This window comes from Crocodylus siamensis, chromosome 4 (assembly GCF_052110815.1).
Source record: "Crocodylus siamensis isolate JL-2025a chromosome 4, ASM5211081v1, whole genome shotgun sequence".
NCBI classification, from domain to species: domain Eukaryota; kingdom Metazoa; phylum Chordata; order Crocodylia; family Crocodylidae; genus Crocodylus; species Crocodylus siamensis.
The window spans coordinates 235,129,225-235,273,403 of record NC_143398.1 but is presented as its reverse complement, the minus strand read 5'-3'; the positions used below and the strand labels follow the sequence as shown (position 1 = coordinate 235,273,403).

At 45.0% G+C, this 144,179-nt stretch overlaps 1 protein-coding gene, 1 long non-coding RNA gene and 1 pseudogene across 2 annotated transcripts; 1 reads left to right on the top strand and 2 right to left on the bottom strand.

The window, feature by feature from the left end:
* Positions 1-52,009: 52,009 nt before the first annotated feature.
* On the bottom strand, positions 52,010-88,377 carry LOC149867667 (uncharacterized). Its single transcript, XR_016441646.1, has 4 exons — positions 88,141-88,377; positions 87,934-88,022; positions 71,220-71,299; positions 52,010-56,258 (listed from the first exon to the last, which is right to left on the bottom strand). It is a non-coding gene; the product is annotated as an uncharacterized LOC149867667 (long non-coding RNA).
* Positions 88,378-95,389: 7,012 nt separating this feature from the next.
* Positions 95,390-95,515, top strand: LOC149867666 (U2 spliceosomal RNA; annotated as a pseudogene).
* A 7,265-nt stretch (positions 95,516-102,780) lies between these two features.
* INSIG2 (insulin induced gene 2) lies at positions 102,781-123,874 on the bottom strand. Its single transcript, XM_090045905.1, has 6 exons — positions 123,811-123,874; positions 114,438-114,768; positions 109,704-109,828; positions 107,475-107,641; positions 106,814-106,913; positions 102,781-105,567 (listed from the first exon to the last, which is right to left on the bottom strand). The coding sequence occupies exons 2-6, from the start codon at positions 114,703-114,705 to the stop codon at positions 105,526-105,528; spliced, it is 702 nt and encodes a 233-aa protein (XP_089902031.1). The 5' UTR covers positions 114,706-114,768; positions 123,811-123,874; the 3' UTR covers positions 102,781-105,525.
* Between the last annotated feature and the right edge of the window lie 20,305 nt (positions 123,875-144,179).

The following is a 144,179-nucleotide window of genomic DNA, read 5'->3' as shown; positions in this document are numbered from 1 at the left end:
GGCTGGGGTCATTTGAGCCCAGCTTTCTCTCCTGCCCACGGCAGGGGGTCAGACTAGAAGATCTACAAGGTCTCTTCCAACCCTACATCTATGCATCTATGAATCTATGAATGTGCTGCGGTCCTGGGCACATGTGAAGACACGGAACCTGGTAGCAATGGACTCTGGTGCAGTACGCACCAGTTTATTGCTCTGTGGTAACAGCATGTGTAGATGCATCCATTGGGCACGTCTACAGGTGCAAGTAATGTGACCAAATAAACTCCGGCACTATCTGTGCCACAGTAAACGAATAATGATATCACTGTCTACATGTGGGTTTAAGCGCAGTAATTTACCCCACCATTGGATAGTACCTGTGCCTGACGGGACTATCCTACGCAGGGTAAATTAATTTGCTGTGCCTAATTGTGGCATACATACAGACAGTAATGCTTTACTGTGCAGCAAATTAGTCTACTGTGCAGTAAAGTGCATGCGTAGGCACACCCAGTGGGTAGTACCTTACTGCTGAATAGTGGGGGTAAAGAGGCAATAGTCTCTCTGACACGTTGGCACAACTTCTCCTTTAAATAGCCCATTTGTTTCAATGCAGTTGCTCCTATTAATAAGCACTACCCCAGATAGTATTGGCATTTGCAGAATCAGAACCAGAGCACTAAGGACTTATAGGTTTTCTTAAATGTGACAGTGCTACCCTATCACTAAAACATGGACAATGTTGAATTCTCATTTTGTTTTATTTTAATCTCTAATTTATCACTTTCACTCTATCTGAAATGTCCCCAAGTGAAGCCCAGTTCTAGCAGTCCCACATTTCTTAGCAGAAATTCTTAGTGGAAATTTTTCGTGCAAAGTCAGTAAATCAGTTACTGCTGTTAAAATCCTTTTTCTGCCAGTATTTTTCCTGCCCCTAAGACACCACTAGAGTTGGGGGAAAAATTGGATGAATAGTTCATTTGCTGGGTAAAAAAAATGCAGTTTCAAATCAAAACCACTTGCAGATTCAAGTCAGGTTCAGCAAGTACTGTACACAAATAAAGGCATGGAAAACATTTTAAAATGCCATTTCAAATTTACATTTAAATTCAAAATTTAGCTAGATTTTAGATATTTTTCTTTTTAAAAAGGTAAATATCAAAGTGAGGCAAAATCTTTTGTGTTAGGTCAAATTAATCATTTCACTGAGACTAAATCAAGTGTTTTCATTCCACTGGAAAAAAAAAATGCTTCTTTTGGTTGGACCCAATTTTCCCCTTATATCTTGGTTCTGCCAAGATATAAGACAGATTTTCGCCTTGTATTTTGGAACTGAAAAAGCAAGTCATCCACACTTACTACCTCATTCTTTCCTCTGGAGGTTGTATCATGCAGTTAATGATATATGATATCATCATATCACTGACCTGGTGATGATGACTGCAAATTAGCTGGTATGGGAAAAAATGCCAGAAATTAGTGCACAAGGAAAGAATCCATTTTAAAACTCAAACCAAAAAAAAAAAAAATGTCCCAACATAACAGCAACTCCTGGAAATTGCTATTTGTCCTCAGATAAATAGTTCTACGTATCTGAACAAGGCATTGCTTATAATTTTCTCTAAGGAGAGGATGAAATCTGCTCACAAGCACAAACTGAAATTGGGTATAGAGTTGTGTGCAATAGGTTATAGGAGAGCTGAATGAGGTACCTCCTCAGATGTAGCCATTTCAGTAAAATGTAAGGAAAGTTGGTCATCCCTTCTGCTTGAATTGGGGCTGACAGTCTAAACTTCACTTGAACCTGAAGCCTGTAAGGGAAATATCAAGGACACACATTTTAACAGCTTCTTCAAGGAATGTCTCAAAGCGTGATCCACAAATGGAAAAATCAGGAGAGAAGATTCATGCCTTTGCCACCCAAAGGTAGGGTCACCAAAATATTTTTATGTAGCTGCTCCCTGCAAAACAACATTACAATCAGGAGTAAATAGCTTTCTTGGAGCTCTTTGTTCAATAGCTTTGACACCATCAGGACTGACTTGTCCTATCTAAAGCACTGGGCCCGAGTGACATCATCTCGTATCTAAACACGCTATGCATATATCACATGCTGATAGCAATAGTGTAACAGGGCTGGGGGCGGGGGACAAGTGGGGCATGTGCTTGCTGACTAGAGGGGACACTAGTATGGTTCCCTTCCCTCCAGCATCTTTGCCATGGCAGGTGCGTTCCAGCCATGGGAGCTAGGCAGGTGCCCCAACACCAAGTAGTAATGTTTGGGAGAAAAGCAGGGTGGACTGATGCTCCTCACCCCTGGGAAGCTTTGCTATGGAAAGCAATGCTCTGCATTTGGAGAGGGAAGGCAGCAAACTGGGCACCAGGAGTGGCCCTCAGGGAGTTGCCATTGTCTGTCTCAACCACAGCAGCCCTGGCCCACATTGCTACAGAGCAGTAGCAGCTGCATGCAAGTGAGGAGAGCCCCTGCAGGTAGGACTTCACTCCTTGCGCCCTGCTCCCATCCTCCAACAACCGTTCAGTGGTTAGCATAATCCCCCCACTGTTCCCCACTCTCTGTCTCAGGCACTGAAACAGCCCTCTGTACCACTGGTCGATGGGATCTTGTTAATTATTGCTAACCCCTTGCAAACTATACAGTGGTGTAACATGCAAGGCAAGGCATGCAAGGCAAGGCCTACATCCAAGTAAGCCATGCATTCCTATGAGAGTAAAAAACGTGTAGCAGGCTTGCCTTTCGGAGCTTGAGTTGAGTCCCAGGCTTGAGATTTTGCTGTTTTGATTGGTAGAGCCCATCAACAGCAGGAAGAGGAGTTAAGTCATGCCCCTTTCCTGAGGGGAGGGGGAGAGGGGCTCCCTCCGGACCTGATTGTAGACTGCAGCACTGTCAGGTCCAGAAGACTTCAGGGGTGGAAACCTGGAGAGTAAAAAAGGAGCTGTGTGCCCAGCACGCGGGAGATGCATCTGGGACAGAGAAGAGAGAAGAACGGGGCTTAGAAGAGCTGAGGAGAGCTGCTCAGCGGGGTGAAGCAGTAGCCTGGAAGCGCCCCTGAAAACTTTCATCAGCGGGGAATGGCAGACGACGGCTCCAGCGGCTAGGCTGTCAGTACACAGCATGGCACACGGCATCCGGACCCAGGGACCTGAATGAGGTGGCTCGGGTCTGCAACCTCTAGTGTGTGGCCAGAGACACGGTGCACAGGTTGGTGCACGGAGCAGGCTCTTTGGAGCGCTTGGGCAGCTCAGGTCCTCAACCCCTGGAAGGAGGCTGGGAGCTTGGTGCAGGAGGTGCTGAACAGAGGGTCTGGGAGTGGACCAAGCCCGGTGCTGCATGAGGCAGCCCGGGCCTCCAATCCACAGCAAAAGTTTGAGTCCAGGGAGCCAGACAGTGCTTGAGCTACTAAGCCAGCAGACAGGGCTGAGCCAGAGGCCTCAGAAGCCCTGAATGTCGGAGCCCTGTTCCAGGGGATGGTGACCCCCCCATATCCCACTGCAGGTAAGAGAACAGTTTGGCACAGAGGACGAGGGCCACCCTTCAGGCCTCGGAGCTGTGAGTTGCAGGGATAAAGGATTCCCACAGGGGAGGGGGAGTCCCCCCTGGCTAGTTAAGGGCTCCTGAAAGTGGAGGTCCCACTGGGAGGAGCCCCCAGCTTCCTTGAAGGGCTTGGGGAAAAGCCCAAGGGCATTGGGGTTTCCCCTTGGGATTAAGTTTATCTTTGGGGTTCTTGCGCCATAAGTGGTGTGATAGTTTCATAGTTTCATAGTAGCTAGAGTCGGAAGGGACCTAGGTAGATCATCTAGTCCGACCCCCTGCCTTGGCAAGAAAGAGCACCGGGGTCAAATGGCCCCGGCAAGGTGCTCATCTAACTTCCTTTTAAAAATCCCCAGGCTAGGAGCCTGCACCACTTCCCCTGGAAGCTGGTTCCAGGCCCTAGCCGCCCTGACTGTGAAGTAGCGCCTCCTAATATCTAATCTAAACCTACCCTCCGCCAGCTTGTGACCGTTATTCCTGGTCACTCCTGGCAGCACACGGGGGAACAGGGACTCCCCCAATACCTGCCGATCCCCCCTGACCAGTTTGTAGCAGGCCACAAGGTCCCCCCTTAACCTTCTCTTGTGGAGGCTAAACAGGTTCAGGTCCCGTAGCCTCTCCTCATAAGGCCTGCCCTGCTGACCCCTGATCATACGAGTGGCCTCCTCTGGACTCTTTCCATATCGTCCACGTCCCTCTTGAAGTGTGGCGCCCAGAACTGGAGGCAGTACTCCAGCTGTGGCCTGACCAGTGCCGCATAGAGGGGGAGGATCACCTCCCTGGACCTGCTCGAGATGCATCTGTGGATGCATGACAGGGTACGGTTGGCCTTCTTGACTGCCTCCCCACACTGCTGGCCCATGTTCATCGTGGAGTCAATGACGACTCCAAGATCCTTTTCCGTCTCCGTGCTGGCAAGAGGGGAGTTCCCCAACTTGTAAGTGTGGTGCCGGTTCTTCCTCCCCATGTGCAACACCTTGCACTTATCAGTGTTAAACCCCATCCTATTCTCATCCGCCCACCGTTGCAACCTGTCAAGGTCAGCATGTAGCCTATTGCACCCTTCTAGTGCACCCACATCCCCCCACATCTTAGTGTCATCAGCAAACTTGAACAGGGTGCTTTCTACCCCCTCATCCAAGTCACTGATGAAGAGGTTGAACAGTGCGGGCCCGAGGACCGAGCCCTGGGGGACCCCACTGCCCACGTCCTTCCAGGTCGAGAAGAACCCATCCACTACCACCCTCTGGGTGCGGCCCTCCAACCAGTTAGCGACCCATTTGACTGTGTGGGCATTGACACCACAGTCTCCCAGCTTTTTGATGAGGACAGGGTGAGAGACAGTATCGAAAGCCTTCCGGAAGTCCAGAAAGACTACATCCACAGCAACCCCTGCGTCTAATGATTTGGTGACCTGATCATAAAAGGCCACCAGGTCGGTCTGACAAGACCTGCCACTGATGAACCCATGTTGGTTGCCCCTGAGCATGCATTCCCCCGCAAGGCCCTCCTGGATGTGTGCCAGGATAATTTTTTCAAAGAGTTTACCCAGGATTGAGGTAAGACTAACTGGCCTGTAATTTCCCGGGTCCTCTTTTTTTCCCTTTTTGAAGATAGGGACCACATCGGCCCTCTTCCAGTCCTCCGGCACCTCACCAGAGCACCACGAGTGCTCATAGAGCCACGCCAGGGGTCCCGCAATGACCTCGGCCAGTTCCTGTAGAACCCTAGGGTGAAGATCGTCCGGACCAGCGGACTTGAACACGTCCAGCCTCTCTAGAAGTACCCTAACTAACTCCTCGCTAACCCCTGGCCCAGGCGTGTCTCTCCCGGGGCCTGAGGGGGGCCCAGCAGGGAGGTGGCTGAACTGGTCCCTACTTAGGAAGACAGAGGCAAAGAAATCGTTAAATATGTTAGCTTTGTCATCTGGCGTGACGACTAAGTTGCCCATCGTGTCCTGCAGGGGCCCCACATTACCCGGGACCCTCTTTTTACCCCCTATGTATTTGAAGAAGGACTTCTTATTGTCCTTAATCCGGGAAGCTAGTCCTATCTCCATCTCTGCCTTGGCCTTCCTGACTGCCCCCCTACATCCTCGGGCGACTGTAACATAGTCCTTCTTGGTGATGACCCCATCCCTCCATTGGGTGTATGCCTCCCTTTTAGCAAGGAGACATTCCCGGATGCTCCTAGTGAGCCATGGGGGTTTATGTGCCCTCCTGCTCCCTTTGACCCTTGTTGGGATTACCTCCCTTTGGGCATGGAGGATCGTCTCCTTAAGGAGCAACCACTCACCTTCGACATCTGGCTCCCTTCCCCTCTGGGTCCTCAGCGCTTCCCCAACGATCCTCCTTAGCTTGTTGAAGTCAGCCCTCCTAAAGTCTAGGGCTGTTGCCTTGCTGCAGCCCTTTGCCACCTTACGCTGGATGGTGAATTCCAGCAAGCGATGATCACTGTCTCCCAGGTGGCCCATCACCCGCAGCCCCCTCACCAGGTCGTCACCCGTGGCCAGCACCAGGTCCAACAAGGCATCTCCCCTGGTGGGGCTGTGCACCTCCTGGGTTAGATGGAGGTCCTGCACTCTGGCTAAGAACTGACGTGAGCGGTCAGACTTGGCTGACTGCTCTTCCCAGCAGATGTCTGGGAAGTTCAGGTCCCCCATGATGACCACATCCTTAGCCCTCACTGCCTCTGTGAGCTGACCTAAGAATTCCTAGTTGAGCTCTTCTCCCTGGTTGGGAGGTCTATAGTAGACTCCCACTGTTAAGTCTCTCTCCCCTGGACTGCCTTTTACTCTAACCCAGAGCACTTCAGAGTGCCCCCCCTCTACCCCCTTGCTAATTGACGAGGAAGTATATTCCTCCTTGATATAGAGTGCTACTCCTCCACCTTTCCTTCCTATCCTGTCCCTCCTGTATAGCCTATAGCCCTTGACACTCACCGCCCAGTCATGCGATGAGTCCCACCACGTTTCTGTGATCCCCACTATGTCAGGGCTGGTGACAGCTAGGAGGAGGGCGAGTTCCTCCTGCTTCTTCCCCATACTTCGAGCATTCGTGTAGAGGCATTTGAGGCCTCCAACGGTTGTGCCCACTGACCCCCTAGTCTCAGCAATGCTCTGTCCCCCATCACTTACCTGTTTCTTCCTTTTGACCATTGGTCTGGGCTCGCTGGCTGTTGCTGGGCCTGGTAGTTCATCGTCTCCTCCGCCCTCATCTTCCCCCTCCCCCGACGAGCCTAGTTTAAAGCCCGCCGAAGGAGGTTCACCAACCTGGAAGAGAACACACGCTTATGTGTGATGTCGTGCTTGGTATTTTGTGAACTCTCATGTTTGTAAATTAGTAGATGAGTAGCGTCCTCAGGCTCTGCTGGGACCCCCTGTTGCTATTATTTCACCTGTTGTTTATCTGTATTTATTTGTGGCCTATTTATTGTTCGCCTATACTTACCTATACTTCATCTGTTGGCTATCTATGTTTATTTTGGGGTTTAGTTGTTTTGGATCAGATACTTACCTGTGACTTACCTGTATCTGGAGCACTGATTTAAGCACTTGTACAGGTATACCTCATTTTATTGCGCTTCACAGATATTGCGTTTTTTACAAATTGAAGTTTTGTGACAACCTTGCGTCAAGCAAGTCTATCGGCGCCATTTTTCCAGCAGCATTTGCTCACTTCATGTCTCTGTGTCAAATTTTGGTAATTCTTGCTATATTTCAAAATTCAGCAACCACCACCCTGATCAGTCAGCAGCCATCAACATTGAGGCAAGACCCTCCACCAGCAAAAAGATTACAACTTGCTGAAGGCTCAGATGATGGTTAGCATTTTTTAGCAATAAAGTATTTTTTAATTAAGGTATGTACATTGTTTTTTTAGACATAATGCTATTGCACACTTAATAGACTACAGTATAGTGTAAACATAACTTTTATATGCACTGGGAAACCAAAAAATTTGTGTGACTCGCTTTATTGCGATATTCGCTTTATTGAGGTGGTCTGGAACCGAACCCGCAATATCTCCGAAGTATGGCTGTATATACATAGTACAGATCCATGTTTCTTTTCCTTGTGATAAGTTAATGTAGATACATCTGTATACAGTTAAGTCCCCTGACTGTCTTGGCCTGGTTCTATAGGGGTGGAGGGAAACCGAGCGCTTTGTGGTTCCCCTCCCGCAGCACACCTGCCAGCTAACAATCCCCTTCAATTGGAGAAGGGGAGTATATACCTGAGTACACCTGGGCTACAAATGTATATACTTTAACTCCTTGTCCAGGACCCTCTGCAGGACATCAGGTATTTATGGCTGAACCTGGTTACATACCAGTAGTATCAGTAGGTGGAACAGGAAGTTCCCTGTGAAAGCAATATGTAGTAACTATTTAAGAGCAACACCCAGTTTGCCTAGGGAAGCACAACTCTTAAGCTTGGGCTAAATTATTTCCCACTGTAGTTCACACAGCAGACTCCCCAGGTCCCCACATGCCAGGAAACACATTGTGCTGAAACATAGATACTAGCATGTGGTCGGGTGCCTTGGATGGATTCCTTACCAAATTCCAGACAGACAAGTCATTCCTTACATAGCAGGACAAAATCCATGAGCTCACAAAGAAAGCCAAAACAAGGCAAATATTAGGAGGAAAAGAAATGCAGGGTGGTACAAAGCCAAAGGGTCTACTCCCATGAGAAAAAAAGGTCTCATACATGTGTGCAGGGTCAGGTCAGAAGCAGAAAACCATGGTGAACCTTCCTGCCGGGATTGTGTTACCCCACAACGCGCGGCTCTCAGCAATGCCGGCAGGAGCTCCGTTCACACTGAGGAAAACTCAGTCCTGAGCAGAGGGCACGTGTGCCACAGAGCTTCTCAAAGTATGACTTACACTGCACATGCCATTCGCAGAGGGGGGAATTTCATCCCTAGACACAGCAGAGATGGCATCTGCTCTGTGAATCTAAAGGGTGGATTTTTTCCCTAATCCTCTACTTCAGCCATTACTAGGAATTGTTAAACTAGTATAATTCCCTGAAAATCAAATTACCAGTCATCAGACTCCACTCAGCCAAATGCAGGTATGTCTGGCAAAAAATAACTAAATTATACCAAAGCCACGGACAGTTATTTGTCAAGTTTTCTAAGGCCTTGCTCTAACCGAGCGCACAGGAAGCAGCCAGACAGATCTTATACCAAATCTAGCCCTTTTCCTAGTCTCAGGATATACAATATACAGTACCTTGAAAATAGCTATTAAATAAGTAAAGTTACAGTGGACTCGCATTTCATATATAAACAGCTGTTTTTTAGTTTAAAAATTCTAAATTAAATCATAACTTAAAAGCTGTGTGCCGTCACCTACGAAACATGCCAAATCATAGGCCTGAAATATAAAACTGATGCTGAAATTCTGGTAATATTTAACATGTTCTTTATGAAGAAAACATTCTTCTTGAGCTTAGAAACTGCCTGAACAATAGCAGCTTTAGGACCTCCAAAGCCGAAAGCATACAAAGGTTGTGAGAATGCATCTGTTCAAAACTACAAATCAAAGAGTAACAACAATACCATATGTTATAGAACATAAAGTATCCCTTACCAACACTTTTAAAACCTCCTAAATCCCTGTCTAGAGAATTCTACTGACCAATGGAAAGTGACATTTCATTAGGCTATCACCATACAAGAGCGGGGCCTTTTCTTCATCTTTAAAAACACATCCAAAAACCCAATGGTACCAGTGAAGTGATCTTTGAAAGATTACAGTTAAGAAGCAATGACAGGAGATTGTCTCTGGTTTAATCATACTAAAAAATGCAAGAGCAGGATGTCAAATTGATTCCATACAGAGAGGTTCCAGCTGGCTACATTGAAGCCAAAGTGAGTTTTGTTGTCATTTTGCTGTTTGGCTATTTAATTCAGAAGAGATTTAAAGATTTTATCTAATGTAAAGATTTTGTCTAAGTAGACAAAAATTATAAGCACAAATCTGTAAACCAATCCACTGAAGAATTATCCCAGAGAAATTGGGAACTAAATTCTCCAGAGGTAAGTTACATGGGTTTAGTTTTCACCTGTTCAGTAGTATCTTCTACCTATCTTCCACTAGGTGCAGTAATAGCACCTACTACCTTTGGTCACATGCACATCTCTCTCTTCCTGTTCCTGGCATACTTTATACCCGCATTCCAACCAGATGTCAATGATAACTAATTATGTGAACTTTGGTCCACGTCCCAAAAAAAGCACAACAATAAATACATAAACTAAGATTGTTACTAGGGCTATGCATCCTTGTAGGTATGAAATAAGGAATTAAAACACTTTCCTCACTTTACTGCCCAGACTCTTGTAAGAGCATAGTTATGTATGACTGCTATGCACTGAGAGGAGAAGAGTGGGGCAAGAAGCAAGCCCCAAAAGACCCAGGCGGGGAACATTCACTTCAGGTATGGCAAGAGGCCTGGCCAGAGCAGGGAACACGTTGCCACGTTTCTCCAGCATATGCTCCATGCAGCTTGGCAGGCAGAAAATCCAGGAGGGTATTTCCAGCCCTGGAGAGGGGTAGCCAGAGAGGGGCTACATCCAGTGGACTGAGGCGATATCAGAGGCCACCTCTGCTGGAAGTGTCCCATGGCCAGCAGCTGGTGAGAGCAGCAAATCCATTGGTCTGAGTGGTCAAAGGACCACGGATGATCCTTGAGGTGCGTCAAGGCAGAGAATCTCCCGAGGACAGCTAGATGAAGATTAAAGTGACAGAGTCAATGAGAGCCAGTCTGTGATTTTAGGGGCACTTAAAGGGTTGGGTCCTTAAAGGGTTGACCTGGGTTGAGTAGCCTAGGACCCTGGGAGGAATTGATTTAAGGTCATATGCCTTATGGGCTTTGGGCAGACTGACCTTAGTTGTTGGACCAATAAGCCCAGGAAGGACTGACATAAAAGAATGATCTCTGGGAAAACAAATAAATGGGTTTAAAACCTCATTTGATAAGCTAGCACCTAGCTGCCAATGATAGTGGGGTGATACAAGATCCAAACCCCGATGGGTATCATCCAGGATGTGGTAAGGGTTGGGTGTGAGAGGAGGTGGAGCCCCATGAAGAAACTCCCAGGGAGGACCTGCCAGGATCGCTGCCATTCTATCCATCCAGTTCCCTAAACTTAAATACCAAGTTGTGGCAGGCATAAGGCAGTATCAGAGAGTAGGGATGGTGGCGCTGTCCGGTACCTTGACAGCTGACATAGGTAATACTTCAAGTAGGCATGGCCCACAGCCATACTGCACAGTGTCCCAACACACACCAACTACTCTTCTTGAATCAGATGAGAAAGGAGTAGTCGGTACCTTTACTCTACCCCACACTGCGCACTGGCCAGCAGAATATCTGGACATTTACTGGTAGTGGGGATGTCATTGTTTGCTACTATAGAGGTTTCACAGATGACCTCCTTGCAGGCAAAAGAGAAATGAAGCAGGAGTGAAAGACACACCCCTCTCTCATCCATTGGGTTTTCATAGTCTTATGTGTAATTTATGAGTTCATCTGATTAGGAGAAAAAAAACAATAAAATTGTTCAGACAATATAAGCCAAGTTCTTGGCTAGTAAAGGCACCCAAAGTTGGTCATTCTTAGGAGTATTGCCACTAATTCCCATGACAGCAGGATTGCACCTATATTATAGCTTAAACTGAAAAAGAGAAAGCCATGGTTTACTTAGAACAGTCCATGACTTATGGGAAGCATGTTGACTACAAAGCATGCCCAAGCTGTTTGCAGCCCCAGGAAGTTAAGGAAGTTGACAGGGAATGGTTGTCCATAACATGTCACTGGTTTAAGATGAATGTCTATGAGCCAGCAAAGGTTGAGGACCACTACTTTAGAGGCATTTCTACAGGACTCATCATCTGAGCACTTCACAGGTATTACCAAATGAAATTTCCAACAGTTCTGAGGCAGGAATGGGTTAACTAGGTGATGAAAGTGAGGAAACAGTCACAAGAAAGCTCCCATTTCAATATCTGAAATTCTCTGCGATCAAAATATTGGGGTCAGTTATGCATACATACTTCCTATTCTGCCCTGCACTGCATGCTGAGGCACAGACCAGAAATCTTTTCCAAAGGCCTCATGCAAAATCATTCCTAGGGCAATAATATATAAACCCTGAATACAAATTTTATTAATATTGCCTACACGTTTTAACTAATACCTGAAACATTCTTAAATAGCTTTTGCATGGAAGCTGATGAATTGTAAGGCTACTGGTATCTCATGACTATGCAGACTTTCTCAGAGATTTTTTTTTATTCCACATATATCACTATTTTAAATTCTCAGCATAATATTCACCCTCCTCTATTTTAATAAACATACTTCTCTCTCAGGAAATCTTATTCATGGGCAATGTGACATATCCCCTGAATGCTCCCATATTGGAGTAAAAATAGTAGCGAGTCGCTCCATATCCAAAGGCCGCTGCCTCATCCTCAGCCCCATAGTAATGGGCAACTTGCTCTGTTTAATTTGTCTTATTCACTAAGAGACTAGAATTAAAATATTAAAATGTTAAAAAGTTAACATGTTACTCTGCTGCATAAAATAAGCCTCTGGATTCCTACAGGACTTGCACTGTCATAAGGGTTTCATCGTTCCACTAGGAGCAGCTGAATGAAGTTAGGGTTTCTACACATCTCCCTGACCTCTGCTATGTTCAGAATGCTGAACTATTTATTTGTTCACTAATAAAGAAGGAATCTCTATTTCAACCCAATAGGTACACCTGACTTGCACATGTTTTATCGCCTAAAGAGATGATAGTTTTGGGTGCCTGTATTGTGACACCTAAAACCTTATACTGGGTAGTTAGTATTCATACAAGTCCATTTACAGTCAGGGACTCTGAAAACCAGGGTAAACACCTGAAAATAGTTGCCACTCGATCCAAGTACTTTGTCCAGTGCCAGGCATGAGTCTGTGCCAAGCTGTGAAACAAAGCCTGCTCTCCTAAGAAAACTACAAGAAAATGTTTCCTGTTCTGCGCTTGGTATGAGGTAAGAAGATACTTCACTGGGCAGGGTTATGATAGGAGAAAGCTGGGCAATCTTTTCAGGTTTGGAATTAACTAAACATTCACATTTTTAATTGAACTTTAGATAAATGTGACTACATGCCATATTTCTACATCAGGCAGAATATGCATTATCAGATTTGTTAATGTCAAGGGAGCTGCCATTTTCCTAGTTTAGAACTTTAGACCCTAGTTATCTTTCACCTCATAATGAGGGCTTGTCTGCTGGGCAAAGCTAGAGCACAGGATAGTAATTCCATGGATTTACAAGGAATTAGTCACTCCAGACAAAGGCTAGGGACAGAAATTACACGTAAACTGGTATAAGTGATTGGGAAATGGTTCAAATCTGTAATACAACAAAAGTTCAGGGCACATAAACCACCTTTAAAATGGCCAAAACTGGTTTAAGAGAAACCTGGATGGATGTAGTATTAGACTTAATTAATTTAGGTTAAAGGGGCTTGTTGAACTTCTGTCGCAGATCCCCTCCAGATTTAAGTTAACACACAGTCCCACAGCTTCCCAGAATGCTTTGTACTTGCCCTGCAAACCCCGCCTCCCCCTCACAGGGTGGGTGGGCTAGCCTTGGCCCAAATTATCTGCTCCAGCTGAGCAGAGAGACATGCTCTAGTGCGCCCCACAACTTCTGCTCTGGACCACTACAGGCAGGTGGCTGCATTTCCAGAATCAAAAGTGAATGTCTGTTCACTTGCTTATCAGTTCAATCTACACAGCTTAGACTAACCTGTGAAGATTGAATCGATTCAGCCATGGGCTTTTTGACTGCCTGTACTTAGCCCTATACAACTCCCTGCACCTGCTTGTACATGTGATGGGGGTTTATTCACCTAAATTGAAATGGTTGGTTTTTAATTGCAACAATTAAAAACTCACTGTTTCAATTTATAGTTTCATAGTTTCATAGTTGGTAGGGTCAGAAGGGACCTGAGCAGATCATCAAGTCCGACCCCCTGCCATGGCAGAAAAGAGTACTGGGGTCAAACGACCCCAGCAAGGTGTTTGTCTAGCCTCCTCTTAAAGACCCCCAGGGTAGGAGCCTGCACCACTTCTCTTGGAAGCTGGTTCCAGGCCCTAGCTGCCCTGACCGTGAAGTAGCGCCTCCTGATATCTAACCTAAATGTCTGCCAGCCTGTGACCGTTATTCCTGGTCACTCCTGGCAGTGCTCAGGGGAACAGGGACTTCATTAGTGGCTGCTGATCCCCCCTGACTAGTTTGTAACAGGCCACTAGATCCCCCCTCAGCCTTCTCTTGTGGAGGCTGAACAGGTTCAGGTCCCGTAGCCTCTCCTCATAGGGCCTGCCCTGCTGCCCCCTGAGCATGCGAGTGGCCTTCTCTGGACCCTTTAGGGACTTCCGTCACTGTTATGGTGCAGGGCATGATCCTTTTTTTTTTTTTTGTGGAGGGTGCGTGCATCTTCCACAGCCAGGAGGCAAGCTGCCAGTAAGCCAAGCAGCCCCTGAGTTGTGGGGGGTCCTGGTCCTTCCTTCCATGGTGGTGGCAGCCCCTGGGGCCACCTGGGCAGGCTGCTAGCAGGTGGGTGCTGCCCAACTCAGGATCAGGGAACAGTTGGATTGGGCTGGGTGTTGCTTGCAAGCTGGGACAGCACCTGCCCACTGGCCACCCTCCCAGGTGGCTGCGGAGGGTGCCACCACTGTGGAGGGAAGGTCTGGGACCCCTTACAGGTCAGAGCCTACTGGCAGCTCACCCCTCCCCCCCTGCTGTGAGAGAAGTGGGTAGATCCGCATGGGGAGGAGTGCCCGATGGGCTTCCAGCACATGGGCTCAGGGGAGAGTTGGATCTGGTGGGTGCTGCCTGCAAGCTAGGGCAGCACCCGTGAAGCTAGCACCCCATGCGGGTGGCCCCAGGGGGCACTGCCACCATGGAGGGAAACACCACCACTCCCCCATCCCTCGCAGCTCAGGGGCTGCATGGCCCAGCAGCAGCTCATGCAGGCAGGCTCCACTGAGAAAAAAAAATAAAAGTGATGGGGAGCCTTATCCTTTTTTTTTTCCCCGCAGAGCCTGCCTGCCTCTCCCACAGCTGGGGAGGTGAGCTTCTGGTGGGCCCTGAGCTGCAGGGCCCCCAGACCTTCCTTCCATGGTGGTGACAGCCCCTGGGTGGGTACTGCCCCAGCTCGCAAGCAGCACCCATCCTGATCCAACTGGGCCCTGAGCCTGAGCTGGAGCAGCACCTGCCTGCTAGCAGCCTGCCCAGGTGGCCCCAGGGGCTGCCGCCACCTTAGGAGGAAGGACTGGGGCCCCCCGCAGCTCAGGGGCCACTCGGCCCACTGACAGCTCACCCGCAACAGTGAGAGATGTGGCAGGCTTTGCGAAGAGAAAGAAAAGAAAAAAAAAGGATTGGGCCCCTCTCCACGTCTACCTTCAGCCCGCCTCTCCCACGGCGGGGGGGGGGGGCAAGCTGTCACAGGCTACAATGTTACCAATAGCTATGCTGCAAAATAAACTACTACTAGACTACATGCAGATGTGGTTTAGTTTGCAACATAGCAAACTCATTTAAATTGTAAAAAATCCCCCACATGCGTACAGTGCAACATAATTAAATGGCAAAAACCACCACTTTTCACCATGTGTACAAGAGCCCTGTATAAACAGTCTTTCCTTTGTGAGGTTGCATAAGCTACCTCAAACTTAATGTGCACCAAGGACATCCATACTAGGAAAGAGTGAAGAATAGTTCAAGGGGATGCCTCAGCTTATCACACATTAGCTTCCTCCAAAGCCAGTCCCACTGATTATCTACAGTCCTACTCCTTCATATATTCTCTCACACGTCTGGCCAACCTGAAGCTTATTTTTGCTGCCTGTACTCTGACAAAACTTTCACTGAACTCAGCTGCATGCTGGTGAATTGCTATACTCCCTCCCAGACGTTGGCATCACTTTAATGATGCCATCTCTATTTGGAAACAAATTCTTTGCTAGGGATCCACAGTGCCACTGAAGTCCATGTAGCTGCACCAGTTTACATTAGTAGAGAAATTGGTGCTTGGTAGAACTGGTCAAAGAACCCCCACAAAAAGAACAGGTTTTCATTTGGAAAAGACAGTTTAATCAAAATTGAAACTCTCAGTAAAATTACGTTCATTCAGCTAAATTTTAGAGAACAAAAGGGAAAGCGAGTTCTAATGGTACTAAAATAGTCCGTTTCCACCTTTTTTAATTACATGGTTTCAGTTTTAATTTTGAAATTCCCTTTGACTTTGAATTATGTTAGTCTGTAATAAAATAATTAAAACAACATGTTTTGATTTTGGAAAAATGAAATCTTTCAATTAATGCAAAATTATCGTTTTTCTTCTAAAGTCCTCTTTAAAAACGGTCTTTTTTCGTCCGACTTAAGAACACACAACAAATTTTGAAATAAAAATCCTCTGCACAATAGAATTTCATTCTCTGCACATCTCATGTCCATAATTTGTAACTCACACTGGGATCTTTGGGGATTAAAGGCAGTAGGCACATAAAATATCATTAAAGGTTGTTAAAGGAGAAAGCTGCTTTTAACATGAAAAGGCCTTTCCATTGAAATCTTTTCTTGGGATTCAACAAGAAAATATGGATGGAAAGAGGATTACTGATGGAAAGGGCAGAGAAGGGAATGGCATCGGAGGGATGAATATACATTGGAAGATACAACACATCTCACAGACACAAACAGATCCATATTCATAATGGTGGCAGTTCAATCTACTATGGGGCAAGCTGTCGAGAATGCCTTTATGTCCCATAGCAAAAAGATTTAAGACATCACTAAAGACCCTGAACTGATATTAAGGAAGCCCAAGTTCAACTTCCCACTGTATCACAGACTGTCTGTGTGACCTCATAGGACAGTAGAGCCAGAAGGGACCCCACAGGGTCACCTAGTTCAGCCCCCTGCTCCAGGCGGGATCATCCTTGACTAAACTGCCCCAGCCAAGTATCTTTCTAACCTGCCCTTGAAAATGTCAGAGATGGAGATACCACAACTTCTCCAGGTAGCGTCGTCCAGTGCTTGACCATCCACATGGTCAAAAAGTTCCTCCTACCCAATTTAGATTTCCTCTGCTGCAACTTGAGGGCATTGCTCCTCGTCCTGCCCTTGACCTCAGAGAAACTTGAGGGAATGAATTTAAATGTCCTTTGTGCACTTCAGTTTCTCATCTGTAAACTGGGGATACAAACACTTTTTTATCCCAATGCTTTCTCAGCTTTGTCCAGTCAGACAATTATGACTTTGAGGAAGGGTCTGCTGTCTCTTAGCAGGTGTTTGCACAGTTATGAGTGTACTGGAGCCCTGATATCTTCTGGGGCATTGGCAACTTGTAGGGGGTGCACATCGGTGCACGTGCACCCCCTGAGATTGGCTGTGTACCCCTTGAGATTCACCGCCGCTGCCAGTGGTGCCTGCGGGAGGTTGGCACTCACCACCCCCCCTTTTGCCACCAAAATTGCTGCAGCCAACTGTAGAGGCTCCCCACTCAGCCCACCCCCACCGCTGCCACCGCCACCTATGGAAGCTCCCCACTCACCACTACCATGCCCCTGCTGCCACTGCCTGCAGGTGTTCACCATGCCCCCCAGCCTTGGGAGGCATGCGACATCCATGTTCTGGGGCATATAAACATGTGTGTAATATGAATAGCACAGTGCAAGAGCTTTTATAAGGGGGAGAGCTTTTGTCATCAGGCATGGTTGGGTAAAAAGAACCAGAGTGCAAAGGAAAAGGGTCTGCGATACCATCTAGTGACAACTGAGTGGACTGTGGCAGAGGTATGCTGTTGAGTTGACTTCTTTTAAACTGCTTCAAGAGATAGGTGTCCATTTAATTAATGATCACTACAAAGCTACTGCAGAGTGAAGCTATATGGACCAAACAATTGCCTTTCCTGTGAGCGAGTTTGAAGTAGTACTGTTTCAGTGGCAGGGTAGTGTGACTGGCATATGCTGTAGGACATAGTTTCTCAACCTGTGGTACGTGTACCCTTGGGGGTACATGAGACACAGGCAGGGGGTGCGTGGGTACCCCAACACTCTGTCTCTCTCACCCTCTTTTCCTCTCTGTCTTGCCCCTTTCTCCTCTCAAAACTATGGCAAAAAAATTGGTGCGCCACGCATTGCGTGGCACTTTAAATTCCCCAGTCATAATTTGGCGAATAATTCAGCCTTCCTAGCTTTGGCCAACATCACCTCTAGCCCAGGTACATACTTGAGCTGTGCACCCCTATGTAAAAGGTGGCAACCCTACCCACACCAGATCAGACATCTGTCATATCACAGCCTTATATACACAGCCCTCCTTCCAACGTATAGCACACATTCATCTGTAAATATAAAATCCCCTGGAAAATTAAGTGCTGGTGTACTTATTAAAATTTTCAGAAGCTAGGGGGTACTTGTGACTTAAAAGGTTGAGAAACACTGCTGTAGGATGTGCAGACACATGCTTTGGATGGGACATGCAAGATTACAGAGCCATATGTGATTCAGACTAAAGAGCTGTGATTTCGGTGGCTAATTTTAACCTGTCAGATTCCACATACAGATACCTCTGGTAGTTTTCCCTGCCTTTCAGACAGGCTAGATCCTACCAGATTTCCTGGTTGTGAGGAACCTGGGAGATTATGCAGAGAGCTGTTCCTTCAACTTTAGCTCTGGTATCTCCCCCCCCAGATCTTTTCAAGCTTTGTTGCAAATGTGACTAATTCAACACATACCTCCTGAGGATGATGCTTTGACCTCTCTATTCCTCTGGTTTACAGGGGATTGAAGATGGTCTAAGTGTGGACTGACAAAAAGGCGAGGGATGGGGATGGGATTGAATCTTTCCCCAAAGACAAAATCTACTTTCTCTCACGTGAAACTCTCAAGGCGGACTCTCCGGTCAGGAAATTCTCAAGGATCCATCATGTAAGGGGACAGCTTTCCTCTACGCCATGTCCTGAGCAGACAGACCCTTGGGAAATAAATCAATTTGTACACAAGGAGAAATGGCTTGTAGCCTAAAGGAAGGTACTTTGTCAGAAAAAAAATTCCATTCCTCAATCCAGCTAAACTGCTGGAAAAAGCATATGCTTAGCAGGTATATTTATTAGGAACAAGGTCCATGTCCACTCTACTTAGATTTAGTCAAAGGTAAGTTCCATGTGGACTCATGTAGACTGGTGTAACACAAGGCAACACCAAGAAAGTCTGAGGATCCCATTGTGCTAAGGTTTATATATTATTATTACTTAGAGTATCTAAGGGTACCTATACACATGCTTTAAACCTGCTTCAATGTGTGCAAATTAGCATGCTCCAGGGGCCTTGGCATCACGTGTATTTAGTGTCCTCGTGCTTCAAAATGGCAGCACAGGCACTTTAAGTAAAGCTCGTCCAACGATCTTTAGGTAACGTGTCCCCACTGCCATTTTGGGATGGTGAATACTTGAGACACTGTGGGCACTTTAATTAGAGTGGCTCCCGAGAGCTGCTCTAATTAAAGCGCCCCACCCTGGAGTGCATGTAAAGATGCCCTAGGGGACCTAGTCATGGGCCAGGACCTCTCGGTGCTAGACACTGTACAAACAGAACAAAGGCAACCTCAGCCCCAGAGAGCTTCTATTTTAAAGACAGAAAACAACCAATAAGACAGTCCTTGCTTCAAGAGACTTACCACATAGATCAGCAAGGTGAAAGCAAGAGATTCAGGGATCACATCATTGATTCTATTATTAAAGAAAATCTTTTCCCCAAATAAGATGAATCATTAACAAGCAGGAATTCAAATGCCAGATGTGTATCTATTTCTTAGAACCAGATGCCAAACAACACGGGAAGCAATAACACAATATTTTCCATCAATAATGTACCATGTTTCATTGAAACTTGAACAGTGGGCGTGGAAACAGACCTTCTAGCGGGGCTGGACCTAAATCCTGAAAGATGTAACAGCAACCAGCTTAATTAAGACTCAGAATTAAATGCAAAATTAATTTCTTTTACTCAATGTTTACAAAAAAAAAATGCATCTACATATACACAACCCCCCACTTTCCATCACTGATATAGACCAATAAACCAGTATCTTAAAAGCTTGTCAAATATTTCCCCCTCCCCCACAATAGACTAGGAAGGAAATAGCAGGTTATTTGACATTTTAAATGTCTCTGTGAAAAATATCAATGTGTAAGTGTGGACCAGCTAAATATCCCATAGCAGACAGCAGGGTTTCAGCCAACATTCCCATACTGTGCTCTGCCAGGATAACTCTCTTATATGAGCTACCAACTAGTTCTCACCATCAGTGGGAAACAGATTGTTTAATCCTTCAAAGGCACAGGATTTCATCACGTTATGCTTACGACTCTTTTCTGCCTCCTGAAAGCTAGCAAGAAAAAAAAAAAGATACATATTAAGTTTAGAGTTGCTTTTTAGTCAAAACTGCAATTTATCAGTTGGCCACACACCCATGACGGCCTCACCAGCCACACTGGCAAGTAGTAGGTGAGAGAGAAGCAGACTACAAAGCAACATGGAACAGGAATATCTGAACTTTCAATCAAAAACAAAATAAAACAACAATACAAATCTGTAAGAGAGGCGGCAGCCTGAAAATACAGAAGAGCACTGCTGAAGCTGATGACAGGCTAATGCAGTAAACTTTGCTCTCCAGGAGACCAATATTCCATGTCTCACCCCATTCTTCTGGTCCTTCAAGAGCTCACAAATTATCTCAGTAGCTAGTTAACTAATTAAAGACGGTTACAGGGAAAACTATTTTAAGGCAATTTTCATCAAAGTATTCCAGCTGTGTATTTGTGCTAACACGTAAATTTGTGTACGCAAACTGTAGATTTTTGAAGAATTTTGGTGAGCTATACGTAATTTGGTAAAATTTCAACTTCATCAACAAAAAAGGGTTGGGTAGGAATTTAATTTTCTCATGAACCTATGGAGACACCAGTTCGCTGTTCATCCCCCCCACCCTCCTTTGGCCAAAATTCCAAATCTTATTGAAATATTTCACTAACATTTTGAAAACTTTGGGTTGTTTCTGCTGGCAAGGGTTTTTTGTCCTCCAGAAGGGAGTTCTTTCCAAACCACGTTGGCTGGAAAAACATTTAGAATGATGGAGAGAACATCAAGAGTTGGGTGTGGTAAGGGAAAAACAAATCTTTATTTGCTTACTAAGGAAAATAAATAGAAAACCACTAATTTTGGAGGTATTTTCAAACCCTGGGCCAAATCATGTAGATTTTATTACATTGTCTTTAGGAATAAATCTTCCTAAGCAAGAAACACAAATTTTAATCTTTAAAGACAATTTCTTTGCAGAGCTGGCATTTCTTTACATTTAGTTTGCAGGGTATAAAGGGAGAATTTGAGATATTCAAGTATATAGTAATTTTATTGATCAATACTGATCCAAAGCCCTTTAACTGAAGTGTCAGTGTATTGGTCATAGATGTATCAATGCCTTGGATAAAGATATTATTTGGTTCCTTTCATATTACTCTCTTTCTGTTATTGCTCATTGCTATGCTGTTCAACACCAAATGGAAGATGTGGAGCAGAGAATGGAAGTCTTCTCATTGACTTCGCTGGTTGATGGATCAGATCTCTAGTCCTTTATCTGTGTCATTGTTTCTCACAGGCCAGTGTCTCCCATTCCCTAATTTACGTTGCTAAGGCAAGGAGAATCCTTTGTTAGAATTTGTACACTGGCAAATGTGCAAGAAATATGACATATGATTTCAAGACCCTGCATGGAAAATGAAAAATGTTCTTACCTGATTAAGGGTTGTTGGTTGTAGCCGTGTTGGTTTAAGGACATAGGCAGATAAGGTTCTTTGGATAGACGTGATATCTTTTATTAGCCAAACTAAATAGTTGGGAAAATTATTCTTTGCAAGCTTTTGGGCACAAACACGCTTCACGCATATAGAGAAACTGCCGGTGAATTGTGTGAATTCCTTGCCTTACCTGATTAAAGAACTGATCTATCCAACACTTGCATCTTGAGTTTCAAAACCATGCAGTGTTTCAAGAAAGATGTTGAAGCACTTTCCAGAAAGGAGTCTGTGATATTCAGGAAGTGACAGCTACATACAAATGATAATCCCTTCTGGGGACAGGAAAGAAAATTTGCTGGGTCAAGAGCAGCAGAAAGGGAGGTGACCAAAGCCAATCTCCATGCTAGCCACTGTTATTGGTTTTAATTAGCACCTGTGCTTGCAGCTAAAAACCAAGAAATGGGAAAAGAGACTGGACTGCTTAAGTGGTAATGTGTCCCAAGTAGTAATCAGTCCAGCACAAAATTATACCATCTGATTCTACCAGATGAATCTTAAGTCAGACTGAGGTGTACTGGCAAGGTACGGTGTGATGAAGTTTAGGTGCATGCTAATTGTAACATGTTCATGGAAAGCCTGAAATACATTTATGAAACATGTATGAGAAAAGGCTGAAAGAATTAAGGTTATTTAGTCTGTAGAAAATAAGACTGAGGTGGAATTTGGTAACTGTCTTTGAATACCTGAAGGATGATTATATAGAGGATGAAGGTGGGCTTTTCTGTGTAGCTGTAGGGGACCGCACTGGGAGCAATAGCTTCAAGTGAAAGCAGGGGAAATTTAGGCTGGTGATGAGGAGGAACTTTCTGACTATAATCAAAGAATCCTAGAAGTTAAGGGCTGAAGGGGACCTCAAAAGATCATTGAGTCCAACCTTGGAACGGGCTACCTAGAAAAGTTGTGGAAACTTGATCTCTGACAATTTTGAAGAGCGGGTTAGACAGACACTTGGCTGGGGTGGTTCAACCAGGGATGAACCTGCCATGATCAGGGGCTGGTCTAGATGAACCTTGTAAGGTCCCTTCCAGCCTTGCTTTCCTATGATCCTAGCACTGAGCCCATCCTGTCTGGAAGATAACTTTCTCTTGTAAAGGGAAAAAGATTTGGATGTCTGGGAGAGAAATAGTGTATTCCATGAGTCAATTATTAATCAACAGTGCACCTTTTATGAATACCTGGTGAAAACCTTCATGAGCAAGAAACACTTACAAAGCTGAGGTTTGAAAAGCCTGAGAAATCAGTATTGTAGCCACAGATATTGACTTTTATTTTTTCCGGGCGGGAAAGGAGGGCTGTTTTACATAGTTCAGGTGACAGCCCTCTTCCCGAGGGGGGCCAGGCCCCCATGTACTTGTCACCTCTTCTTTGAACTTATTTTATGATTAATTTGGCCAGATCTTGATACCCTTCCTTGCAGTATTTTAGTTCATAAGAAATCCCACTAATCATGCAGTGTGGCTCAGGGTAATTAGGGTAATCACATATAGCCAATTTCCTAGTAGATTTTGTTTCTGATATAAACAGCCATTCATGAGACAAAGCACGGCACCATGTTTGCACATGTTTTCCTACCAGGCACCAACAAAAGTTGATTCCAGGTATTTCCTCACCAGCCAGAAGCCACAAGAAAAGACATCTGGGATGAGAGCTGATGGTATGATTATTTAATTTCAAGGTTGGTGGGGTTCCCCCCTCAACCTTTTCATGTTTTCTCCTTTTTAAGCAGTTCTTATTTAGAGCTATAAGCATTGTGGATTTACTAAAACCCCTTTGCAAACTGAACCAGAGCCACAACATCTCTAGATTTCCCCAAGCCTACAAAATAGCTCCCCTAATTTGGTTTATGTTAAGATTTGCTTTGCGTTGAAATTGGCCCGTTTTGCATGAGTTGTTTGGCTGCAATCTCAGCAGTGTGAAGCCATCGCCAGATCTCAGAAAGATGAGTAAACTTCTGAATCTGATAGCGACTTCAACAGAATACCAAAAAGGGGCTTCTTTGTTCTCCATAAATAGAGTATTTACTTTGATCTGGTAAAATGAATTAATGAAAGGAAACGCCACCTTCCAATTTTGCATGTGTGCGTGTGAGAGGGAAATGGGGTTATTTTTTTTTTTTCTTCCAGGGGAGAGGGAAGGCTAAGGGACATCGTTTTTTAAAAGTAGGGCCCTCTAAGAGACAGACAGATCTTTTCTCTGGTTAAAAGTCGCCTCATAACACTGTAAGGTCCATGTATATGCAAGCAGTTCAGAGTTATTACAAATCTAAAATAGGAAACTATTCACTTGATCTTTTCGGTCAATCCTATTAGGACCCCCCTGGAGTTCTAAATGGATACCAGCCTGTCACGGCCCTGTTGCTGTGACTACCCAGTCTTTATAGAACAAGAAAAAGAAATGATAGTGATTGGCAGACCTTCCTTGCCCTGGTATGTAACACAAAGGGAGACAAAATGAAGAGGAAGTCAGGCTCTTATTATAGGTTTGATGCTTCTTAACCTTACAGCACCTTACACCTGGTAAATGTCACCCTGTAAACTTAAACCCTCCAAAGGCTAGAGTAACATTTCAGTAGCAAATGTGAATATCCAAAACAGGCATTAATTGTTGAGCGTCTCCTTTTAATTGATGGAAATTCAAGCCGTGTCCTAGTGAAACTACACCGCAGAGAACACCATTCAGGGCCAAACTCTGCTCGCCTGACTCCCCACAAATAGACTCCCTGATGTAGAAGTACAATGATGAGCAGGATTTAGCCCCTGGGTATAAATGAATGAGTGTCTAGCAAAGCATGGACTCTAAAAGGGAACTGTGTACAGCCCCTCTTTGCCCTGCATGAGAAAGGAAGGAATTTGATAAATCCTACCATATGGTGCCATACTGTATCTTGCTGGCTATAAATAATAGCCTTTCTGTTTCTGGTTTTCTTTAGCTTTTCTTAGTAGCTGTGACAGACTCCAGCAATGGTTATGAAAAGTAAAAATGCAGTGCCCTTCCACATTTCTGTGAACAACTAAACAAGAGGAGCAAGATCAAAAGAAAACGGAACAAAAATAGGAAACTCCCCATTAGCTTAACAACAGGAAAATCCAGATAAAGTAATTGTGACATCAGCATCTTGTGCCTTCAATTGTTGTTATCAAGAACTGTCAAATAAAATGATTGTTTAAGGATGATATACATACACCTGCCTTCAAGATGTCTAACTGGGCTACATGCATGCGGCATGGAAGTTTCACCAAGCTTAATTAGAAATGTTGCAACTAGCCTATTATAGTCTATTTAAAAAAACCCTAAGATTCAACTAGTTTTCACGCTGTGCTGGAAAGGAAGCAAATTTGAGGTTTTTCCCCCCATTCAAATGCCTTCTTGTACTGCAATGGAAGGTAATACAACCAAAGTTTTTGCTCAAAAACTTTCATGCAGTGTTGCTGGCACTCATTATGTTATGATTTTTAAATACTACGTTTCAAAATTGAACAAATAGTTGCATGAAATCTAATACATCAAGCTATGGGATGATGGGATAAAAACTCTATGTTTACATTTATTTAAAAAAAAATCACAACTTTCAGTAGCAAGAGCCACGGACAGAAAATCTTAATTCTGGAATAACTATTTGATTCTAATAGATAATGCAACAAAAATTACCTTTTAAAATAAAGAAAGCTGGAGCTGGTTTAAGAATTACACGGCAATTCTTTTCCTTGAAATAAGAGTCCTAACAATAGGTCAGATTCTCATCCAATATAAATCAGCGTATATCCATTGACTCTGATAACTGATTTAAATGAATACAGCAACTGGCCCAATGTTTTACAAGATTTCAGAAAGGAAATACTGAATGGCATGATAGGTTTTCAGGTAATATTTGTGATTTTTGAATTTTAAACTCCCTCCCGTTTTTCTTCCCTTTCCTCCCCCCAGGTAGGAAGTAAATCCCCTTATGCTTTTCATAATATATTTCTTGGGGGAGTGGGGGGGAAATAAATCTTCTTAATCAAAATTTCAAAAACAGACAGCAGCCTCATGCTATCTTTTTATACCCCGTCTCCCCCCAGTAACCTACTTAAGTTCGTATAAATCTTCAAAAGGTAATTAAATAAAATTTTGAGTTGAGACATAAGCAAGCCAACATAAATATTTTGGAAGTTGTTATATTCTCACCACTGAAGGCAAGCTTTGAAACTCAAAGGTCTGTAACATAGGCAGAAAAAATAGAGGAACGTATATGGGCTAGAGGAGCAAACATTTCATTTTTTTTTTTAAAGAATGCATGGAGTTTTCTACAATATTGTGTAGTATCAAATGCTGCTTTCGGGTCAGATGGCTTACGGACAGCCTACTCGAAACTGTCATAGCTAGTTGTTATTTCAGTCATTGCAAATCTAGAACCTGAAAACTCTTAATCAGGTGAAGTCATCAGTGCTTAATTGATAACCCCTCGTTCTCCTCATTTACAAACGTATATATTAGGAGCGTTTCCATTTGTTCTTTTACATTTTGTGTGTGTACATAAACTGAACTCAGAGCACTGCAAATCATGGTCCTGGTTTCAAACGAACTTCTGTTCAGCAGTTTGGTGAGCTTCTAAAAACTTTTTTTTAATGAAAGGAGACTTTAGGGCACCTGCTTTTTTAAGCCGTGTCCAACCAATTCTGTAAGGTGTGTTGTATTTTATAAGGTTTCCTTGTAAGGACAAATTCATTCCTTCTGCAAAGTTGAAAAGCAAAGCTACTTAATAATAGGTTTATAAGCCGATTGTTAGCCACGTACGTTGTTTTTCAGTGTCTTTACAAAAAAATCATAGGGCATTCAAAGCTATTGCCTCTTTTAAGAAAACAGTTTCTAACAATATTTTCCTTTCCTTTTTCAAATGCTATAATAAGATCATACATCATTTATAAAAATCTTCTCAATGCAGTTAAGGGCAACAACCGAAAAAAGAAAGACTCGAGAGAAGATGAAACGAAAGGGGATTAAAATATAGCATATCCATAACGCTTAGTCTGCGTTTGATACAACAACGGTTCTTGTTTATAAACATCAAAGCCCTTTAAACTATCTGAAACACCTTTATTTCATTATTATCATTGTCATTACTGCATTAAGATAACATTATTGAGGGGGATCATGTTCCTGCTCAGTTTTCTCTTATCATGCGTTAAATATTGTCAGACATATATACATACCAGAATACATAGGAGGGTAAAAGAAAGCCATTAAGGTTAAGGCTCATATATTTTTCCCAGTCAGTACTATCCTGCTATGGTTTCAGATTAGCCTCTGGAAAGCCAGCATGAGATTTGTCTCCGTATGTGGGAACAGCAGTGATTTTGCACCACCTTCTGGCACGCTGTAGAACAACCACCGGAGACCGTGCCTCTGAATGAATGCGTTGTTATTCTCTTCCCCCTCCTTTTAAATGTCAGTGTAATGATACGATCGGAAGGTCTAATCCCACAAAAGAGATCTGGGCGGATGTCCACACGGTTTGCTGGGAGTAAAGATCCCCCGCAGGCAGAACTGGGAAGAACCAAGCCAATAAGCCTGCATTGCTTTGGTAGTCCCAGGTAAGGTGAGCGCTGCCCAAACATAAAGGGCCACATTCAGGTGCAACACTTGTGAGAGGGAGGGGAAAACACCATGGACCTGCAGTGGTGGGCTTCACCCACACAAAGAGGCCACCACATTATGGCTTGTGTGTGTATACTGCCTGCCTGCTCTAGGGGCCTACTGCAATGCTAACAGACAAAGTCAGGCTATGCTAGGTCTTTGCTTCCCCTCCCTTCTCCTGCTCCCAACCGTAGCTTTTTATTAAGCTTTCATGACCCTTTCATTCCTTTTTTTGTGGAATAAACTCCCTCCAGAGGTTGGTGCAATCGCCTCCCCCGGAAATCTTCAAGAGGAGACTGGACGGTCACCTTGCTGGGGTCACTTGAACCCAGCTGTCTTTCCTCCTTGATGATCTTCCTAACAATCTATGAACCTGCAGGCCTGATCTCTACACAGAGCCCCTAGGGTCCAATTCAAAAAATTGGTGGAAATATTTGGATTCCACTGGGTTTGGATCAGGGCCACAGCGTAGTCAAGAGGCCATTTCAATTAAAGCCATCAGTCCTGTCACCCTTGTTTACAATGGGAAGTCTCCTAGCTATTGTAATCCTATTTTAATATTTCCTTTTTGACAGAAAAAAAAATGAAGTTCCCATGCTCCAAGCCAAACCCTTGCTTACTTGCTCAAATAGAGCTCCAGTGTGAGTGGAATTTGGACCTATGGCTCCAATAGTAGGTCTACAGCAAAACAAGAGCGGATATGGGGGGGGTTCATCATCCGTTTGGCTTCACACTCTTGAGGCTTTAAAACAAAACAGGAGACTACAACTATAGTACCAGAGAAATAAATGCTTTTCTTTCTTAGGTTCATAAAACACTCATTACCCACAATTAATCATAATGACATGCTGTATTCAGGGTTTTAGCTAGGATCTGGCTCGAAGAGTAAAGAGTTGGCTCCTCATAGATTTCAATTCGTCATACAATACGTATTTAAGGATGCAAAATTGATTAGCCAAAATATAAACCACTTAGTTGCCTCCTTTTTCCAGTTATACTTTTGTTTGTGTGAACAACCTATTAGTTTAATTGTTGAGGCTTTTGCATTTCACTCTCCTTCTCTAAAGGATACCGTTAGCCGGATTCATTGTCAGTTTAACTCCGCTGCCTTAATGAAGTTACACCACAGTGGATTTAACCCAGTATCTTTATAATGATTTAAAAATTGACTGGAAATAGACTTTATCATCAATAAAACCTGTGTGCTGTTACTGAGGTCATAAACAGATTGTTTATATCTTAATATTATATTCTAATCTTCAGGGTTCAAAATTGATTCCAACATCAAGCACACAGAAACTCTCCATTTGTTATAAAAAGTGGGGCTTTTTTTTAACCTTTTTTAACCATTTGTGAACGTGTTTCTTAAGTTTTAAGTATGAGAAATTCCATAATAGTTTTTAAAAAAAATGTGTAGATTCCCTTGAATGTCTTTGGATTCTAAAATGATAAGAGAACAAGAATGAAGAAAAATGTTAAGCTCGTCTATGCCCAAGGGTGGACTATGTAATTAAGAATGCTTGCAGCATGGTCCTACTGGATGGATTTTGTTCGTTGCCCTATCACTTTCACTGAACAAAAGGCTAGGTCTTCATCCATAGTGCATTTAGGTCATTAAAGTCTTTCTCTGGATCAAGCCCCAGGAGACTCCCTACTGGCTTTTCCTGTCCTCTATATGAGGTCAGAAAAGCATTTGTCTAGGATGGCTCACTTGTGCAGGAATTGGGATAGTCTACCTCTACGGACTCTACATTTCTAGGTCAGGGGCAAAAATCACCAGGCTCCAGTGCCTCCTGCGGGCATTCCTTTAAATGGACTCCATACGTAGGGGAGATCTACCAGCTTCCTCACTGGCTCCTGAGGCTAACCCTTACCCTTTAAGCCAACTTGTGTCTGATAAATAGTACAGTACAGTAGCTGTATGGATGGACCAAATGAGCTTTAAAAAGGTCCAACCGATTTACAAGCCTAAATCCCAAGTTCAAAAGTGACTTTGGGGCTTAGACTCTGAGAACATGGACATTGTTGGAATGTTAGCTATGCTGTGAACGTATACATGCATCCGCTGCTCTGCTCAAATTCCACTTGGAAAGTCTTGCACAAGTCTTAATGCATGCTAAACAAGCATAAGGAGTCAACCTACAGTAGACTGTACACTGTACAATCACCCCTTGCTTAGCCACACACTACCTTCCCTATGTAGACAATCCCTAGATCTCTACTCATTTTCCACTGAGTGCAGCACAGCGGCACAGCTGCCAGCTTCTGGGTCTTCCATGTTCTTCTCCAGACTTCTCCAAGCTTGGAGTAAACTGTGGGCTCCTCTAGCTTTCACCAGATGGCTATGGATCTTCTCCACCACTTTCATACTAGTGTGGCTCCACTGATGATAGAGTGTGAGTGAAAAGACCCAGAAATTCAGCTACAGCTCCCTAATATTCTTTCCCAACTTTTGGCCCCAGCTGGAACAGAAAATGGGCCCATCCAGCTGTTGCTAGAGGGCAGTAGCTCCTATCGGATGTACAGTCAGGCAGTTCTAGGTAAGAGATCTTTGTTATGTTAAGAAGAAGTTCTCCAGTTTGATAGATGGCAGAAGAACTGAAGTATTTCATACCAGGTCTACAGTAGTAGCTAAGCCCCTAATTCCCAGTGGATTTCAATGGTGGTTACCATGCCCAACTCTCACTGTCAGCCTTGGCCTAGGTAGGGTGACCATCTTTCCCTAGTCACAAACCAAAACATTCTCTCTAGCCCCCACCTCTCTACATGCTCATCTCTCTCTGAACTCCAGTCTCAGCCAAACAGAGATAAGGGTGTGTAGTACCAGACACTGAGAGCTTGGGAGGGGGCAGGGTACAAGGTCATTTTCACTGGAACAGTGCCATTTTAAACACCCGTGCCAGACAACGCACTGTAAACAGAAGAAAGGTATTCAATGATCTGGAAGATGGGCTAGAGTGCAGTGCACCCTTAGCCAGTTGGCAGATGACACCAAGCTGGGGAGATCAGTAGATACGCTGGAGGGTACAGCTAAGATTCCAAGACAGCTAGAGAAATTGGAGAATTGGACCAAAGGAAATCTCATGAGGTTCAGCAAAGACACGTGCAAAGTCCTGCACTTAGGATGGAACAATCCCATGCACTGGTATAGGCTGGAGGCTGACTGGCTGGGCAGCAGCTCTGCAGAAAAGGACCTGGGGGTTACAGTAAGCATTAAGATGAATACAAGCCAATGGTGTGCCTTTGTTGCAAAGCATACTGAGTTGCATTAGTAGGAATGTTGCCAGCAGAGCAGAGGAAGTGATTATTCCCTTCTATTTGGCACTGCTGAAGCCACATCTGGAGTACTGTGTCCAGTTTTGGGCTCCCACTCCAGGAAAAATGTGGACAAATTGGACAGCATCCGGCAGAGGGCAACAAAAATGGTTTAGGGGTTGGGACACATGACTTCCAAGGAGAAGCTGAGGGAGCTGGGCTTATTTAGTCTAGAGAAAAGACAACTGAGGGGGGATTTAATAGCAGCTTTCTATTGCCTGAAGGGTGGTTGCAAAGAGGATGGTGCTGGACTGTTTTCAGTGGTGGCAGATGACAGAATGAGGAGCAATGGTCTCAAGTTGCAGCAAGGTAAATTTAGGTTAGATATTAAGAAAAACTCTCTCCCCAGGAGGGTAGTAAAGCACTGGAACAGGTTACCCAGAGAGGCTGTAGAATCTCCACCTGTGGAGGTTTTTAAGACCTGGCTAGACAAAGCCTTGGTTGGGATGATCTAGTATAGGATGGTCCTACTTTGAGCAGGGGATTGGACTAAATGGCCTCCTAAGGTCCCTTGAAACTCTAATTTTCTATGATTCTATGATTTGACTGCACTAATGGGACACCCAGGACAGGTCTTTACAACAGGACTGTGTATTGGTAAAAACAGGATGAGTGGTTGCACTAGTCCTAGGTGTCATGCTGAACTAGTATCTCTTGGAACAAGTAGTTCATATTTTGATTCCACTCAGCATTATTTTCTTTGGACAAGGTTCTAGGACCCTTGTGTAGTTCTTAACTCTGTAAGGACCTCCAAAACTGTTCATGGGGGGTAAGGATCTACCCAATACAACCAAGTACCATTTATGGGTATGGGAGAACAGATGTATAGCAAGGTTCCACTATCTGTACAGAGTGTTGTATAGTTCAAGTGTCTTCATCTTTGCGAGATTTACATGTGCAAGGTTAGATGCCATTCTTCCAAGAGCAACGATTAGCCGGAGTGGAGTTTGCTGGGAGAACTTTGCCCTCCAAACTGTTTCCCTCTCAAACAGGATAGGACAGCTGCAGGAAATTGGATAGCAAACTGACCAAATGTCATTGGAAAACTTGCTCAGCAAACAAAGGCACAGGATTGGCTACCAGGGAGTTAGATTTTATTAGAGGAGAAGACGGTGAGACCATAACTGAGAAGCCACTACAGAGGCTTTTAGCCAGCCAGCTTGCTTTGGGAAAAGCAGTGAAGAAGACAGTTCTGCAGTGTGAAAAGACTGGATTATGAATAGAGAGAAGAGCTAGACTGAACTGAGAGCTGCAGCAGAGCAGCTGAGTTGACCTAGGCTGACAGTCTCTCAGATATTTGGGTTAGGATCTAGGATCTTCTCACCCCAAGTCAAAGAGTCTGTGATGCTGACATCACAAGTACAATTTGGGGGAGCCTTGCCAGGAGTCCCCGAGGCCATTTCTAGCCAACCCTCACCCCATCTACAGCTGGAACCCCTGGAACGAAGTCAAGCTAGAACCTTTCACAAATGACTTGTCCAATGCTGGAGATTATGGCAAGTGGAGATCTTGTGGTTTCTCTGATTTACTGACAAAGGCCAGAACAATTTAATGGCTTTCCAGGAATGATCGAGAAACTATGTTGCAGTTCAAAATTACTCTCCCTAGACCTTCAGAAAATTGGGGTGCTGCAGAAGAGACAAACACTGAGCCTGACATCTGACTGGAAGCAGTTTAAACCTACTGGCATATAGCTGATCATTCCTGTCAACCTCAAAAAGTGTTCAGATGGATGTAACATTGGACCCTGGTTCCAAAGTGACTTCCAACCAGATAGGAAAATCTCTCCAGCATTGGCAGGCACAACATTTATTGAGCTCTCCCAAAATCGGGTACAGTTAGCCACTGGAAATGGGGTTGGCATCCCTTTTGTAGGATACATGATTGCAGATGTCCAGCTGGGCTCCAAGATACTTCATCGACAGGGAACTGTGGTGACCAAAACAAGTAACAATGCTTTATCCCCTGTCATGCTAAGCAGGGATCTGCTCCAGGACTGGTATGATGAACTGCAGAAAGCATTGCTGTACTGTGAGCATTGCTGTAAGCAAGTATGGCAGGCCCATGTCAAACCAATACAAACCTGTGTGTCACCCTCAAGCATGGCCAGAGAAGGAAGGCCTGTTTTGGGGACAGCTGCTCTTTTGGGATGAATACGAACCTCCTACATGCCTTGGCAAGGTAAGTTAGGCCATACAGAGGACTGTGCTGCTGTGATCAAATTGTTTCTGGTTTTCATTCTAACTTGTTCAAAGCTAGCTGGGCACATCTACACTATACCACAGATGTAGACACACCCAAAAGGCGACCTAAGAGGCAAGGGATCATATTGAAGCCAGAGCAATGCACAGAGACAGACTCAGTTATGACTGTATGTAATTTGATCACCATCAATATAGGACAGAGTCAGTAAGAACACTGAACCATGGAGCCTATAAGGCTCTTCCACAACTGAGTCATTGAATGGGTTTGTCACAACAGGATGTGGGCAGTCAGATCTAGGGCCACGTGGGGATTAAGGCACTGACCAGGGTCCGAAGGAGTGAACTGAATCTGAGGACAAGCTGGATCAGGAAGCATGCAAAACCAGAACATAATATGAGGAGGGCAGTCAGAAAACAGGGTCTGGGAGTGGGCTGTGTCAAGGAGTGGGGGGGAATCAAGCAGAGAACAGAGTTGAGGAGTAAGTCAGAGGGAATTGCAAACCAATCTTGGGCCAGATTACGCCCTGTTGCCCAGGAACTTGGGGCACTTTTACACATGATCCAGGGGTGGGGGCAGCGCTTTAACTAGAGCAGCTCCAAGAGCCACTCTAATTAAAGTGCAACTGTGTCTCATGTATCAGTGTCCTGGTGCTTAAAAATGGTGGCGGAGGCACTTGAACTAAAGCTTGTGAAATTCCAGCACGTTGAAACAGCCTTTGCATTCATATATAGGCACCTGCGGTGTTCCCAAGTAGGACCACTTCCTGTTCCTAAACAGGGGTTTACACAGGGGGAAAGGGATGATCAGTGGACCCCAGAGTGGGCAGACAGGACCTACTGGAGAAGCCAGGCTATATCAGTCTGGCCAACTGGCCATAGGGTGACAGGCTGAGATGAACAGCCTTGTGGACCTGGCCAAAACCCAGGTTTATGGCCTAACAGGGTTTTCTGAGCATATTGGTCCAACTGTACAGAGGCCCTATAGAGAACCTAGACACTTGGCATCCCCCATCATCTTGCAGAACCACATTGGTAAAGGGCCCCAGAGAGACCTTGCCTCAAGAGACAGATATGGATAACAGGCAGATAACCGAAGAACAGATGGAAGAGCTGATCCAAAAGTACTTGAAACATTTAGGTGCTTTCAGTTCCACTACTCATATCCACTCTTGGATTATCATCAACCACATGCTGACTTAAAGACGGTTCTGATCACTTCTGCCTGATTTGGAAAATATGCTTAGTGGGATGAAAGAAGCAGATCTGATAAAAGAAAACCTCAGTCCTTTATGACTCCCTATTGCCACTAACAAGGAGAAAGATATTATGTCCTGGTTTTGCATGAACTATCAGATGCTTACAAGGATGCCTACCCACTGCATTGAATAGAGGAAGCATTAATCACCCATAACCCCATCTGTCACTATCCTCTAGGCAGAAAGCAATAACTCCATGGGACCAGAGAAAAGAACAGCATTTTTAACACTGAAGGAACTCTGCTAATTGATGCACACGTCTTTTTATTTTCACATGCCATTCAGATGAGACGTTATTTCAAGATGGTTGTCCTGAATTTGATCATCACAACCTCAAACATAAAGAACACCTGAAACATCTAGAAGTGGTGTTCATCCATGTAGCACAGTATGGAGTTAAAAAAATGAATTACTGCTAGTTAAATGGTTGAAGCAGAAAATGGCATGTGCTTTCCAGTCCTACAGATTGTCTGGATTACCAAGATGTAAATCCATGCCTTCAAGCTGTACAAGGATGCTAGAAACCAGGAGATAAGTGCTAGCTCTCCCAAGATCCGGACAAATGGGAAAAGGTTATTGCATCTTCCAAGAACTGAAAGGATGGAAATAAAGGAGTGAACAGCACCTTCAGGCTAGAACTCCTGGTAGAAGCCATGTCTGAGATGTTGGACAAACTTAGAAGTTGCCCATTTTACAAACAATAACCCCTTGTCATGCAAAGTAAGTGCATTAAACAGAGCTGGACACTGAAGCTAGCTGAATATACCTTCACTGTCTGACTAAACATAATGAAGATCTGGCTAAAGCAATTAGTTCCAATGCTCTATCCAAGCTGCAGATATCCTCATCTGATGTGGTAGAAGCATAATATCAGGTCTTTGATGTTTCCTATAATACTTGCAACAAGTCCCTCAGGGAGATCAAGGCTGCTGGATTCAGGCCCAGGACCAAGAGTCCTATCTTTGAAAAACTGTTAGATGTCATCCAATATGATACTGCATCTCTATATCCAACTGAAACTGTCTGCCCCTAAAAGCCATGTAGCTAGTGGGTGGGATTGGGATGTAGGTAGTTAAGGTTTGATCCTGAAGGTCACAACCCAGGGGGTAAGGAACAGACAAGGTCAGGGAAGCTGGGATCCCATGTAGAGTCAAGGGATCAGGAGGTGAAGAGCTGTGATGTAGGTAGTCACCCTGTATAGAACAACAAGATGGGATGGGCAGGGAAGCAGGCAGTGGACCCATCAACCAAGGGAGAAGGGAAGAACCTTATTTAAGATCAGAAATCCTGGACTGAAGCCACCCAGACTGCCACCAGAGAATGTTTTCAAGCCCTACCATAATACTTCTATGCACTCTGGCTTCAAAGAGATCCAGATGAATGTTAGCAAGTCAAAAAGACTAAAATGAATATTAATGGAGGTTCAGCCAAGCTGTAGAGTAGAGAACTGTTGTGATAACTTCCAGGTCTGCACAGTAAAAGATGCAGGAGTGGCAGACAAGTCCCTTCCACTTGAATGTGGAACCAAGGGAAGGTGTAGTGATGTGGATACCCTGATCATGGTGGATAACAAAAGGCCACGTTCATGCTTGTTTCACCCCTCATTGAGGCCAGAGCCAAAGTGTTCAGGGAAGCTTTCTGGAACTACTTTGCTTAACTATATGGTTACACTATCAAGGCACATCACTCAAGTCACAGACATTTAAGAATTGTGGTCCTTCTACAGTAGTCATGAACTAAGAACTAAAACAGAGATTCTCAACCAGGATGTCATGGGTGCCACACAATGTTAGCCCTACTAAGTATGCAAATATCATTCATAAGATAAGCCCAGAGATTTCAAATAGAAAGCCGTGGTGATAAAAACGTTCTGACCTGTCATAGTATTTCTGAGGTTTTTTTGCAACAAAGGAATTGCCTTATTATTTTTCTGTAGTCAAAAAATTGAAAACTACGAGCTGGCATTTCCTGAGAGATGACCTGAGTCTAACAAGGGGTGCCTTGAGACTAAAAAGTTTGAAAAGCACTAGACTAAAACTTTCCATCCATCAGAAAGTTTCCCCTGCAAACAAGTCAAGTAACCACTGCTAATAGAGTTGAGGAACTTCTTGGAGATTCAGCAGAGTAACTGGCCTTCCCAAATGTCCAAACTGAGCTGCGTGTAAAGGAGCATGATACTTCTGTGAAGTACAGGTCCTACTTCCTGATGTTGCTTGGCATAGCTGGTTGCCCATGAACACCCAAACTCACATCCAATCTGGAACTGCCAAGTACAAGGTTCCTGACAGAGACAATGGACATAATCAGTACCTTTGTAAGGTGGCCCATATGATGGCTAATTTCAAAACAGACAGAAATAAAGCTAAGAATAGGCACTAGCCTGCTGGCAGCATGAAACCAAGTCCTGTTGAAACATCACTAAAATGGATACAACTTTTTGACCCAGAAGCATTCATCATCATATGCTAAACTCTTGATGTACAAAATCCAAGTAATCACCAAATAGGCCTGAGAAGATTGTCTATGAGGCACAATGAGGCCTTGACACTGAATTCAAGATGCTAAGCAGAGTGGAAAATAGGCACCCTAACCCCACCAGTCATAAGACAGGACCAGAATATATCACAAGACTCTCATTAATATGGTGGCTCCTGTTTGATAGGTCCAATAAAAAATATCAGAGCTGGGACTAGAATAAGGGACAAAGAGGGCCACGGTGCTATCACAGGAGAAAAAGGGAGTTTCTGCTCCTAGACTAATACAGGCAGTGGATGTGCCTGTATTAAACACGATGAAGCTTTGTGCAAATGAGGACAGAGAAGGGCACTCATGGAAACTGATCTGTCTAAGCAGGGATGTTTGGAAGGAGCAAGAGACCTTCAGTTATGATGTCCAAGAAATTCATCAATACGTGTCTCTAGCCATGAGCGTGGGAAAGAGTGCTGCCAGACTGGCAGGCACAAAATATATTGTAAAGTAAAACTACACATGCATTAGCATTAGCAGATTCAACAGAGAGTAACTTTAGATTCACATGGGCAGATTCAATATATACAAGAAACTCTTGCAATTCGTGGATTTGCCATTTGCAGTTTTGAATATTCGCAGTGCAAATATTTGAACCCATGCTCTCTCCCTGTGCACACTCTCTCCCTGCACGCTCTGGCAATGCTCCCCCCAAACCCTTGCCCCTCACCCCCCCCCGCTGCTGACAGTGCCAGGGACATCTGCGGGGGCTCCATGCTTGCCACCACCGGGCTCCCACCACCGCACTCCCGCTGCCACCGCCATACTCCTGACATATTCACGGATTTCACCATTCGTGGAGATCTCTGAAACGTATCCCCTATGAATGGCGAGGGTCTCCTGTATCACAAGACGCTATAATTAGCTAGAAGTCGGATGTTTCCCCATTCAGACAAGCCTTTCAAGCTTTTCATGGGAGCAGCTGAAGAAGATTAGGTTGGAGATCACTGCCAAACACCTAAAAGTTTTGGTGTTATTAGAAGGGCCAGGTGTCTCTCCATCGAAGTTCTCCCTAAGGAGCAGTGGTCCGTGACCACGCCGCCTTTGTCCGGTGCGGGACACTTACTGAAGGGGGCTAAAGGCTGGGGGCCAGAGGCCAGGGGCTGGAGGCTGGAGCTGGGGGTTAGGGTCAGAAGTTGGGGGCTGGAGGCTGGGGCCAGAAGCTGGGAGCCAGGGGCGGGGACCAGGGGCCAGGGACTGGAGCTGGGGGCCAGTGGCTGGAGGCTGGGGCTGGGGACCAGGAGATGGAGCTGGGGGCCAAGGGCCAGGAGCTGGGGGCCAGAGGCTGGAGCCAGGGGCCAGAGGCCAGGGGCCGGAGCTGGGAGCCAGGGGCTGGTGGCTAGGGGCTGGGACCAGGGGCCAGGGGATGGAGCCGGAGGCCAGGGCCAGGGGCCAGAGGCTGAAGCCGGGAGCTGGGGGGCCAGAGGCCAGGGGCTGGAGCTGGGAGCCAGGGACCAGGGGCCTGGCACAGGCTCCCCGGTTCCAGGGAAGTGCTCTGCTTCCCCGCATCAGAGCTGGGGAATGGAGCACTTCCCCAGAGCCGGCGGTGAGGCTCCACCGGCTCCGGGACAATGCTCCACTCCCCAGCCCAGACACCATGTGCCTCCTCACTCCCTGAGGTGATGAGGGGAAGCGGAGCAGTGTCCTGGAGCTGGCGGAGCCTCACTCAGGGCAGGCAGTGGCTTCTCCCTGAGGTGAGACAAGGCAGGGATGGAGGTTGGGGTAGGGGGCTGGCGTGGGCTCCTCCGGCTCCAGGGAAGTGCTCCACTCCCCAGCCCTGATGTGGGGGAGCGGAGCACTTCCCCAGAGCTGGCGGAGCCTGTGCCAGCCGCCCACCCCAGCCTCTCCTGGTGCCTTGAAAAGGCTGTGCGTGGCCACATTTTTACTTCTGCCCAGCCACACGCGTGCACCGTAGAGGGAATCTTGCTCTCCATAACTAAGAGCTGATGGTGACCTGCTAGTTTCTGATCCAGTCAGCTGGCTCAAAAATAGGGGTGAGAAGACACTGCCATGACACAGAGTTTGGCTTGTGTATGGAAAGCCTGCTGCAGGGCTGAGGCACAAGCTGCAGGACAGTGACTTGATTTAGGGCATGGGAACTCAGCTGGAAAGTCCAGACAGCGGGAAGGGATGGTTCGGGAAACAGGAATCAGAACTCAGCTCTCAGGAAGTCTGCAGCACACACAAGCTTCAGTGACTGCAACAACTGGTTGTTTCTTAGCCTGAAGGGGGTAGAAAGGCTGAGCAGGGGTTATTAGATTTTCTAGTCTGGTTAAAGGGCATGAACCTGTCTATTTAAGTACTGGGAACATTGTGATTGTGCTGAGGAAACTGCACAAACTTCTGAGGCAACTTTCCAGAGGGGTCTCTTCCCCGGTATTATCCCCTTGAAGCAGGCTCAGGGCTTGTCCTGCTTAAATGGACTGTAATGCTAGGAATATTGCTGTATTGCTGGGATTGCTTCCTGCCTCCGCAAAAGGGATTAATGTTGATCGGGGCAAGAAACTCTTTCAAGTTTGTGGGACTGCTTCAGCCAACCTAACATAAGACAAACCTCTTCCAAGTCACTGTACTTTACATAAGAATTATGTTGAGACTGAACTGGTTACATGGAAACACAAATCAAAGGAAATAGATATGCCAAAAGTGCAATTTTCTTTTATAGGGTGAATATATGGTCTTTTAAAATCCTGTCTCCTGAGTCATGTCTTCCTCCTCCAACCATAACCCTGTAACCATGGAGGACTATATACTAGACAACATATACATACATTCTAATACACTGTTCTGGCATTTTTTTCCAATGACATTTGTAGTTATTAAAGGAAATCATCACAGGATACATTGCAAATCAATAAAATGAACACGGAACTGTTTACCTGTAGCCATGACTATAACAATAATATCCCATTTATTTGAAGTTGAATATGGAGGCTTTTCTAAGGCCTTCTTCAAACACGGCTTTCATTCTGAATATTTAAGCCAAAAGTCTGAGCAATTAATCCTTTGTGGAGTAAATGTTATCCTTACTTACCCCCCTGTTCTGCACAAGAGAAGTCAACAAGATCACAGTTCTAAACCAGGTCTAAACCCAACTTCAGCTTAAGGAACTAGCTCTGGTCCATTTTTACCAATAGGAAAAGCTTGATGGAAGAGAACTCAAATCCATAACAATGCCAGCCCATATGGATGCAGAATGATATCCCTGAGCATATCCCTCTAGAAACATTATCTTCTCTGCTTCTTTGGGTGAAACTAGAGATGGGCATCTTCGTTATGGGTAGGGACAGATATTCAGAAAACCTGAGCCTGAATTGATTCAACCTTTGCAGGTCAGTCTAACTTGGCTAGGCTAAATCAGTTTATAATCATACATTCTCTCTGGACTGAGGAAATTCAGGCACTTGCCTGCAGTGGCTCAGGCCAGAAGCCAGGGAGCAATCGAGCAGCCCTCCCTTCCCTTCTATAGTGCTGAGCTGAGAGGGGCATGGCCAGGCCTGGGCAGGATTAGGGAGGTCTGCCTGCACCATCCCAGGCTTTTCCCTGATCACTGCTCAAGGGGCTGGAGTGTTGCCTGTCCCTAGCCATGGGCAAGCACTCTGAGGCAAGGGGGTATATAGTCCTCCATGGTCACAGTGTTATGGTTGGGGAGGTGCAGTGCATGCATATGTTGATGATACAGAGCTTTTCAATCTTCCTCCCTACTTCTTTATATAGGTGACCCTCACCATTTGCGGGGGATACATTCTGGAGATCTCCACGAATGGCGAAATCCATGAATAAGGCACTGTGTCATGAACATCATCTGCGTTCATGAATGCAGTGCCCCAGTGGCTGGGGGGAGAGCGGCACAGCTGCTGGTGACAGCAGGAGCCCAGTGGTGATGGTGGAAGCCCAGCCGCGGTGGTGGGAGCCCAGCAGCAGCAAGCATGGAGCTCCCAAGGAGCTCCTGTAAGTGTATTTAAGATGCGGGTTCGGCATTCGTGAATATTTGAAACCACGAATGCCAAACCAACAAATAGCAAGGGTTTCCTGTACTGTCTGCTGCAAACTAACAGGCAAGCAAGCCAGCAGGGGGCTGATAACAGTGTTATTCACCCCATCAGCAAAACAATAGCTTCTCTGACCAGTTGATTAGCTCCAAAAAGCCCTAAGCAATCACTGTTCTGTTGGCCTGTCCCAGTGAAATTGGAGACACACACAGACACCGCTCAGCACTAGCTAGCATACCACATACTTAGGGTCCGTGGGGCAGGATCTGTGCTGTGGGAGATGGGGAGGGTGGGTTTTTTGCTTAGCAGTGAGCAGCTAGGGGGGTTGGGGCAGGGAGAAGCCAGGCACCCTGCTGTACCTCCAGTCTCTGCCAGAGCTCTGACCATGGAACAGGGAGGTGGGGCCAGCTCTGCTCTCTGGAGCAGACAGCCCAGCCCAGAGAGCATGCTGGGATGCTGTGGGAGTCTGGTTTATTTTAAACCAGGAAGGGGTGTGGGACAGACATTGCATAAACCGGTTTGACCCAAATCAGTTAAATCTGATACTACATTCAACTACATTTATCTTAAACCAGTTTCAGCCATTTTGAAACTGTTTTTTGTGCACTGAACTTATGTTCTGTTACAGGTTAAACCAATTTCTGATCACTTAAACCAGTTTATGTGTAATGTCTGTCTTCAGTCTATAAGACTGTAGGTAGCACTTGTCTATAGCTCAGAAACAAAGGTGGATACAGGCACAACAAATAGTTTTGGTACAAATACAATGGGTATAAGAGTTCAGGAGCATCTTATTCCATCTTTCCACCACTTTCACAGATACTCTGGAAGAGGGTTACTGAAAAGTTAGTTAGCAGGTCTTTAGGAAAAGTAGAATCCAACCTCCCAGGATGGGTAGTAATCCCACCATATCTTCCACAAAAAAAGGAAGACAAAGTGTGGCTATTACTTGCTTTCTTTCACTATCGCAGGCAGGACTTTGGCCTGTGAGGACTGCAAGAGAAGAGCAGTTCACTACAAGAGCAGTGTTTAAAATGATTATTCTGTTGCAACAAAAAGAAATGCAAGACACAGAAAATAGATTTGCTTGTAGGTAAAAGTTGTACCTATGGCAAGATTTTGGTAGGCAAAGATCACATAAATGCATGTGTATTCTTTCTCAGTTAGATACCACACAAAGCTGTCTTTCAAGATAGAAATGGAGACTTTTAACATAGGAAAAGAAAGGTATATGAGCTAAACAAAGTCTGCCCTTCTGTATGCCTAGACACAGTCCTGTATATGCAATTCGTTTTGTCTTCAGGTCTCCCACATGTTGAGATCAATCTTATTTCTACCGACTCTTGGGCTTTACTTTCTACGTTTCTTCCAAGCTTTCATCTTGGCTTTATTTATTTTGCTTTTCAGTTTTCCTCCTTCTGGTCTAACCTTTTGCTTACTTTTTTGTTACACCTGTTTTCTGTACTAGCCCCTTGCTCTCTCTCTCTCTCTCTCTCTCTCTCTCTCTCTTAAGTCTTTGCTGTCCATCTCGCCAGCATGCAACTTCTAGTTTTCAACTCAGCAGAGCTCTCAGATAAATTCCAGGTATTTCCAAATCAAAGCAAAAAGCCAAACTCCTGTGAGCTTTGTTTTGGGGTGCAAAAACGTTTTCCACAGTTTTCATTCAATAATACATCACAGCAGATTATTTTGTGAGGGGAAGAGGAAGGAACAGTTAAAAAGTCTTTTTGTAAGAAGCTTGAAACAACAAAATGAGAAAAGTTTCAGTTTAAATCCTAAGATTTTTGAAAGATGCCAGCCTGTGCAATTTTAAAAGCCTTTTAAGATCATAGTATCTTATTTTTAGAAAGATGCTTAATAGGATTCCTGGACACTCTACAATCCATGTTTTTAATCTGATAGAGATTTTCAGAAGCACTAAGAGTAGCTGAACATCTGTCTGCCATTGAAATGTAATGGCATCTATGGAATCTAACTTACTGGTTCCTTTGAAAATTTACCCTTACTTTTCATGAACTTCTGACGTATTTAATCAAGCCATTAGTAAACTAGATTAGTATTAATGTTTTAGAGCAATTATCACATTAAATTTTATTACAATATCACTAAATAGTGTTCAGTTGTGATACACAGTATTTAATATAACAATCCTACCCCTGACTTATAAGAATGAAAGAATATTTAAACCAACATTTAAAATGGAACAATCCCCTGGTGATAAAATTCCCCCAGTGATAGTATCTGCAGATTGACCCATGGTCTCAAATGGCTCAAAAGACTGACTGACTGTACATTTTTAGAGGTTCTGTGGCCTTTCCAAAACTGAAATTATTAAAATAGAAAAGCATACATAATTGGCCCCGTTGGCTGGAAGGCCCCATTTTGATATGACAAGCAGAGTTCCCAGGGATAGGAACTGGCTAAGCCCCCATCTTCAAAAACTGAAATAATTAAAAAGAAGCTTTTGCTGCTTCTGGTTTGTTTTCCTGAAATGGCTGCTACTGTGTCCTCTGGCTACGCAATATCAGAAAGTCAGACAAGCCTGTGCTGCTTCCTTCTTCCTACCCAGCTTTGACAGGGAAGAATCCAGCGCTTGCAATGAGACTTTCTATTAAGTCGCAGGTAGCTTTTAACGATTCAGCAAGCCTATCAGTGTTAGACATCACAATCGAGAAAAGCAAAAAAGATTGCAATAAAAGTTTTAGTTTTCTGTCCTTATTCAGTCTTTATCATTTGAAGAAACTTTCTCCCTCAGCACCCTCAGAATTACTGCACTTGTTTTTAACTTGAGCACATGGGTCAGTGTGAGTCAAGAGAACGTCACAGAAAAGCATCCCTTACAGAAAAGTTCTTCAAATGCACAAAACTAGGGCCCATAATCCTTAGTTTTGCTATCTATAAAAAATCCATACAAACAAAGATCACACATGCACAGACGTTTCACAGGGGGAGGGGTTGTACATTTAATTGTGTTATTTTCACCTACATTTGTCATTGGAACATTAAGCATAACAAGTTGTGTCACTTTGAATCATGGGCGACTGGTGCCTCCTGAATCGGGGGGGGGGGCACCAGATTGCCGACAGAGGGAGGGGTGCCCCAAGAGCTGATCAGTGATTGGGCGGGGGGGGGTCACCGGGGGGGGGGGGGGAGCAGCAGCTGCTTGCCAAGCCAGTGGTGAAACCAGAAGTGGACTTCTGACAGCACTTCTAGTTTTGCCACTGGAGCTTCCAGGAGGTGCACAGCTGACCTCAGGGGGTGCACATGCACCTGCGTGCACCCCCTACACATCACCAATGCCTTGAATTATATTGGAATGTTTCATAGACATCTATTCCATATAGCTCTGCTAAGAGGTTAGACAATGGATGTGTATAGGATGTTTTGGACAGGGATGATCCTACCTCAGTCAGGGGGTTGGACTTGATGACTTATGGAGGTCCCTTCCAGCTCTACTTTTCTATGATTCTGGGGTGAAGAGAAAAGAAATTAATTTACTTCTAACCTCCAATATTTTTAATAGGCTGGTTTAGTTCACATGACAGCTGCAGGCACAACATTAGGTTCTGGTTCGAATGGCATGCCCGTCCCAGTCAACAAGACTAAGTACAAACAGTCAAAATGACCGAGGCTGAATCGATACAGTCTTTGCAGGTTAGTCTAAACTGAAGAGATTAAGCTGAGAAACAACTGGACACACGTTTACTTTTGATTCGGGAACTGCAGCCACATGCCTGCAGTGGCACAGGCCAGAATCTGGGGGTGTCAGAGCACAGCTCTCTGGCACATACCCAGCAGGGGATGTATATTCACTTTCTACCTGCTGCCCCCGAGGTCTCTGGGATTTGCAGTCCAGAATCACAACAGCCATAGTCTCCAGGGTTGCTCATCACTTCCTCTTTCTGCTTCCAGGTGCCTCTGGGATCTGTAGTGCACAGTCGCAGCCAGCAGTAAGGTTCAGTAAGTTTAGCAGCAGGCCAGCTCTGTACCCAGGGGAAGGGGGTTTAACTGGCGTAGGGAGATTTTAATGCTGCCTCCCTGGCATCAGACCCCAGCTGGGGTTTGCCTGCTTGGCAGGGGAAGGAGAGTGGACAGGGAGCATTCCCGCCTCCCCACACCAAACCCTTCTCTGCTAGAGCAGACAGCACAGCCCAAGGCTGCAAAGCATTCTGGGGGACTGTGATTTAGCTCGAACCAGGAAGGAGTCTGGGACAGAAGTTGCATAAATCGGTTTGACCCAAATCAATTAATATAATCAATATTATATTCAACCAGGTTTAACTTAAACCAGTTTCAGCCATTTTGAAACAGTTTATGTGCAGTGAGCTTCTGTTCTGTTACAAGTTTAAACCAGTTTCTGATCACTTAAACTGGTTTATGTGTCTCTTACTGTTTGGCTGGAGCATAAACATACAAATGCGAGTAATCATCTACAGCAAAAGCTTTGTTATCCAGCACCCACAGGGAATGGAGCGTGCTGGATAACAAAATATGCCAGTTAACTGAGAGGCCCAAACAAGCGTCTTTGCCTGTTTGGGATGCTGCCTGTCCCGCCACGTCTGGGGTGTCGCTGTCTCTCCCACTGCATTGCTGCCCCTCCTGATGCATCGCTGCCCCTGCCACGGACCCAGTGGGCCCTCAGAGACAGGGAGCAGGGACCAATGCAGACTGCTATGCCCCGGGCTATGGGGGCTTGGCAGCGTAGACTGCTCTCCCCCAGGCCATGGGGGATCCGTGAAACTGGAACTGCCAAGCTGGCATGCCATTTAACAGAGTTTGCCAACTTGTATGGTTCCTGATAACTCAGCTTTTACTGTATCATTTGGGGGCTGGTAGCTAAACAAGGTCTACTTCCATCCCAAGGTATTATATGAGCTTATAAGAAACAATTGGTTTAGTTAATATGATTTAATCTACATGATAACTAAACTCCTATTGACTCCCTTTAAGTTGTTTATATGTATTGTATGTTTTCCTTATAATGTGTTGAGCTAATAAAATATACCAGATTGAAAACCTGGATATTTCCTCCCCAGACATGAAGCTTCCAAACCTATGGAGTAATCAACCTAAGTAGGAGACACAACTAACCCACCAGTGGTGATCCACAGTGCTAGAAGTTTTGAAGAAAGTCTCCTTAGAAAATACCAACACGTCTGACCAGAAAGGTGTCCCATGGCAGCACTTCCTAGATTTCTGGCAGGCTGCTTCCACAATCTTCCACTCTGGGGTAGCTTTACCAAGCAAACTGCCTCGGGATCCCAGGTCCTTAGTACTCAAGGGTTTGTGGGTCTGACTATGACTTGGAGCCTAGGAGCTCTGGGAGACCTTTCTCTAGCCATTGCGAACTTGAAACCCCACATTTCCTATCATTCTCCTGTGACTAGCACCTGAACTCAAACCATCTTGTTTTTAGAAGGAAACTTGGATGTTGAAATATTTTTTTAGCAAACAACATAATCTCCAGAACATAAGTGTTGTAGTTACGAGCCTATTACTCAGCTCTCCGTAAGTTGTTATATTCCTAAAGATGAAGCAGATAATAAATGTTTGGAACTTTATTATTATATGCTTTGCGAATTCACACCCACTTTTTGTGCCTACAAAAACAGTCTTTTCCTACATCTTACCCAATATTTAAACACAGGGGCTCTGCAGAATCTCCACATTACTGAAATGTAATTGTTCTTATAAAGCATGGTATGCCCTGTATAAAGCATTAGTATAAATAATAATGAAGTACATAGCACACACATGCACACATACATAAGCAAACACAGCTGTAAGAGCGCATATTATTTTGCACCATCAGGATGTGGAATGGCATGACCTTGGGAAAAGGGATTTAATAAGAATGCATCCAGTGCTGATTTTACGTGGGAACGGGTGAGGTCTTAACTATCATGGAGATGGCACAAATGCACTTGAGCAATGTAACCAAGTCCTTTTTGTAATCTCTATAAATATGCACCACATGTATCTTTTATAACTGTTATGTTTTGCAGTATTTAGGCAATAGCCAGTATTGAAGGCTTTGTCAGCCATGCTCCAATGGGTCATAAAAGCGCCTTCCATTTAAAGAAAGAGGATTTCATAGTAATGGGCAAAATTGTAAGTGCTGTCAATGGCTACATTTCACTTCATTGATTTACACTCTGTAGTGAGATAACCTGATCTGAATCATGTATGCCAAAGACATACCACATTCAGTGCAAAAGAACTGGCTTTTACAATAAAAAAAAAACCCCTACCAAAATCCACTAGTTTTCAGCATTGTATCTAAATACGCAAAAACTTCAGGGGGTTGGTATTAGATCATGCTGAGCATGTACCAAGTGAAATTTAGTGTGTACGTAAGTCCTAGGTTGATAACATATAGGACCTCTGTCCAAGTTCAGAGCATATGTATTTGCAATCTTTATGTGCTAGGTTTTAATTGAGAACAAACTAACTTCTTTGCTCTGAACTACCCTCCAGTTACAGACTGAGAAGGCCCTGCCTGCAGCTGCCGCGGTTAGTGCTATTAGCACAACTGTTCCCAAAAGTAGCTAACTATGTCCTGGAGATTGCTCTTACTCTCGCTGAATTGCCACAAGAGAGGAGCACTGGTAACTAAGTCAAAAATGGGTCCATATTGAAGCCAAGTGTTTGTAAATTTTTGACTTTTGCAGACCTACACTACCGCTTCCTATAACATACAGGATCAGGCCTTTTCTGCTATAAAGTATACCCATGATTTATCTTACTACTGATGTTGATACTGTTCCATAGCTGATACTAGGAAATGGTCCTTAATAGCGGAGCGTAGGCCACAGCACGATTCTCGGTGAGTCTATACTAAGAACGTAAGAATTATCCCAGTGGCTCAGACCTAAGGTCCATCTCTCCTAGGAGCCAGTCTCCAACCATGGCAAGTAGCCGATGCTTTATAGACGGTAGCTTTCAAACTTTCTAAAGGTCTGGAATTCTTTCTTATCACTTCGTCTGCCACAGAACCCCAACCCCTGGTCAGCTCACAATGTTCAGGCAACCTGGCCCTGCAATGGCAGCACCAGCTCCGCCATTACTCCCAATCTCTTTGAGAAGCCCTGATGACCTGTCTTGGAACCCAAGGGCTCCACAGAAAACAATTTGAAAACCACTGATTTAAGAAGAGAATATAAGAAATATAGCTGGTGGAGAGAGATCTATCCTCTCCCACTTATCCGCAGTCAGGTGTTTAGGGAGCTGGAGGTTATATCCCCCCCCAATTGTCAAGTCCCTGGCTGACCTGTCCTCTAGACATTTATCTAAACCAGGCAAAATGTGGCCCGCGGGCCGGATGTGGCCTGCCAGGCCATTGTATCTGGCCCATGGGGCCCCTAAAATATTCAGAAAATTAATATTTATCTGCCCCTGGCTGCCTGTCATGTGGCCCTCGATGGCTGGCCAAAACTCAGTAAGCGGCCCTCCACCCAAAATAATTGCCCACCCCTGATCTAAACTCTTTGAGTCTAGTTCTACTATTTTTCTCCACCATGTCCTAGAGCAATTAGTTTTACAAGTTAAATATACACAGTGGAAAAAAAAAAGAAAAATAATACTTCCCTACATTTGTTTTGAACCTGGTGCCTTGATAGTGGTAGACTGGAAGGCAGAGAGTTAGTCTATCTTACACCCAAGGGACTGCTTTTTATTGTCTGAGCCAGATCATATCAGTCAAAAGAGCTAAGCTCCTGTCCTTGCGTAATAAAGCATTAGCAAATCCTTGAAAGTTATTGATGTAAGGGACACCCATCAACAAGACAGCTCTCCATTTTGCATTAAAACTATCTGTTCTGTATGGGTGAAAATAAGTATCCTCTCCAAGCTGACAGTACATGCTCTAAGTCTAGAATAAGATTACTAGTATCTTGCAATTAGATCCATTATTTAATTTAGGAATTAAAATTAGAGACTGGCTCTTTAAAGAAATGCATTGCCTGTGAGAGTCTTTTCCTTCTCCCAAATGAGCATAACAATGGGAAACAGACATTGGAAATTTCTGTATGGTTCAAAAATCATTTATCTTTTGTGCATAGCAGATGAAGAAGTTAGTTTACATTTTAGCTTCATTACTGATCATTATATGCAGCCTCAGATGTCACACTACAGCGCCTATGATGACAGTAGAGGTATCTCAGTCACCATTCCCACCACTCTGCGTACAACAGTTCCACTGGCTGTGGCCTGGTATAAAACAGACAGAGCATGTGTCAAATGTCCACGTTGAATACTGAAGGATCTGCAGCAGAAATGCAAGGGAAGGGAGACCCTTTTAGCACAGCCTTGGGGTTTGAGCAGTAACCTGGAGTCAAGAGTCCTCTTCACCTTCCCGGCTCCCTTTCTGTGGGCCAGCCTTACTCACACAGCCTTCTAATTGAATATTTTATTACTTGCAAATTAACAACCAGAGTCACAATCACAGTTCAGCTGCTTTGTGCTGCTCTGGTGATGCAAAGCAGCAATAACCTTGACTTTAGTTTATGCACTGGGATACTTTGTGATGCCGTGGGGGTTCAGTGAATCTCCTCTCTGGTTGCGGGGCTAGGCTGACTTCAGGCTGTTACCAAACAGCCTCCAATCAGAGGGACTATCATATGGTAGCATTCATTTGGGGGTTTGTTATCATGCATGATATATTTTTTAAAAATTAAAACAACAATTTAGAGAAATTTCCTGAGACACGGAGTTTCATTAAGATGGAGTTAAAGTTGAAAGTACACACCTTGAATGTTAAGGGTTAAACACAGTCAGGAGAGTTCTACTTTTCAAAATGGAGCACTTTAAATCCACAGTACCTCTCATCGAGGTAAGAAATATATGCAAGGCTCATCCATTCAAACAAGGAGACTGCCTCAATTTACCTTCCACCACATATCAATCAGACAGCCACACCTGGTGTTTTCACAATACTACTCCCCTTCTGGCTGTGATTTATTACCATAAAAACAAGACTCAAAACCTCCCACATTCTTCCCCGGGCTCAATTAGTCCTTTCAGCTTTTAGCAAGCTGCGGCAACTGTTTAGCTCTCCCACTAGGTTCAAAAGTGTTTAGACTCCTCTACCAGGGCTTTACCTTCCTCTTAAGGCCTTGGTCCTTTGTACCTTCCAGCTGAGACTTTTCTCTGCCTAGCAGCTCAGAAGAATCATCTCATTCAGTCTTCAATGACAAAGCCAAATTGCACCTTGCCAGGATCCATGTGTAGCCACAATGGGGGTCCTACATTGAAGCGGTGGGTTTTAACTACACCCCCTCAGTTTAGGGCTGATTAAACCTATTCTTGGCAAGACCTTTGAGAAAGTAGTTGAAGATTACATTTGTGGGGGACCAGTGGATAAAATAATGCTAAGGGGTGATCAGCATGTGTTCATAGCATGCCTGACCAACCTAGTTTTATTTTATGACCGAGTCACAAAATGCTTGGATGAGGGAACAGAGGTAGATGTTGTTTACCTAGACTTTAAAAAGGCCTTTGACAGAGTCACAGCCAGTTCCTATAAATAAACTAAAAAACTGCAATGTTGATTATAACACAGTCTGGTGGGTGGAAAATTGGCTTATGGGACGCACCCAGACAGTGGTGGTGGATGGGTTCGTTTCTACCTGGAGAAATATGGGCAGCAGAGTTCCCCAAGGCTCTGTCCCAGGACCAGTACTATTCAATATTTTCATTAGTGACTTGGATGAGGGAGTAGTAAGCACCCTGTCCAGGTTTGCTGATGACACAAAACTATGGGGGGAGGTAAACACACTAGAGGGCAGGGAGCAAATCCAAGTGGATTTGGACAGACTGGGGAAATAGGTGGAACAGAATAGGATACGGTTTAACAAGGATAAGTGCCATGTGTTGCACCTGGGGAAGAAGAATCATCAGCACTCCTATAGCCTGGGGGGGACCAATCTGAGTTGCACAGCTATGAAAAGGGACCTCAGAGTCATAATCGACTCCAGAATGAACATGAGTCACCAGTGTGATGAGGTAATAAGTAAAGCTAACCGCACTCTTTCTTGCATAAGTTGGTGCATCACAAACAGGTCTAGGGAGGTGATATGTGGCATTGGTCAGGCCGCAGCTGGAGTACTGTGTCCAGTTTTGGGTGCTGCACCTCGGGAGGGATGTGGATAACCTGGAGAGGGTCCAGAGGAGGGTCACCTGCCTGATTAAAGACCTACAGAAAAGACCTTATGTGGACCGATTGGGAGACCTGAACCTCTTCAGCCTCCACAAGCGGCAGCTGAGAGGTGATCTTGTGTCCACCTACAAACTCACCAGGAGGGTCAGCAGGAAAGCGGGCATACGATGTTTAACAAGGTGACAGTCAGGGTAACTAGAAACAATGGACACAAGTTAAAAGAGCAAATTCAGGCCGGACATCAGGAAAAAGTTCTTTACAGTGAGGGTGACCAAAATATGGCATAGGCTTCCAAGGGAGGTGGTGTTGTCCTCTTCCTTGGAAATATTCAAAAGGAGATTGGACAGACATCTGGCTGGAGTCATCTGACCCCAGCGCTCTTTCCTGCCCAGGGCAGGGGGTCGGACTCGATGATCTAATAGGTCCCTTCTGACCCTAATAACTATGAAACTATGAAACCCCCATGTTGTGCGCACACCCCACTGACTTAACCTGCCCCACTGACTTAACCTGCCTCTCCAGTGGGGAGGGGAGGGCAAGCTGCCCAGGGGCAGAGCAGTCCCTGGGCTGCGGGTGGGGCTGGTGCTTACCTCTGTGGCAGCGGTGGCCCTTTCCCCCTTAGGTAGCACCTGCCTGCAGGCACCTGGCTCAAGCGGTCCCATGGGGCACCACAGCTGTGGAGGGAAGCACTGGGCCCCCATGCAGCTCATGCAGGCAGGCAGGCTCCAGGGATGAGGGGGAACATCAGGCTCGTCGCTTTACTTGGGCAGAGCCTGCCTTCCTGGAGCTGCACTGAGCCTGGCGCTTTGCTCCACAGCTGTAGGGGCAGCAAACTAAAATTCCTTGAAGGAGTTTTAGTTTGCTGCACCCCAAGTCATTTAAGGTGCATTATGTTGCTGATTTTCCTACAGCGGCTGGAATGAATATGTAATATGCCACTGAGGCGTGCAAACACCAACATCGTTAGAGTGGTGCCAAAGCATTTAGCCCACTTTAAAGTGGTGTGCGCATACGCCCCTTGTTTCATCTATACACGGCCTTAGATACTTGTGGTCAGTCTGGTACCTAGTACCCAAAGAAATACTATTCCCCAGGATTGGGGTTGGAATTGTTGTAATGGGATAGTGGTCCTCTGAGTATCAGAATGAACGCGTGATTTTGTATTTATATTTATGCTGGTGTATGCTTTTTGAAGTTTTTGTATTGTAGTTTGGAGCTGACTTTGAGCCAGAAGTTTAGTTGTTGTGTGGTTATTGAGAGATGTAATTGTCTTAATGATTGGATATGTTTGTGGTTGATGTTTTCTGTTTTGATACATTAAAAAAAAACTCCAAATAACTATTCCCCAGAATCCCCGAGGGCCTTTCATGACTCAGGGTAATTGGACTTTGGAATAAGCTTAGCAGGACCCACTACTGCCCTTAAGGAGACACCTCTACATCCAGGACTGCCTCATGCTCTGTTCGGCAGCAAAACTGCAAAACCCAAACCACAAAATGCTTCAATCATAATCATATAATTTGCACAAAATCATTATAGGGCAGCATAAAGGTAGCATTAATTATGTGTTTCATCATGTTTTAATTTCTTTAAAGTGTAACTTTAATGACAATGTCTTGTGTTGATAATTCTTGGTTTGGGGATAACTGCATCATTAGTATGTGTTTTACACTTAAGTTATTGATATATATGCTAAAACTTATCTCTGACTAAATATAGTGGTTTGGATTGGTTTCTGTTTCAGTTTTTTACTTTAGTTAGGGTCCTTGGTCTGTTGAACGTATCTGCTCCGATAACCTACATACCAGACTGAATATTGTAGGCACATAACAATAGTTCCAAAAGAAACAACATATCATAGTCTTATATACCTATACCAGGCAGAAATGTCGACATCTTGGTCCCTGTACCTAATCAGCAACTTGTCAATGCATGTTCTAATAGAGGCTTTATGAAATACAAATAATAGTTCAATAATAAAAAAATCACATTCAATTCTGAAACTGAGTTAAGAATGATAGTTATTAGACTGTAAACTCAGCTGCAGCTCACCAAAGAATAGGCACAGCTCTGTATATTTTGAAATATTATTGAAGCATAAGGGGTTTCTTACTGTATGTTTTTTTTAGCGCAGGACCAAAGCAATTGGTTGAAGCAAAGAGCTACAGTTTCAGGTAGAGTGCCACGTACACTGTAGTCCCACAGGTACGCTCTGTTTTTGGTAACTGTTCTGTAAGTACCCAGCTACATAACCAGATGTTGGAGGAATCAAAGTTGTTGAGGGACAGTACAGTTGGTGACAGAAATGACCGATGTGTTGTCTGTCATCCATAAATATCCGTGCATATGTTACTGTTTGGCTGTTGGAATCCCTTTAATGCAAGCTGTGTCCTGTCCTCTAAAATAGTAGGGGCCAAACTTTCTGGCAGACCCCACAAATTAGTCCTGAATCCTCCCTGAATCCCCTTCCCCTGCTCAGTCTGCTGTTCTGCTTTCTGCTCTCCACCTTATCTGCCATTGAATGGCCAGTCCCCTCCGCGATCTTCCCGGTGCCACACACAGTGGCGGCATGCACCACAGGTTGGCCACCTCTGCTCTAAAATAACTCCAGCAAGGAGTCGAGTGCTGACAAAGCATAATATGATGTGGTGGAATGTACATACATTGCATTGCGCTTGGGTAGAACGTGATCCACCCGCACCTGTCCAGCGTTATTTGTATTATTCATTTGTAGTGAAGTAGCACCTAATAACCCAGTCACAGACCGACAACCTACCACACTACAAATTGTGAAAATGGATAACAAGGATAATTCTTCCCCGACTTTACCACTTAGCTAGCTTCAACATAGAGAATCATTTGTACACATCTCAGCATGTACATGCCAGGCTTATATCCCATCTGGGTACAATGCAAAACAGCTTTCCCTCTGGCTGTTACAGTTTATCCTGGTGGAGAGAATTCTTCTACTCCCAGAAATCTTCTCCCAGATCTGGAGGTTGTCAAATTCAAGCTAAGATGTATTCTTTCTCTTTAATCTCTTCTTGTATGTTCTTCAGTCTTATCTCAATCAGGGGTCTTTCTTTGGTGAGAGGTTTTCTTGCAGCTGCTACTTATGTTTTAAATAAATGTCTCTCGTGGTTGCTGTGACTGTTTTGAAATGTTTTAATTATTTTTCTTCCTGGTTCTGCACTCATCTGTTAAGTCTCCTGCTTTCAGCCATATGGAAAGTCAGTCTAATTTTGCAAACATTTTTACCCTTCCTTCTCTAATTCTAACCATGATCCCATGGATTGTATCATTGTTGCTTTGGTTTCTTTTTTCCCTTCACATCCCAAACTGTTAAGATAGCTTATGCCAGTTGATTTTGTGTGGAGCATATTGAATCTTTCATCCTTTAGGCAGAAAGAGTAATTTTGCTAAATCTTGGACATAAGTGACTGGTACCACCTAAGTTGGGGGGGCACATGCCCCCCCAGTGACCAATCAGCAACCGAGGGGGGGTGCCCCCTGTGGCCAATCTCGCTGACCAGGAAGTGGCTGCAATGCTCCTGGAAGTGGCCATGGCACTTCATTCAGGTGTTTCCACTCCCTGGCCAGTGCTCACAGCAGGGGCACCAGTGCTCCTGTCTGTCCCCCCTGCCTGCCACTTAAGCAGGGAGAGCGGCCCGTCAGGGGGTGCACTGATGCTTTCAGGGGGTGCATGTGCACCCCCGTGCACCTGCTACGCATCACCACTGATCTTGGAAAGCAAGTTCCTGTGGGTTGGATCAGTGGAAGGATTTTGCTCACCTTTGTGAAATGAAATGTGAAATGTGAGTTTCATACTATCATTAGGAGAAAAGAGAAGGGCCTTCTGTTTCAGAAATAATAAATTAGATCAGAGCTCCATTGTACTGGGCTCTGTACATCTATGGAGCTCCTGCACAGAGCGCCATTTAATCTAGACAAGATAGATAAAGGAAAAAGGGGAAATGGAGGCACAGATATATAAAGCAACTGGGCTAAAATCACAGAGTGGGTCAGCAGCAGAACTGGGAATAAAATCTCCTGACCCCTATGAAACCGTTCTAGCAGGCAGTTGACTTCCCTCCCTTGCTTTTCTCTTGCTCAAGACCTATGCTACGAGCAAATGCCAACATTCCCCCTAGGATTGATTCCTGTGATCCCTTTACACCAGCCTACTTAGCACAGCAAAAATAAACGTGGACTTAGTTTTCCCTTTCCTTATTCTGGTTTGAGCCCACAGCACTTGCTCTGTTTTAACCCTTTTCTTTTTCTGTTGTGAAGGTTGATGGTGAGTCTCCCAGCAGATTTATATCATGGCTAGATATAAGCATATAAAACATGCCTCTTACAGTAATTTCAGTTAGGGCTGTGGCTTTGAAACCTTGTTCCCACCAACTTCTAGGAGCCTGTTGTTGTGATATCACACTAAAAAGGGAGAATTCTCTGCAAAGGTCTTTGTTTAGAAGCAGAGGATGCTGTGGCGAAGACCATAGTGAACAAAAAAGGCATGAGTTATAGGACATGGAATCAAATCACTTTGGGTGAAGACTTCAGCCCATTGTCATTCTAAATCTACATAAGGGTTTATCCTGAACAGTTGAAGTCAGTTAAGGATTTGCCATTGACTTAGGGTTTGAGCCAATGCCCAGCAAAGCTAATGGTAATCGCTCTATTCTTATTTAATAGAATCAGGGTCCTTACAGAGATGGTTTCACCTTGAGATCCCCTGGAGATTGGTTAAGGATGCTCTGATGGGGAGAGCCGTTCAGACTTTTTTAAGGAGGAGATCTACCTTTAAAATCTCTGGATGTATTAATTTTCAAATTCTGTCCTTTGGTGTAGACAAGGGAGAGGAAGGGAGAATTATGGTCTGCACTCATGACATCACTTGCAGGACTAAGGCCTAAGAAAGAAAGTATGCAAGCACACGTGAAAAAAAGAGTGACACTGAAAACAGGCTAAAAGAGTAAAGAAATTGTGTATGCTTGGGCTATGGGGGTGTTCAAACTGTGGGGGAGACACGGAGAGAAACACAGAGAGAGAAAAGATGAAGGAACTGACAATGGCAAGTGTGAAAATGAACACCCAGTAGGGACAATGATGTTTGGGCCAATCAATGATGGTTGATGCACACGGGAAAGAATAGATGTCGTTATTCTACCAAACCATGTACAAGCAAAAACAAAGCCATCTTTTTTAAATACAAATGAAACAGGAATGACAGCCAAAAGCCAAACGTTTGTGAAATGATTTAAACAAAAAGAAGTAAATCCAAAGAATTTGTTTTCCCCAATGAATATGATGTACTGTATAGTTTACGAGGGAAGCAAGAAAAAAAAAATCAATCTGTGGCAATATCTGATGTGCCTCTGTGCAATAAACTGCTCTACAATTACATGAACAAGGTGGTAGTGGTGACGAGAGGTAGGGGATTTTGTGTCTCCAAATGTGCTAGATTTGTATCATCCTGTCACCAGTTGTTCAATATTGTGATACTGGACAATCTCCAGTGTTTCTCCCAGTAGATCCATGAACTTATTTTCTTATCAAGCCCTAAGGCAGGTGCAGTCATGGGGAAGGCATTTGCCTTTGTTTTTCTCCTTCAGCCCAGCGACTTCTTAGTATGCGGGGCCAGTGATTCAGCCACAGAAGTTTCCTCCTCCCAGTATTTTCTTTACAAGGATTGCAGTGAATAGCACAACGGGGAGAAGTTTTCACTCCCCCTGTAAATGGAAATGAGAGAAATGTCTAATACCTGTTATAAAGGATGGCATTTTAATTACTACACCGCACCACAGCAGACACATGCACACATGCGCGTGCACCCCCCGCTCCCCCCCACAGGCTGCATCCCTTTCCCTTACCCCCCCACCCTGCTTTCTATGGGGAAGGTCTGCCTCCTCCTCCAATCCCTTCCTTGCGTTTATGCAACCCAGAGAACACAGGTTGATTGGAAAGGTCTCTCTCCTTGATAACAACAATTCAATGCGCCTTGACATTTTAATAGCCTGCCGTCCTAGTGAACACAATCGAGCTGAGCAGTGAAGCAAAAATCATTAGGTAAGCAAGATAATCTAAACGAAAAATCAGCCTCAACTGGCTTCCCACATCTGGGGGCACATCTGGGCAGATGTTCCCTCTCCCTCCGCAAGAAGAATCCTCTCCCGGGAAGGATGTAACAGAAACCGCTGGAATCAATGGAATTATTACACAGGGAGGAAACTCCCCACCTCCTACCCCCCGCACCGACTCCAGTGTATTTTAGTTTCTTTCTTCCCTCTGTTACCCACCCCCCAACCTGCCCCCCTGCCTCTTCTCTATATACACCTCCCTTGCCATAGGAGTGAGATGCTGACTTTGCAAGCCATTCACTTTATGAATATGACCCTCAAAGGGAAGAAACCCTCTCACAAGCCCAGAACTATGTTATCATCGTTATTAAGGAGCTTAAAAAGGAGCTGGGAAGAGGAGACACCGCTGGAATTGCAGCCTGATTGTGATTGATGTGTTCCTATTAGCTCCTCACTGTTATCTCTCTGGATGGCAAGAACAGCCAGTGGCTTGTAACACAACAGATTACCTGAGTTTTCAGCCCTAGACGGATGTTTAAATAAAATATAGTCCCTTTTAGCGAGAAGCTCATTTTCTCGCTGAGGCTCCCAGACTATTTCATGTCAGCTGTGATTCGCTGTGACTCTCCTCAGTAAACATGTCTTATCATTAATAATTCTTTACAAGCACAATTTCATGGACTCTTTTTGTGTGTGCGTGAGTGTGCACGTGTTGGTCTCGGCCTCATCTTGATACAGTTTGGGAATCCAAGGTGCTTCTCTTCAGAATTTCACCTGCCTTGCCAAAAATGATTGATTACCCCTAGCAGACTGGGTGTCCAGCTATACCCAACAAATGACTTTGGCCCCTAACAGCAGGCCTTGGCCAGATAGAAATCAATATTTCACCATTAAAATCTATCAAAGAAGAGTTAAGGCACCATCTGTCCCTGCCGCCTTTCCATGGTGTGTGAACATTAAATCCGACACTTGTAGTACATGAGTAATCAATATATAGTAGTTCACAGATCATTTGTGGTCCCCTTTTAGCAGTGATGGATGCTTGGAATAGTTGTGATTCATTTTGTCACACCATTAAACAAGATTCTGTCCAGTTCCTTCCTGATTTCATTTAGAGGATCATTCTTCACAGTTCATAAGAGAGAAACGGTTTTACCAATCTGCTTCTATTTCAATAAGTCACTTTATAGAGATTTTGTGTCCTGCAGACTGTAAAAATTCTGGAGAGATAGTACAAACATACCTCTAAAACTATTCACTGCATGACATATGCATAAAGTGTGAAAAACTGAATGTAAATATGTTTACCTCTTTATCTACAAATATTGGTTTTAACCCTCCACTTGCTAGTGGTGCCCAAAGGCAAACACATTCCTAAATAGAGCCTTGGAAAGAAGGTATATTTTCAAGTAAGGAAATACACTGCAATTAAAAGCATGATTAAAATGCCTACAAACAAGGTTATACAGATATATTGTTGCCTCTCAATTTTATTTTTAGAACCAAAAAAGGACTGTTCTTTAGTGCTTCTTTAAATATTTGCCTGTTAAATATGTTACTTTATAATTAATGACATTGCATATGTCGTTACTAAGCAGTTCAAACTGAGTATAAAGAATTGGAGACTTTTTTGTTCTTTTTATTGTTATTATCATTTAGCATTTTTATTGGGGGGGGGTAGAGAATTACACATTAATGTTCCAAAAATTGCTGCTTTCACAAGATGTCCTGTTCTTCAAATCCACATCAGCAGTCAGTCAGTCAGCTCCTCTGATGCTGATGTAAACCAACATCATCAATACAGCTGTGGGGTTTTAAATCAGCTTAAGATCTGGCCCAACATTAGTTTTGGGACATTATTTGGGACAATATTTGGGTCTCCCATTGCTGGCAGCAATGGGAGACCCAAATATTGTAAGGACCACATACAGATACAATTAGAGATCACAGTGTGTCTTCCAAAACTGACACCTGACAGCATCTAATCATCCAAAGCAAAAAATGTAAATAGCAAGGATCCATGGGAGTAGCAGCACTAACCCTACTATAGGGCATTTTTTAATGTGGATTATTTCAAATCAATCCACTTTTAGGAATCTTCTTTGGTTTCTGGAATGTGTAAAATCCCTAAACATAACGGTAAAGCAGGGGAATGATCACAATCTGCTTCAGGCTGGAAGAAGCTGGCATAGTCTCGCTCAATAACAAAACCCTTATTGCCACCGAACCAAGACTTACAAATGCTTCAATGCACCAAGTTACTGGAGTTGCGAAAGTACACATCAGGATCAGGTCTAACCGTCTCCAGTTGTGCTTCCCCCTTACTGTGTTTCTTGGTGAGAGGACACTGGGTGGGGTGGAGTAGAAAGTGGAGCAGGCCATGTTGCTTGGTTTGCAAATGGATACCTCCTCCTTGTTGGTTTAGTAGAAATTAGGAGGGACTGGGAAGAGAACGGTCTCTGTGAAGAGCTCATTTGCTTGTAACAAGGGCTGTAGGGGCAGCAGCATCTTAAGGCCAGGCTTGCAAACAGAAATGCTGCTGGCTGCATAGAGCCTCCCAGAACCACTCCTATTAAAGGCAGTACCCTGCATCTCTGCAAGATGGAGACATGCTTTGGCCCACAATTCAAGGAGGACGTTGGAACATTGAAGGGGGCTCAGAGAAGATGCAAAAAATAATCATTCCACGCTTGGAAAACCTGCCTTAAGGGGAAGGGTGCAAGAAGAAGATTGCAGAAATGTTCAGAACGGTGATATATAGGAGGTTCTTCCACCTACTAGACAAAGGTGTAGCTGGAAATTGAAGATAGGAAGACTCAACCTAGACGCAAGGGAAGCATTTTTAACAAGGAGGTGAACCAACCATAGCAAATGCTGAGTTAGGACTCTGGTGGGATCTCCAGCACTGAGAATATTTCTACAAATTTCAAATACTTATTCATTCAAGGAAATTCTGCAGGCTTAGGAGAGAAAACCAAGGTATGATGATCGCTGTTTGTAGGTATGTTTATGGTGCAAGTTAGCAGAGATATACCTCAGCTAGCTCATTTATAGCTAGCCTAGCTATCGGAAGTAGCGAGTCTATGGCAGACGGGAGTTCTGTGGCGGCTGATTTACCCTGCCTCTCACTCCATGCTATCTCGGCTAGACTGCTTCAGGTACCCCGGAGAGCGCTCTTGCTCTTTGTGCACAGATTTTAGAATAGTAGAAAGCCAGACATCCCAAATGAGGGCCACATCAAGACTTGGGTAAAATGGGTGTCCAGGACCACACGGAGTAACCACTTATACCATGCCTGAACCTGGCCCATCACATCACTTCCTATTTTTAAACACAGGCCATTCTCTAGAAATGTACTCACTGGCCCTGATTTTACCTCGCCAGTTCTAGCCCAGTTTGTCTCCTTTGTGTCAGTGGGTTCAAGTTGTGAGACAGCAGGAAGTTCTTATGGAGGAATCCACTCTTGTCATGGCCAATGGGTGGGGAAGGCTTAAGGATTTAGTCTGGGCACAAAAAATGCATGGAGTTTTATACACAGTATTCGTGCCTGAAAAACTAGGCATGCAAATCTTCATGCACATCAAAAAATGGCTGAAATTTGCAAACTCGGGTACCCCGAGTTTGGTTTCAGAGTGCATGAGAAAGCAACAAAATAATACGCCTGATTTTCTGAGGTGTTCAGTTCCACTTGTATGGATTTAGACGTCCATACGCAGCACCTGAGTCTGAGAACATTTAGTCTTTGACATTTCCTCATGCATGTCTGTCTTTAACTATTGCTTGCAGGTATTTTAACAAACTGCACCCTGTCTTTGCAGTAGCAGGACATTACAATGCCTTCATCCTCTTACTTTAGCTGTGGCAATTTAGGATGATGTTTTGGGGCACTCTACCTGGTAGTAGAGGAAGAGTTGTTCATGCTGTTAAGTTAAGCAAATGCTTCTACAGGTGACGGTTGAAATAGGGACAATCCTGCTCTGAGCAGGGAAAATGAACTAGATGACCCCGGAGGTCTCTTTCAGCTCTACTTTTCTATTATTCTAATTCATAAATGTTTACAGCGATGCCTGAGATATTGCTGGCATACATCAAATAGGCACAGCATAATTCTTAAAAAGCTGCTCTTTGAATAACATGACCAGAATCTTAGCTACTGTATATCAGAATCGCTTGTTAGGTTTCAGTGGAGTGACACTAATCTACAGCACTGGCGAGTCCAGCTCCAGGTGCCTTGGATTATGGTATGTCAAAGAACTGGAGATGGCAAAATAATTATTGACTCTTTTCCAGAAGATGACATGGGGAACTGGTGAATAAAAGATTTTTAACTTCATCTTACATCTTAAAACTTGGCACCAGTACACTCTCAGGGTACAGTGAGGCTTATGTTACCACTGAGTAATCCTCCAGGTCCTATTGCATCCAGAAGCCAAAGAAAGAAAACAAAGATGTAAAAGAAAATCCAGCCAGAAAGCGGGGGGAGGGTGGGAGAAAGGAAAAAAAGAAAAAGGATGGAAACATGCCTCATCTCTTCCCTTTTAACACTATGCAAAGAGTCACCATATTTTGCTGAACCTTTAATACATGTAGGAGGAACAGATACGTGTATTGATCTTTTTGCTAATAGACTGCATAGCTGTGACTCCCTTATTATAAATCTTTCTCTAAGCATAAAAGTGGGCTAAGGGAAGGGGAGGGGGCTGTAGGGTAACAAGACTAATCAGGACTTCACCATCAAAGCAAATGCATCCAATTAACAGCTATTAAAGAAGAATTTTATGGCACCGTGCACAGTGAAGGCCATTATATCTGGTGGAATTAATCTTAATTATTTGTACCTGTGTACATACATGCAAAGGGAAGCAACTCACATTAATCTACATTAAACGTAATACACAGTTGGTGTATTATCTATTCCAAGTCAAAATTGACTGCTGGTCCCTGCATATGTATCTGCAATGCTAACTCAAGTAATTATAGTACAGCACGTCTCAAAGACACAATTTGTTCCCTACATAATAAATCAACAGTTAGAATCTTTTATGTAATTTAAAAAAAAAAATCCTCTAAAATAGAACTGTATAGGCAAATATTATCTTTTCAGAAGGCTGTGTTAAAAAAAATTGAAGCTATACAGATTTATTATCCAGTTTAAAGGGAACTGAACAAATATAAATCTGTGGGTTTCAGAAGTTTAAATAACAACAATTACCACCCCCAAAACATTGCATTTCAGACCCCATGGACAACGTTGTTTAAACCACCCACAGTACTTTGCACCATGGATTTTCAGCTTTATAGCAAAATTACCCATTAATTAGGTTGGTAGTTTTTTGCTTTTTTCTGGATTTGCATTAGATGTAAAGGAACGTCTTAAAGTTCTGGTTGTGGTAAAAATAATGAACAGTGTATTCTTTCCTTTATACTTCTACATAATGATCATACGCAATTCCAAACAGGTGTTTTGGATTGAAAAAATATGAATAAATAAGAAGCAATAGGCTCAAGCTTGTTTTTTGTGCAGTTACATTGTTCAAGGACATCCCTCTAATCAAAAGGAACCCATGGTGCCCTGAGAAGCAAAAAAAAAAAAAAGAAAGAAAGAAAAAAGATGTTTATCAATTATGTCTTTCCAGCAAAAGCACTCCTGATTTAATGGTGATCATATATACGTAAGTGTCTAATAGAGTCTCATGGATGATCATATTTTATAGCATAGGATTTTTATAGTATGAGTACATGAACTGTCACAACAGAAAATATCAACGAGGAAAAGACTCAAACTTAAAACTATAGCATTATACCTAGAGGAATTAGTGAAACATTCAGAAAGTATATCCCTGACAAAAGAAAATGTATGCGTTCAAGGGGTTCTGTTGATTTCTTCATGATAATCATGAGAAAGGTGTCCATATGTTTGAGGACATCGGGATCCTCGTGGTAAAGTACTTCTGAGTTTTGGTGAACAAATAACATTTTGTATCTTTAAAATAAACTTCTGGTACCTCTGCTCTTAGCTCAGGCATAGAGATCCCAGTTCACTGAAGTATTTCAAGTATTTTCAGTAATGCACATGCAAAACTTTGCTGAACTGGGGTCAGAGAAAAACTCTCTTCTCACCATTTTTGGATCTGTAAGAGTTGTGGCATAACAGGGTCTTGCCATCCAGGTATATTTAGCCAATGGCATGCTTCTCATTTTCTGCTTATCCATCCATCTGAGGCTCAGATGGTTAAGTTGTGCCAATGGCTGTAAAATATAGAGCCCATTATGCAATTCTCCTCTCCTGTGTTGTGAATGAGTTGTTACTAAGCAGGGATCCGAGTTTTTTGTTTCCAATGGAAAAACAGAGAAAACCAGATTTTCTCCTTTGCCATTCTCATTTTACTGGAGAAACCCATGGATTGTGCTGTTTTACCAAGAGCTCTCTGCAGGGGGGCAGAGTTCCAGCCTGCAAAGGGCTGGGAGGGAGCGGGAGGAGGGCGCTCAGGCAGGCGCCCCCCGTGTGCATGTGTATGCATGTGGCCATCAGGCAGCCTGGAGAGCAGCTTCCATAGGTAAGTGAGGGATGGGGAACTGAGGGAGGGAGGGAGGAAGGGAGGAAGTTGGGAGGGCTGGGGCTGAGGCTGGGGCTGCAATGCGCAGCTGCAGGGCCCCAATGGGAAGCAGGACGGAGTTGCAGGTGGCATGTGCAGGAGTGGGGGTGGCCAGCTACTCACAGCTGTGCACGCTCCCAGAGGGTGAAGTGACCCATGCCCCCTGGACCAATGCATGGAGCAGGAATGACAGCAAGCTACCTGCTGCGAGCTCAGGCTCCCACTCTGCTGCCCTCCGCCAGGGGCTCTGCAGTCCAGTGGGTGTGCCCTGGCACTGCAAGGCACAGCAGGGCTGGTCAGGGATCCTTTCTGCTGCAAGCTCCATGCTGCCCTGGCAAGGCATCTCCTGCATGAACAGCAGCAGTCGGGGCAGCGGTGTGGGTTGTGCCACTCACTGCTGCCCCTCGCAGTGGCATGGCCCCGCTCTGCCCTGCAGTGCCAGGTTGCACCCACTGGGCTGCAGAGATCCCAGGGGAGGGCACAAAGTGGGAACCCACCCCCACCCCACACATAGTTCTTGGGGGGCACAGGTCCCCCCTGCCCCCAGGAGAAGTATGTACCACGATGAGGAGCTGCCCCCCTTGCCCCACTCCACACGCGAGTCTGCAGTAGGCAAGGCAGCAGGTGGGGAAACCGGGCTCCATACCCTGATCTGCTGCAGCATCCACTGCCTCCTGCTGGATGCAGGGGGCTGCGGACCCAGGTCCCTGGCCCCATAAGTCCTGGCAGATGGGGGCCCTCTTCAGCAGGGCTGGGGGGAGCTGGGGTTGTAGGGGAGGGAGGCAGAAGCACCAGCAGGGCTGTGGGGGGGAGTGAGGGGCACCAGCAAAGTTAGGGAAGATGCAAGGGATGGTGAGGGGCAGGGCTGGGTGGGGGAGCTGTGGGGGGGAGTGAGGGGCCCCATTTCATTTTAATCACAGATGTTGGAGGTTTTAACAGAGAATTTTGATTTTTTATTAGGGAAAACCAGGATCTCTGTTAATAAGAAACCTGGTGGAGGCAGAGCCCATGGTGAAGCTTATGGGACCCTTCATCTTGCTTCTGTGTCTTTAATTCATCTGATTTACTAAAAGACAGCTATTGCTTTATTCCTGTTCTCCTCAATAATCTAATGCTATTTACCCAAATACAATGTAACATATTATTCCTGAAATCTTTTTTCAGCCACTTCTCTGTCATCACCAGCTCTTCAGAGCCTCTGTAGTGAAAATAAGCAACTTATTTTTCTATACAATTCTCTCATTTTCAAACAGTGCTTTCCATCATTCAGATCTTTACTGAGCTACAGGGATTACATTGCCCACTTCTCAAATGAGGCTCTCCCTAGGACAGAACATGGCAGATACAACATATTTAGTGGAGGAAAACAAAACTACATGACAATTTAAGATGAAATAGAAGTAACTGAATGGAAACACATTGGATTATCATAGTGAAGGCACACTAGTTTTTATGGCCAATGGAGGACACAATGGGGTGATATGACTAGTATTACATTTGACCCCTTTTGACTTCCCAGCCTGGTACTCTTCACAACTGTACTGGCTAGGAAAAAATGGTGGGAAACCTTCAGTGGAAGTCCTGAGTAAGACTGAAACTCATACCTCTGGATCTGTGGCGATTAATCATTTTAATAATACTATATGACCTCAACCCTAGAGAAAATACGCTACAGCAGAATGGATTTGTCCTGATTGAAATGCGGGAAAGAATTTGGATACTTGGATATAATGCCTCTGCAAATGTGTCACGGGATTTTTAGTGGCCAGGAGTAGTTGGGAGTGCTTTTACAGGACAGAACTTGTTCTGTCTTACCCTAGAACAGGGGTGGGCAAAATACGGCCCATGGGCCGGATCCGGTCCACAAGGCCGTTCTGTCTGGCCTGCAGGACCCCTAAAAATTTAGAAAATGAATATTTATCTGCCCTTGGTTCCTGTCAAAAATTACAGGAACCAGGGGCAGTAGGACCCAGGGGAAGCCCGGCAGGCTCCCACAACAGCAGGGCCTGCCCAGCCCCACTCCACCAGCGGGAAAGTTAGGTAAGCGGGGGGAAGGGCAGGGAAGGAGCCTGAGGAAAAGTGGCCCAAAGAAAAGCTGAGTATGCGTGGGGGAAAAGCATCCCCTTGCCCACCCTGTGGCCAGTGCCCCATGCTGCAGCTACTTGCAGCCTGCCTGGGGCTGCCTGTGCCTGCTCAGGACAGCCCCATATGGGCTGCAAGTGGCTGCAGCAGGGAGCACTGGGCACAGGGTGGGCTAGGGGCCACTTTTCCCCGGGCTCCGCTTTTCCCTGGCTCCTTCCTGGCGCGGAGGAGAGTGGCCCTTCCCCTGCCCCATGGCCAGCACTCTCTGCTGCAGCAACTCGCAGCCCATGTGGGGCTGTCCTGATCAGGCACAGGCAGCCCTAGGTGGGCTGCAAGTGGGTGCAGTGCAGCGTGCTGCGCATGGGGTGGGTGAGAGGTCGCTTTTCCCCTCCCATGCTCAGCACCAGCTTGTAACCTGTCCCCAGTGCCAGCCTGGGCCCCACACAGCTCCGGGCTCACCTGTTGGGGCTGTGCATGGTGGCAGCAGCTGTGCCCCCCCCCTCCCCCCCACTTGCTGCACCTGGCAGTGTTTGCCACCACTGCCTGTGGGCTGTCCAGCACACCAGCTCTGGGTGGACAACAGCAGCAAATGCTGCCTGGAGCAGCAAGTGGGGGGGCTGCAGCAGCTCACAGCCCATGTGGGGCTGCCTATGCCTGCTCCGGACAGCCCATGTGGGGCTGAGAGCAGCTGTAGCAGGGAACACCAGCCATGGGGCGGGTAAGGGGTCACTTTTCCTGGTGCTCCACACCAGCAGCTTCCCTGCTGGGGAGCAGGGGGTCAGGGCTGCATGCTGCCCCTCACCTGTACCTCAGGGCAGGGGGAACAATGGCAGTGAGTAGGTGCGGGAGCACAGGGCCTGCACCGGTGTCCCAGGGCCAGTGCCGGCAGGGCCCAGAGCAGGGTGGCAGGAGCACAGGGTCCCACCTGGCAGGGGCTCTATGAAGCTCCCCCCTCTTCCTGCTGGTGCAGCCTGGCACCACAGACCTCTCCCAGCCTGGGCCCCGCTTTGGGCCCCACCGGTGCTGGCCCTAGGACACTGGTCCCAAGACATTGGGACATTGGTCCCAAGATGGTGACCATGGGGTGGGGCACCTATCAAGGGGCGGAACTACCCATGCAGCCCTCGAAAGCTTGCCAAAACTGGGTAAGCAGCCCTCAGCCTGAAATAATTGCCCGCCTCTGCCCTACAAGGAAGAGTGCCACATAGACAATTGCCAGAGCCACTTCCTGCACTGTATTAAATTATCATGTAATGTATAATTTAAACAACATAAGAAGTGTCATGCTAGATGCTATGGTGGGAAAGCATTGAATAGGTATCTAGAAGGATCTATCGCCTGTTCATTACTCTCCCTGATATCCATCATCATTGGTTTAGAGACGCCAGAGAAGACATCACTGACTTCTGTTAAATTGCTATTAATACATCTATTATCTGTGAATTTGTCCAGTCCCTTTTTGAACCTGACTGTGCTATCTGCCTCTACCACAAACCTATAGTGACAAGTTCCAGAAGTTAACTGAATGTTGCAGAAAAGTTGTTTTCACTTGTTAGTTTTAAACCTGTCTCCTGCTAATTTCAGTGGGTGCCCATGAGTTGTAGTATTCTGGGACGTGCTGAATAAGAATTCCCCATTCATTTTATTCACACCTTTCATGATGTTATAGACTTCTATTATATCCCCCATCTACCTTCTGCTTTCCAAAACGAAGAGCCCTAGCATTTTTAATCTCTCCTGGTATGGCAAGTACTCTATATCCTCGATCATTTTGGTTGCCCTTTCTTTGCATATTTTCTAATTCTAATACATCTTTTTGGAGATGCAGAGACCAGAATTCCATGAAGTATTCAAGATGTGGGCACCCCATGGATTTGTATAGTGCCATAGTGATGTTCTCTGTTTTTGTTTTTGCTTCCCTTCTTACTAATGATTTATAATATTTTTTTTTATAAAAATGAGGTTGACTAATAACTAAACTGACTTGGTTCTTAATTCCTATGGCATTATAAACTGATAGAATTCATTAGAAGCTTCTCTTATCCAATCCAACTCCCTCAAATTTACCCCAGCTGCTCCAGGCCTCCCACGTCACCTCTTCATTGACGGATACCAGTTTCTTCCAACTCTTCATTCCTGGCCTCTCAGAACCGAGTTAACTAGGACAACTGTGAATTCTTATGTGGACACAACACAGATATTTGTCATGGGGTTAACCCTGACTAGCAGCAAATGCTTGTATAAATTATCAGCTAGTATTTACAGTCCTGTTAGCATATGTTAAAACAGAACTAAAAATTCAAGTGTAGCCACAGCCTGTAAATATTTTTCCACTTCCCGCAGCTTGTCTACATAAAAAGCAGCTGCTTAAAATTACAGCCTAATAGCACAGAGGATCAGATCACCTCTATTATATGCTGGTAGAGTTAATTACGAGGGGTCCATTTGATTGGCAGCTTCTTTCGCCTGAGAAACATGCAAGAACACTTGAAAAGTGGGGGTGAAGCCTCAGATCAGTTCCTGAGAGGTCCCTTGAGGTAAGATTTAGCCTTATGGTAGAATATTCTACGGCACCAAAAGAGTACGGTTGCCAACTATACTGCATAGCCCCAAGTTTGAGATGATTTTTTGGCCTGAGTGGCCTGGGCAGACTGCGAATTAAAACAACAATGAGTGGGTGAAATGTTTTTTGCAACCCTGTAGAATAATTAAACTACTGTTATTGTTATTTGCCAACAGACAAAACTAGAGGCTGCATGCTCCTCTCTCAAAAAACCCAAAAAACTAAACTAATTTTTTTTCCACTAGCAGCCAAATGTAATTTGAACTCTTCCGTTCATTCCAGCTGTTTACAGGAATTACATTTCATAAACAGACCACCTCTTCTATAACCATCTTTAGGAAAGATGTTTAACAATTTGGCCTTAGATAGTCTTTTTCAGGAACATCATCTCATTTTAATAAAACGTGTGCCACCATATTTAATCAATCAGATTGATTGACAACAGCAATAGTTGGGTCTCCCCTGCAGATGCTGCTACTACCTCATTCCTATTCCAGTTTCATTTCTCAATCAAATCCATGTGTAAAAAAACATAATATGCTGCCAAGATAATGTAATAAAACTCCAGATGAAATGCACACCACCACAACCGAAACTGATAAGTCAAAGTATGGGAAAAGTTAACTTCAGAAAAATCATTTATGACATGAAAATATTAGAGTTTTATAGTCTAGAGAGCATAGACTAACCCTAATATGAATAGGAAAGTTTCACATACAGTTCCAAAAAAGCTTGTGAAAGTAAACTTTTCCAAAAGTTAGACTCATTGAAAAATAGAGCTGGAAGGAACCTCAGGAGGTCATCTAGTCCAATACCTGCTCAAAGCAGGCCCATGCCAGGCAAGTGTTTGTCCAACAGGGTGTTACAAACTACCAAGAAAGAGATTCCTCAACCTCTCTAGGTAATCTACCTACCTGAGAGCACATTTAAAATGTTTTGCAATAAACCTTAAAGTTCATTAGTATTATCAAAGTTGGCTTAAACTGTTTGTTAGCCAAGGGACATGAATTTTCATCTTCATTTGAACAGCTTTGTTGTTGGAAAATGAGTCAGCAATGATGCATCAGTCCATGTCAGAAGCTGAAGCAGGTGTAGAAGTTCATGATTCATACAAGCATATAGATTTGCCCTAATGGTTGGGTTGTCGGGTGTAGTATAAAACTACTGTAGCCAAACCCTCCGCACCATTAAAACTGATTGTGAACAACCTGCATACTCTACTTTACCAAAATGGTATCTGGTTCCCAAGAGAAAGCAGACTCTTGGTGGACTTGCTTCATCATACATTTAGAGCCTATTGATGGATGACTAAGTCAATGGGAAGACTTACCTGCCCTCAGTGGCTGTGTGGTACATGGCACTGCAGACACATGTGCAGTGCCACACACTGCACATTCAGCTGTTCTCCGCACAGCAAGGGAGAAGTACAGAGGGTTTTTTTAACCCATGGATAGGCACAGAAAAGAAAGAGCGGACTGGCGCATGCGGCAGCAGCATGAGCTGCCCAAAGCTGGAGCCTGGTCGGCCGGAGCTGTGCTCTGCTGCTGGCCAGGCTCCATGCAGCAGGCTTGTTGCTGCTGCAGCCCCTGGAGGCCCCCAGGACTCCACGTAAGGCTGATGGGGCCAGCCCGGTGCTGGCCCATGGCACAGGCATTCCCTAGGGACAACCAGTGGTGGCACAAGGAGCGCCGCCGCTAATTGTCCCTCGAGAACCAAACGTCCACACGTCTGGACGCAACCAGTAGGTTCAGATTACACCCTAAGTAAGTTACCTTCTAAGGCCATATCTATATGCTAAATTTACCATGCCCAACAACACTGACCGCAAGCACCCTGTGCTGCTTCAGGTACACCGCCTCCTAAATTGGAAGCACTACTGTTGCATCTGTGCAGTGCTTTGGTTGAGCTTATTAGCATTCTTGAGTGACAGTGCCAATTAGCCTGCCCTCGGTGCTGTTCAGACATGGTTATACTGATTCATTTGGCAGAGCAGCCTGAATAGAGCAATAGAGCATGCTTAGTGGTGCCTCATTAGGCATAGTACATTCACCACATAGAGAAAAACTTACATTTTTCAGTCCTTCAGATAGTTTTACACTTTTAGCAGGAGTCATCCCCCTGAAGCCAGCAAGGAGTCCAGCTGCAACACCAAGAGTTTCCATGAAATTCGTCTAGCCACAGGGCTGGGACACTGGTACATCCCCCAGCTTGAAATATTTTCACAGCACTAAGAATTGCCATGTATATTTCAAGAAGGGGGATGTACCAACGTCCCCATGGCTAAAGCAAGAGTGTCACCTCAGTGTCATGCTCTCTAGCCAGAGGATGATAGGGAGCTTCTCTTTTACTCTGCCCCCACCCCTAATCCCTGCCCAGGCACACAGGCTGTTTCCAGGTGATGCCAATGTGGGTATCCACCAGAGAAAGCTGTATAGGAGTAGCAGGCCCCAGCTGCCCTGGGGTGGGGGGCATGTCCTCTCTGTGGTGAACCAGGGTTGTGCTTGTAGATATGGCTACTGCCCTTGAGCTGCTCCTGGTCCCAAGGTAGCCTATACTCACCAGTGGGCTGGGAGCAGGGGGCGGTTGGAGGGAGACATGCTCTCCACCCATTACCACTGTGGGCAAACTAGCTCTTACTTGTGCAGGCTGTAGCAGAAGGAAGAGCTACCACAGTACTTGTAGGAAGAGCAGCTGCTCCCAGGGCTCCTGAGGGGTGGGTGGCAAGGCCCAGAGCTGTGCGGCCCCTCTCACCTGGGGCCCAGGAACATGACACTGGCTTTTGCAGCTGATCAGCAGGACTGAGTAGGGGCAGCTCCTGGGGTTGAAGACAAAACCATCTCTGCCCAGTCCTGCCAATCTGGAACCAGGCAGGAGGCAGCAGTGCTGAGTGCCCTGGCAACTTGCCGCTGAGCCGCCTACCAAGGAGCCAGCCTACTCTCCCTCCCCTTTGGGGGCGGGGGGCAAGGAGGGAGAGCGGTGGAAGGTAGAATACCAGGGTTCCCTGGTGTGCGGCGAGCAAACGTACCGGCCTTATTTGTGGCAATACAAAACCTAACCCCCTCCAGTGAAGTTGCCCCTTGAATGAGCTAACGTTTATACAGCAGAATCACTATTTTTTGGTTTTTTCCATTGCACGCTGCTTGAACTGCATGCTTACCTTTTGTGTCCGGAAAAGGTTATATTTCCTGGCACAAACGTAATACCTGTCTATGACCCGAGAATACAAAGTAAAGCACACGAACGCTTGAAAGACGGGCCCCACTGCGTAGCATTCTCTCATGCTTAGTTTAATGCTCAGTTCATGCTTAATATTGCTTAGTTAGGCACAGAGCACATCCAGATCCCACAATAAGCAAATGCCTTTCCATTTACCATACTTCTCTGAAATACGGATATTTTAAGGCAGCATCAGGAGGAAGTGCTGTTGCTTTGTTCTATGAATGTCCATACTTCTGTCAGAAAATGAAAATAAGGTTCTGTGAACAGATGTAATATTTCATCCACTTTAAAAGAAGAGAGGAGTTGCCTCTCAAGGGTGGGTATCAGCTCTTCTGTTACATCCAAATGCTTCTGCAGTGACCTAAGTGAGCTACCTCACCACAGCTTTAATCCTGAATGAAACACAAAGTTCAAACGTTTTTGCACTCATGTATTTCTAGCAGCATGCCAACATAAGTTACATTGTAATTGTTCATATAAGCATTAGGGCTGTGCGAAGCTTCAGTCCCTGATTCAATTCGGAGATTCGGCCTGATTCAGTGGCTGAATCTCTGAATCCAATTTGAATCAGAGGCCCCTTTAATCTCTCTGAATCGAATTGGAACCTTTCAAATCAATTCAGAGAGATTCGGAGATTCAGACATAGAGACAGCTTTAAATGTTTTTTCTACATACCTCTAGGTCGCAAGGGCTCGTGAGTGCTGTGATGCTGGGGCAGATGCAATGTCCCACAGAAGCATGGGGGGCTCCCCAATGCACTAGGCAGCAGACCCAGAAGTGGACTAAAAGCACTTCCAGTCCATTTCTGGGTCCACTGGAGACCATGCTGGGCCCCCCCCCCGCATGCTCTCCAGCTCAGCTACTAGTGCCTCCTGGGTCTGGGGGGCACCTGGGGTCCCCCTGCAGCCAATCGCAGAGCCAGGGAGCCCCCCAGTGCTCTCCCCAGAAGACCCAGAACTGGACCAGAAGTACTTCCAGTCCAGTTCTGGGTTCACCGCTGAGCACATGGAGGTCCCTCCTGCACTCCTGTGCAACGCCCCATGTGTCCCAGCATCACAGTTTTCATGAGCTGCACGGGTACCTTGAGGTATGTGGAACAAACTTTTAAAGCTGTGTCTATGTCTGAATCGCTGATTCTCCAAATCAGCATCGAATCTTCATATTCGGATTCGGCCAAATTGAATCAGGGACAGTGATCCAAATCAACGAACTGAATCACTGTCCCTGATTCATGCTGAATGCGGATCAAATAAGACCCGCTTTGCACACCCCTAATGAGTAGAACTCTTAATGTCTTCATACCCAGAGCTTCTAGTAATATGGAAAAAAATCAGAGCTTTGGTTTTTTTAGCTTCTCTCATTCCTTGGATTCTCTGAACAGCAGAGACACCCTATGCCTGAGGAAGGGTGACTGCACCTGAAAGCTTGCTAAGACCATTTTTCCAACTACTCAGTTGGTCTAATAAAAGACATCATATCTACCCAAAGAATCTCGCCTGCCTGAAGCTTCAGCACATTTTTTTCCCAAGGAAAACAGGTTATTTTAAAAGCAGCCATGTTTGCCACCACTGTTCCATATATACAATAACTTTGGTTACCTAGGAAGTATATCGTAAGGAGGCTGTAAGGGAAAGAATTATAGTGATTTTGTTGGGCAGAATACACAAAGGGTCAAGGATATAATACACAGAAAACAATTTTCTGTGCATTATTTATATCCTGTAGTTGTTGGATCACTAAATTATTAGGTCTGCCTGGGCTAAGTGCTTACAGAATGTAAATTCCTGCTATTCCATTAAAGTCAACGCCACTATTTTTAACGTATATTAGCTAAGGATCTAACCTATTTCTATCTATTTAACTTTACTGAAGTTTTCATGTTTTGTACCATCCAAGCAATGTGGAACATTATGATGCTAAATAAACTCCTAGAGATAGACAATGGCAATGAAACTGTACTACAGACCCAGAATACTGTTTTGTGTCCTTCAAGCTGAGATGACACTCAGAACTCAGTTTGGCAGGAAATATATAGATGGTTTTTCCCTTGACACCCTGAACCTAACAATTGCCATGAGGAAAACTCATGATTTAGAACAACAAGATTTAAAAATGTCTTCATGTGATCCAGGCAAACAGGCCAAACACACAAGAAAGTATTTCCCAGAATCATTTGCTTTCTGAAACACCGTCTTTTTTTTTTTCTTTTTACGCCCATGAATTACTCAAAACATTAAAGGTGACAAATTCATAGCCCTCAAGACTAAAAATCCATATTTCAAGGAGGATGTTCACATCAGTGGAAAATGTTCAGAAAAGAATGATTTGGTGTCCAGAAATCCTGTCCAATAGTGAGAGACTAAAGAAGCTGAGTCTGTTTAGTTTATCCAAAAGAACATTAAGGCTAGGGACAAAAATTACACATAAACTGGTATAAGTGATCAGAAACTGGTTCAAATCTCTAACACAACAGAAGTTTAGCACACATAGACTACTTTCAAAATGGCCAAAACCAGTTTACGACAAACCTGGGTGAATGTAGTATCAGACTTAACTGATTTAGATTAAATTGGTGTACTGAACTTGGAGGAAAGCATGGAATGAAACCACCATTGAGAGTAAACATCTCATTTCTGACCCAGCAATAAATCCTCCTGGTTTTGACCTTCCACGAAAAACAGACGGCTCTAAATCAGATCCGAACTAGGCATGGCCGCTGCAGTCACTTGAGGCACAAATGGTGTATTAGGAGGTCTGTAAAATGTGACTGTGGCAATCCTGGTCAACCTATGGACCACATAACAGCACTCTGCCCTTTATATAATGTGATGGTGACACTGCAGAGATGCATTCCCTTTCCTCAAGTGCATTAGACTGGTTAACTGACCTTAAACTGGACTTATAATTGTTGCTTCAAGTCAGCTATATGAAAGAAGAAGACTGAACTTCTGTCCCAGATTCCCTCCAGATTCGAGTTAACTCACAGTCCCCCAGCATCCCAGGATGCTTTGCACCTTCCCCGCAAAGCTCCCCTCACAGGGTGGGTGGGCTGGCCTTGGCCCAAGCTGTCTGCTCCAGCTGAGCATACGGGCATGCTCTGGCACCACCCCCTCCCCTGCACCCACCAGCTTCTGGCCTGGGCCGCTGCAGTTCTGTGGCTGCATTTCCAGAATCAAAAGTGAATGTCTGTTCACTTGCTTGTTGATTCAATTTACACAGCCAGACTAACCTGCAAAGACTGAATCAATTCAGTCTCGGGCTGTCTGTACTTAGCCTAAGAGGTTAGGCGAGTAAAGAGAAATTTAAGGTGTGGCTAAATTACCGTCTACAAGAACACACAGTGAGAGCAGATTTGAGATTTTAGAAGTCTCCTCAAGCCAAGAGAAAAGGCCAAAATTACCGTGGCTAGAAAGTGCAAGTTCTTAATGGTGAGATTAATTAACCTTTGAAATAACGTACTTAAGGATTCTGCACATTTAAAGAATGGTAGGTATTTTAAATAAGTTTGCGTGCTTAGAAATTATATGTTTTAAAAATTGTGGGATTTAATTTTTTTTAAGCGAACATACTAGAATTTACAGCAACCTACAGGGAAGCCTAAACTTCCTATAACTTCATAAAATAATGAAAATAAAAAATATGCTGCTTCCGTGAGCCTCTTCAACTTTAAGTGTTAACGGACATCTTTTGAAAGTTAGATTTGGAATTGGGGAGAAGCATCTTTGCCTTTCAAGGCCAACTCAAGCTGTATAAATACATCACAATGCCATGGCCTACACTAAGTACCTCTTTGTTTTCAGTCTTGACAATTAATGTGAATGCTGGCACTGCCTGTGCTATGGAGGAGATCGGACAAGGTGATAGCAATGGTCCCTTATGTGCGTGCAAATAGTCAATGGACAAGAGAGGCCTTGTGAAGTGGTTTCTGTGACAGAGGCCCTGGACCTGTGAGAAGAGGAATACTCATCTGAATCAAAATGCAGTCGGCCATAATATGACTCGGCTACATGGCAAAGCTAAAAGTGCCGATTGACAACAAAGAATGAAGCAGCAAATGCTTCTTTTCTAATGGCCATACCATTGAAGGGGGATGGAGAGGGCTGCTATCATAGACCTACTAGCGGGATTAAAGCATCTAGCCTGGATACACAAAACTAATACCGTTACCCCTGGTTTGGGAGGGTTGGGACTGGCCATGTTATTCTGCACAATTCTTGTTCCCAGAGATCGAACAGCATGGCAGAGGTTTGGTGGCGCAGTGGGTTGCCTACTTGCACAAAAACACAGGGCTCCACTGAAGGGCATAAAGCCTGGCAGTCTCCAGGATCAGCGGAGAAATAAAGGCAGCCAGCTGTTGAGAGTGCATTCAGCAGATCCTGGACACTTCCCTGACCTGAGACGCTCCCAAGTGCCACTTCCCATTAACCCCCCACTTTCCTTTGGGCTTGAAAAGGAAGAGCAAGTATTCCCTTGCTGCTACACCTCAGCATAGTGTTTCGTGTACCCCCCAGGACATCCCATTCCCCGCCTTGTGTGCTTTCTAAGTAACAGACATGTGAACCAAAATACCCCATTCTTCTATTAACCGAAAAGACACAAGCTTCTGCCTGCCTTTCCCTTCAGAGTAAAGAGGCTCTGTTAGGCTCTCTGCTTATCCTTGCCTCTGGCCTGTTTACAAGATGTTCTCCCAAGAGCTGTAGCATTAAAATGCTCAGCTCTGAATACACAATCCCTATTCAGAAGATCCAAGCAGACGTTCCAGCCAGGAACAAGACACCCTGACAAGCTGTGATGTATTGGATACCTGAGGAAAGGCACATTTACTAGACCTGAGCATTTAGAGACGATACAGTGAAATATCTGCCCATGCTTAGAGAGGAGAAACATCTTGCAAAGTCTCTTTTAGCTTTGCTTGCCTTAAGGGCTCTGTGCTTATCATATTTCACAACTCAGTCGCTGTAGCAAAGCTGGTCCCAGGATTTCAACTATGCTTTAAGGATTCTTGGCTCTCAAAGTAGCTTGAAAGAAAGAACTAATGGCTAGACGGTGCAATGAAACAATAAGTCCTAGATTATGTAGATCTGCTACACAGCAAGACTTTCAAGCACAAAATATTTTAAACAGGCATTTACACTACATCTTATCCCACCCCGCCACTGGGCCTTTTCCTAATAAGAACCATAACAACCTGCTGATCTGGCCGCTTTCACTGTGTTGCATTAGGCTCAGTAATGGCAAATACTCGAGGAGCATGATTTGCTTCCAAATTCAACTTTACCATTCTTGTACCTGACAGGGATTACTGTGGAAACCTCCATTCTCTAGTTTTAGGAGCTGAGTCCGGGGGCAGACCCAGAGTAGAGGCAGTGGCATGGCTGCACTCCCCACCTTTTGGATTGGATATGCCACAGGAGCCTCCAGAGACCTTTTAAAGTTCCTAAAGCAGGTGAAAATACCCTCTCCCTTACCTCTCCTGCTCCAACTGCATCCTCCCCCCCCCCTCCCCCCATCCTACCCCTCCATCTGCTCCCCTGCCTGCCTTACCGGCTGTCCTGATAGTGGAGAAACATCAGAGCCCTTCCTGCCTGCTACACAGGGGCTGGGCTACGCTGGGGATGGGGACAAGGGCAAGGATGGATAGGGGTTGCCTTTCCCTGCACTGGGGCTAGGCAGAGCCACTTGCACTGTTGCCTCTGTCCCCTCCCCAGCCATGGAGAATACAGCAGGAGTTGGGTGTAGGAGGGGGAGGTATTTTTACCTGTTTTAGGACTTTAAAAACTCCACCAAGTCTCCTGCAGCATGGTCTGCCCACACTTGTGGGGCAGGGAAGGCCGAAAGCAAGGGTAAGAGCCACCCCTGCAGTGGGGGGGGAGGGGTTGCCGCTCCCACACCCAGCTTTGGGAAATCCTGGATCTGCCCCTGGCTGAGTCCACTAATTTCTTTCTTCTCCCAGCTATACATGTAAAAACCTGAGAACAAAGCCTAATTTTCCTCATAGATCTTCTTCCTCCTAGGGCCTTATTTTGAAAGGAAGCTATTTACACATGAGAATAAAAATATGTTTCAGCAAGGACCTAAACGCTTCTCTCCATGGCCTTCTGAGATGGGTATTATGATTCTTATTGTGTAGCTGGAGGAACTCAGGCTTAGAAGTGTTAAGAGTTGCTCATCTACTGAAATAACTGGGCCTGAAACTGTATCTCCCAGTAAACTTAGTTTGCTTTAAAATCCACCTGTTTCTGAATGTTTCACTGTTTCAAGTACTGTACGATAATTTGGCAGAACTTCAAAATGGAGGATAAGGATCAGCCTTTTCTACAGAAGAGACAGACCATAGCACTATATATTTTGCCTTGATGCCAGGCAGTCTGGATTACTTTTTGAGGAAGGATATTAGCCTGACCACAATGTTTCTCTTGGGTTGTTTAAAGTCATTCTCTGTAGGTGTATAATCTACAGCTCGAATGCCTTGAAGAATGAAAGACCTGCACATCTTGGCATATACTTCAGTCTCTGAAGAATCAGGGCCTCTGTTTATATACCACACAAAAATAATATTAAAAGAATGTGATGCAGGTTGCAAAATCAGACACTGAATTATCCGCGTTTTTTGCATCCATTCAGTGCACCAAAATATCCAGGGGGCTTGCAATGCGGTATGTGATTTTGTAATTAAGGGTTATATCATAATGCACACATACGACAGGGCTGATACAAGACTGGAGCTGCCACTTCTCAACTTAAGTGATTTTTCTGCAGCATCAATATTGTTCCTATGGTTTCCTGTTTGCAATTTTTGGGGGGAGTTTCATTTTGTATTTAGAAGAAAAGAAGAAAAGCAAATTTCATTATTTGCAAATACTCCACCTATCACAGATGAGCATGAACTATGAGCACAGCAACACGCATTACTACTACTTTACTACTGCTTGTCCTTCAGGTCTAACTCCATTAGCTGGCCACAGTAGAAGGTTGTTTGGTCAGAAAGGAAATAGGTCACTGGTTCCAACCTTCAGTTCAGGAAGAGGTTGGAGAAGGAAGGCAAGCCTGGCCCAACTTTTCATCTTTTCTTTTCCCATGTAAGGTTCAGAGCAGTTCTTCCACCCTCTGGTGCTCCCATGTGCTGGGCCTGCAACTAGAGAGGGGAGATCAGTTTCACTCTCTGGGCTTGGCCAGTTTCTTGCCCCTAGTCTACTCCCCAGAGAATAGACAGAAAATGGTCCAAAGGGCCTCCTCCTCAGTGCATACAAGAAGAGAAGGGGAACCTGACTGAGCTTTTGTCTCCCATCACTCCCTACTGCCAGTTACTGTGGCATTTTATAGGCATTCCTAGTTCAGAGTGTATGGCTGCTATTCCTGCTGCTTTGGCTGGGCTTACACAGCTACCCTAGGATGTTTGCATTCAATTATTTTTGGCAGGATTTCAAAATTTCTGAAAAAGGCAAAGGAATGGACAGAAAGGGCAATGTTAATACTACTATCTCAGCAAAAATGGAGTGGAATTTCATGGCACAAAGGGTAGGCACCTCAGTAACATGAGGGCTAGCCACCTGCCAAGTATCAAAAACCTTATGCCAACAATGGGTGTATTCAGGTTGTTTCAAACAGAGATCCCTCTCACAAAGGAAAGTGTTAGGATGTCACTAAACCAAGATGGGCTGAAATGTTGAGAAGCTGGTTGGAATCTCAGCCTGGATGCAAACATCTCTAGACTCTGCCCATTTTTAAATCCTTTCTCTTTTTAACACTTGGGACTTAAATCTACTTTTTACATGACCTCTATTGTGTGGGACTTTGTTTTCTATTCTATATATTTTTCACTTTAGGATAGCTCACCTGCACTCACTGTCCATATTTTGTAATAGATCCACTAAGGCAGGGGTGCTCAATTCCCAGCCTGCAGGCCAGATCCAGCCTCCCCAGTGCCATGTTATCTGGGCCGTGGGGCTCCCCGTGAGTCCTTGGATCACCCTACAGGCTGTTTCTGCATGCTAGATCATGTACATGGGGTAGCACAGGGCCTGATCCCAGAATATGGGACCAGGCAGAGGCAGTGCAGGCTCATGGGGCTGGCAGGGGTGGCATGGGACCTCAGGCACTGATCCGGGCATGCAGGGCTGGGGCTGGGCAGCACGTTGGGTGGTGCAGGACCTGATCCAGCTGGTAGACCAGCCCTGCACCATTCATCTGGCCCACAGGGATAAAACCTTAAGCTCCATTGCCTAAGAGTTTTGGATATGCTGTGCACCTGAAGGTTGGCTTCAGGATTATCCCTCTTCCTCCACTCCTCATGACACAATGCAGTGTGATGGTTTCCAGCTGCAATGGTAACTTTTGTGGTGAGGAATACTGAACGTTAAAGATCTTGATAGAAATGGCTCAGCTGAATCAGAAACTGAACATCAGGGCTAGGGACAGAAATTGCACATAAACTGATGTAAGGGATTGAAACTGGCTCAAATGTGTAACACAACAAAAGTTCAGTGCACAGAAACTACTTTAAAAATGCTGAAATCAGTTTAAGTCAAACCTGGAGGGATGTAGTATCAGACTTAACTGATTTAGGTTAAATCAGTTTATTGAACTTCTGTTAACTTTCAGTCCCCCAGCATCCCAGGATGCTTTGCACCTCCCCTGCAACCTCCCCCACTCACAGGGTAGGTGGGCTAACCTGGGCCTAAGCTGTCAGCTCCAGCCAGCAGGGAGGCATGCTCTAGTGCCCCCCAGCTTCTGGCCTGGGTCACTGCAAGCATGTGGCTGCATTTCCAGTATCAAATATCTGTTCATTTGCTTATTGAGTCAATCTATTTGACTAACATGTGAAAATTAAATCAATTCAGCCCCAGGCTTTTTGACTGTCTGTACTTAGCCCAGATGTGCCTTTTTATTTTTAAATGCCCCACTGCTTGAAAAGAATTTCTACCACATCTGCGGAAATAACTGACTTTACACCCTCAATTTTTGAAGGAGATGAGGTGTTATACATTTTTTAGTGGTTGATTTGGGAGGCTGCCATTTTGGGAATTGAAGGGAGAGGATTTGGCTGATACCAAGTTTCTTGGTTCCTATCTCCAGGGTGTGTCCTTAATATTGAAAATTTCCTAGAACTGACATGTCAACAATGAATTAATTTCCCTTTGTATTGCTGAAGACAATTCAGAGGGGTGATCCAGTGATGTGAACAAAAAACTGAAAGATAGGAATAGGCAGGCAGCAATTATGAGTATCATAATTACTGCTGCCAACTGATGGTGACCTATGCAAATAGTCTATGTCAAAACCACTGGTGACAGGTAGGGCCTGAGATTGTCTGTGCACCCCCTGGAAGTGCCAGCTGCAAAACCGGAAGTGCTGGTGATAGGCCACTGCCGTTCCCCACCCCCAATTGGCAATCAGCAGCTGAGAGACCCCCCTCCTCCCCTTCACAATCTGGTGCCCCCCCAGACTTGGGAGGCACCAGTCGCCCATGGGCAAAACATCTTATTATTTTTCTCTCTCTTCCCTTTTTTCTTAATTTCATATTTGTTTCATCCAGCCATTATGGCCTGACATTTGAATTACCAGGTCTTTGGGGCAAGGACTCTAATTTACTGTATATTTGTACAACTGGTAGCACAACAGGCTTTTGATCTTTTCAAGGACCCTAGATGATGTCATAATATAAAACACTGAAACTCCCACATAATACTAATTTGAATGTTAATTCAGCAAGGTATTTGACCAGTAAATATTTCTAGCAATGAGGAATAGTTATCCTCATGATTTAGTATCTCCAGAATACCCTCATTAACTTGACTTTATCAAATTTGTAAAACTACCTGTAAAAAGATGGTGAACTGAAGTTTGATTCAATTCACTAAAAAAAAAAAAAAGACTACTGCCGCTCCATTACCTTGACTTCCAAGGGGACATAAAGAAAAAGATCAATGCTTAAATAAATCTAAGATTCCATTTGCTTCAAAATAATAGCTGAGGAATCCAGTATAATTTCTTCTGTGAGAAAAGTGAGATAAATGATGTGTACATGTCTATCAGGTAAAAATATTTGATCACTTACCTTCTTAGTCATCATTGATCTTTAATCACTTATTATGTAACGTTACACCCAATACAGATTGCAATATGGGGGAAAAATAACAGCTATGCAGCCTGCGGAAACAGGGAGGCAATTTGTCTACGGCAGGAAGGTTGCTCTTTTCTGCACACTCCATTTACAGCATCATCTATCATCTGTGAAAATCGCCAAGAGGCAGAAGGAACAATGCTTAGCTGAAATCACATGAGGCAAACTGTCTTATTAGCATCTCATATATTGATAGTAGCCAAATCCTAAGAATTTCCCAGGGCAAAGATGCATCTAAAGCTATGCCAAATCACGGGGTCTGAAAGGGTTTGTAGGACTTTTAAAACTCTCAGTCACTTGTGCAGCATAGTGTTATATTTTTCATGCTATCTCTGTGAAGGTGCTATGAAAGGCCCGTTATGCTTGCAAACTGAACATGGGTCCTGTTGGTAGAAATACTGACGATGGTGATAGAAAAAAAACAAACAACCCTCAAGCAAATTATTTCCACACTAAAAAACTTTTCAGATCCCCTGAAAAATGACTGCCACTTGGCAAATTTTTCCAGACACAGCATGCAAAAGTAATAAGGTTTTATGTTGTGATTATTGGACATTGTGGGCAGCAGCCATCTGCTAAGAGAGGGATGCTCTGCTCCCCGAACATCCTGGTTGTAATCTGCATTGCATTTGAATTCTTGAAAGTTACCAGGCTCTTGTACTCGGTGTGGATCCCAACCAGCAATAGCAGTATGTGAAATGAAACAATTCAGCAATGCTCTCTTCTAAGAAAACTGATTCCAGAAGAATCGCTGTTTTGCTACGTCTGATGATTTTTCACCACCTCTAATAGGAACATGTTTTCCAAGCCTCTTTAAACCTATACAAGTCTTTCCCAAAGTGAATGTTGTCTATATGACAAACCAAAAGCACAGTGATGCTACAGTAACCTCAACTTCCTGATCCATAGTTATAATTATCTTCAATTTTCCATTAAAACAAATACCCAAGGGAGGAAGTACTTGACATTGGCTTAACTTCTCTCCCACTGAAAACAACAAGGAAATGAGAGAAGCAATGAGCTGAGGGTGAAGCCTTTGGAAGACCCCAACCCATTGTGTGGGATAATTCATAATGGGTCATTTTTTTCTCCCTGCACACAGGTTCAGTAAGCAACCACTGCAAGGGGAGTTTCCACAGGACTCTCTGGGGACCTGAATTTTCTCTACCAAGAACACAAATTCAGTGCGGCCACTCTGCAGTAGGTGTTGCAGTTAGTAGGCATGCTTCTACTTCCCAGGGTAATTTTGATCGAAGTAGGCCATTTCATTTGTCGTCAGAGGACTCTCAGAACACGGCACCATGATACCTACATGGTTTATAAGATTATGACCTGCTTGTAATTCTGTATGGCTGAAACTCTGAAATCATGAGTATATAAGGTCCAGACCGTAGAAAACCAAACCAATGAATCAACATTTGTCAACATTTGTCCCCAAATTTTGAATCTCTAGCCTATTTTAACATTTTTTTCAAAACATAGTTACATTTCAATAGCAAAAATTCATACAAAAATCACTGTGAAATGATTTGAGAGTTAGAATGATGACAAGGATCTGCTGTGGGTGTGAAATGATGCATGTATTCCGTGTTTAAGTCTAAATCATGGGAACAAGGCAGGGGTCAAATGAACAACACTTTATTCCTACATCACCCACATCCTTGCATTTCTTGACTGTATTCACACTGCACTCAAAGACTAAATGAGCATGAATACCTACTATGCTCATCTCCACTTTTCCCTTGGGACTCCTACAGAGGACAAGAGTAAGGACTAGATAGTAGTTGTATTGGGTATTTATGCAACAGGCAGTACAGGAGATGGGATGCTTAGGCTGGGGATTGCTCTTCTCAGTTTCCTAGTCAGCAAAACTAAGCCAGTGTTAGAGTACAAGACTATGAATTGCCACTGATGCAACTTAGGAGGTAATGACTAGCCCCTTTGTATTAAGCATGCAGGTGAGAGGGGATGTAGGTCCTTCCACAGGATGTTCCTGGTATAATTCAGCAGTGTTCAGCCTTTTGCACTGTGTCCTTATGTGGCAAAACCCAGTCATAATGGAGCAGTTTTATCCTTTTGCCGTGGAAATAAATGCAATAAATGGACTCTGCCAACTACACTAACCAAGAATCTGCCACTGAGTTCAGAGATATGGAAGTTGGACACTTTTTTGGCATGACTATGACTAAGGCATGGAGACTTTCCTTCAGGCATGTTGGGGAATGCTACATTCATTTGAGAGGTAAGAAAAAAAGACATTACTTTGGATGTCTCCTCTGGCAGCAGTTAATACACACAATATACTTCTGATGGAGATAAATAACAAGCAACACCTGGGGAGAAAAGAACTATGTAAAAACAACCTTCTCAGTGGGCACATCTACACATGCAAATCCTACTGGATGGGTTTACTCCAGAGTAATTTATTGTGGAGTAAAAGCACCCTGGGCAAGAATCTATATGTGTGCCCATTTAGGAGCAGATTTTCTGCTCCTGGTACCAGTCTGTTCTCTCCCACTGTGGCTCTAAGCTCCCCCTGGATGCAAGCTCAGGGGCTGGCAGGGGTAATGAGGCCAGGAGACAGCTGCCTCCTGGTGGGGACTGGGAGATTGCTCCCGGCCCCTGGGAGCTTTGTACAGAAACCCAGGCAGGAACAACATCCCCTGCCCCAGTTCCCTGATTGGGACCAGGGGACTTGGAAAGAACTGTGGGGGAGGGGCAGATCCCAGCCCCCTGCCTCAGTTCACCAGTGGGGCAGCTAGCAGCAAGTTGCAGCTGGGCGGGGATTTCATGCTGAACCAGGATTTGCCCCACCAGTGGATCCGGGCAGGGGACTGGGACCTGCCCCTCCCCCACAGTTTTTTCCAAGCCTCATGCCTCAATCCCCTGATCAGGGCATGGGGCTGAGAAAAATCTGTGGGGCTGGGGCCTGTCTTTGACTGGGACAGTTCCAACCAGCCCCATGTTGCACAAGGAAGTCTGCACATGCAGCCTACAGCTGGCTGGGGAGTGCCCAAAATGTGACAGTTCCAAGCCACCTCCAAGGTGTACATGTAGACTTCCCCATGCAGTCCAGGGCTGGTTGGAAACTGTCCCAGCCAGCTTCAGGTGGGGCAGGGAGCAATCTCCCAGCTCCTGCTCCATGATCGTGGAGCTGGGGCTGGGAACTCCCTGCTGCCAGGAGAAGGGGACAATGTCCCTGTCCAAGATCAGATGCCCCTAGTGCAGGCAGCTCCCAGGGGTAGGGAGTAAATCTCCTGCCCCCTGCTGCCTGGCTGACTGGGAGAAAATTTGCTCCCAGTCAGTCATCTATACGTGCCTTACTGCACAGTAATTGGCAGGTAATTTGCTACTTGTATTTGCAGTATTAACTGCTGAGTAGAGCAAATTACTGTGCAGTAAGTGTCTGCACATGTAAATACAAACACTTACTATGCAGTAATTTGCTCTACTGTGCAGTAAAGCATCTCATGTAGGCATGCCTAGTATGTATCTTCAGTGAAAGCTACAAAAGCATGGAGCAGCAGGTCCCTGGTGGACATCAAGTATGCATTGTTCATCTATACCAGAGGTGCCAAAGGTATGCCCCTCAGGCTGAATCCCATCCCTGGAGCTGTGTTATGCAGCCCATCAGGCTCCTGGAGAGCCAGGAATTCAGGTACTGATTGAGCAATGGCTGCGTTAATCCCAGCAGCTCCTTGAGCCAACACAGTGGCTCAGGCACCCACAGAGGTTAACCCCACCACTGCCCTCACCCCCGCCAACAGAGGTGGGTCTAAATCCTGCCTGGGAGAACTGTAATCTGGATCTAGCACAGGGGGCAGGGAAAGTTTGACACCCCTGATCTATACAATATGTGCCTCAAATCTCTCCAAACTTCATCCAAAAAATTTCTACATGGTGTTCTGAAGCATCAGTCTAAAATATGTATTCTTTCAGAGGAATATTTTTTGCCAAGAAGGATTTTCTTATATTAAAAAAAAGATCATTCCTCCATGCTCCCACCAGATATATAGCCCACCTAAATTTCATTATTACCATTGACAGAAGGACAGGTGTTAACAGCTGGAGAGAGAACAAGTATAGGGAAGTGTGGCAAAAATTGAGGGGAAACAGATGTGGGAGTGACTTTCCCTTTGATATTTATTTTCATGGGGATTCTCAAACTTGTTTAATATTTATGTGAATATCATCTCAATTTTCCCTGGCATCCTATAGCACTGCACCACATTATTTCCTTCCCTGCCACTTTTCCTCCGCCCCCTTCTTACCCTCATAAAAAGCCTCTGTAAATCTCTTGGGAGATACCATGTCTCCCAAGATAAAATGGATTGAAGTTTTTAGCAACATGCTTGATGATTAATGCCATGAGGTACCTTAATGTGAGAGATACAGGTTCGTAAGCAAAGAAAAGCAGGAACAACTAAAAGGAGGATCTCTGCTAATCAATTAACCTACAATGGACCTGACGCCATGAGAAAGAATTGAGCATAAAGGGACAAAATTCTCTATGACAGATGGCATTTGGGCTCGTGATATTACTGGGTTACTGCTCAAGAGCTTGTTTACTTCCAATACAGAAACAATAAAATTGCTATTTATTTTAAATAGAGAAGTTGAAATGCTTATTTACCAAATCAATCAAGGCTTACTAAGGCAGAACAGCCACAATACTCACTGCCCTAAAACATTAGATACTTCACTGATTTCAAATGGCAATTATCTCCTGCAGTTTTTGCAACCCATTCCGACTACAGAGACGCATTTAATTTACAGATCCTGATGAAAATTGTCATTTTTTTTAATTGCCTATTTCACCAATCTGAATTTTAAAACAAACGATTAACTGGAAGCTCATTTTTACTTGCCTTGGGCAAGCCAAAAAAATATTTGTCAAGACCCAAGTCTGACTGTTTAACATTTGAGTTGAGAAATGCACAACTGCCTTCAAGTCAACATTAGCTATGACAGAAAGAAGACTATTATTTAACAGTAGCTGAAAATGTCAAAAACAAGCTGTGCCTGGCATTTTGACAAGACTGTATTAAAAAGGAACCACTTTTTTTCAATACTTGGGTTACTAGAGAGCAAAACTGGACAATTATTACTTGGTTATAGGTAAGGCTTTAGAGGTTCAGTTTACCAAGGGGTCCAGATTATTAGTTGCAGCAACTATGAATCCCAGGTACAGACCAGACATGATTGTGCTAGGTACTGTGCTTACGTTGAAGGTCCCTCCCAAAAATACAGCTAAAGCAAAAATGGTGCATGTCTAATCACACAAACTTGTGCTGCTTTTTAGTCATGAATTCAATGAGACTGTACACTTTCCAGAAGTTAAGCACATATGTATGCCCCTGGGACTGGGCATAAATTGTGACTCACTGGGCATGCCTACATGTATCTCTTTTAAGCAGGCTTAGCCTAAAACCACCATTTTAAAAAGGCACATTAAGGGCACATGTCTACATGTGAGTGCCCTTAATGTGCCTTAAAAACTGTGATATAAGGCTATGTGGTTCTATGTTTGATACCTACATAAAGCAGTTATCAAATTTAGGCACAAATAGTTAAGTCGCATTAGTGCATGTATAAATATGCTAATGCACATCACTGCAAACTTAGCTATTTGCACATCAATTTAATGCACCATAATGCACATTAGCATGTCCGTGTGTAGACACGTGCCTAAATCGCCTTACTGTACCTTCAGCAAAGGCACATTAAGTTTAGGCACAGGTAAATACTCATGTAGACACGCCCACTACGTGATTGTGAGAAATACATCAAAAATATCTGAAAGCAGCCAGTTTGCCTGGGGATTTGTAAAACTGGCCTTGGTTTAATAAGAATCATAACAGAAAATTTGACTGAGAGAGCTTTTACGTAAAAAACATTATGATGAAAGAAATCTTGATGCTCAAATAGCATAAGACAATTAAATTAATAGACATTCATCCCAACAGAAAAAAGGAATGTAAGAGTTCCCTTTGTAATCAGATAAATAAGTGACAATACTCATGACTCACCATATCGTGAGCTCACAATGGTAGACATGGACAGTACTTCACATGACTTTAGAGAATTCGAATGGGGGAGGCACTGTGCACATGAGATCACCAAGATGACTAATGTCTTCGCTGCATTAAACAAGCAATTGTTGACCAACCTCACTTCGGTTAATTAACTCCGTCTATTTCTTCTTCAGGTAAGCAATTTCCCAGCCTTTTCCTTTCCCCCAGCAGATACCCTGATAATGTTTGATGTCAAAGGTATGTACCAAACCAGAACTTTGTCTTTGACTTTGACTGAAACTGCCTATTTACTGGCTCCTTAGCAAAATCTTGAGTCTGACAACACATGCCAGGAAAGATCTTCAGGTGATGTGTCATGATATATTCCCTTCCCCCCAGTCCTACTTACAAAATTTCAGTTTCATACCAAATACGAGGGTGATTGCACAACAGACATCTATATGCCACATCAGTTATTTCCAACTTAAAACTGATTGGGGATTTTTTTTGTCAGCCTGCCAATTTGTCAAAAATTGAAATGTTCCATAAGCATCATTCAAAATGGCCAAAATGCTGCAGGAAAGCAGGCACATTTCTGACACAACAGCTCAGAAGCTTGCCCCCTTTCCTGATAGTTTGCCTGACCTGCTGCTTCTCAGCACACCTAGAGGGGTGGCAGGGAGTGAAGACATTGGAAACCCTAGTAGCCCAAGCTTACACCTCCTCGCACCTTGGGTCTCCAGGGCTTCCAGGCTCCTCAGCGGTCCGCTGGGTGACAGATGGTGATCCAGGAACAGCGATGTCATAGGAGTGCAAAGCCTAGGAGCATTGAAATGAAGCATTTCAAAATTTGTGGTGGTTCTCCTGAACCAGAAGGAGACTAAATTTAGAAATCTCAGAATCCCCCGGGAAATCCAATGACCAGGTCCATGCATACTTCAGAGTTTAAGCCGTCCTCTGCTGAGAATGGAGAGGAAGCTTCCCAAGGGATCAACTTCATGCATATAACCAGCGACTGCAGAAGGTCCTGCAAATTCTTGTAGTACCAGTGAACTGCTAGGTGTGACCCAGCATGGGAACTGCCGAAAAGTCCTGAAGACTTTCCCTGAACCTTGAATCATCAACAGGAACAGGAGGGGTAGGCAGGAGCAGAGAGGCTCCACAAACAGAGCAGCACCCGTTTTTATTTGTCTACTGACGTCAGGGAATAAGTATCAGTTTCAGGACAACCTTTCCTTCAGCGACCCACAGCTTATGTCACTGTCTGAGTGCAATGACCAGGCCCTGTAGTAACAACACAAGGAAAACTTCTTTGTGAATAGCTATTCCCTAACTTTATGACAGCATTAAATATTTCTGTCATCTGACTATATTGCTACACCGGATCATGTTTTAAAAATGGCACTCTGCCACTCGCTATCTATTCATTCACGCAGCACACTCGGCTGAACCTCCTACTCTGGCCATCAGTAATATGGGACTTGTGCTCATTACACTGATTTTGGGGAAACCAATGGCCAAGTGTGGGCTGGAGTTTACATGAAGCACTACATTTTCCTTTCTCTTGTTTAATCCAGAGGCACAGGCCCCAAACAAATCTTCAGCAGAATTTCCCACCAGTGAAATATTGAACAAAAATGCATGAATGCAGCAATCAGTTATGACAACAGGCTCATCAATAGCCAACACTTTGCACTCACGTCATTATTAATCTGATCTGCCACATCCGATGCTAACAACTTAGTCCCTCTGAAGAGTTGACACACCATATAAAAAGTGTACACTGTAAATCACAGAGAAAGATGACAGTTTTTGTCAGGGATGAAAGCAAAGGAAGAAAGACAGATTTTACAGTTTGTTCTGACTTGTTGGTCTGTCTAGGTACTTTTCTGACCTCTTTCCCCTTTCAAGAGAAAGGGCTGAACAATGCTAGCATTATCCAACATGGTGGGCCAAATTCTCTGCTTGGGCAAACTATCCACTGAGTCCATAGGAGTTGTGCCAAATAAGCTGAGAATTTGGCCCTGCATATCAGGTCATTCAAGACAAACTGTACTTGACACACAGGGAAGCAAAAGCAGATTCTTTATATGAGAGCCAGCCTATAAATAGCCCCAGTTCCAAGAACTGGGCAACGTATTTTAAACTACTTTGCAAGCTTGCATGTGCACTACAGCAAAGGGAGGGGAAAAACAGACAGGAAGAGAGGATGGTACTCTTCCTCCTTTGACACTTTTGACTGGCAGGAGATCTGAGCATTGGAAGATGGGAAGTGGCTGCTTGCAAAGCAAGGCAGCAAGCTTTTCAGGTGTACCTCATCTAGGGCTATTCCACCCTGTGGAAACACGGTGGGCTCACGCTCCATAATTCTTCCTGATTATTACCCCAAAATTGCCCAACAGAAGACCACTGGTCCCTCATACAACCCCTTCATCCTTCTTCGGTAGCACTTTTCAGCCAGCTGCTGAGGCTTGCACCAAAGAGTTCTCAGCTGTCAGAGTCAGCTGCATGTCGGGTGCTCCTGGCCTCTGGCAAGGAGGCAATTCCAGGTTGAGATGAGGGCTGGAATAAGTTACAACACTGCTGGCCGAAATCAGCAGAGCATGTGACCCCTGGGAGCAGTTATCCACTGGCACAGAGAGACAGACACAAGATCAGAGAAAATCCGTAACATCTGAGATCTGTGAACAATCCCCATAATTTTGGAGGGGGAACAGAAAAGAAAGAAACTCTGATTGCTGACACTTCTTTGGTGCCCTCATTGGTCACTGTGTCAGGGCATGCATCTACACGTTTACTTAGTTGACTAATTAGCTGCACAGTAAATGTCTCGGCATCTATACATACACCCCTATTAGGCTGGAGTAAACTGATTTACTCCACACCAGGATATAGTACTTGTAAATACTTGTAGTATTATTCTGCTGCAGAATACCAACCTCCACAGCAGCACGTGTTGTTGCTGCCCGGCTGGCTGGGGCATGAAGGTGCTTCAGTGCAGGGACTGCCCACTGGCTAGCCCTGTGCTGAAGCCCCCTTGTGCTCTAGCCAGACCCTCCGCAGCACACTGAGCCAGGGGGAGCAGCCCCAGGCTGGTAGGCTGACTCCTGGGGTCCCCTAACAGCCAGGGCTGCTCTGTCCAAGTTCCACGTGTTGCACCTGAATTAACTGCAGAGCATATTGCTCCGGAGTTAGTTGTTCCTAGGCACATGTTCAAGTGGCATGCCCGGGAGCAATTAACTCTGGAACAATAAGCTTCCCAGTTTATTCAGGCACCGTAATTGCGTGTGTAGATGTGCCCAGGATGTACAAAAGTTGTGGTTTCTCTTTGCATGGGTTTTGCCAAAGATCAATAGTTTCTAACAATTTCCTTTCTGAATTCTACTTTTCTTTCTGCCCCTGAATTTTCATGGATTACTTCCTATGAATAATTCTTCCTCTGGACTTTGCTTGCAGCAATTATTAAACAGCTGAAACTTGAACTGTTTTCACAGGGTACAAGATGGGGCAGGAGGCTCCACCACCAGAGCCCACCCCGGCAGCAGGCAGCTACTGGGAGCAAGCTCTGAGTCCCTGCCAGGAGATAGCTGGGAACGGTCCCAGTCAGGGGCAGGTCCCAGCCCTACAGCTTATTCCTAGCCCTGTGCCCTGATTGGATGATCAAGGCATGGGGGAGGGACAGATCCCAATTCCCTGTCACAATCCATTCAGGGGGTAGGTAGCAGCAAGCCCTCCTGCCCAGCCAGGGGCTCATTGCTACCTGCCTCCCCACCCCCCACAGTGGATTGGGACAGGCGGCTCCACCACCAGAGCCTGCCCTGGCGGCAGGCAGCTACTCAGAGCAATCTCTCAGCCCCTGCCAGGGGACAGCTGTCTCCCGGCCCCATGCTCTCTGCAAGCCTGTGGGCTAACACCTGGGGAAGAGGTAGAAATCCCTCTGGTTGCTGCAGGGGGCTGATACAGGGCTGGAGGGGGTGAGGAACAGACTGCTGCCAGGAGCAGCAGCAAATTTGCTTCCAAAATGGGCATATGAGTAGATGCTTGCCCAGGGTGTGTTTACTCTGGAGAAAACCCATCGAGCAGCATTTGTACACATTGACGCACCCGCACAATGATGACACTCGCACAATGATACATTTTGAAAATACAATATGACCAGATGAAACAATTCAACTAGGTAGCACTTACCACTCCACTGCAGTTAACTAGCTGGATTTACCTTTCACTTCAGATTTAGAGTAGGACATTAAACTCCGAAATGACTCATACTTTGTGTTTAATGCTGGCATCAGAACTAACACCATTAGATATTTATTCCCACTGTGAAACCCCACTCTCTCCTCCCAGCTGTGGATGGACTTTTACAAGCGTTTTATTTCACATTTAACACCACTTGCATGTGTGACATATATCCATTAACATTAGCACTGGGCATTATTGGTGTCGAGGTAACCGAACACCGAGTGAATCGGGCCCCAAGGTCACGGTGGGCCGGGGTGGCAATTGGAATACGAACAGGTGGGATCAGCGGCGGTGGAGCGTGAGCTGTACGGGAAGTTTAAACAAAGATGATTTATTTACTCACGCTTGGGAAGTGGAGGCTCAAATATTTCTTCAGTTACAATATAGCGAACAACAAAGGGGTCTGCTGGCCCATGGGGTTCACTAGCGAGCCCTTGCTTTCTACCCCCTGAGGGATAGGTGCGGCTGCCCGCTAGCTAGTCCCAGGGCTGGTCAACAGCTCATGAACGGGATAACAAACAACAAAAACTGTAACGTAGTGAATCGAGGAACGGGGTCGTGACGCCAGTCCAAAAGACAGTCCGTAAACTGAGGTCGGAGATGAGAAGCCAGAAGGAAGTAAGCCGAAGTCAAAATCGAAGCCAAACAGCCCCGTAACCGAGATCGAAAAGACGAGTCGCTCCACCCGCCGTCCGCAGCCTCTGCTTGCGCCTCACGGTCCCCGCCGTCGCAGCCTCTGCTCCAGGATCGTTCTCTCCCTGCGAGACAGCCCCTGCAAAGGCAGCCCTGCTCACAGGATCGACCACAGTCTCTCCTCCAAAACACAGACACGCCACCTCACCACACCCGGGTGGCGGCTCACAAACCTTTTATAAGAATTTAGTGGCCAATCAGAACGCTCTCCTCAGAGAAATTTCTAGTCAAATTACATCATGCAGTCAGTGAACTGAGCATGTGCGCTAGATCAGATTACCTCATGCTCTGTGATTGAGAAGCCTCCAGGTCACCCAGCGGGCACGTTCTGGGGGCCTGTCTGTAGCGTCAACTCCCTGCGATGGCAGCACCAAACTTAAGATTTTTCCTTGACAACTGGTAATACTGATTCCAAATGTAAAATGCATGCAAGATGTGTAGGGTTATACAGCTGTTAAAATTATGCCTTTTAGAGTCAGGAAAGAAGAGTCTATACCACTCTCCTTACAACCCCCTGCTGCAGTTTCCAGCTAATGAAGTAAGAGGAAAAGATTCAAAGGGGTAGCATGGATGGAGGAGTGGTAACAAGGGGGAGAAGACACAGGAGATAACATAACCCCTCTCCTCCTCAAAGATGGATACTGATAGAAAAACTGCATCCACCTTGTCATGAGAGTCACCAGGCTTGATATGAACTTCCCTGTTGCTACATTCTTACAGTAAAGGGTAGCAACTGATAGCCCAGCCAAACTCAGAGCCATAAATGGATTAGATCTCAGAAAGCACTTCTTCACATAAAAGCCATCAAGACATCACACTCCCCTCAACAGAAGAGAGGCCATACCCCCAAGCAGAGCATCCATTAGCTTAAAATGAGACAAAAATCATAAATTCAGTAGGATCTTCTCTATTCCCAATCCATTTTACATCTGTGACTGTAAGAGGAAGGCTTAAGAGCAATGGCTTCAAACTGTAACAGAGGAAATTTTGACTGGCGATTAGGAAGAACTGGCTGACTATGAGGGTGGTCAAGCCTTAGAACAGGCTACCTAGAGAAGTTGTGGAAATCTCTATCCTTGGAAATTTTTGAAAGCAGCTTAGACAAGACAGTTGGCTGGGACAGTTTAGTCAGGGACTTTGTGGGGTCCCTTCTGGCCCTACTGTCCTAGGATTCCTATGAGGTGCTATTCTGAAGGACTCTGCTCTGTGCGGTCTTTTTACAGTATCTGTTGAAGTGAAGTTGAGTTCATGAAAGCTTGTGTTCTAATACATATCTTATTTAGTTAGTCTATAAAGGTGCAGAGCTACCCTGCCTTCTAACTTCAGACGAACATGATTAACTACACCTCTTTCTGCTGAAGGACAGCAGTTCATATTGGTAGGGTTTTTTGTTACAGAAAGATGAGATTCTGCCTTTTAGATGCTACTTGTCTCTGAATAAAATCGGGAGGCACAGAGTCTACCAAAGTATCAGCTAAGAAAAAAAAAATACCAGGTCAAAACAAGTTGGGGAGACTACACAGTGGGGACTGCTACCTAACAGAAGAAACTACCTTACCAAAGACCTTCACCGATGGGCTAAAACAAATTTAAGAGGAATAAAAACAAATCTAAGCCACAAAATACCCCATAAATGTTCCTCCAACTTCCTAGAAACAGGATCACTTGTAGTCTGCATTGCAGTAGCAAGCTGGCGTATTGGGAAGCAGCATCACTAATAACTTTATGGCTTCCTTGTGCCTTGCAAGGTACATCAACAAGGTTTGGACTGGCAAAACCAAACTTAAAGCCAATGTCTGTTGAATGCCAACAAGCAATCTTGAACTGCCACTATTGTGATTTCTCATCATCTTCTATTCAGTTCTTCTGGCCAGTTTGTAGTGTGCAAGATAGTGCCAATTTAAAGCAATCTTTCTTTGTAAAGCACTGTATTAAACATTTCAGTGAAGTCCAGCTATCTATTACTGTCCTTTCATTCAACTAACGCAGCAATTGATTTGTTCTTTTCATAATTAATGTTGTCTATTGTTCATAGCTCTGTGATCCTCTATTAAGAAAATGAGATTTCTCTTCAATAGTTTTTCCATTATTTCATTATGAAGTGAAGTGATTTCTACATATTAATAAAGCACAAATCACCACAATGTTCTAACACTATTTATAGGACTATTATTGCGCAGGTTTCTCTTATTGATAGTTTAAATATTGGGCATTGCATTGGCTTTCTTTTTCAAGCTGCCATCAAATAGCTTATAGATACAGGTAGCCATGACTTTAAAAATGCAAAGTGCAGTCTATTCATTAGCTAAAGAAATTTGGAACCTGCAGGAAAGTCTATACGGCCTGTCACAGAACATTGGGCTAATGCTTCACCTCGTCTTTATTTTGCCTAACGTACCAAATACTTCTGAGACATACCATATTTATTCAAATATAAGATGAACCTGGTTTTAAAACAACCCCCCAATTCTATATGTGGACAATTTATAATTTTGATATAATTTTCCAGGCACAGAATCTAATTATTAGAGATTTGTCTTGAGTTTGTTAACCTCTCACTGCTACAGCAGGAAAAATAAGTCAGGGGGTGTGGGGGAGGGTCAGGTACCCCCTTTGCCCTCTTCCCCACCCCCCAACTTCTCTCTGTAGCTCCTCCCCCCCCCCATTACTGTCAGACCCTGCTTTCTCTCAGCACATGGAAGTGAGGAACAAATTTGAAAAAAACTGACCTTGAAATAAACATAGCTGTAGCAATTTGCATATAGTACCCATAGACTTAGTTCACCCAGAAATGATGCATTTTGCCATTTTTCAAATTGCTGCAAGGTACTCCAGGCTTTTAATTAGCACTTTAGCACCTCCTTAGAGAGAATACAAACTGGAAGGATCCTAGGTAAACTGTTTGGGGCCTCATTTGATGTTTACCAGATGCTTAAGGCTGGTGAAGAAGCAGGAAACATTGGAAATGGGAAAGAAGGCACAGGTCAACTGTGGGAGTGAATGGAAGTTGAAATGTATGCAATGCAGTAGCTCACCATGACTTGACAAGAATTGGGCTGAGGTGGACTGCATGCAATGGACACTACATATATCTTACTCAGATTGATTTCACTAATCTACCTTTGTTGTAGGTTTCCATCACCTGCTTTGTTTATCACAAAGGATGCTGGCCTGATCACCTAGCTTCCGCCTGGGGAAGCTCCGTGACCACATGGGCAGGCTCCCCAGGTTTGCCCAGGTGGTTGCCCCTAATATGTCCTCCATAGGAGGTCCATATTGAGCATATTTTTGGTGTTGGAAGGTGGAACTGGAGCTTGTTCCATCCACTCCATGCATCAGCCTGGTATTGCAGTGCTTCCAGGAGCGGTGCAATAAACAGACAAACAAAAAAAAGGTTTCTATCAGGGGTGGATGGGTCATGGGGTGTGAGGGTCCTTATCACATGCACCAAGGTAGCGCTATGGAAAGTGCGTTCCCTGTTGGTACTAAAGGGCTTGTGCTTTTCAACGTCAGAGTGTTTGCAGTTAGCAATGCACGAGCTGCACTTCTATAGAGGTAGAAAAAAGCATGGGACGGAAGGAAGGGATACAGTGCTCTGGCAAGGGCTGGACTTCAGGGGGTTGTTTCAGCCCCGTATAGGTATAGGATAGACTAAGGGACAGCTTTTGTTGTCAGAAAGAGTGGGCTTTGTCAGTACCTTTGCGTGAGTATCGATGGATGCGTGAACCTGTAGTTATATAAAAGAAGCATCGTCGTTTATCATGTGAGTATTATGTATTTTCTTGAAATTGTATTTGTATTCCCTTTGTGAGGCCTCAGTTGGGGTCCTTTTTAAATCTGTTTAATATTGCCTGGTTTCTAATAAAATGTTACCAAAAAAAAAAAAAGGTTTCCATCAGCACTGAAAGCCTGATCAATGCCTTAACATCAGAGAAAGGGATCAACAGAGCCTCAGGTGTAAAGAAAATGGAGAAGGGAGACCTGAAGCTCAACACCATGGCACCGGTGACAAATAAACATGAGATGGGAAGAGCTGAAGGGCAGAAATGAAGATCTAGAGACATATGGAACGTGGATGAAGGTGAGGAAGAAAGAAGGTGATGGCGTGGAGGCAGCAATGACAAGAGTAATGATGCCAGAAGGAAGACAGGAGCAGAGGACAGTGGGAGACAGAGCGAGAGCAGCAGGAGAAGGTATGCTGAGCAAGAAGCACAGAATGCTGGGACCCTGACCGCAGACCAGCCAACCAGGAGTAGCACAGTGGCAAAACATAGAAGAGGCACCAAGAGAAACTAGAGAGAAGCAGGGGCTGCAGATAAAGACAGTTTTAAGCAGTGACAGGAAGCAGACAGAATCGATGACGAACAGATATGATTTCCTGGAAAAAATACTGTTTAAGATTTTGGAGGTGGAGGCAGAGAATCTTACCAGCCTGATTGCTCACTCGAACTGGAAACCTCAAAATTGACTTACTGGGATGGAGAATGGTATGGGAACATTTGGAAGAAATATGCAGAGGAACCTTGGAGGAATTAAGAGGGATAACATTCATAACTATAATCACAGGAGAAAGAGTGATTATAGTTCAAATATTCATGGGTTTACTAGAGGCAGGAGACATAATAAGATGGATGGAAAAGTACATCTGAAGGGTCATGTCAGTAGAGAAAGTAAGGGACAAATGTGAATGGGGTCTTGGAAGGGCACAAGTAGTATTACAAGCAATGGAGCCCAGGTGGGGTGCTTCATAGTGTCATAGTAGCTAGGGGTCAGAAGGGACCTGAATAGATCATCTGGCCTAAACCCCTGCCACTGGCCAGAGCACACATGGGGATCACATGACCCCAGATAGCTGTTCATCCAACCGCTAACGTGAAGGGATGGGTCATAGAGCAGCAGAGTGCCAGAAGTCCCTAAAGTGCATTATTTGTAAGGGAAAGGGACCCTTGTATCATAGGTGCCCCAGAGCCTTTGCAAGTATAGTTAGATCCACTGAGGAATGGCAAAACCCCAGAGAAGAGCAGAGGGCAACAAAAATGGCAATGGGGCAAGAGAAAGAACCAGAAAGACAGGTTGGGAAAAGAAATAAAATGCAGGGGCTGATGACCAAGAACAAGAAACCTGATGAGGAAGATGAGTTGGAGAGCAGTTTCCTGCCATTAACATCTTTGGAGGGAAGGCCAAAGATTCATGGAGGAAAGAATGAAAGAGCTAAGAAAGCTACAAAGATAGATGCAGGAGCTGCTAAAGGAAGCTGCAGAAGGAAGGCAGGTATGAAAAGAGCTAGAAGAAACAAGGCAAGAGTTAGAAAGCCGGTTTAAAAGAAAGGCAAGAGATAAAATGATCTGAGCACAAGCACCTTGGGTGGGAGAAAATGAAGAATGGTCCAGATACTATTCAGCCACAGTGAAGATGGCAAAAGGAGAGCTTAAAGCAGTGCAGGAAGGTAGGGGTGCCCAGGTGGAAAAGCAGGAGCAGGTGTTGGAGGCAACAAGATTTTACAAAGAGCTATACCAGAAGCAAAAAAACAGAAAGAAAGAGGATTTCTTGGAATAGATTGAAGAGAAAGTAGAGGACAAGAAAACAAAGAAGACAGAAGAAAAGATAAGCTTAAAGGAATGGGAAGTGTTTAAAAGAGGGAAATCATCAAAAAAAGACTGCCTATGGAATTTACAAGAAGTGTTGGGCATAGGTAGGGAGGGTGTGACGGGGTCCATCCCCACGCCTGTCTAACGAAGGCCAGACCCTCTGTCTCTGGGCTACCCACCCACCCACCTTTCTCTCCTGCCATGCCTTGATGGAACCATAATTAGGATGTTACTCAGGTGGGAGGCTACCCATTTAATAACCCAATGCTAGGGGTCACTATCCACTGCTCCAAACCTCCCCTACATGCCTCGCTGATGGCATAAATGTTGACCAGTGCCCTAGGGCATTGGGTTGGCTCACTCTGTTGCTGTGCCTCTTGACACTGGGGTCTGCGCCCTGTCTTTGCACCACCTGGCAGCACGTCCCCCTGGTGCTGCGGTCTGCTCACCCCCTGGCTGAGTTGCCTTCCCCAGCCCAATCGTAGGGCTGGGGAGGGGAACTGAGCGATCGTGCTCAGTTCCCTTCCCCTGCACTGCGATCAGCTTCCCACAGCCTGGCAGTGGGAGGCGGGGAGAGCCCAGGCTGTGCTTCTGACTGAGTCACATGGGGCCGCGGAGCCACTGGGACCACAGCCCTGGTTCTCCCGTTTCCCACCACCTGGCTGCTGGTTGCTTCAAAACTCGAAACATTTCGACTAACCTCATTTTGTTCTGAGGCTGTTTCGAAGCTCTTTGTTTCGTTTCTATTTCACTGTTGCGAGTTCAAAATGAGTCGAAACAGTCAGAACCGAACAGCCAGTGAAATTTCACACAGCCCTAGTGTCTAAAGCTATGCTACTGCTGATTATTCTACATATTTGAACTGTATTCCCAACAATGTGGAGACAGATAGCAAAAGTATGGTGGAAAATATGCATATTCTTCTGGAAAGCCGTAAGAGAAAGGCTGGCTAGAGACGAACTGTACAAAGCAAGAGACAGGGGGATGGGGGCTGCCAGACTTGGTATTGTTCATCTGTGCGAAACATGTGTGATATGCAAGGTGGTAACAGAGGAAGATGGGAAAGCAGCATGTATCACCTGATTTCACACAGCTACAATTTTGAGAAAATGGGGAATATATCAGACCTCTTTAAAGAGTTCATGGGCATGGCAACCACGGATTTATTACATCAGGATGGAAGGATTCATTCAGAGGTATAAAATAGGGAAGGTAGGGCTGGAGGTCCTAAGGTGTCACAAGAAATTAATTAAAGCGGTAAGGGAGAGACAGAATGGCACCAGTAGGAAACTTCACAAAAGGACAAGTGACAAAGGTGTAGGTAGCAGTAATGGGTAACAACTAAAAGGTGAACGTGCTTTCCTAGCATGGATGGTTGTAAGTAATATCTTGCTGGCGAGAGAAGCAAAGCACAGATGGAGCTTGACAAGCTCAGTGTGGCCAAGGGAGAGGTGCAGGGAAGAAGAAATGGTGGTTCATGTTTTGGGAGTTTATGTATGCAAAGAGGGTATGGGAAAGTCTACTGTTTTCCAAGCATCCCCAAAATAAACCTGTCATTACTGTGGAAGATAGTGCTGTATAGACTTGTAGCATAGAGACCAGAGGAAATTTTAAGGACTTGATTAGCACGTGTTAGGATTTGGAAACATCTGAAGCCCCAGATGGGGGTAGAAGATGTTTGTGGGTAGTAAGGCCACTTACAGCTCTGGATTGACTCACAGATTAGGAATTGATTTGGCTAACTTGGCTTGGAATATGGAATTTTTAAAAAAAAAATGTGTTAAAACTAGCTTATGGAAAGTAAGAAACCTCTGGGTGTTTAAGGTGCTGGCTTTCACTAAAAGAGAGTGCCTGAAGCTGGGGCTGCATGAACTAAAACAACTACATCAATCTGGACAAGGGGTCAGAGAGGAAGAGGAGGAGACAAAGTGGAGGGAAAAGGACTGGATAAACTTGTTTCACTAAATCAGAGATGACTGATGGGACGGGCAAAGAGTTTCAAGTGGTTACTAAGGTAATCATTTTTCATGGGGTTTTGTATGAAGAAAAAGATTTCTATAAAGGGATTTTTTCATGGGAAGTTGATGCATGTTGTTTAAGGGTCTGATATATGTAGCTGTATGTTTTTGATATGCAGTTGTTTCTATGATATTAAGCCTTGGTAAAATAAGGATGCTCAATATGTGTAGCTTTGTAAGTGTAAGTTGATAATTGTTTTTAATAAAATTTGTTTTAAAAAAAAGTTCCCATGAGCATGGCAGCCCCATATGGGCCATGTACTTTATAGTCATGCTCAGTTTGATTTCATTTAATCAACTTCATGGTTGGTTTCTATTTCTGAGCACATGCTGCTTTTGGCAGCAGTTCAGAGTTAGGCAATGTATTATATGAGTTTTCCTTGTAAGCAAATGTAGGATATGGGGCTTTCCCTCCCCCTGCTCCCATGTTGATTGTGGAAAAAACCACTCATCTTATATTTAAGTAAATACAGTATGTAAACTTCCCCTTTAATGACAACTATAGAATAATCTTCCTATGAACAATATTTCCTAACACTTCACAACCCATAGTCTTGTCCTGAAGTAGATGGCTACGTGCATGATCTTTTCTCCTCCGATGGCAGAACTATGGCTATTCCTATTATTCATATGAGGATCTAATCTTTAACTTGACCATCTTCTTTTCCTCAGTGCTATCTAGGGTCATTGAGGTAAATACATTACACATCGAGTTGTTCCTTTTATCTGTTTTCAAAACCATTACTTCTATTACAATAATGGCCAGAAGCCCCAATTATGAGCCAGTAGCTCATTTTGTTAGGCATTACAAATACAAAGGCAGTCCCTACCCACAAAGAGTCTACAATCCATGCACATGCTGAGATAAAAACAGTTGTATAGAAATAAACAAATAGGGACAGTGGCAGTCAAAATAAGCAGTGAAACAATCTGAGTTAAGAGGTATCACAGTATAGTATTAGAGAGAAGAAACATGCTGTCTCAAGGTTTAATTGATTTGGCTGCTTGGTGTGGTATTGAGAACAGATATGTTATACCATGTTTTATTACATGAAATATACCCTAGCACCACTTATTTGCCTCCCCTCTAAACCAAGTAATCCTAATCCTTTTACTTTTCCCCACTCAGACATTGCATCATCCAGTTATAGATCTTGTTACATAAAGGATATACACATCCCCAGTCTTCAGAGCATAACTTAACTGCTAAATGGCAAGAAGTTCCCCTACAAGTTATTCCTTGTCATTTAAAATACAAACATTACAATAGTGGATCAGAGCCAAGCTCCATCCAGTCCAATATTCTGTCTTCAATGCTGCCACCACCAGATGCAAGGAAACTGTAATATCCCTGTAGCCAATCAATTTGAGATAATCTGCTCCCACAATATTTCTAACTACAAGAGATTGGGACAAGACAACGTTGAATCCCAAATGTAAATTTAATCTTTTCCAGTTTTTGTCAACATTAATCATTATAGCAAAAGGAACATAGGTCTCTCTTACCTATGTTCATGTGTAAAGTCTTCAAACCTTTCCTCATTTTCAGTGATTGCAATTTTGTGGGGGGGGGTTGAGTGGTGGTGGACAGGTCATTTTCGACCTGGAGGGATGTGGGCAGTGGGGTCCCCCAGGGCTTGGTTCTCGGGCCTGTGCTGCTCAACATTTTCATCAACAACTTGGACGAGAGGGTGAAAAGCACCTTGTTCAAATTCACGGATGACACTAAGGGGAGAAGTGAGCACACTAGAAGGGAGGGACAGGCTGCAATTGCATCTGAACAGGTCACAGGGGTGGGCGGATGAGAACAGGATGAAATTCAATACTGATAAATGCAAGGTGCTGCACCTGGGGAGGAAGAACCAGCACCATACCTACAGGCTGGGTAACTCTCTTCTCGTCAGCACAGAGGCAGAAAAGGATCTTGGAGTCATTATAGACTCCAAGATGAACATAGGCTGACAATGTGGGGACACAGTCAGGAAGGCCAACCGTAGCTTGTCATGTATCCACAGAGGCATCATGAGCAGGTCCAAGGAGGTGATCCTCCCCCTCTATACAACACTGATCAGGCCGTAGTTGGAGTACTGCGTCCAGGTCTGGGTGCCGCACTTCAGGAGGGATGTGGACAGCATCCAAGGGGTCTAGAGGAGGGTCACTCGCACAATCAAGGGGAAGCAGGGCAGGCCCTACAAGTGGAGGCTATGGGACCTGAACCTGTTCAGCCTCCACAAGAGAAAGCTGAGAGGGGATCTAGTGGCCATCTATAAACTGGCCAAGGGAGACCAGCAGGCAATGGGAGAGTCCTTGTTCCCACAAGCACTACAGGGAGTAACAAGGAATAATGGCCATAAGTTGACGGAGAGTAGATTCAGGCTAGATACCAGGAGGCACCACTTCAGTCAGGGCAGCTAGGATCTGGAACCATCTTCCAAAGGAAGTGGCGCTCGCTCCTACCCTGGGGACTTTAAAGGGAGGCTAGACAGACACCTTGCTGGGGTCATTTGACCCCCAGCATTCTTTTCTGCCCATGGCAGGGGGTTGGACTTCATGATCTGCTCAGGTCCCTTCCAACCCTACCAACTATGAAACTATGAATTCTTTGGAAATTCCTCAAAATACCAAACGTGATGAACCCAACTAATGTCCAGTTCAGCTCATTAATAAATGCAATAAAGATCTTATTAGATCAACACTTTTCCTATTTTTATAATAACTCCTTATTTCTAAATCTTGATTTTCTGCACAGTAACCAATTTTATCATGAATGGTTTATTTGTGCCTATTCTCCACCCAGCCCCAATAGGCCTGTACCATACTAAAAATGTCAGATTTTGAGCCAAAGGTCAGTGTCACAGCTGTCAGAAACATAGATGGTCCCTCCCTTTATTAAATGGACTTGCTTTTTCTCTAGTATTTAATGGGTGTTTTGGAAACTATTATATCCACTCAGCAGCCAAAATTATAATATGATCACTCTCATAGGTTGATTCAGTGTAATTATGAAAACCAATTCAAAAGAAAAAAAATCTGTCAAACATTTGTAATTATATTTAATACACGTTTTGCTTTTAACAGCAATTTGCAGAAGTAAACAGCATAGACCTTACAACGCATAGTTAGTGAAAAGGTTATAGTGCTTACAAAGTTGTATCTAAAATATACCTTATTCATTCTATATTGAACAACTTTTTGAAGACAGTCTAATATTGTAATTACAGAGTAGCAGCATATGCACACCACTATCATTAAGGCTGTGTCAACATTCCCATTATGAACCTTTTTGCAATGTTTAAGTATTTCAGCCAGAAACTTACAATGCAGTTTGAAAATATGGCATACAAGGTTCTCAATCAATTTTAGTCAAATAAGAATTAAAAAAATAATATCTATATAATAAAGGAGTCCACCCAAATTTATTTTGGATGATTTTTTTTGCACCTTTGCACAACCAGCTTAAAATTTCAAAAATGAAATTTGAAAAGTTTAGTTTATATTCTCTTCTAACAATTTTTAAATGAATATGGATTTAAAATGTTGAAAAGTGGGTGCCACAAATGCACAATAACCACTTTTCATATACTGCACATTTCAACATGCACAGATCTTATTCTCTACAGGTATTTAAACCAATAAATGTAAAGAGTTGTGTCATCAAGCAAATAAGAAATGACTTATCACCAAGCTGTACTTGCATATTGGTCACCATGGAAGTCAACACTTACCAAGTTATCCCTCTAGAATCTGAGGTACCACATTATTTAACTACAGTTACAACAGAATCACACTCTCAACTTTGATACCCATTATTGACTTATTATGACAACTATACCCTTCATTAACACAGTGTCTAGGGGTGCCTCATTTATCATGGCCTTGATCAAGAGAAACACCTCTAGTCAGAAGTGCATTTAAGCACAGACTTGCCTTTTGCTTAAGGAAAGCACATATATAAGTGCTTTCCTGAATTGTGACCTATATGTGAACAGATGCCTGAGGTGCTGAATTGTTACGGAGCTGTAATAACACCATGAAACATTGTGGAACTGCTGAATGGAGCTCACCATAGATTATTCACTTATTTCAGAACTAAAAAACCTCACTTTATCCATTCTAAAGTTTCTTACTTCCAGTGCCCCTTATTTATGTGACATGCTTTGGGAGGCATTTCATTGCATACTTTTCAGACATCATATATAAGTGCATTACACTGAAAAAAATGCCTATTTCAAGCTTCATGTACAATACATACATACATGGTTATTTTTTTAATAAAACTTATCTAAACATATATTTGTTCTTTGGACCAACTCCAGTCTCCTTAGGTGACTGTAAAATGTTTTAAAAACCTTTTGTGGAAAATTAAAAGATAATAATAATAATAATTCCAAACACAATAAAGGAACTTGTTTGAATGACATCAAGACAGAGACAGAAACCCTACAAACAAGGAGTGGGGAGGCCCTGGATCACATTCTCTGCTGGCATAGTCAGAGTTCTGCTTAAAGCAATGGGATTGTACCTACTTGCACTGAAGTTGTTCGGTCTTGTATACTTAAAGGGTAATTACCAAGTCAAAAAAAGAAAAATGAGGGTGTAAGCCCAAATCTGGGTTAGAGTTCAACATCCTTACACACTCTCAAGAGCAGAAATAATTCAGATCCAAGCCAAGGACTTAGGAAACCTGAACTCAAGTCTTTGCGCTATCACGTATTTCCTGTGTGACTTTAGTCAGGTAATGTAGCCCCACATTGTGCAAATGGGGGAAAATAGCACTTCCCTGCCTCACAAGGAAGATAAATACATGAACAAGTGCAAACTGCTCAAATGCTACAATAATGAGAAAGAGGGAAGGGGGGGGGGTCACATAAGTACCTAAAATAGCACCTTACACCATAAGTAGTCCTACTGACTTCGACAGGACTATTGGCAAAATAAGGTGCAACGCAGTGTGATCAATAATTTTAAAATCCAGGCCTGCCTAAAGAAAGAGACCATTAACTAACAGACACTCTGCAGCTCTGTGTTAGAAGAAAGCAAATTCTAAACTAGACTTCAGCTTCCTTTTTTCTGTTTTCTAAAGAATTTCCCACCTCAGTGAAGTTTCTCTTTCCACATTCAGTAGAGATTTTCCTAAGGATGTATCATTTGGGGACAAATAATAGGAAAATGAGAGATGGCATGCCCTAAATAAGATCTCTCAACTATGGCAGGATTTAAAGAAAAAAGGGAGTGGCTTAGAAAATTTATGGACTTACCTCAAGTTTCCTTATTGCCACTGCAGCTCACCTGTAACTCATGTAAACTAATAAAAATAACTAGCCACAAATGGTAACTTAAAAGATTTTCATACTTATTCTTAAATGTCCTGGTTTTTGCAAACTATTGAAAACATCAATTCCTTAATTTGCCCAGACAAAGTGAAGCATAATTTTCAGCTGCAGTATACAGTAACACAAATGTCAGTTTGGCACTGCAACACTGTGGAAAGACAATGACATATGGTAAACAGTTTAGATTCAGAAAAAAAAAATCCTATCCATGAACCAATATTGTCAAATGTATTGCATACTACTGTAACTTCACAGTAATCAAATCAGAGACACCAAGGTTTCTAACTGACTTATAGAAGCAGCAATCACAGATTGCAGTAATGTATACCATTCAAAGGAAAAAATTGCATTTTGGCAATTTTATAATCAAAAGTTCCTTATAGCATATGTTCTTCCGATAGCTGCTTGTTGGACATTTTCCTGCAAAGAAGGTGCATGTTCTCTCTCCTCAGTCCTGGTGAGATTTTTCTGCAATGACTTTGCATTCGTACTGCAAAACAACCAAAGGCAGTTGACACAACTATATCTGGGAACATAGATTTGCACAATTAAGTTCTGACTGAGAAAGACAGCTGAGAAACAGTGATATCTACATAATTAGACATAACAGCTCTGCCCAAACTCCTCCCACACTACTTTAATCCTGGAAAGCAGCTGTGAATCACAGGGCACCCTAACCAACTACAGTTTTTCAGCTACCATTTGGGGTAAAATCTCTCACTACTTGCACAGCATTAGAGAACCTAACCACATAAGGCACCGACTTAAAAATTAACCAGTTTTGTTCCTCTGGCCATAGAGTTCTTATTCAGACCTCAATCCTGCAAAGACTTGTGCATACACAGAATGGACAAAGTATGATAAATAGGGGTCTACTGAACTTGGAGAGGTGGCTGGCCAACTTTGCAGGTAGATGCTGGGGCCGGATGTCATTTTTGCAGGCTGAGTGCAGTGGCCTCTCCTCCCCACCCCCCCATGCCTCTGATTGGGTGAGAGACTCTGGCAGTCCTACCCCTCCCTGCAGATTTGTACATGGCCCATAACTGCAGCTTAATTACCCTGGTTGAGCCGGGGGAAGCCATTAATCCACATATTTTTAAGCGTGGATTAATAATGGCTTCCCCCCAGCTTAATCAGGGTCATTAAGCCATAGTTTTGGGCTGTTTCCAAGCAGCAGGCTCCGCAATTTTGGTGAGCTCTCTTAAAAAACAAACTTGCTGGCAGTCTTGGAGTATGAGGGGAAAGCGGAGGTGGAAGGGCACGGCTGCTCATAGCAGGAGATGCAGAGGCCTCTTGCTGCAGGAAGCCCTGCCTTGCTACCCCCATCTATGCTTTAAGGCTGCAGGGCTTCCCAGCCTTTTCTCTGCTTGCTGGGTTTTGTTGTTAGCTGGGGGGTTTTTTTGGTGACAAGCCACCAAAAAAATCACAGAACCCAACATTTCCCTCAGAGCCTGCCCAAACTCAGTTTCCACAAAAATCATGTAATTCCAATTTTGGTAGGTCCCTAATGATAAACTGGGAAATGTTGTTGTATATGTAGGGAACAATAATGGGTATGTCTCTGATGGATTTAGTGGTATGCTGACTACACTGAAGCCTACCTTCAGTATTTTTCAACCTCAGCCTTCATATTCAATTTTAATAAAAGTAGCATGCAGAATGACTAGTTTTTAAAATACACACTAATACATAATTAATGCCAATGGCCCCCCCAAGAAAAAACCCCCAAAACTTACCATTGCCAGCTGTCTTCCAATGTTCCCCATAGTTATGCCACCAGCAAAAAAAATGCATGGTAACCAGGAACGAACATAAAGGAAGTCTGGAGATGTATATCTAGAAAGCAATGCAAGTTTTTATTATTGAGCTTAAACCTATAGGACAGGGGTTGTCAATCAGGGGAACACGTACCCCTGGGGTACTTGAGAAGGCTTTAGGGGTATGCACATGTGGGCAGGGATAGAGCGCCACCACATACCATCCCTGGCCAGCTGTGGGGGGTGAGTGAAGCTTGCATGTGGCGGGTGCTGCCAGTCCACATCTGACATGCCATCCTCCCACGCTTGGTGTCCAGCCGCACTTCATTCTCTCCAGCCCTCCCCACCCCCCACCCCAGGCAGCTGGGGGTACACTGCCCCGCATCTGGCCACAGAGGGGTACAATGATCCAAAAAAGGTTGAAAACCCCTGCTATAGAGCATAAAAATGCAGACATGCCCTAAAAAAATATACACTTCAAAATTTCAGTCTCACAGTCACTGAAGCACTCATATGAGTTGTCCAAGTAAAGTGATATCAATATATGTTATTAGGTTTGGGGCTTAAGGTAAGTCAGACTCTAGGTTAAATATTTTGTATAAGAAAGAATACCCTTTTAAAAAAAGATGTCAACACTCACTGATAAACACCATTGTAGACCAGAAGCTGGGACACCAAGGTTGCCAGGAAAGCAATTCCTATCCCAAGACCAAAGCCACTTCGTGATCTATCAAAGGTCCACCACAGTCCAATTGATAGTGCCGCTAATGTGAGAGACAACTGTATGTTGTTGGCAAAATCCACTTTCTGGGTTTGTAGTTAAGGATCAATGTTAAAATGTCAATTGTCAACGAAGATCGTTTTTCCTCACTTTAGCTATTTTTTTTAGCTGCAAGATGGTATGCCCCGATGCAAAGGTAACTTCTACTGAATACAATTAAATGAGGTAAGCAATAAACTTTTCAAACTTAATACTATATTTAGGAATGTATTTACTTAAAATGATTTTTGATTATTCTTAAATCTACATCACTGCCTCAGTTTTTGCTAAAAATTACAAAAGCAATGGAGACCATGCAGTTTTGGTAGGCAGTAAAACACTTATTCATAGTCTTAGTACTTTCTTAAAAGAAAACAAAACAAAACAAAAAGACATTTGTGCAAAATGAAAATGGATGGTAGCGCTATGGAACCTATATAAGTCAATGCTGAGCATCCCCTTCCGTCTCTTTTATTAAAATAAATGATAAATTATTAATTCTAGACACTTCTTTAGCAATTTACCCTCTTCCAAGTGCTTTATAAATATCAACTAATTCATCCTTACAGCTTCTCTATGAAAAAGTATTATTAAAGGGAGACTTGTCAAGTTTTATAAGCCTAAATTAAACCTACAATATGACAAATTTAGAGGTAAAAGAAATGTCCTGTTCTCTCACACAGGAGCCCACTATCCTGGAAATCTGAAAATAATGGAAATTACAAATCTGTCTATCCAGAAATGACAGTAAGAGAGAGAGAGAAAGACAGAGAATGACAAACATAAGGAAAAAATGAACAAAAACTAGATTAAACATGGAAGTTTACAAGATCTTACTGCTGTTTTTCAATCATAAAATAAACCAAAGCTAAGACCCTGGAAAGCCAAGAAGGATAAAACAGATGCACTATACAGAGACCAGAGCTGTTAGTAAACTATATAAAGATTCACTGAAAGTAGCCTGACACAGGGCATTTAACCCAGTTTCTTCACAACATGCTTGAATTGCTTGACACTGGCATTTAAATGTAGCTCTATTCAAGTATTGGTGGAAGTGATCTGATGGCCACCTATAAGTTTATCAGGGGTGACCACCAGGATCTGGGGGAACGTCTGTTCACCAGAGCGCCCCAAGGGATGACGAGGTCGAACGGTCACAAACTCCTGCAAGACCATTTCAGGCTGGACATAAGGAAGAACTTCTTTACTGTCCAAGCCCCCAAGGTCTGGAACAGTCTGCCAGCGGAGGTGGTTCAAGCACCTACATTGAACACCTTCAAGAGCAAACTGGATGCTTATCTTGCTGGGATCCTATGACCCCAGCTGACTTCCTGCCCTTTGGGCAGGGGGCTGGACTCGATGATCTCCCGAGGTCCCTTCCAGTCCTAATGTCTATGAAATCTATGAACCATGTGCATATTTTTCTGAAAACAAAACCAAGGCCTGCAAGACACTATCAGCAGGACTTTATCTGGTGACTCCAATTTTTCAAGCTAGAATGTATCTCTAAAAGTCGTAGCTAATTTAGAAGGGATTGGTATTGATTTAGGATATATTCTTCCACAGATTATCATGAATTTAGGGTATTTAGGAGAAACATCCTCCACCTGTAAAATGGCTAGAATTATTTTGCAAAATGATTCAAAAGTGATGGGTAAAACAGTATTTTTCCTACTAATCCCCCTATTCCTCCTCATTCTTTGGCAAAGTACAAGCTTCCCTGATGCACATTTATGTTAGAGCTTGAAAAACATAACCATCTTGAGCTCAAAATAAGTACACGAACAGCATTGTTTAAAAATCTACCAGGGCATAAAAATCTTTATCTTCTATTTGTTTTAATCATTCAAAAACTGCCACAAAGATTCAAAACAAACAAAAACAATCCAAAAAACAAAGGATAAGAGATTTCAGATCAAGCAGTAGTTTTAGGAACCTGTACATATAAGGCTCATTAACTATAATGGTTTTGTAACAGTTCTAACCCCAAACTACACAACCTTGTTTCCCTTCTAGAACTGTGCATTATATTTGAAGCAAGATTGTGTTTAACCTTTGATTCACTGGAAACTTGTATGTGATTGCTAACTTCGCTGCAGCACAGGATACGGCACTGGCATGATTTATGCCCACAAAGACTGCTACACATCGCATTACACTGGACCATTCTCTCTTAAACTTATGTGGCTCTCCCAGACGTCTGTCCATGCAGGGATACAATAACCCGATCGCAGCTGTGGAAAAAATGAAAGAAACAGTGACAATTAAGGGAATCCACAATATTTAACTGCAAACAGACAAATATCAATCAACATATATATATATTTTAAATTGCTAAACATCAACAAGCTCTAAATACACGCAACAGCCAAAAGGCAGTTTAGAGAATACAGGCCCCAAACAGAAGTTCTGTAAGTCTGGTTTAAAGGTCAATGAAAACAGCTAAATTTTACATTTTAAAAATTCTCCTCCTCCACAACAACAGTGTGAAGTCTCCAGGGTTCCCCCACTCTCCTCTGGCTGCCCCTTTCTCCCGCCGTCCTAGAGGGCAGGGCACTGTGGGGTTGTGCAGGGAGCTAAGGTTGAGTCTGAACTGTGTGCAAGGCGGGGGAGGGGGGGGACGAGACCACACTCGTATAGGACAGCAACAGGGATGGGTACCCAGGGAACAGTGAGGTGATATGCCTGTGAGGGACACCCACAGTGAGGGGGGCGGGGGGGGGGGGAATCATGCCCAGCACCATACTATAGTACTAGCTGTAATAACTTCTAGCCCAGTTGAGAAGCATGAGTAAAAAGTTTCCTAAACGTCAAATGATTGCAGTATGCGAGAAGCTGGGATTCATCTGTGAACTCTGACACCTCTATTCTAGAGACAGGCTGAATGTCTCTCACAGGAGATTCTCTCCATCTGCCAGAAAGGAACCCAATTTCTAGGGTTTAAAAAAAAGAAAATCAGCAGTAAAGCAGAATCAGAAATGAAACTGCCTGAACATCCTCTAGCTGAAAATATGGAATCAAGGTGATGGCTAACCAGAGGCAGCAGTACAAAGGATAAAGAAAGATCTCTCTTCATTAGGCTGTCTAAGGAAGGAATTGTCCAAAGAATTACATGGATGTAAAACCCAAATATTCTGTTTACTCAAATATTCTGTTTACCAAAAAATAAATGCACATAAGAGCCACTTTATCACCTACTTCTCAATGAAACTGACAAGACTGCACATTCCTTGCAAGTCAATTTCACTCCGCAGCAGATGGTGCAAGTATGCCGTAGGAGGTGCCTTCATATCACTTGTTAGTAAGTCTGACTGCAGTTTACATACATGCAATAAACACCCATCCCATAGCCAAACCTGCCAAAACTAGAGGAACACAAAGTGTAAACTTAGCTTGTAACCTCTGAGACTAAAAGAGGCCAAATCTTAGGATTTCCCAGTACATTAAAAAATTTGTATGGGATATGCTCTAAGATAGTAATACTGCTGCAAGGTGGGATGTTATTGTTTCAAGCTCCAGAACAAATCTTTTAGAGAGAAATAATGAGAGGACACTGTGTAGTTAAAAGCCATGCTTCCATACTGCTTTAACTAAATGAGAACTCGCAGCTAAACCCCAGCCTTTTATCTCTTTACAGTATGCTTCCCCCCATCTCTCTATAGGCCTCACAGACATACAGCATCCACCTCGCCAACAGATAATTATCCAGAACTAAATCTACATACTTTCTACAAAACTGAGAGCAGTGCTCCTGCAAGAAAACCTGACAGAAATGCAGTTGGATAACTGAGTTGTACTACAGATAAGAAAAAGAAAATCTCAAAAAAAGGGAATAAATCAAACTGCTTTATCTGCAAATCAAAACCTGAAAGATGAAAAAATACATAGGGGGTAAAAAAAGAAGGCATTGGGTAACGTAGGGCCTCTGCAAGACACGCTAGGAAACCTGGTTGCCACACCAGACAACAAAGCTAACCTATTTAACAATTTCTTTGCCTCCATTTTCCTGAGTGGGGACCGGATCAGTCCCCGCCACTGGGACCCCCGCAGGCCCCAGGGGAGGCGCACCCAGGCCTAGGGTCAGTGAGGATCTAGTCAGGGAATTTCTGGAGGGACTGTATGTATTTAAATCAGCTGGTCCTGATGATCTCCACCCCAGAGTGCTGAGGGAATTAGCAGGGGTCCTTGCAGGAACCCTGGCACGGCTGTACGAGCACTCGTGGTGCTCTGGTGTGGTGCCAGAGGACTGGAAAAGGGCCAATGTGGTTCCCATCTTCAAAAAAGGGAGGAAGGAGGACCCAGGAAACTATAGGCCAGTTAGTCTTACCTCGATCTTGGGTAAGCTTTTGAGAGAATTATCCTGGTACATGTCTGCAAGGGGCCAGCAGGGGAGATTATGCTTCATTAGAGTCAAGTCCTGTCATACCAACCTGGTGGCCTTCTACGATCAGGTCACCAAATCCTTAGATGCAGGGGTAGCAGTGGACATAGTCTTCCTGGACTTTAGGGAGGCCTTCGACACTGTCTCTCACCCCATTCTCATAAAAAAACTGGGGGACTGTGGTGTCGATACCTACACAGTCAATTGGCTTGCCAACTGGCTGGTGGGCTGCACCCAGAGAGTGGTGGTGGATGGATCATTTTCGACCTGGAGGGATGTGGGTAGTGGGGTCCCCCAGGGCTGGGTCCTCGGGTCTGTGCTGTTCAACATCTTCATCAGCGACTTGGACAAGGGGGTAAAAACACCCTGTTTAAATTTGCTGATGACACTAAAATGTGGGGGGATGTGGGCACGCTAGAAGGGAGGAATAGGCTGCAGTCGGACTTAGACAGGTTACAGGGGTGGACGGATGAGAACAGGATGGGTTTCAACACTGAGAAATGCAAGGTGATGCACCTGGGGAGGAAGAACCAGCACCACAGTCCAAGGAGGTGATCCTCCCCCTCTATGCGGCACTGGTCAGGCCGTAGTTGGAGTACTGCGCCCAGTTCTGGGTACCGCACTTCAGGAGAGATGTGGACAACATGGAGAGGGGCCAGAGGAGGGCCACCCGCATGATCAGGGGGCAGCAGGGCAGGCCCTATGAGGAGAGCCTAAGGGACCTGAACCTGTTCAGCCTCCACAAGAGAAGGCTGAGGGGGGATCTAGTGGCCATTTACAAACTAGTCAGAGGGGACCAGCAGGCTTTGGGGGAGTCACTGTTCCCCCAAGCACTGCCAGGAGTGACTAGAAATAACTGTCACAAGCTGGCAGAGGGTAGATTCAGACTAGACATCAGGAGGTGCTACTTCACGGTCAGGGCAGCTAGGATCTGGAACCAACTTCCAAGGGATGTGGTGCTGGCTCCTACCCTGGGGGTCTTTAAGAGGAGGCTAGACGAACACCTTGCCAGGGTCGTTTGACCCCAGTACTTTCCTGCCAGGGCAGGGGGTCGGACTTGATGATCTGCTCAGGTCCCTTCCGACCCTACCAACTATGAAACTGTGAAACCTGTGTCAAGATAACCAATTTAAAGCATAAAAGAAATATGCAACCAATGCAGGAAACCACAGCTAAGCTGAAATCTCGATTAGGCTAGAGAAAGAGCACTATGATAGACGGGTAACTTACAGATAAAATAAATATGTAACTGTGCCCAAAATATTCCAAGTACATTCCCAGGAGAAGGCAAAAAAAAAGGAAATTCAGAAAAATATTTGGACAATTTCCTCTCAAATCAGACTCCTTAATGCAATCTGTGGTACAATAATTCAACAAGTTACCAAAAGAAAATTAGGTAACTACAGAAAAGCATAAAATGTCCTTTAGCAAAACTCTTACATCAGTTATAATTGTCAGAGCAGAAATAAATGTATTGATTTGTATTAATGCCTACTAAGGCAGGAACTGGGCTCCTTATACTTATTATAATCAAGCTCCAGGAATACACTCTATTTTAATGACCTATTAATAACTGAATTCTCCAATATTATTAAGAATAACCCTCTGGTAAAGTGTTAAATTGACCTAAGGGATAGGTCTTCCCTACACTTTGGCTCCTGCTATACAATACATATATTACACAATTCAGTGGTTAATCATGCCAAAAAAAAAAAGACTAATCACACATGCAAAGCAATTACCACACAGTAAAAAGGTCCATCCAGCTATAAAGTTAATGCTTGAAAATGTGGAAAAATTGTATAGCTGGTTTCTACCCAGCTTAAATTTGAACATGTAGGAGGGCCCTTCAAAGCCCAAAGCCCAATTAGGCTTTTAATGGAATATTTCAGAGTACTTCTACTGATAACAATAAGCTAGCCATAGGGAGAAAGCTGCATGCTGGACCAAGAGACAGCTCAGGCCTCATCTATGCAAACTTTACAGCTGTGAGCCTATGCTTCAGGCCACACTCAAGTACACATGAAACTAGAACAGGCATTTGTATGGGGTCAAGGTACTCGCTCCATGTGAGGCAAGCCAGCACACCTTGAACTATCTAATGCTTTCAGATGCTTTTTTCAAAAATCTCCCCACAGAGTTTATCACTGGATTCCAGCCCAAAGATTACAATGGCACGTTTCTATGTTTTATTAAACTCTGTGTTAAACAGAAGCAGCAGTTGCTCTAACAATACGAATTCAAGAGAGCTGACCTTGAACTTTTCACTATATCTGAGGGAGATTAAAGAAGAAGGAAAAAAAAAAGACTACCACAAATAGTTAAGAAAAGGTAGACCTCTGGACCCAACATTTTAATTGTTCTAAACTTTCTACTAATGAAAGAATTTTAATTTCTTCCTGTTCACTTATCTATCCCCACCTCAAATCACGCACAGATATTTGGCACTTCCTTGAACATACCTGAAGCTGTGCCACAGCAAGGCGGTACCCACCAAGCTGACGAAAAGATGCTGGTGATAACATCTGGTGGAAACAGCGTAACATTTCTCTGAATCTGCAGCAAGTTTAATACTAATGCAAGAAATACACCAATAAAAAACAGCACTATTCCACGAATCACGAAGTTCATGCCATGAGTGGTTATAGATGAAATGTATGGACCACACTTTTTGGGTTCAGATGATTTTCCTTCAGTTTCTGCCATGACTTCATATGGTTTCAGAGACATCCACCAGAGGATTCCCTTGTTGTCTGTATTATGGATCTCCTCAATTAGGAAATACTCCAAAATCTGCAAAATACAGAAGGCTCATAAGGCAAACTTTAAAATTACATAGCTTTAATTGGTTAGAGAAAGTAATTAAGATTGGTTTAACATAACAGTTTTTAAACCATAAATCAAACTTTTCTGAGTTTGAAGGTAAAAAGTGCTTTCTGCAAAAGAAAGAACATCTCACAAGAACCAGTTCTGCAACAACAACATCCTAATATGATGGCTATGATCATAAAGATAAGAGATTTTTACAAAGAGGCAAACAAAAATCAAAACAAGGATGATGGTATAGCTGTTAATGGGGATCACAGGGAACAAGAGGAGGAAATAAAAGCAGATGAGGTTGCTTCACAGAGAAGATTAAGTTTGTGACTGCTTTGATGTCAGGAATAGGAAAATGAAGAGATTACGTGGCTCAAAAGAAAATGAACAAGGCACCTAGACCCAAGGGAGCAATGGCAACCGAGTTACACACTACTTTGATCTTCCAAAAAGCCAGCAAGCACAGTTTGCTGGTTCTCAGCAGGGAAATGAAATTTGAGAAAAAGTCAGAGCTACATTAAGCCAAAAGTGAACTGACAACCTTTGGGATATCTAACAAGAGAAAGTGGGTCTTCACCAGTCAGAGGGCAAATTACCAAAATTCTCAGCGGGCAACACAAATTTCACCAATGCTATAATGTGAGGTTAAGAAAAATGATTTCCTCAACCACAAAATAAGCTGTGTGCAAAGAAATAAAGAAACTCCACCTTCCCATCAGCAAGAGAGCACTCTCTACATGACTAGCTCTGTATAGAGTATGTGAATGGGAGAATTCCCATCTCAACCACCTTTTTCAAAACTGTCAGTCAGAAATCTTGTTATACACGAATGTGACACCGAATCCGTGTATAACAAGGATTCTGACTGACAGCTTAGCCACCTGGAACTTTAAAGAAAAAAACAAACATTGTTTTTAAATTTAAAACTGCCAACTGGTGGCGGCTTTTGATAACTCTTACTTATGGCCTTGTGGATGGAGACAGAGGAAGGAGATTGCTCGCTTCCCCCATTCCGCCCCATGGTCAGCAAACGCGCAAGAGGTGCTCCAACTCTGCGGCTACATGCCATTCAGTGAGAAGCACGATGCCCAAGACAGCCTCCATTTTTGAAGATCAGGAGTCTTGGAAAAAGTACAAATGGTAGGAATAGCAAGTGGAAAGCTCCATACACTCAGACAAGTTAAAATACACACAGCAACCAACTCCAAGAGGACATTACACACATTCTGGTGACCTCGATACCAACCTGTAAGCTACAGCAGTGGTTCCCAACCTGCGGTACAGGTACCACCAGTGGTACATAGACAACCTGTCAATGGTATGTGTTAACAGACTCATTATAATTACCTTAATAGATTTCATAGGCATTAGGCTGGAAGGGACCTTGTAAGATCATCCAGTCCAGCCCCCCACCCCAGGGGCAGGAAGTCAGCTGGGGTCAAAGGATCCCAACAAAATAAGCATCCAAATGTTTCTTAAGAGCGTCCAGAGTAGGTGCTTGCACTTTATATGCCAACAATTTGCTGGTGGTACTTAAGGTTGTATCCTCTTAAGCTGGTGGTGTGTAATCTGTCAGCTTCGGAACCGCTGATCTAGAGTTCATTAAAAAAAACCCAAACTTTTTGAAAATGTTAACAAAGAGGTAAGGTAAAATGTGCTGAGCTCTCCACACAGAACATCATGCTTGCAGATTTGGATGTCAGCAGATGCTTCCAAGAAATAAAGCCCTTATTTTACTTCTTTGTATCTGAGTTTTATTTCAGTCTAATTACATACAAGAATCAGATGCAGGTACAATGGTGCTTGGCTTCTGAGCCGTAGCCTGAGGAGCAGTAAGCATTGAGACACCTTCTCAATACTGGGAAGGCAGTTACAAAAGTTGTGCTGCTGAAATTATGGTAATAAAATTTTCTGCTTCAGACAAAAGGTGTGCCCTCTAGCCATTTTTCTGGGAGGGACTGATACTGCAAGGGGAACAAGAGTAGTGTACTGAGCCACCAGGAAAGAAAGTGTGCCCTTAAAGTCATGCCACATCAGGCCACTTAAATATGTCTACTTGATAAGTGACCACAGGGGTACGTCCAGTGCTTACAGAGAGGGGATGTCTCAGTATCAAGCATACCGAAGCCCGAGACTCAGGTGGGAGCTCTAGCAGCACAGGGCTAGAAAAAAATCTTCTGAGTTACCAACTCCAGTCACCGACTGTCATACAACCCCTTTCATGGACTGCTCAAGCTTCATCTTCAAACTATGAGGTGTTTTGCCCTTATTGTTCCAGAACCTCCCAACTTATGCTTAGGAACCACTTTTCAATTACCAAACTTACTAAATTTATTCGTGACCAATTTATACCCATTTGTTTTTGTGCCAGCTTTATCCTTTAATACAGGGATGTCAAACACTCACCCTGAAAGGAAAGCAGAGATGCCACGAAGTTGCAGGGCAAGTTCATCAACAAATCTCTACCTACGGAGTCCCACCAGGGACGTATGTCAGCATCCGGGGGTTGAGCAATGGCTACATTAACCCCTGGGCCACATCTTGCCCCACTACTGCTCACCTTTTTGGGATCTGATGCATGGGAAACAGGTGTGTATGACACCCCTTCTTTTACATAGGAAGTTCTTTTTTCTGCCTGATGTTTTCCTTTTTGGTATATTTATAGCTAGGGGTCTACTGAACTCAAGGAGGTGGCTGGCTGATTTCACAGGCAGATCATGGGGCCAGCTGCCATTTTCATGAGCTGAACGCAGTAGGGGCCCCGTCACAGGGTAGCCCCAAAAATTTTGAAATTACCCCACTCTACGAGCAGCCTGCCCCACCCTTTGCTGCCATGCCTTGATGTTAATAGATATATACAATGCAGGAAGCTGTCCTGATCTTACTATAATGACCACCCAACTTGTGGTCTTGGCCTTATGGACCAATCACATGGCTCTGTACCTTCCCTATACCATGTCCCATGCCTTGAAGATAGCATCCTTATCGATGTTCAATCAGTTGCTCAAAGAACCCCGATCTGGGCCTTCTGACCCTTGGCCTCTCTCAGTCCCACTTCAGGCCTTCAGACCCCTTGGTCTCCATCTTGGCCCCCATTCAGGCTACTGGACCCTTCAGTCTCTCCTCTCCAGGCCCTCAGACTACTCGGTCTCGTGCAGCTACTCCCTAGGCTACCAGGTCCCTTGTTCTCCCTCTCTGGGCTGCCAGCCCCTCCTGGTCCCTTGTCCTAGACCCAACTTATTCTCTACTTTTTTTAATGCTCTCGCATCTTGCTGGGCCTTGCTGTGAGACTCAAGCCCCTCTCGCTGGACCTCACTATCCAGCCCCTTGGACCTGTCTGGTCCCACACTCCATTCCCAGCCCCTTCTGCTCCCAGTCTGCTTCCTGGATCCCACTATGTCCCTCACTGGGCCTAGCTATCCAGGCCCTTGGAACCATCTGGTCCTGCACTCCATTCTCGGCCCCCACTGGGACACTAGGCCCCTCTGGTCTCGCCAACTCACTGGGCCTCACTATGATCCACCAGAGGTGCTGATCAAAGTGCAGGTGTATGAGAGTGGTGACCTCTCCCCCCTGGCCCAGGCGGCCGTGGAGATTTATGGGAACCAGACCTTGCTGGCCTCAGGCTCCACAGACCATGAGGGCATCGGTGTGCTGCCCATCAGCTACCGCTTGGGGACCTGGATCCTAGTCACTGCCACCAAGTGGAGCTACGTCACCAACTCTGTGCCCTGGCGTGTCGACAAGCTGCCACGTGAGTGACTGCCCAATGCCACTTTCTTTACATGTTCTCTGGAGTGGGGATGGGCCCTGTCCAGGGTGGAGGTTTGGAGACATTTCTTTACAAGGCTGCAGGGATTAAGGAGCTTGAGGATGCTCCCTTACTTGGATGGAGGGATCTGGAGAGTTTACAGGTATTCCATCTTTGAGTGATGATCCTCTTTGAACTTGGGCTAAGGGTTGAATTTGGAGGTGGTTGGCTGGAGTAGACTGGGAGATGTGGAGATACCCTCTTTCTTGGTCAGTGGTCCTATGGAGTTTGGGGATGCTCCCCTATTTGGCTATGCAGGGTCTGGTGTACTGTGGAGTTAGGGGGCATTTCCCTGTTGGGATGGGTTTGAGGATGCTGCCTTTTTGGGCTGGCTCTTGGCTGATGAGCCATAGTTCTCCATCTCTTAGGCTAGGTGGCTAGGAGCAGCCCATTTCACCAAAGCCACTAGATGTACACCTTGCTGGGGTCGTTTGACCCCAGTACTCTTTCCTGCCATGGCAGGGGTTCGAACTAGATGATCTGCTCAGGTCCCTTCCAACCCTGGAAACTATGAAGCTAGGCCTCTGGACCCTCCCTGCCCCCCGGGGTCCACCTGGTCTTCACTGCCAAGTGCATTTCTGTCAGGGTGCACTCCCCAAGCCTCCCCCCTCCATGGGGTAACCCACAAGGCAGTGAGAGTTGAGGCTTTTCTGTGCCCCCTCCTCACCTTGCCTTGAAGTGGCTCATGTGTGGCATTTCATGAGGGCTGCCCCACCACAGGTAGCCTCACCCCGCTAACCAGCTCCAGTAAGGTGCAGTTTCAGGTCTTACCCACGACAGGTCTTCAGGCCTATTTGATCTTGCTCATCCCTCTCTGAGCTTCTCTTCAATGTCCTATCCCCTCCTGAGCTGCTAGAGCCAGGGCCAGGGGACCTGGTAATTATCTCTGGTTCCAGCTCATTCTTGAACCTATGCTCTTGATGATCCCTCCTCCTCAGATAGCCTAGCACCAGTCATCATCATCCTGGCCTACCTGCTACTAGACCCCTGCCTCTTGGCTGTGCCCCTCCCTGCCCCCACAGGGACTTTCTAGCCTCTCCTAGGCCCTGGCCCTGCCTCCAGGCCAGTCAAGACTCCAATCTTCCAGTTCTGGCAGTCTCTTGCAGTGGGCTATTTCACCCTTCAGCCCTTCCTGGGCCCTGGCCCCAGCTCGGACCAGTCGAAGTTCCCAGGGTCAGTCCTCCAGCTGCCAGCCCTCTCCTCTCCATAGATCATTCCCTCTCTCTGGGCTCACCCAGAGCCCTCAATAGGTCCTTCTTCACAGCCCCTTTCCTTCTCTGGGCTCATCCAGGCCTCTCAACAGGCCCCCATGCTCACTACACTCACCCCACCCTTCTCTAGGTATACCTGTCAGATGTTGTTCTCCATGCTAGAATTCAGAAGCTGTAACCTTCCTGCTGAGTGATGTTCCTCCACCAACTCCCAAGATGTTATTCCCAACCCTGCCCCCAGGCTCTGGGCCTACATCCAGTCTAAGCCCAGCCCTCCTCCAATCAGGGGTCTCCACTGCAATCAGGTGACTCCCTGGTTTAGGCCTAGCCACGCCTGCCAGCCACTGGGTCAGCTGACCCTATAATTAGCCATGACCCCACCTGCAAGTGTCTCAGCAGGCTATCTGACCTCTTAAAGTGGCAGGCACACCTGCCACACACCTCTGATTGGCCAAGGGGCCCCAGCAGTCCTGCCCCTCCCCACAGACTGCCAGATGGCCCAAAACTGCAGCTTAATTACCCTGATAAAGCCCGAGGAAGCCATTCATTCACTTATTATTACATGTGGAATAATGGTTTCCCCAGGGTAATTAAACTGCGGTTTTGGGCCACCTCCAAGTGTAGATGCTGCAAAAGGGCTGCACCAGGGTCTTGGACTGGCTGTGGCGGGCAGCTGTGGGGCTGCACTGGGGTCAGTAGAGCCCTGCACAACAAGCCAGACCAGGGCTCTATGGATCACAGTGCAGTTTCCTGGCTGCCTGCCGTAGCTGACCTGGGACCCTGGTGCAGTTGCTTGTGCAGCATCCCCACCTCCTGCTGTGAGCAGCTGTGCCCTTCCTCCCCTCCCTGCTACCTCCACCCTTGCCTCTCCCCCCGCTCCCCATGCTCCAAGACTGTGGGGCTTCCCACCCTTTTCTCTGCTTACTGGTAAGTTTGGGGTGGCGGGGTGGCAATGAGGCAACCAAAACTGCAGAGCCCACTATGTTTTGTGGAGCCTGCCCAATTTCACAGTTTCCACAAACATCACACAATCAAGAATTTGGTAGGTCCCTATTTACAGACCATACCAAAACCTCTCTCATCCTTATTTTTGTAGGCTAAAACAGTGAAGTTTTTTAGTCTCCTCTCAGAAACAAGCTTAATGTTCTCCACTGATCATGCTAGAAGACGTTTCTGAACGCAGTTGAGTGAGTGTTCATCTTTCCTGCCCGCAGGTAACTCGTATTTAACACAGTATTTCACATGAATTGCCCTGTCTTACACCACTAATGCTTCCTTATCTGTAGCAGAGGGAAACAGTTTCTGAGCAATTTTAGCATCTTGCTACAGTTCTAGAGATGAGAGTTTGAGACTAACCCCAGCTATACACCAAAGACTGTCCCCAGCTGTAAATGAGTGCCCAGATGTGACCCCCAAGTCTTTAGTTATTTTTTCCATCAAAATTTGCTCAGAAGCCTAGGATATAATTAAGGTTGAGCTAATGGACCTGTAGTTCAAAAATAACTCTCTTCTCTTAACAGGTACCATATTTGCCATACTACAGTCACTGTATTACCTCAACTGTAGAGATTGATTAAAAATACCTGGTACTGGACATGCAATTTCATGTGGCAGTTCACATGCCAACCTCATGTGGCAGTTCTTTTCAGCATCTTCCAATATTGCTGTTATTAGGAGTGCTTGATTTGTTGCCACCCTAATTTTTGTGTTATTTCCAATAGTGCTAAATGAGTTTAAAACATAACCAGATCAGAATATTAACAGCTCTCATTGCTAATGTGACTTGTTAACTGAATGAGAATCAGACATGGCATGTTCTAGTTTACAGGAAATAAGTTTCTCATCAATATTGTCTCTTACACTTTACCTGGATTTTCTGGTCAGACAGCTCACTTAGCAAAGCCCAGCCCTAACCCTTAACCTAGGACTCGTGTCTCTTCTACTGATACTGAGCTATCCTCTTAATTAATGATGCATCACTGGCATGATAGGGAAGATAATAAACCTGTCTTACATTTTTGGTTTCAACAGCACTGCATCAGTACTTCATTTAATTAAGAGACTTTTTCCTTTAAACAAGGAAGTGGAAGTTTATCTTCATTGCTGCCATTGTAATTTCACATCATGCTTGCCCTCAAAGAGGGGGAGACAGAAGAACAAGACAGGGAAACTGAGCATCAAGTAAAATGAGAAGACAGGGCAAGTGACCTGTGTCAAATTAGATTAGTAAAATAAGTCACTCATCCTCAAAACAACCATGGGACCTCCAAATCACACTGTGACATTGCTAGACAACTTAAAGAGTACAACAGAAAGCATGCGATGAAAGGGACAGAAGTTGTAGTTATAGTTACTTGACAGCTATAATTCACCCGTAATCATACTACTAACAAAGCAAACTCTAAAGTTCTCAAACTTTTCTTTTCACGGACCACTTAAAAAGTGCTGAGGGTATTAGCGGACCACTTAATCTCAATCTTCAGAAAAAATAAATCAAGTGCAGGGCCAAGTACAGATATTCTCAATTGTTCAACAGTCTTTCTGCAGACCACCCGGATGGAGCTCATGAACCAGTGGTGGTTCACAGACCACAGGTTGAGAATCTCTGCTCTACACCAAGCTCAAATAATTTTACCTAACTGCTCTGATTAATGAAATTTCTAATGCAAATGCAGCAATATACATTGTGAATGTGCTTGTAAAAGCCAGAGTCTTTTCTTAAGCTAGCACCACAGTGTACTTTTAGAGCAGGAGAATACGCTCTGAGATTCATTAATCCTAATCCTCCACTAACTTTTCGTAGCACTTCATAGTGAGTCACCTTACTTCTGTTCCTCCGCTCCTCCAGCTGTAAAGAAGAGGTAACAATCAACTTGGTACCTTTCAGGATTTGCACCACAATCCTCACATAGGTCCAATGTATACAGAACGCATTATTACTTAGCCTCCTCTAATAAGAGAGAGATGATGAAGATGTTTGAGTCACTTATGAACAACGTCTTTGGAAACAGGAAGTATGAAGGTATCATACACATGGGATAATTGAAGTCTTGTTACATTTCATCCCAAATTTCCATTCCAGCCTAAGCTGGGCCACCACAGGTTGAATGCTGAACCTACAATATCGTAGAACCGTTGAGCTTTCTTCTTTTGAAAATGGAAATTCAAAGCTGTCACCATAGCCATGGGCAACTGGTGCCATCTTAGTCCCAGGGGGGTGGCATGTGCCCCCCCCAGGTACCAGTCAGTAACTGGGGGGAGTCCCCCCATGGCCAATCTCTCTGCGGGCCCCACTCCCCACTGCCTAAGCGGGGAGCACGGCCGGTCAGGGGGTGCACATGCACCCCCGACGCATCGTCACTGGCCCTAGCAGAAAGTGACAGAGACAATGCCTGTGGGGAGATGTCCTTTGCCATGCTTCATCCTTTCCACAATGTGCTACTTCAGTGCAAACTTCTGCATGAGGGCATGCATATGTGACCAGGCAAGAAGCTCCGTGGCATGCAAATTAACTTAACTGCCACCACGGATGGCTTCCAAACACCGTGTCATGGCAACCAACCTCACGAGCACCTCATGTCACTTGGTGCAGGGGTGGCCAACCTCCAGTACGAGTGGCACGGGGCGGGGGGGGCTTGACACCTGCCAAAAGGAGGCTAACTTGGCACCAGCTCCCACGCAAATGACTCCCCAAACTGATGGTACCCCTCAAACGAGGAGGCGAGGCCAGGGGGAACCCGCAAAAGCCGAGCGAGCAGGTTGGGCCCCAGCGAGGCCACCTCAGGGCCCCACATCCCAGGGGGCTTCTACCCAGAGCTGGGACAGGCCTGAGACACCCCCCCCCCCCCAGCTGGAGGCCCGTCAGCCAGGGGCTGCCCCAGCCTGGCCCCCTGACACCGTGTCCAGCCCCCGGGCGCCTCCCCCTGGCGGACAGGCGATGCCGTCCACGCTCAGCATCATAACCCCCACCCCAAGCCCCGCGCCGCCGCCTCTCACCCTGCTCCGCCATCTTCTCCCTCCCCCGGTTCAACCCGCTGCAGCTGACTCGGGGCGGAGGGACTTCCGGCCGGCCGGAGAGGGAGGGGGAGTCGGGGCAGAGAAACTTCCGGCCAGCCGGCGAGGAAGAGGGCCAGAGTGAGGTCGGGGCGGAGGGACTTCCTGCCGGCCGGGGGGCGAGGTCGGGGCAGCCGCGCTTCCGCTGCAGTCGGACGGTGCGCCTGGGAGGGGGCGGGGCGGGTTGGAAGGAAACAGAGACGGGGCGGGGGGGAGCACCTGCCTCGGGGAAGTAATGGGCAGGGCAGGTGTTTGGGTAGATACGAGGTTTTTTTTAAAATGCAGGAAAGGGGGGATGCTTCTGTCCCCCCCCGCAAGAGAGTGAAGCCTTGTTCGCACGGGGCTTCTCCTGCAGGGCCTCCCAGGGGTGTGAAGAAGGTGGTGCAGGAGCTGTGGGGCATTATTACGTCTAGCGCAGTGCCGGGGAGAAGGAAGCTGGTCCCTGAGAATGAGCCAGAAATAAAGTCAGGTCCCCCCTTCGATGCCTGCTGCAGCTAAAATTTAACAGCCCCCTCCCCCACACACCCACACACACTGGCAGCCGGTTTGTGGTCGGGCAGCACTGAGAAGTCTCCTGACATCATGGCTCCTTGAATCTGCGCTCTTCATCTTCGGGGGGGGGGGGGGCGTTAAGGACCCTCTCTTCTTTTGAACCATCTTTGAACACACCCAGCAAGCTAGGTTTTTGGTTGGCCTAAGGACATCGGCAGGCAAGGGGCTTTGAGTATATTTCTATACGCACATCTACTCAAGACCCTTGCCTGGCCCGGTCCAGCCAGCCTTTACGCCGCCGTTCTGCCCTCTTTGCTGCTCCTGGTAATGTAGTTTCTATTTCACAGCCCTGCGAGCTATTTTCAATTCCTTGCATTTGTTTCTGCTTCTATCTGAAACTGAATCATACAGCCCTAGGTTCCCAGTGACGAACACAGCACACACTTTTCTTCAGCTGCGTAAAAACTAGACGCTTTACAAACCTGCTAAGGGCCTAGAGCTATATTATTCAGCTTAAGATCAAAGCAAAAACAAATATATGCGTATTGGAACACGTATGCATTGGCTCTGTTGTATATTGTACAGAGCCGATCCTAGGGGTGTGCGGGGGTGGGGCACGGCGGTGGAGGGGTTGGCGAGCGGCTGGAGTGGTGGGGAGGGGGAGCTGGCAAGAGGCTGGTGGAGGGGTGGCAGGTGGCCGGAGCAGCGCAATGGTGCCCTTAGCACATGCCAATATCACTGTCTGCAGAGCAGAGCCCCCCAAAAGCGTGGGGTCCGGGGCAGTGGTCCTGATTTGCACCGTCCCCCACAGGGACAGCAGTGATCATGTATAAACACCACAACAAACTAGGCAAAAAAGAAAGAGATCAAGTATGTTTCATTGGTCCTGTAGTCACTAGAAATATATGTACAGACCTCTTTCAGCTTCCTAAAACAAAATCTAGTCTTCTTGAGCATCTTGACAGTGCAACCAATACGTCACTGAAACTTATTTCCATGCCTAACTTAATGTTTTTAGGTAAAGACAGCAGGCCTCTGAAATAGGAATTACATTACCAGAAGCAGCTAGCAAGTAGCGGAATTGCAAAAGAAAGATAGTTCAATTATTTGATCATAAAGGCCATTAAAAAGGAAAGGAAGTTGTTTAACACCTGTGGTATGAAAAGTTTAGAAGGAATCAGGTAGATTATAGCAAGGCATGAAGATAAGTGATGCCTTCACTGCTGCCTGAATAGAGATGCTGCTGCCACTGCCAGGCAGTTGATTTTAAACTTTGGGTAGACCAGGAATTAAAGGAGGGTGGGGAGTGACGGCTCCATTGCACCTCCCTGTAATCTGCTCCTGGATCCTCTCAAAGGTGCTGTGGGGTGCCATGCAACGTTAGCACCATTAGGTGTGCACATGTGATTCACACAATAAACCCAGAGATTTCAAATAGGCATGCATAGTGTTGAAAAGATTCTGACTTGCTGTGGGCTATCTGAGTTCTTTGCCACAAATCAATTACCCTATTATTTTTCCGTAGTCAAAATTGTGGGTAAAAAGTAAGAGCTGGCATTTTCCGGGGGCTGCCTAGAGCAGAATGAGAGATGCCTTGAGTCTAAAAAGTTTGAGAACTAGTGGAATGAGGAAACCACCATGAAGTAACAAGGGTGAGAAGAGAAATTATTATGTAAAGAATAAATAACTTTAAAACATAAAGCAGCAAAGAAACGATCCTGAAGAACTGTAATTAAAGTGCAAAGAAAGCATAACATAAGCATTAAAAACTACCAATGCCTTGATCATGTGAATAGCTAAACACACACACACATGCACACACACAAGCTCTTTACATCCACTGCAGCACCAGTGATTTCTCTTAAGCCCAGTTGCATTGACTCGAATGAGATTAGATGCAAGAGAAAGGCCAGTGTTTTCGATCAGTGGTTTTCAAATTGGGTTCCAGGAGGAGGTCTCGGGGGCTCCATGGAAAAAAATTGGTAACAGTGAACAAATCTGTAAAATAGACTTATTGTTAACTATTTTTTGGAATTTTGCAATCTGACTCGTGTTTCACTTACATGACTGCCTCATGCCTCCTGATGCTGGGGGGCACGGTGATCACCCACAGGTGGTGGTGTCAGTGGCAGTGGTGAGTGGGAACCGCTTGCAGGCAGCCGCGGTGACGGCAGCAAGGGTGGGCTGAACGGGGACTCCCACAGGTGGCCATGGCGGTGAGGTGGGGGGTGGCTGACGGTGACTGCCCGTAGGTAGCATCAGTAGCGGGGGGGGGGAAGGGGAGGGCGCTGGGTAGTGAGTGGCTACCCCATGGACGCTGTCAGCAGCAGCCAATCTCAGGGGGGGTGCATGTGCACCCTCGTGCACACTCTATGCGTCACCAATGGTGACTTATTGATAAAAAACATTAACTCAGTCTTCCTAACCCTTTCTGCTGAGACGATCCATGCCAAATGATTTATTCATAGGGCAATAATATGATATCTTGTTTTGATGGACAGTTTACAAACAGAGGTGCATGATCGAAATCTGGCAGTGATGTAGGCCTGGTGCTCCAATGCGATTATTCTGTCTCTGCGTTGTCGTATTTCAATCAGTCAGTTGACAAGTGCCTTAATGTCAGAGCAGTGTTGAACGGTCTCTTAATATTTTATATTTTTGATTTACCAAGAAAAAATACGGATTGGTGATTGAAAAGAGGCAACGCTAAGAAAAGTAGTCAGGAAAAATGCCAGGTTCCAATGCAACAGGAAGTAATTACCAGTGCTTCTATTGTTATATGTGCCAGCATATCAAATCAGTCGCAAGCTCTTCATCCAGTGAGCAGTGCATCAAAAAACCAAAAGTACCATGCAAGCTACATTAACTACGGTTTTACTTGGACTGGTGATAAAAACAAGCCAGATGGACAGTGTGCTGAGTGTGGACAAGTTTTCCCTGACAGCAGCCTGAATCCAGCAGAGTTACAAAAGCATCTGGAGGCAAAACACCCACAAGTAAAAGACATGCATGGTGATTATTTTAAAAGGAAATGTAACAATTTTATTAAAAAATCACTACCTTATGTTATTTTGTTTGTTAAGACAACAGAAATGCTCATAAATTCATAGATGTTAGGGGCTGGAAGGGACCTCATGAGATCATCAGGTCCAGCCCCACTGCACTAAATAGTTGGAGAACAATATTTAAGCAAGCTTTGGGGTTCAAAAACCCTTTGTCAGGCTAAGGAAGTCTCTGCAGTTGGTGTGAGGTCTTCCTGGATGGAATGAAAAATAAAGAAGCCAGAGGCCGGGTTTGTCTGGACACAAGATGGACAGTCAGCGAAGATGCAGATTGAGGAGTCAACAGGTGAGAGACAGGCTGGGGCGGGGGGAGAAAGGGGATAAATAGTGGAGAAGTACCTGGGAAGTCAGCTGTCAGGCAAGTTATAATGTGTCATAGTCCTGTTATACCATACTACAAGTTTTTCTTGTAGTCCTGTTATACCAATACCATCAAATTATTTCCAACAGGACTACAAGAAAAACTACAGACCTTGATCCCCCCACTACCTAACCCAGGGACTTTTTATCCAGAAACAAGGGAACCCTGGCAGACCTATCACATCCAACCATGGGACCCTAACTGAAGAAATATCAGGTTTCAATCCTAAAACTGCTCGTCACCCACAGAGCAAGTTTTGTCCAAGACACTACAGACTTTCTACGGAAACTTAAAAACAGACCACCTTCCCAGCCGCACCCTCCTAGCCACCATGGATGTTACCAGCCTATATACCAACACCCCACACCAAGATGGCATCCAAGCCTGCCTTATATATCTACAGGAACATGATTACAACTCAGAATACAGACCGAAAGATATTACTGACCTAGTACACTTCATCCTCACACACAACAATTGCACTTCTAATAACTAACACTTCCTCCAGATGATGGGAACAGCTATGGGCACCAAAATGGCCCCACAGTATGCCAGCCTTTTTATAAGCCACCCGGAAGAAGACTTCCTCAAGAACTGCACCATCAAACCCTTGCTATACTTAAGATATATCGATGACATCTTCATCATTTGGACTGAAAACCTGCAATCTCTGATGGAGTTCCATCAGAAATTCAACCATCACCATCCCTCCATCCAACTTTCTCTTGAATACTCCAGCACCAACATCTCCTTTTTAGACACGATGATCAGTATCCAGAATAATAAAATACAGACCACGTTATATACAAGAAACCCACAGACCAACATACATATCTGCACAGAACCAGCAATCACCCTAAACACACCAAAAAAGCTGTGATATACAGCCAAGCCCTCAGATACCACTGAATTTGCACTGAAGAGAATACCTGGGATTGCCATCTCACCAATCTTAAAAAGGCTTTCACGCAACAAGGACACTCCTCCAGAGAGAGAAATCGCACGTCTGGAAGAGCCACCCGGATACCACGTGAAAAACTGCTGCAGTACAGAAGAAACCTCCCCACTAACCACACAGCGCTGGTTATGACATATCACCCCTCCCTCGACCCCGTACGGAAAATCCTCAAACAATTGCAACCCATGCTAGAAAGAGACCCTATTCATAAAGAGATCTTCCCAGAGCCACCCATCCTACCCTTTGAACAAGCACCAAACCTCGCTAACGCCATCACCAGAAGCAAACTTCCTGAGGCCCAGAACACACCAAAAGGATCCAGCCCATGCCATGACAAGAAATGCAAAACCTGCCAACACATCTCCACCACCCCCACAATTACTACACCCCACAACAGAGCCATCAGCATTCCTGCATCTTATACCTGCATCTCCAGAAATGTGATACGTCTCATCCACTGCACCAAATGCCCAGATGGAAAATACGTAGGAGAGACCAAACAACAACTGTGCACCAGAATGAACGCACACTGGACATCTATCAAACACAGGGATACCCAACTACCGGTGGGGGCACATTTCTCAAGGAAAACTGCTCTGTCTCCAAGCTCTTAGTCCTGATCCTCAAAGGGAACTTACACAACACTTCTCAGAGACGAGCCTATGAACTCCACTTCATCAACCTCCTGGACACTAAAAATCATGGACTAAATATAGACATTGGATTTATGACACATTATAACCTGCCTGACATCTGACTCCCCAGGTATCTCGCCACTATTCATCCCCCTTCCTGCCCCAGCCTGTCCCTCACCCATTGACTCCTCAAGCTACATCTTCACAGACTGCCTGTCTTGCATGCAGCCCAGCCCGGCCTCTGGCTGCTTTACTTTTCATTCCACCCAGGACGAGGACACACCGACTGCAGAGACTTCCTTAGCCTGACGAAAGGTTTTTGAACCTGAAAGCTTGCTTAAATATTGTTCTCCAACTATTTAAGTTGATCTAATAAAAGATATCAGATTCACCCAAAGAACTCTGTCTGCCTATGTCCTTAGCCCAACACGGCTACAACCTACATCTAGTTATCAAGCACTGTCCCAAATTTTCAAGACCTCCCCAAAATAAAGCAGGCCTGCCTGTTCCTTTAATAGAAGGGGGGTGTGTGTGTGTGTGTGTGTGAGTGAGAGACAGAGACAGAGACAGAGACAGAGAGAGAATATTTCACTGGCTTGAGGGTTGGGGGTTACACCGCATAAAAAACAATGCAGAAAGGTTCCACAACTCCAAAAAGTTTGAAAATCACTGTTTTAGATTCTAAGAAGACTCCCCACATACATTCTTGGCATTCTGTCTTCCCTTTCCCACCCTGCCAAGTATAATTATTCTTTATGTGCTGCTTTGTTTGCATGTTTTAGAATTCCCCTTAGTTGCATTAACTTCTAGACTTCAATGGGGCTGCTCAGGGGAATGAATTTAGACATGTTAACATTTGCAAGGTTTGGACCTAACCAGATGCATCTAGACAGGGCACAGTGGTGCTGTCACACCCCTCTTCCAGGCTACGCCATGGAGGCAGCAGCCGGGGATTCATATCCAAACCAGGTATGAATCAACACCTCTTGGCACGCCTCCCTTTACCTTCCATGAACAGCAGGACCTCCCCTTTCCCCCCTTTTCCTCTGCAGGCACATACGCTTGCAGCAGCTCCAATAGTATCAGCATAAATTAGTGCCAGAGATTTGTGCTTCAGCACACGTGCCTGAACATACACTTCGGTGTGGGGCAAATTGTGCTGCTTGGGGCAAACTGACCCTGCCCTGCTCCTCTCGGATCTTCAGCCAGGGAGAGCTAGAGGCTAGGGTCAGCAGTATAACAAGCTGCCCTAGCAAGCATCTCAGGGCTACTTGCTCTCAGGAGCTTCTGAGGCCTGGCCAGTTGGTATCTGGGGACATTAGCCCCTTGTGGCAGCTGCACTGCTACATCAGCCCTGACCTAGAGTGGTCCCTACACCCCCTACCCACTGCAGCAGCCTGGCAGTGGAGGCTGCTGCCTGGCTATGACCTGTGACAGCATGTTCCCCCTGGGACCTGTGGCCCCATGGCTGCGCACCCACCAGACACTGATAGGGACTGCACAGCCTGGGGCTGTGATACAGGCACTACAGCACAGCCACCTGCCCCTCTGGGCCAGCTGCCAGTGGGCTGTGCCTGCACAGTTGGCCTTCAAGTGGCACTGCTGCCATGTCTTCCAGCGGTCCCACTTTGCCATCTGGACAGCTATCACGTGGAAGGTGTGCTCATTGCGGTGGCCTGCTTTGAACTATCAGAGTGTGTCCTCCTGGCCCCAAATGGCCAGGAGGTCAGCCCCCTTGTCTGCCTTCTAGCTGGGCCCCTGGTCCAGCTGGGACCTAGGCAGAGTAGCTGGCCCTGGGCTGGTTCCCCCCACTTGCCTCACCAGCTTGGGATCCTGGTTTTCTCTGTTTAAAAATCCAGACTCTATGATTAAAACCCCCCAAATCTGCATTTTCCTGCAATTAAAATGAAATGCCACTACATATATAGGTATCAGTTGAGCGCAATGTTTTATTTATAGATTTACCATTTTAACCAGTTTGGAAGCCTACCACTGCCTCCAATCATAATAATAAAATAAATTCTAAATACCTATATATTTTGGCATTTGCTTTTGGTTTTCTTATCATAGGAAATTGGAGCTTTCCCCTTTGCTTACTAGGATGCGGGTCCAGCTGTGGCTGTCCCCGCAGCTTCTTTGTGATGCTGAGCCCTGCCACAGCTCCCACAGCCCTGCCAGTGTCCCTCAGTCCTGACCCACAGCTCCTACCTGCCCCCTACTCTCTCCCTCCCAGCAGCAGCTCCTTCTCTCCACCGGGATACAGATCCAGCTGCAGCCGTCCCACCCACTATTTTGTGGATCTCAGCAGTGCCAGCCCTTGCTGTTCTGCTTCCTACACCTGTTCCCAGGCCCCAGTGGTCCCCATGCCCTTCCTGGGAAGCCCTTGACTGGGGCTAAGGGACTAGGCTGGGCAAGCCCCTTCCCTTTCAAGCCGACCTCGTGCTGCACAGGCTGCTCTGGGGTGCTCCAAGCCCAGCTCTGGTGGCAGCTTCTGTCTGGGTGCTCATGGCCTGCAGCAGGTAGAGCCCCCTGATGGTGTGTGGCTCCAGCTGAGTCCGGGGGGCTGCCTGTGGCAGCACAGAGCTGGCTCAGCCCACTGGTGCACATCTTCAGGCCAGACCAGGCTGGCTCCACGCCAGCGCTTGAGGCTCCCAGCACTGCAGGCAGGAGACACACGCCATCGAGCCGGGCTGAGCCAGCTTTGTGATTCCATGTGGGAATCGTAGCAGTCCAGCGAGGAGCTGCATGTGGCAGCATGCAGCCCGATGGTGCACGAGTCCCATGGCCCTTGGTCCATGCACCATCAGGCCAGGCAGGCTCTGTGCTACCACGTGTGGCTCCCCACTTGAGTTCTGCAAGCCCCAGGTGGAGATACTGAGGTGGCCCAGTCCGATGGGATGCAGCTCACACCTGCAGTGCCAGGAGCCCCACGAGGCAGGACAGAGCCAGCCTTGTCTGGTCTGAAGGCACGCGCTAGGCCAGCTCTGTGCTGCCACTTGCAGCTCCCGGGACTCAGCTGCAGCTGCATGCCACTGGGGAGCTCTGTCTGCTGTGGGCCGTGAGCACCTCAAAGGCCTGCTGTCTAATGCAGCTTGCCTGATCCTGCTGCTGTGCCTGGGCCCAGGGCAGACCCTAGGTGTTAGGCAGGCTCTGGAGCAACCCAGGACACAGCCTAGGTCCCAGCCAGCTCCAAAGTCACTGCTGAAAGCCATGCCCCAGTTTTATTTTCTCCAGCATGCTGCAGGGAGATGCAGCAGCCATAGAGATGCTCTGTCTGGCTGCCAGAGCATCTCCTTGGAGGACCCAGCCTCCAGTTGCTTCCAAGCATGCTCCGAGAGTGCGCCCCATGCTACTTCTCTCTGGCCCTTTTTCTTTTTTTATATTGGGATTCCCTGGTATCAAATGTAGAGACTGCGCTGCAAGTATGCAGCACGGGGAACATTTTCTTGTGTACGGGGTGCCTTCTGTGGCATCTTAAACACCTTTGAGCCACCACAACACACATGTGCACGCTTACGTGAACACGGCCCTTGTGTTTCCCAACAGCCCAGGAGCTGGGCAGGGTGGGAGAACTTGCCTGATGCCACCACTATCCCTAGCCAAGCCCCATTCCCCTTGCTGCCCCAGCTAGAGCAGGAGAGGAGCAGCCAGGACAGCAGAGGCAGTGGGTAGATCTCTCTAACCCTTTTCTGTGTCCAAAGACATAGGTAGAGAGGGTGAGGCAGGTAGAGAGGTGCTCAGGGACCAGGGAGGAGGTGCTGAGCTCTGGAGGTGGGTTAGGATTCCTGCCTGATTTTAGGAATGTAAAAAGTCCTGAGCTGCTCCTGCAACATGGTATACCCACCCAGGGGGGAGGAAAGGAGGCTGGGAGGAGGGGAGCAACGACACCTGCTGTTCTGGTGGCTGCTTCTAAAGCCCCCTTTTAAAAATCCTGAATGTACCTATGGGCCTTACTTAAAAAGTGGGGAAGGGAAAGAAATGCTAAAAATAATAAAGAAACACCATAAATGGAAAGAAAGCAATGTTGAAATAATACATGAAGGTAGAGAAAGAACCTGAAAACTGAATATGTAAGCAAAATGCAAAAAAAATTTGCAAAGCATAAATAAAAGAACAATTAATTTTAAAAAGTCAATTTAAACTTGAATTTCCTTTTTAAAATATAAAACGCTGGCTTTTGTTTGGACCGCAGATGTTGCCAAAGCAAATAGTAAGATGGGCAGAGTTGCGTCCCTCTATAATATGCTTTTGCTTCCAGCTACTTTTTTGCATGGTATAGTTGTGCAATATACTTCATAAATTTCACTGACAAAAAAGAGATGCCTCATTTCAGATTAAAATCTTTGAAATGAAAGGTTCTGGCTTGACTTCAGCCCTGCCTTGAACTCCAGTCCCACAAAAGCATACCCACATACCTTTTTTGTGTAATGACATTGCCTTTACTTCTTAAGGCCAAGTTAATACAGTGCGCAGCTACATGTGCAATTAATTTGATTGCACCGGAGCTAATTGCTCCCAGGCATCACATTTACAAGTGTGCTCGGGACTGCAGCATGTTCAGCTGGTCACAGCAGCTTCAACTGGCAGGGGACCTGGGGGATCAGCCTGCTAGCCTGGAGCTCTCTGACCCAGCTCATTGTGCTGTGAAGGGGTTGACTGGTAATCCATCTACCAGTACCTGGACAGCAGTAGTAAAGGTGTGGTTCAAATTTACCAGGGTGCAGGTTGTAGCCATGGTGGTCTAGGTACATGGGCAGACAAGGTTCTTTGGGTAAATATGATAAATTTTATTAGACCAACTCAAATAGTTGTAAAAAATTATTCTTTACAAGCTTTCAGGTATAACTATCCTTTGTCAGGCTGAGGAAGCATCTGGAGTTGGTGTGTGCCCTTCCTGCATGGAATAGTAAAAATGTTTAGCTGTTAGTAAAAAGTTTGCAGCTTATCAGTTCATAGCTTGTCAACAGTGCTTGACTGCAGCAGTGATGTTATGCCACCCCAGTACACTCCCTAGCCTTAAATTCTCTGGCCCTGTTCCCCTTGTCCTAGCACAGATGCCAACCCGCTGCTTCTCCCCACTCCCAACCCCTCGGCTCCATCCTAGCCACACCACCACCCTTTCTGTAACTTTGAGGTGAGCAGAGCAGCTGTTAGAGGCATGCGGTAGGTAAAGGGATGTGGTGGCAGCACGTCTGGGTCGGGGTCAGGGGCTACAGGTATGTAGGGTTGGGGGCTGCAGATGTGTACAAAGCCCTGACAAGAGTTCTCTTCATGGTGCTGCGCTCCCACTCAGAGACCAGGTGGTGCTTATTGTTTCTTAGCTTTTTATGGATGGCTTCATTTTTTTTTTTTTATGGACTTTACAGATAAGTTTCGTAGTTGGTAGGGACAGAAGGAACCTGAGCAGATCATCAAGTCTGACCTCCTGCCATGGCAAGAAAGAGTACTGGGGTCAAACGACCCCGGCAAGGTGTTCATCTAGCTTCCTTTTGAAGACCCCCAGGGTAGGAGCCTGCACCACTTCTCTTGGAAGTTGGTTCCAGATCCTAGCCGCCCTGACAGTGAAGTAGCGCCTCCTAATATCTAACCTAAACCTACCCTCTGCCAGCTTGTGACCGTTATTTCTTGTCATTCCTAGTAGCGCTCGGGGGAACCCAGTGTCTGCTGGTCCCCTCTGACTAGTTTGTAAATGGCCACTAGATCCCCCCTCAGCCTTCTCTTGTGGAGGCTGAACAGGTTCAGGTCCCATAGCCTCTCCTCGTAGGGCCTGCCCTGCTGCCCCCTGACCATGCGAGTGGCCCTCCTCTGGACCCTCTCCATGCTGTCCACATCCCTCTTGAAGTGCAGCACCCAGAACTGGATGCAATACTCCAGTTGCGGCCTGACCAGTGTCGCACAGAGGGGGAGGATCACCCCCTGGGACCTGCTTGAGATGCATCTGTGGATGCACGACAAAGTATGGTCTGCCTTGACCGCGTCCCCACACTGCCGGCCCATGTTCATTTTGGCATCAATAATGACTCCAAGATCCTTTTCTGCTTCTGCACTGATGAGAAGGGAGTTCCCCAGCCTGTAGGTATGGTGCTGGTTCTTCCTCTACAGTAAGCAAAGAGGAGAGAACAATAACAACAATATCCAAAAACTGGATATATATGAGTGTGGGAAAAACACTTTGTAGTAATGCTGTTTTGCTCATTTAATTACTTTAATAGTCAATGAACTCCTCATTCTCATTTCACGTATATGAAAGACGCTACGCTTAGAATGTGTGCACATTGCATTCAGGGTTTCTTATTTTATTCCAAGGACTTTATTATATCTTTCCACGTTACAAACTTACTTCTATGATGACCAGGATGGGTGTTCTTGTTGAGAATGAGAGTACAAATACAATTGCTGGAATAGTGAATGGATACAAGATAATTATTTTATTGTATCTATTACCACAGGACTGAGAAGCCTGGGTGGACGTCAGGTCCCCATTACACTGGACCATGTACAAATATATAGTAAGAGGCGAGCTTTGCTACAAAGCATTTACAAGGTAATTTAACACAATATATAAGTGAGTGCAACAGACTTACTGATGAATGAAGGAGGAGGAAGAGGTTAACTGTGATAGGGTAGGATAGATTATCTGTGTGTGCAGTTCCCTACTTCCAACCCAGTCAAAGTTAGCTTCATGAAGTTAGTTAAAGCAGATTAATGAAAGTATGATTGATCCCAACTCAGCTAAGAGTTTAGCCATTTATGTCTTGTTATCTCAGCTCCAGTTTTTGGGCCCAGCAAGACAAATCAAAGTTTCTTTAATTAGATAAAATGGCTTTTCCTGATGTAGATAAACTACTTAAGACAACTACCTCCCAGAGGCAGAGGCAGTGCTAGTCTTACTATAATTATGGCTTGGGAGCTCAATTCAGAGAAAAGGCCTGTCTATCCATCAGGGAGAACCTCAAAGCAGAAAATTAGTACAAACAAAATGAGTGCGTTAGGGGAAGGTATAACATGGGTGTATGGAGACCACAACTGATTGCTGGAACTTTTCTTTCCTGGACATATATATGGCCAGGTACTATATTGCCTACAAAAAAATGAAAGTTATTTATAGTCTAGGCCACCAAGTATTTAGCACAATAAAACTACCTGAATCTAATGCGAAAAGAGAAATTAAACTGATCATATCAGAAATATTAGCTGTATCAGGAGAGGGGCATGGGAAGCTAATATGCTAGAGAATAAATAACCAGGGCTGATGTAAATCAGTTAAGCTTCAAGGACATCAGTGGGCTATGCCAGTTTACACCAACTAGCCCACATTTGAAGCTGCTTAAATTGGAGGAAAAATTTTGAGTAACAAAAATAAGTTAGGGGAAAAATGTTAGGATATCATATTTGACTGAGATTGGGGAGGTAAGCCCATCAGAAAATAGTTATGTGGACCAAGACAATACACAGGGAGCTGGGGGGAGGGGGCCTACAGTGAAAGTTGGGACGGCTGCAAACCCTCTCCTGGAGCCTACCTCCCAGTGCCACCACTGCCCGCCCCCAGCCCAGCCGAGAAGAGCCCGGTATAGCTCTGGCTCCAGCCCAAAGCTGCAGCCTACCTGCCCTGCGTGTGCAGATCCAGGGGCACACGTCCCCCCACGCCCATGCCCTCCTGGGGTGCAAGCAGCGGCAGGAGCCACTCCCCCACACCCTCTGGACAAGCTGCAGCCCCATCCCATGGCATGCTCCGCCCCGGCTGCCCCACTCCCTCCCTCACCCCTTCCATCACAATGGACCTGCCAGCTGCACACAGGGGGTATTGATCTGCCTCCCCCAACCCCTTCTTTCCCCCGTCCCCTTCCACCACAATGGACCTACCAGCTGCACACAGCTCTCCACGCTGCTGGGCTGTGTTCCTTGCCACCAATGTGCTGCACTGCAGCTGCATGCACGCACAGGCATTTATCAGCCAAATTATCAGCCATGTTGGGCCGATTTCTGATACAGCCAATTTTCTTTATATTGGTGCCGATCCAATATCAGACCAATGTATCAGTGTACCTCTAAAATAAGATATACAGAGAGTGAGCACAAGCTTTCTCATGAAGTGAACTTGAGTTTACCAAAGCCTGTGCTCCATGTATAAATATATTTTATTTAGTTATCCTATAAAGGTGCATATCTACCCTGCCTCCTGCAGACCACAGGCAAGCAACACAATTCAGAATATTCCAGACTTAGTTGTAGGACATCTGGATTTCTTTGGGCTTGATAATCAGGATAACAAAGAAGTTGCCTTGCATAAAGCAGGAATATTTAGGAGACTGATGAGTTTGAAAGAGGTCCCAAGAAGTCAGTCACTTGTCTATGAAAAATGGAACAGCTCTTTTTCCAGGTCTGTCTCATAGCAGTTCTATTGTTGGTTTAGAAAACTAGTATTTTATCCTGATTTTTATATATACCTGCAGATTGTGGGCACTGGACCATAGACTAGGGAAGCCAGAAATATTGACAACTGTCTGGCCACCAGAATATGTGCCTCAAAGACCAGAATGAATGGAAACAATGAATGGATGGAAGAAAGAGATAGGTGAATGCTCAATAAAACACATTGTTACACCTGGGACATAAATAGCCAACTTGTTCCTGCACCTACGTGAATATGCAACAACTGTCATCTGCTTGTGTCCTGGCACAGTCCGATTGTGGAAGGCAGGAGCTGCCTGGGGGCAATAGACAGCCACGGCTATTCTCTTGCTTCCTTTCTGTACCATGGTGGTGATATGGAGAAGCACAGTGCACCGGTTACAAGTGTCAGGGACTCTGCCGTCGTATATTCACCCCAAGAGCAAATCGCTCAGAGACAGAATTCCTCCCAGAGTACAGTTATCTGGGGTGCATTGTTGCTGTGCCACATACCCTTCAGCTATAAAAATCCAGAATCACTTCCACAGGCTTTTATAATCAAACCGTTGGTGATACAGAATAGCTTCTTAGGACGTATAAGGAAAAAGCAGAAGTGGAAGCCTGAAAGGCAACACAGTAAGTTGAAGGGCAAGAGGGGAATGGGGAGGGAGGGAAAAGACAGTGAGATGAAGCAAATTTAAAGTGATTGTAGCAAGAAAGTCAAGGCTCAGAGGAAGCCATTTAAGAACTTCAGAGGACCTTCTAAGTGAGAATTAATTTCAAAGGCAAAGTACATGTAAAGGAATGAACCTCAGCTGTGTGCTACATGTGCGTGACTGCCAGCTTATCCAACACTGAGGGGACTGAACTAGAGGGAAGAGTTCAAGTCCCTACAGATTCCTGGGGCTGTAGCAGACTCCCGTATGTTGTTGATGAGGTAAAGACAGTAACACACAGTAATCAATGGGTTACATAGGAATATACTCAGGAATGCTCAGGAAAAAACACCTATTCTTGCTTGTCCGTGTCAGGTAGCATCCTCCATAGATCTTGGAGGGATGACCACAGGTTACAAAAGTGACAAGTTTGAAGGAGGTACTGGAAGCCAGTCTATAGATGTAGAGGTGCAACATGTGATGCATGTTCTAGTTCTTTCAGTTGCACAAGCACGCTCTTCTATGTTATGTAGCACCCGGTATGTGAAATGAGGGCTGCTAATATACAGGCAGAACTCTCTATAAACATCCTGTTCTCTTGCATTAGACCAAATTTGTTTTTAGTTGCATGCATATGGGCCCATGGACATCAATAGGATTCCGTAAGTATAAATCAGAACAGAATTTGGACCATTCAGCCTGTAGCATCTGAACTTTATGTATATATCATGTTGGAGTCTGACTAAAGCCAACAGTTATCTTCTTTGAAGAAGCAGCATCTGTCCTTTATTCCAAAATACAGACAGCTCCATCAGGTACAACTGGGCATCCTGGGCCATCTACTATGGTAAGAAGGTTTTTTTAAACTTTTATTTTAGAAAAGAAAGTATAAAAATATATCCAGGAGCAATGGAGCTCTCCTGGAAAGCCTTCTTGGAAGTTCTCCATCCCTACTGAAGTCCCCTGGAAGGCCTTTAAACATAAGGAACAATAGAATTAGGCACATTTTTCACAGATTTTTTTTTTTTTTACTCTGGCAGCTGAGAATGCTGCCTTGTCTCTTTTATTATCCTCAAAAAAGGCAGGGTAGCTGCTGTAGCTAGCGTGCAGCTGGGTCACAGGCAAAGATCAGAGCTGCTGATGTGTTTTGCAACATATGGGAAGCTTGTTATGCACAAAGGGGCAGCATACTGTGAATGTTTCCAGTGTCTTGGCAAGGGTACAACCTGCAATAGATAAGTCATATAAAATTAGGTTTTCAGCAAAGTTGGCATTTTAGAGGGGGCGGGGAGAATAAAGAAGCAGTAGCAATGTTAATCCATCCTCTCACATCTCTTCTTACATATGAAAAGGGTTAGCGCTTATCTCACGTTAGGGACAGGATACAAAATTCTAGGGATCGTATCAAAGGCAGTTTTTGTTTGCTTTATTTATTTAATGGCTTGCAAAAGGTGCTGGACTGTCAGCTCCAGAGACCAAAGTCCTTTATTTATCTACTGAACAGATGCAGCACAGGCAGTGGCAACACAAGTTTCCCCACATCATCCTGCCAACGTGTCTCAGCCCTGATCTCGTCTCCATGCCCAATTGGTCCTTGGCCTCCTTTCTGAGACTGCTACCAAGGGAGAGATAGAGTGCCAATGGTGGTGGTGGTTTCTGTGATATGGAGTTCAGCCCACTAGGAATGTTACCAAGACAACCTCATTACATCATATACTAAAGAACCATATACAGCCATCATAATGTAGGATGGGTGGATTTATATACTATTGCTGAAAATGTGACATGCTTCATCAGAGGACAGAGATATGAAAAGCATTTATTGCAATATTTATTCCCTGAGACATATGGATTGCACATATAGGACTTAAACAAAATCAAAATGCAGGAAAAAATGAGCTTCAGCAGAGTCTTTTTAAAAGAAAAAATGAATTTTCACATGAATTTGAATGTGGTCAAATAGTGAAGAGTATGGATTCTGAAAAGAACATGAAACTGGGTAGATAAAATAATGCATTTCCTAAGGATTATAAGTGTGCTATTTTTAAGCAAGAAATATAATAGGAGTTAAAGAAGGTCAATATGTATGAAAGCATCGCGCTAACGTAAAGTTCATGAAATAGCAAATGATAAACTTAGAGTTCCTTTCATTTGTCCTTTAGATCCGCTGTTGTAAGGTCTGTTCTGATTTCAAAGTTTTCTCCACAAGCACAAGAACTAGAAATTTACTTTTGTTTTTCTAAATAATACCAGGGCTGCCCATGTAAGCAAAGGATTCTGTAAGCCGGGACTTTAAGAAAGACTCCAAATATTAAAAAACATGTAATGCTTCTGAATGACTTGGCTTCAACACATGTGCTTTACAAAGAGAGCTCAAGAGGTAATTTATGTATTAAGCTAATACAGGGATTTCAGTGGTTCCATCATTCTTACATATATTAAAACGCATCTTGATACCATTCCCAATAGGCTCCAGTAGCCCAACTCAGGGAGGGGCAGACTCAAAATGTTTGGTGCTGCCTGTGGTAGGACTGTCCCTGCCAGGTGGTAGGTAACAAGCAGCAGCTGGCTAGCCTGCCCTCACTCCTGCTCTTCCAACCTGCTGCCCTGTGTCTTGCCTGCCATGCCTCCGTGGAACAACCAATTATACAGGAGGTATCATGAGCCTTGGAGTGTGCTTTCCTTTGGCCACCTGGCTCTGTCCTTTGCACCTAACTAGGCCCTAGGCCTACTTACTCTAGCTGCTACCTTCAGCTGTAGGCCCACTTATTCTGAGTTTGACTCCTTGGTAGTAATGGCACAGCTGGGGTTTAAGCCTCATGGTCTGGGCTCTGGGCTCCTTTCTAGCCCTCCAGCCTTCAAGGGGTTAAATTCTCTCTCTCTCTCTCTCTCTCTCTCTCTCTCTCTCTCTCTCTTTCGTTCGCCCTCTTGCTCTCTCTCTCTCAGCAGCCCTCTTGCCTATATGAGGGCTAAACTTGCAGATCACTTTACGGCACCAGCAATGCAGCCCCCATGCCCCCTCACAGCCACTTCTAGTCCTGTTTTAAATCTGAAAGAGAAAGGCAAGCAAAAGTTTTAAACTAAAATAGTGCCTTTCTGGGCACTCACAAATAAAACCAACATGAACATAAATCCCTTTTTGGTACTGTGGCAGGGAAAAGGCTAAAAGGAAAAAAAAAGACCTCTCTCCCATTACCCGCCAGTGTTCTCCTTACTGCACTTCAGGGTTTCACTGTGATCTGCCTGGGAGTCCTGCCTCATCCCCAGTCAGGGCTAGAATACCCTTCTAACCTGAGGGCAAGCTTTTTATTTTCCCTGAGCACCTCAAGCCAGCCAGACCTAATATCTGGTCTGAGCACAAGGGCTGCTCATCAGTCTCTGCAGCTATGCCAGCTGCTTGCCCTTTGGCTACAATCTTTTTTAACCTAAAAGTTGAAACCCTTTTCCTTCTCCCTTATAGTTTTGTTCTTTTTGTTATAATCTTTGTTAGAAAGTGTTGTGTACCCACTCTTGAGGTGAGTGTGTATCAGTGGGAATTTCGTGAGGTTCCACCCCCGACCCTTCTGCCACACCTGTGATCTTATAGAGAAAATAAGGGAGGGTTCCTTGATATTATCGAGGGTCCCCCATGGTAGTATTCATGCTATGAGTGAACTTAGGGCTCCACCTTCCCTACACCACGTCCACATGCCAACTGTTGGCTTTTGCCAGACTTGGAATCTGTTACCCTGTTGATGCACATGAACTGTTTGTGAATATCGAACTGCAGAGGTGTCAATTGCATCTGGCCCTTCTCCTCAGGTTGTGGTGTAGACAGGAACTTTAGCTACCACTAGGACTTCCCTGATCCAAGCAGCAGCAAAGAAAAAGAAAAGCAATAATGGTAGTGGGGCCAATACAGGATATACCTTTAAGGGCCAGATTTGGCCTGTTTTCCATGGCACCTCTAACAGAAACAACAGTGGCCTGGTGGTTTGGCTGATTTCAATAGCAAAATGGATCCAAAGAAACAACACAGCTTAAAGGAAAATGCTCACCACTGTCCTAGGGTGGAACCCCAAGCCCCAATTTGGGCTACTTAATTAAAGGTCTTAGAGCTCTCCCTCCCAGAAAAGCAACTTCTTCCCCTTGGGTTCTGGCTGCTTGCAGAGCCTGGTGCTGGAGAAACATCAGAGACCTCGCTGAGTCTCCATGCTGTGGAAGTGGTCCTGCTCCCTATGGATCCCTCCACTCTCCATTCTGCATGGCCCAGTGTCTTCTCCCTGTCTCTGCTTTTGCTTTCAATTTTAAACTGCTGCTGAGGTGGCATGTCTCTATGATGTCATTGCCAGAGCGCATGCTAAAAAAGTGATGCGGTGGTGCCATGTGCCGTGCTTACTCTGCCTCCTCCTTACCTGCAGGTAAGGCATTGCTATTTTTAGTACATGTTGGGCCACAGTCAGCCACATTGCATCTGCACAGTGGGGTGTGCCCATCTCTAAGGGGCCTGCTGCTACAGAAACCAATGGGAAATAGTTGTCATTCAAATTGTGGGGAAGTTTGTCCAGTTCTCATGCTTTAGGTTTATCTCAAGTTGTTAGTAATTACAAAAATGGGTCTGTTCTCATCATTAGCATTATTATCTTTTACTTAGAATCATAGGAAAGTTGGACTGGAAGGAACCTCACAAGGTCATCTAGTCCAGCCTTCAGTTCAAGGCTAGATTAACCCTGACTAAACCACCTTTGCCAGGTGTCTGTCTAACCTGCTTCTGAAAGTTTCCAAGGGTGGAGATTCAACAATTTCTGTAGGTAACCTGTTCCAATGCCTGATAACCCTCAGAATCAGAAAGTTCTACTAGTCTTCTATCTAAATTTCCCCTGCTGCTGTGTGCAGCCATTGCTTCTAGTCTTGTTCCTTACAGACACAGAGAGAAGCTCATCTTCACCCTCTCAATAATCACCCTTCATGTACTTGAAGACTTATTAAATCCCCCCTCAATCTTCCTTTCTCTAATGCAGGTATACCTAGTTTTTTCAGCCTTTCTTCATAAGCCCTGTCTCCCAGGACCTTTGATCATTTTTGTTGTCCTGCACTGCACTCTTTCTAAACTGCCCACATGATTCTTGAAGTGTGGGACCCAAATCTGGACACAGTCCTCCAGGTGAGGCCTCATGAGCGCTAAATAAAGTGGAAGAATCACTTCCTTTGATTTGCAATTGATACTCCTGTTAATGCAACGCAGAATGTTGCTTCTTTTTTTGTAACAAGAGCACTCTGTCGGCTCATTTTAAGTTTATGGTCTACCGTAACTCAAGGTTCTTCTCTGCAGTACTACAGCTAGCCAGTCACGGTAGTGCATGCAGTTATTTTATCCCATGTACAGGACTTGTCCTTGTTGAATCTCATCTGATTGATTGTGCACTACTTTTCCAGTCTAAACAGGTCATTGGAGTTGAATCAGGAGGGCATGGGGGGCAACCCCACCCCAAACACACATTTAATTAATTCATTTTAATGGTAAACATCAATGAGCTTTGGAAGTTATAGACAGGAAGGAAGGGAGGTAAAGGGAAAAAAAATCCAGGGTTGCGGGGCATGGAGCACCATGCACATGTATACACACACACATGCACCTGGCAGTACAGGCAGGGTGGTGGGAGCAGCTCTGGCAGCTGCACCTTCCATTCGACTTCAGGCAAGACTCAGGAGCTGCTTCTGCAGGTAGGTCTATGGGATGTGGGGGGGAGGGTTTGAAAGGGAAGGGCTTGGGGACTG

Excerpts from the sequence above, each read along its gene's own strand:
- INSIG2 (XM_090045905.1), bottom strand. The coding sequence starts at position 114,705 with ATGTCTCTGAAACCATATGAAGTCATGGCAGAAACTGAAGGAAAATCA. Across the intron at positions 109,829-114,437 it reads TTGCTGTGGCACAGCTTCAG|CTGCGATCGGGTTATTGTAT; the intron begins GTATGTTCAAGG and ends TTTTTTCCACAG. Across the intron at positions 106,914-107,474 it reads GTCTACAATGGTGTTTATCA|ATATACATCTCCAGACTTCC; the intron begins GTGAGTGTTGAC and ends ATTGCTTTCTAG.